Raw genomic sequence first — 144,179 nt, forward strand, 5'->3', positions numbered from 1 at the left:
AGGAGCCAAAACCACATATGTTAACTTTAAGATAGAGAAGCAGCTATAGGCTTAAGTCATCATGATCTCAAAATAGATAATTCTTTTTCTTTTTTTAAACTGGAATATACCATTATTTATAATACATGATTTATCTGAGGATTTCTTCTTTTTTTATTTTTTTTTATGTGTGTGCCCTCATAATCTTTTAATCACACAGGGGATCAGGGACCCTTTCTCCTCTCTTTCAGAGTCAGTGGAAGACATTATCTTTGACACTCTCCCCTGGTTTCACAGATGAGGTTTAAGCCTAGTCCCAGACTAAAATGCATGTTTGAGCTGGTTTTACTGAAAGCAGCTTGTAGCCTTGCACTGACATATTTTAAGATATGTCAGTGCCATTGCTTTGTCTCAGGATGCACACCAGTTATGTTTTTCTATAAGGCATGTTTATAAAAAAAACTACTTAAATGTCCTAATTTAACTAAAGCTCAATCATGGTTTAATCTAAGCCCTGTCTGTGAAACCAGGCGTCAATGTATTACATAAGCAACTTTGGTATGGGTCACTCACAGGTGAGTCATAAATTCTGGAAAGACTCTTTTAATCTGTGCCACTGTTAAACTCTCCTGGAGACTTTTCCTTTGGCATGGTCCTATGCCTCTAAAAAATAATAAACAACCGCTGCAAGCACAATTAGATCAAAGTTTTTGTCAGGACTTCACTAGAACAGAACAGGAAAATATATCCTCATATATCCACAATTGAGTTGAAACTGACAATTCTTTCTACAAAATATAACTCAATTAATTACAATTTATTAAAATGAATTACAAAACAAGTACATATTTATTCTCTGGAAGCCGGGCTAAATGAGTAACCGTGTTGGAAAAGAGTTGGAAAGTAAAAAAAAGAAAAAAAGAAAGTGTTTCAGACTTGCTTTCTAAGTAGTGGGCCTTGAAATGCCGAGAGATGAGGAGAGAAAAAGTGTTCCAAACAAATACATGTGAGACCTGGCAGGAGCATGTATGTCAGGGAAATGTTTGACCAATGGAAGGGAAATCCTCACTTGTGATATTATGCTGCCCTCTTCTGCTAAAACACAGAACAGCATGTTTTGTTCAGTTGCTTCTCTGCAATGTGCGGTTTATAGTAATACTAATGACTTACTGTAAATGTTGATGGTTCTACTGTATCTCACCAAACTTGAGCTATGCACTTACCTTGCTCCTTTACATTCAGACGGCATCTCACAATATATGACAGCATTTCATTATCAAATGTATGGACTACACCAAATTTGCCAGTTCTTGCTGTGTGATCATCCCACTCTTCCACCAAGGCATTTGCAAGTTCTCAAGTCTTGACCACGTCTTAGGGGGACATATGATTTCACTGCAACTAGGCATAGCAAGGACGGTCAGCTGTCCTTCCGGTCTCCCTGTAGCACTGTAGTCTTAGGCGTCTTACATTATGGACATTGCAGTTTATTGCTCTGTCCACATCTGCAGTCCTCTTGCCTCCCTGCAGCACCCTATGGCATGTTCATGTAACGGACGTAGGCTAGTAAGAGCTGTGAATGTAAACCTCACTCCCCTGGCCTCAAGATGCATGCTATAGCGACTGATGAGAAACTGTGGTTTTTAGCTTCCTTGTTAGTGCGCCCACCTCCCATGTCGGAGACTCTGGTTCGAATCCCGCTCGGAGCGGGTTGAGTAGGACCGGTTATTTGGTGCTGTTGACCCTGATGGGAGTGAGGTTTAGGGGGGTGAGTGTAACGGATGTAGGCCAGTAAGAGCTGTGTGTGTATTGTAAACTTCACTCACCTGAGCTCAAGAGGTGCGCCTGACACTAGAGGATACGGCCCTTGTAAGCAGTAGCACTCCCACACCAGAGACCCTGGTTTGAATCCCGCTTGGAGCGTGTCGAGTAGGACCGGTTTCATTCACACAGGTGATCAAGGACCCTTTCTCCTCTCTTTCAGAGTCAGTGGAAAGATCTCTTCAGTGTCCTAAGTTGGAACTGTGACGTTCATTGCACAGGTGCATGAAAAGTATTGTTTAAACCCTTTCCAATAAAGATAAAGCTTATTTGGATTTTACAAAATTATTTATCTCTTACACAGAGAAAGCATTTTACCTTTAAGTTTGTAAAGAAGAGTGCTATAATTATAACATGAAAACATGCATGTACAAGGTTTTTTAGTTTGCTGGACTTTTTTCATATTGAATAGTAAATCCTCCAAATGGCACATGAAAATATGTGTAGATGGTAAATGCTTTAACAGTAAGTGAGGTTTTTGTACAGTGTTGTTGTGTTTTCCTGTCACTGTGGGCTCCAAGGCACAGTAGTACAGCGCAGAGTCTGTCACTTTAGCAGAGGAGATCTCCAGATCCACATGGGTTTTCTCTTCATTCAGTTTTGCAAAGAATCGAGGATCTTGATCCAAAACATTCGATTTTTGTAAAACTGCCCCAGTGGCGTGAAGAATAACAAAAAGAAATTCAGGAGCTGATCCAAGATATTGGCGGTACCAAAACAGACTGTTTGCTGAGGAGTAACTACAGGAGAGACTTATAATCTCCCCTTCTGTCCCAAACATATGAGTTTCAACTGGTGTGATGTCATTCCCAAAACTCACACCTGCAGATGAAATTACCATCATTTTTTAAAATTTCATAAAGGAAAGAAATAACCAAATTAAGACAAATTTTAATGGTTTAGATAAAATACTTACAAGCAAGAGAACAAAGCAAAAGCAAAAAACAAAGCATAATGTTTCAGGATGATATTTTAGTTCATCTGCATGTCAAAGTCTTACTGAAATAAACATTTATTCATCATCTAGAAGAAGGTGTCTCTAGCTAGCACCTCCCCTTAAAGCTACAACCCGGAATTTATGAAGCAGATCATATCTCTCTGATCCTGCAATGAATAATGAAGTATTTTATTTAGTACTTTTAGATACAACTGTACATTCAAAGCACTTTACAATGGAATTGGTTTCTCTCCTCGCCCACCGCCAGTGTGCAGCAGCCTTTATAACCTTCCAAATTCACAGCTGTTACCACATTCCCTGTTTGTGGTTTACAAAAGCATGATATTAATTGATTAAAGACACTTCAAAGCAATACATTTGTATGAGTTTTTGTAAAGCTTCTCTGGCACTTTGTATCACTGGGCTGCTACTTCAAGTGCACAGTAATATAGAGCTGAATCTGACAGAGTTACACTGTTAATAATGAGTTCAGTGGATGTTTGGGATGTAGTCGACTGAAAACCGTCTGGTATATCCTCATCGCTACTCTTTGACCGAGCACCTTTATACAGTACATATTTTGGTTCACTGTTAGGAGACTGTCTGTACCAGTAAAGCCAAATATCATTGCTGTTAGTTTCATATGTGCAGCTCAGTGTCACAGACTCTCCTTCTCTGATGACATTAGTATTTCCTTCACTTGGTTCAATTCTATCAGCAAATCCACCTGAAATACAGTCAATCATATATTGTAATGTATCATGAGCGAATAAGGATTTTCTTATAAAATTTTTTTGCTATATATTTATTTACCTGAAACTGTGATGAGCATTATGAGTAGCATCTGCCTTTCCTCCATCTTAACTGAAGACCTCTTCAAAGATCAGAGCGTTTGTTTACTATTAAATTAAAGTGTTAGATTTCCGTCGTTAATTTATTGCTTGTTGATTTATAAGTTAATAAATATGCTGGACGTGGCTTTATAAAATGAATGAAGTGTTGCTGATGGATGAATGAATGCATTGAGACTGAGTGAGGTTCTGTTGTATTAATAATGTGGGTGTGGTTTAGTGAAACATGGATGCTCTGTGCTTTAAAATGAGTATTTCGACATCAGGTGCTTGTCAAATGTGAAAAAAACATAGCTTGTGAGGTTATGTTGCCCCCTAATGTTGGAACTCAGAACAGCATGTTTTGTCCATTTTCTTTAAAGTGCTTTAAAATGTGCTGTCTGTGTTTGAATTACATTTATTGACATTTGTTTTTATATACAAACACTTTAGTGTTGTGCTCACACTCGTGCACAAACACTTATGTTTTAGGTCCTCATAAAACTGATATGTACCGTTTTTCTTCGTCTTTCAGCCACAATATTTTAACTAAGAACTTCAGAAGAATAGGCTACCTGTAATATCTGTAAGTATCTGTGTGATTTCTTTCACCGTACATAAAACCTCGACCCCACCTCTCACTTTCTTTCTCCCATTTAAGCAGTTTTTGTACAGCATGCACTATATTTCCTTTCACTGTGGGCTCCAGAGCACAGTAGTACACAGCAGAGTGAGTTACAGCCACAGAGGAGATCTTCAGATCCACACTGCTGTTGTCTTTTCTGTGTTGGATTGAGATTCCAGCAACTGGAGGATTAGCTTCAGTAACTGACCCATAATAATCCATTATGAGGAACTGTGGTGGTGAAGCTGCGTATTGTCGATACCACTGAAGACCTCGAACAGAAGCAGTGTAGGTACAAGAGAGTGTTACACTGTCACCCTCAACAGCAAATTCATAAGCATTGTACGGTGTGATGAGTTCTGTGGCTCTGGAACCTGCAGTTAATGCGTAAAAAAAGAATTAAAAAATGTAAGCGAAATTTACATCCTCTTTCAAATGTACATTCTCCATCCAAATGCAATCAAATGTATATACTTAATAATTCAAAGTTGTTTTATAGCTTGTTTATATATATATATAAAAAAAAAAATTTCTCAGATATAGTAATCAGGCTTAAATAAGAGAATCATTATTTATTTGTAAATTACACAAACTAAATTACACAAACATTCTATACGATGTTTTTTAAGAATGCTCCAGCCTTTGCTCCTACCTTGAGCTGATGATATCAATATAATTAAATAGATGAACATGTTGGCTCAATAATCAGGTTTGAACAGGAGACACACAGAAACATCAGATGATCCAAAGAGACTTGTGAAATATTGACAGTCCTTTATTGTCTCTGACAATGACTGTCTAAACTCCTCCTACTCAGATTTACACCATTCATCTTACACAATATATGACAGACAAGACTTTTGTAATGTTATTCACACAGCTACACATTTAAAATAATATAGATAGATAGATAGATAGATAGATAGATAGATAGATAGATAGATAGATAGATAGATGAAAAGCTAACATATTTTAGTAACATTTTGGGGATAATCTTAAACTTAAACATGATATAGATTTGCAGAAAGTGTATTTTTGTTGCTTACAATTAAGTTTAAAATGAAGACTAATTAATTATATAAATTGTAATATATTATAAAATGAAGCAAATAAGTTTTAATTAGTTTTTCTTTTTCTTTTTGGTTTGTGTTCTTTTGTCCTTTTTTGTTGAAAAGTAAAACGTCAGTAGAAATATCCAGTATGCTTTATATGGTAAATGCTTTAACAGTAAGTGAGGTTTTTGTACAGTGTAGTTTGTTTTCCTGTCACTGTGGGCTCCAGAGCACAGTAGTACATCGCAGAGTCTGTCACTTTAGCAGAGGAGATCTCCAGATCCACATGGGTTTTCTTTTCATTCAGTTTTGCAGAGAATCGATTATCTTGATCCACAATCTTAGATTTTTGAAGAACTTCCCCAGTGGAGTGAAAAATAATGAAAAGAAATTCAGGAGCTGATCCAAGATATTGGCGATACCAAAATAAACTTCTTGCTGAGGAGTAACTACAGGAGAGACTTATAATCTCCCCTTCTGTCCCAAACATATGAGTTTCAACTGGTGTGATGTCATTCCCAAAACTCACACCTGCAGATGAAATGATCAACATTTGACAACATTTTGACAACTAAGACATACAAATAAGTAGAAAAAGGAACCTGGGCCTGAGGGTTGAAATACTTACATGCCAGACAACAGAACAAAGCCAAAACAAACATCATCATTTTCAGGAGGTTGTCTTAGTTCATCTGCAGGACAAAGTGTTACTGAAGTAAATTCATCATCTAGCAGAAGGTGTCTCCAGCTTGCTCCTCCCCTTAAGTTATGAAGTTATGAAGCTGATCATCTCTCTCTGATGCTATAGTGTTCATGATGATCATTACCCTCTAATTATTTATTTACATACAATTTTGTATACATTTTAGCAAATATTACACAAATCTTTTTAAGGTTAGTTTAAAAAGACATCTGCGAGTTTGCATGAAGGGCTATAATAATATTACAGTTGTTCTGAGTTTTATACGAGATACATTTCAGTAGTTATGTTTGATGTTACTGACTGAAACCAATTGTTCACTTTATTCTTTACATTGAAAAAAGTGTTTTTCTTACTCCGCATTTTAGTCTTGTTTTCCAGTACAAATATCTTAACATTCTTAAATCAAGAAACATTACTTGAGAAGCAAAATGACTTGTCAACAAAAAGTCTTGTCTTGTCTTCTGAATAATATATCAAAATTCAGTGAATTCAATTCAACTCAGTTTAAGCTTTAAGCTGCCAATAGGGTAAGAAAAAGTCAAGTAAATGTATCTTGGTATAAAAATGTTTCGATATTTGTACTGGAAAACAAGACAAACCACCGGTTTCACTGAAAGCTGCTTGCACTGACATATTTTAAAATATGTCAGTGCCATTGTTTTTTCTCAAGATGCACACCAGTATGTTTTTTTCAAAGGCATGTTTAAAAAAACTATAGCTTGAATGTCCTAATTGAACTAAAGCCTAATCCTGGCTTAATCGAAGCCCTGTCTGTGAAACCTGGACAAAAATACAGAATAGGAAAATAACTTTTGCAGTGTAATAAAGCCAGCTTACATTAACAATGAACTTGACAATTCCATAGTATCAGTTGAAGTTTTATGTCTTTTTTTTTTACATTTGTGTTGTTGAGTCCAACTGTGGTTTGTACAGTTTAAGGCTTGATAAGTAGATGAAAACTGTTTTTTGTACAGTGTTACTGTGTAACTGTGGGCTGCAGAGCACAGTAATACAGAGCAGAGTCTGATACTGTAGCAGAGGAGATCTCCAGATCCACATGCCGTTCTTCTTTTCTGTGATTGATGGTTACTCTTGGAACGGGGGGAATAGCTTCAGTAGTTACCCCTGAATCTTCCAGTATAAGGAACTGTGGTGGTGATCCTGTGTATTGGCGATACCAGTGAACTCCACGAACAGAACCGCTGTAGTTACAAGAGAGTGTCACATTGTCACCCTCAAGTGCAAATACTCTCTCACTTTTTGGAGTGATGACTTCTGTGGCTCTGGAGCCTGCAAATTAAAGTGCCATTAAATGTATTTTTCAAACACTTCCGTTACAATAGAATGCATTTCCACAATATTATACCTTCAGTTGATGACAGCAGTATCATAATGTAGATCAACATGTTCATTCACTAAACTGGCTAGAACAGCAGCTGCTCCACAGTGTTGTACAGCTCATCTTTACACAGCTGTATAGTGTCTGTGCTAAACTCCTCCTCCTGTCATGACACTGAATCTGAATTACAAGACACCTAAGAAAAGATCAAATGAGCATAGCTGTTATAATATGTACAGTTATTTCTTTTAGTTCTTTGCTTTTGTTTTGTTTTTCGTTTTGCAACTCATTGTCAACATTGTATTACCATTTTGCTAATACATGTAAGTTTCACAAAAAAAAAAAAAAGAGAATTCACATTCATCTTTAGGGATTCATACAACATTATATGAGAAAAGAGATAACTTAAACAAGATGTAATGAGAAGCAAAATACATAATAAATGATGTACAAACGCCCTTATGTAACCTTTTTACCTCCCAAATTCACAGCTGTTACCACATTCTCTGTTTGTGGTTTACAAAACCTTGATGTGTTTTGATACTAATTGATTAAAGGCATTTCAAAGTATTCATTTTGTATGAGTTTTTGTAAAGCTTCTCAGGCATTTTGTATCACTGGGCTACTACTTCAAGTGCACAGTAATATAGAGCTGAATCTGACAGAGTTACACTGTTAATAATGAGTTCAGTGGATGATTGTGATGTAGTCGACTGAAATCCATCAGGTATATTTTTTTGGCTACTCCATGATCGAGCACCTTTATACAGTACATATTCTGGTTCTCTGTTTGGATACTGTCTGTACCAGTAAAGCCAAATATCATTGCTGTTAGTTTCATATGAGCAGCTCAGTGTCACAGACTCTCCTTCTTCTCTGATAACATTAGTATTTCCTTCACTTGGCCCAATTCTATCAGCAAATCCACCTGAAATATTTTAATTATATTAATATATAAAAATGTTATATAACATTATCTAATACAGATTCTTTAAGGGGTTAGTTAGTGGTTAAAAGTGTATTTACCTGAAACTGTGATGAGTATCATGAGTAGTATCTGTCTGTCCTCCATATTAACCACCCAAGACCACTTTCAATATTGAAACTGTTAATTTATAATATTATCAAATTGATTTATTTGAAATCTTAAATTAAATTAATTAAAACACTTTAATGAATGAAAGTATGAGTAGCTGATGGATGAATGAAGCACTGAGTGAAGTTCTGCTGTATACTAATAATGTGGGTGGAGTTAGTGAAATATGAAACATGTTCTCTGCTTTAAAATGACATGGTAAGCATTGTTTCTTATAGACATCAATGAGTATATTGACCTATTGGACTTTTTTGCTTACCCTCTAACCATATTTTAAAACAGATTTAATATATCTAATGCAAATAAAGTAAATTTATAGACTTTCACTTGGGGATACTTTAATTATTTTTTGACATTCACCACATTCAGATCACTTCTAGTCATCTTCAGAGAACATCAAGTCAAGTCAAGTCAAGTATATTTGTATAGCGCTTTTCACAATACAGATTGTATCAAAGCAGCCTCACAGTATTAAATTAAAATAATACAACAAGGTTTGTTTCTAGTGGAATTTATTGATTGATAAAATCAAATTAAATATCCCCAAAATATCCCCCAAAATAACATCAGGGAAATGCTTGTAAAATGTGGATTAAGCATAACTTGTGAGATTATGTTGCCCCCTTCTGTTGAAACTCAGAACAGCATATTTTGTCCATTTACTTAAAAATAATGTTATTGATTTTTTTTTTTTTTTTTTTTTTTTTTGTTGTTGTTATAATTTGCCTGTTAAGAATTGTAAACAAAATTTTATCTTTCATCATTCTCAGATATAATTCTACAGTAAGTTTTGTTTGTTTTCCTGTCACTGTGGGCTCCAGGGCACAGTAATGCATCGCAGAGTCTGTTACTTTAGCAGAGGAGATCTCCAGATCCACATGGGTTTCTTTTCATTCACTTTTCCAGAAAATCAGGGATCTAGATCTACAATTTTAGACTTTTGTGAAACTTTTCCTGTCCCTGTATATTATTAAAAGAATAATAATATTCTTTATTATATTATTATATTTGTTGTTCCAACCCCATAAGACCTTCGTTCATCTTCGGAACACAAATTAAGATATTTTTGATTAAATCTGAGAGCTGGATCACTCCTCCATAGGCTTCTAAGGGACTGAAACTTGCTGGCCCAGAAAAGTTATTAAAGAGATCGTTAATATAGTCCAAGTGACTACAGTGGCTCAATCTTAAGTTTATAAAGCGACGAGAATACTTTTTGTGCGCAAAAAACAAACAAAAATAGCGACTTTATTCCACTATTCATTTCCTTCTCTCTGGGCCTCGAGTTAGTTCACGTAGTTTTTAAGCGCAGCGCGTCTGTGTTGCACGTCACCAAGTAGGCTCACTATTGGCCGACGCTGGTCATGTGTGTGATGCGTGTGACGTACAACACAGAAGCGCTGCGCTAAAACACTATGTGAACTCACTCGAGGCCCAGAGAGAAGGAAATGAATAGTGGAATAAAGTCGTTATTTTTGTTGGTTTTTTTGCGCACAAAAAGTATTCTCGTCGCTTGATAAACTTAAGATTGAGCCACTGTAGTCACTTGGACTATATTAACGATGTCTTTAATGCATTTTCTGGGCCAGCAAGTTATAATGTCTTAGAAGCCTGTGGAGGAGTGATCCAGCTCTCAGATTTAATAAAAAATATCTTAATTTGTGTTCCGAAGATGAACGAAGGTCTTACGGGGTTGGAACAACATGAGGGTGAGTAATTACTGACAGAATTTTCATTTTTGGGTGAACTAACCCTTTAAGAACAGCAAAAACCATCAAAAAATACGTGTCTAAGTACAAATTCTGTAATAAATCTGAATAATTAAGACCTGTAGGGTTAGTTTTGGCAGGTCACGTCAGTCAAGCTTGCATCAGCTGACTTCTATAGGAATATTATGCCTATCACAGCATCCATGTATAAGCTCCTTCCGTATTATCAACAGCAATCACGTTTCTCAGGAGCTAATTACCCTCCTCCATCCCCAGCTCCTCCTCTCATCCAGTCAGGATTTGGCCTTCTGATTCCCCTTCGAATCAGACTAAATTCTCTAATTATGTTGTACATTCAAATATTGGATTAATGATATCTGAGTTCTTGGCCAGAACAGAACCATACCGCCAATCCTAACTGTATGCTAAATGTCAGTCATCTTTGTCGATAGTGGTCCTGACTCCTGACAGAACTTTTGGTTTTCCAGAAAAATAATGATCGTGTTAATGTCCATGAAACAAGCTACACAGACCCTGAGCCTATTTGGAAGCAATTGACTATGCACGTGCACGTGCTCACTGATGTTCATATTTAAATTGAATGAAATAAGAATGTAAGTTTGTGTAAAAGAACTATAATCCTGACTGTTTTTGTTAAATATTATTGTTCTAAGGAACAATCATAATGTGATCATGAAGCATGGAGTTCAAATTAGTAAAATCTTCAATAGAAGGAGAGTGAGAAGATCTGTTCTGTATATCTGTCTTTACTATTGAGATCACTCTGGTTTTTGTATGGAGTCAGAGTGTTTCCTTTCACTGTGGGCCGCACAGCACAGTAGTACAGAGCAGAATATGACACTGAAGCAGAGGAGATCTCCAGATCCATGCGTCTGATGTCTTTTTTGTGGGTCATTGTTATCCCAGGAACCTGAGGAGTAGCATGTGTTATGATTCCAGACGATTCCATTATGAGGAACTGAAGTGTTGAACCAGGGAATTGACGGTACCAAAATAAATCGTAAACCGTGCCAGTGTAACTGCAAGATAGGATAACTTTTTCCTCTGCTTTAGCAATTACTGTATCATTGTAGGAGAATATGATGTCTTCAGCAGAAGTAACACCTGAAAACAATTAGGAGAACAATGAGCAGGTTTTAGAAGAAGGATTATGCATTGCATACAGGGAAACCTCTTTAAAGTAACAATTATTCTAAATCTTACCTCTAAAAGTCATTAGGAGATATTCTATTAACAGGACTACAGCAAATGTCAACATGATGCTTTACTAGTCAGGAGAAAAGTGCAGGTTTGCTGAAACAAGCATTTCCTATATGTCATCTTTTTAGAGCTGCTGTTTACTCCTCCTCTAGAGCATTTCAGTCTCATGAGAGGTATTACTCTACGAGGACCATTGGGTTTCACGGTCAAAGGAGGTATCAAGAAATTAAAGTATGAATTTCAAGTATCTCTGTATAGGATTTATTTTGACTGGATTTAAAAGCAGAAAGTTGATTGCAGATCAGATCAGTGAGTTTGTTGTAGTGACAGTCTGTGAATGAATCAAATTTTTACACATAAATCCAGTAGCCTAGTACAGAATGACTAAAAACTGTTTTGTTTAGCAGAGGTTTAATTGACATAAATGCAGTAGTTACGTATCAAGGTTTTGTGTAAAATTTGGAGGTGTTTCAGTCACAGTGGGCTGGAGAGCACAGCACAGCAGAGTCAGACACACCAGCCTGATCTCATGGCAATTCGTACGTATTTTACGAGGTGGCTAATTTGTACCAATTCATATGACCTCACTCGTATGAATTCGTACGATTTTTGCTCAATTTCCCAATTCATATGAATGACCTACTCCTGACCTCGCCCCTAAACCTACCTATCACTGGGGTTTAGACAAATCGTATAAATTCGTACAAATTGGTTGTGAGATAGCGTTGGACACACACACACACACACACACACACACACACACACACACACACACACACACACACACACACACACACACACACACACACACACACACACACACACACACACACACACACACACACACACACACACACACACACATCCTGGATTGTCAGTAGAACTGAATTTGAGTCCAATCTGGCATCAAATCTGTTATCAAATTTAGAGCTGCTGCTTGATCCAAATTTGTATCTTATCAGTATATATTCAGGAAGGCCATTAGAGCGCTGAATGCACCGGTAAAGGTATGGAGTTAGTTGAAGTGGTTTATAGTCACAGTTGAGACTGATTGACTGCCTTTTTTGACTCCTTTAAAAAAGGCAGTTTTTTTCTCATTTGGCTGATTAACAGTGTCCTTGCTAAAGCATCATGTGAAGACATAAGAACATAATGCATTTAAAATAAATATATTATCAGTGCCATTTAAATTGGCAACAAACATTAGAAAAGATCTGCGGTCAAATATTTTAGGTTTATTAACTTATAAGGACAACAATGGATAAAAACATAATATATGCCTGGTGATCTGGTTAATCTTTGCTCAATTGTGACAAAAACAAAAAAGACTGATTAAGGACAATATTAATTATAATATTATAATATTATATTAATTATTACAATATTAATATACAAAAAATCTGTGCTTTTAAACTGCATGAAAGTTTTGTTCTGCACTGTGAGTGGTTCTTTTGAGGTCAGTTGGAGTGTTTAATGTCCAATGTACTATGTAAATTCTATTATGTAGGTTGCAATATCACTTTATTTCTGCACAAAGGATCCTTAATTTAAAAAAAACAAACAAACAAAAAATATAGAATATATATTGTCTTATCTTCTATGCATCTATTTAATATAAATGGCATAAAAGGAGAGAAAACATTCCATTTGACAGCTTTTCTTTATCTGAAAAACTCAATATATTTTATCTAAGTTATTTAATTTAAGCCTAAATAATTATTTGTTTATGAATGTTAAACTAGCCTTTATTGTAATGATCATTTAGATAAATAGACATCTTAATTTTAAAATATGGTTTTATTATGCTATTCAACTATGTTCAGTCTCTATGTAGGCTAGTACTACATTACATATGAGTATAGTGGATGTTTTGAAGCTCAGTTTTTTGTATGAGTGTTGAGTGTGTTTGAGTCACAGTGGGCTTCAGAGCACAGTAATACACAGCAGAGTCAGACACACACACATCCTGGATTGTCAGAGGAACCGATTTTGAAGTTTTGATGTGATTTGCAGTAAATCTCTTCTCAAAGTCTTTGTCATTTTGTACATTTGTAGCATATATCATCATCATGTATTTGGGGATTCCATTCATCTTTTGCTGGTACCAGAAGAGATACGGGGATGGATTACTGGTTTCATACGTACAGTTAATTGTTACTGATCTGCCTACAAAATCAGTTTGAACTGTTGTATTCTGGTCAACACTCTCCAGAGAGTCACATACTGGAAAAGAATAAGCATTATCAATTCAAATTCTGCATGTTTTAATATCTTTATGGCAAATTTAGAGACTCAGAAAGATCCTACTCACCCCAGAAATGCATTATAAAGAAGATAAAATGTCTTTCCCAGTGAGCCATTATAATAACTGTTCTGTGTAAATGACTGAAATATTTCAATCCACTGGAGAGTGTGTAGTTGTTTCAGCTTGTCTTTGATAAACTGTTTTAATACTGTCACACATATATCGTCTGGGAGGAGCTTGATCTGTTGAATCGGCACATGTTTTTCTCTTTCCTTATATATTGTTTTCTTTTTAGTTTCAGTAAGTGTGTTTTTTTTTTATTCATTTAGTTTGTTATTTATAATATATATTTTACACATAACTGTTCATTTATCTATCATTTAATTTTATCTTCTGTTTGAGTTACTGTTTTTGTAAGCATTTCCTCTGAATAACATTTCAGTAGTATGTTCTTATTGCAAGGTAGGGGATAATTTAAATACAAAGTTTATATTGCACTCCCCTGGTTGAGAATGTATACATGAGAGGTCAAGTATTTATGAATGCAACCCTTGTCAACACCTAGATTTGAGAAATCTAGATATAAATGTATTTCATATGTTAAAATATTTGCACTGCATAACATAATAACAGGATAACATTCACTTCAGTCCTGTGTGTTCAGCAGGTGTCTCCAAGTTCTGTTACAGTCTCTGTGGTTTTCCAAAAGTGGTTTGATGCACATTTGATACTGACTTTCAAAGCAATATTTTTGTGTGTGAGTTTTTGTAAAGCCTCTCGGGCACTTGTAACACTGGGCTGTATAGTCGACTCTTCATAGCACAGTAATAAAGAGCTAAATCTGACAAAGCTGCTTCATCAATTGTGAGTGATGTGGATGATTGGGATGTAGTCGTCTGAAACCGATCATTTGATATGTCCTCCTTATAGCTCCATGATTGAGCACCTTTATACAGTAAATATTCGGGTTCTCTGTTAGGATACTGTCTGAACCAGTAAAGCAAAACATAACTGCTGCTTGTATCATATGAGCATCTCAGTGTCACAGACTCTCCTTCTCTTATGATCATATTAGTATCCTTGTCATTCGGTCCAATGCTGTCAGCAAACACACCTGCATTTAAATAATAAAAAAAACACTATAGTACTTGACGTTTTGAACCAAAGCATCTAAAATGTTGAAAGTGTAAGTTACCTGATACTGCAATGAGAGTCAGCAGTAGACATCTCTTCATGTTGATCAGAACGGTTTTAAATAGTTTTATGTTTACAGATTTATGAATCAATGCTCTTTTTGTTTACTTTTCTGAGTTTTTGTGAATATTCACTTACTCTGTTATTTTGAATGTTGACTTGGATAAAGTAATGCACTGGAGAGGTAGTTTGCTGATATTATAATGTGGGTGTGGTTAGTGCCATTATGACTCCTCCTGCTATGTATTCTGTTATATAATTATGTATATATTATAGTTTTTTAAAATAAAAATAAGTTTTTTAAATAAATATTTATAAATATTTTGAATTAGGTTTTATTTTTTTTATTTTAGTTTTATTCAAGTTTAAGGGGTAATACTTAACAATAAGGTTTCATCAGTTAACATTAGTTAACTACATTAGTTAACATGAACTAACAATCAACAATACTCCTACTGAATTTATTAATCTTGGTTAATGTTAATCTCAGCATTTATTAATACATTTTATAGATTAACAGTTGCATCATTAACATTAGTTAATGTACAAACATAAACATGTAACTAACATTAATAAGAATATGTTGCTCATTGTTAGTTCATGTTAATGCATTAACAAATGATACCTTATAAAGTTTTATCGTTTAAGTTTTAGTCATGTTTTATGGTTTGTCTTTTTTTTTTTAAACTTGTTTCAGTTAGTTAAAAAAAAATTTTTTTCCATCAAATATATATACTCAGAATAAATACATACATATATATTTATATATAAAAAAATACTTTTATTTTATTTTATAATATACACATCTTATATTTTAGTGTTTTTCCTCATTATAATACCCCCAAGAACCTTTTCACAAAACCAGGTGTATTGACCTATATAGAAAAATAAGTGAAGGTGTGTGTGAAAATGTAAGTAGTTAGTTAAATAATCTTATTATTATTTACTTTGATCCTCTTTCACACTCATTAAAGCAGCTGTTACCATATTGTGGTGTAGGCTACTGTATGTACTGGGTTATATGAGAGATAAATGTGGCTTTGTGGGAGAATCATTTGATTACTCTTGTTCATTTTTGTGTGTGAGTTTTTGTAAAGCCTCTCAGGCATTTTGTATCACTGGCCTACTACTCTTAGAGCACAGTAATATAGAGCTGAATCTGACAGAGTAACACTGTTAATAATGAGTTCAGTGGATGATTGTGATGTAGTCGACTGAAACCGTTGCCGGTCTGGTATGTTCTCCTCGCGGTTCCATGATCGAGCACCTTTATACAGTAAATACTGCGGTTCTGTGTTTGGATACTGTCTGAACCAGTAAAGCAAGATGTTATTGCTGTTTGTACTGTATGTGCAGCTCAGTGTCACAGACTCTCCTTCTTTACTGATTATTGCTTCCTTGTCTTTTGGTCCAATGCTGTCAGGTAATACACCTGGATATAAATTTAGACAACAAAACAGTCCATTTTAATAAAGCCGAAGCAAAGTGTATATTTGTAATTGTATAGCTTGAAGTAGTGTTTGGCATTGCTTAAAACACTGCTTAAAAATTTGCAATTTTGACTTTGACTTAAAAATTTGAATTTGAACTCACACACACACACACACACACACACACACACACACACACACACACACACACACACACACACACACACACACACACACACACACACACACACACACACACACACACACACACACACACACACACACACACACACACACACACACACACACACACACACACGCAATATACTGTAGCTGATGAAATGTAGGTGAGTTGTAACACTTAGCAAAATATGGATGGTACCTTTTTTTGCATTTATTTATTGTACATTAATCAAATACATTATACAAAGTATATGCTTAAAAAAGGTGAAAAGCTTGTGTATAAGTTGTAAATAATACAAAGATTATTTGAGTATTTTGCAAGAAAATACAATTTCAGTCTATTTACTTCAAAATGTCACATTTAATTAATTTAGAATGTTACTTTTTCTTTGTAATTGTGAAATTTACTTGCAATTCCTGAGTGAAAATGGTTTCAAACCAAACCAGTTTTTTCCCGGTGTATATCACATTAAACTAGAGAATCTGCTGATTTAAAGAGACCAGTTCTGTCATTCATCAACATGGTCCCAACACAACTAAACCAGACATGAAATGTTATTTTCCTACATCTGATTTTTTATTTATTTTTTGGCCTGGAAATAACAGCTAATTAATTAAATTGATACAACACAAACTGTTTCACTCGCCTGTTTCCCCTATACTGTAGGATTCTTTCTTATGATTTTGTGTGAGAGAGAGACATCCTGTTCACACTGTGGGCCTCAAAGCGCAGTAATACACAGCAGAGTCAGACACTCGCAGTCTCTGCATTATCAAGGGGACTGATTTTGATGCTTTCACTTCAGAGGAAAATCTCTCCTGGTACTCTGTTCCATTAACTCCTCCTCCATATGAATTCCTTTGTAACACAAGTTTAGGAGATTCATCTGTTCTCTGTATGTACCAGAAGAGCTCTTGTGATGTTGAGGTTGTAGTATATTTGCAGTCCAGTGTTATCAGTTCTCCCTCAAATCCAGTAACATGTGTAAGTGGCTGATCAACTGTGTCTTCTGATTGACATCCTGGTAACAAACAAGAATAATTCTGTGACAATCAGCGGTATCATGTAGAAATAAAACCAAATAGTCAAAATATTTCGTTCACATACCAAGAATAACTAATCCAAAAATGATTAATGTCTCCTTGAGCCATTGTTTCATTGTTTGTTCTTCAAGATGATAGAGTGATACCCAAAGAACAGATGAATCAATCAGAAAAAACGGAGTAACTGAGAAAAGAGTGATTCAAAGCTATTATTATATAAGGAAGGGAGGAGCTCAAAACACTGTCAGATGCTTAATGTTATCAGTATCAGAAGAGAGTGCATTTCTCCCTCTCCTGGTTTGTTTATGGAATTACAAATAGAAGTTTCATTTATTTTTGTCATGTTTCTTCATATTATCTAACACAGCACTGAGAGCACTTCTTTACAAATGTTGGGAGTTGTTTGGTGGAGGTGCAGTGAGGTCATACATCTTCCTTTAGTTATTTAATCTTTCTGGAAAAGTGTGTACATCACAGATATTGATTAAGATGAAGAATATTTCAAATGTAACAAATTATTATCTATAAAAGTCATTCTCAACAAAGTTCTTGAAGCAAAGATGATTTGCATGCTGTTTTTTTTCTTTCTATTAAGTCAGTCCATCACAAGTGGTCCAATAATATTCTTACTATGGATAGGAAGAGATAATCAACTAAAATAAGGGATATTTTAGAAAAAATTGCACTTTCTGGCCCCCACAACCAAATTAAGAGAAGTATCAAACCAGAAATGTATTGCATGTGCATTTTGCCCTACTTAAAAAAAATAAAAATCTGAACCGAGACTTAATTAAACCCTTCCCATGAATTGACACTATAAGTGGAACTTTAAGCGATATTTATCAATATATAATTATGTTTGGACTAATTCTAAGAAACAAGAATGTGCAATAGATTGAAGTAGATTGGCCCTATTTTCATGTTAACAGTTTGAACATATAATTCAGTTTTGGTCATCTACATCACCGTATTAAGCTACTATGCTCAGGAAAAACTTTAAAACATGATATAAACAAATTGTATCCACCTTATTTTTAATGTAAAAAGTGGGTATGGCCATTTGTAACTTGAATGTGTCTGGCTTCCGGTCTCATCCGCTTTTAGTTATTTTATTGTCACGTTTAGTGTTAAGTTCATGTTTGCCTGTTAATTTGACCTAGTTTTCCCTGTGTTCAGTTCGAGTTTCCCTGTGTTGCAGCGTCTGTATCCCTTTCGTCTTGTCAGCTGTGTCTGGTTTCCCTGATCTGTTCTCTGTGTATTTAAGCCCTGTGTTTCAGTCTGTCGACGTTGCATTTGCGGTTGTTCCGTTCACGTTTCTTTGAGCCTGTTTGTGAGTTTTTGAGTTTGGTTAATAAACACTGCTGCAATTTAGATCATGCATCCTTCCCTGCTTCAACCTGCCCGTGACAGTTATGCTGCTTGATATTGCAAACTGTTATTTGTTATAATATTATTTTAATTTGTTATCATAATCATAAATGCTAGTTTGTAGCGCAAATTATTTGACCATTGAAATCATTTCTGTTTGTTTTCCACTTATTTATCTACAGCGGCTAAAGCGTTGGAAGTTTACACACATTCACAGAAAATAGCTTAATTCCACATTGCAAAAAAAAGGTGGATAGACATCCCATACGGCAAGTTCTTATAGTATATCCTCTCTTCTCAACTCTTATCATGTAGGGGAGAGCGGGGCACAACCTAACGCTTTTTGACTTTCTCAGTTTGTGTAAATCTACTTATGGTTCAGAGTATTTATTTTTTCCCACATTAATTTCCCACATGTCTAGTACAATTATGTGGTTTTGTTTTATTATTACAGTATATACTTTTTTCTTGACATACCCCGAAAGAATGGAAGTGAAATGTGACAACATGCCCCATAGATGGTTACAGTCTCAGTGGTTTACAAAATATACATGTGGTGTGATAAACATTTGATAGCTGGTTTTTAACGTTTTTGTAAAGCCTCTCAGGCATTTTGTATCACTGGGCTGCTACTCTTAGAGCACAGTAATAGAGAGCTGAATCTGACAGAGTTACACCATTAATAGTGAGTTCGGTGGAGGTTTGGGATGTAGTTGGCTGAAATCGATCGTCTGTTTTATCCTCTCCTCCATTTGATCGAGCACCTTTCAACAGTAAATACTGAGGTTCTGTATTAGGATACTGTCTGTACCAGTAAAGATAGACATAACTGCTGCTTGTATCATATGAGCATCTCAGTGTCACAGACTCTCCTTCTCTTCTGATCATATTAGTATCCTTGCCATTTGGTTCAATGCTGTCAGCAAACACACCTGCAATAACATAGAGCAATTGCACACTAAACCATCAGCCCTTTTCCATAAATCAAAAAATCATTCTTGTTAAAAACACCATTTGATCTTTGAAGCATGAAATATATTCACCTGAAATTGTCATGAGAATCACTAGCAGACAGGCCTCCATGCTAAAACTGTACCTTGTCAATGTCTCAAGTGGGTTTTGATAACAGCTTTAGGAGGTTTTGCTATTTATAATTTTTGAGATTCATACATATGCACCCGTATACACTTTTGATAAATGAATTGATGTAGATGGATGCATGGATTTATACTACTGTTTATGAATAGTGTGGGTGTAGTCAGTGACATCAGAGCCAATCATCTATCCCTTTTTCTTTCATAATGTAAATATACAGAGCAACTAATGTGAATTACTGTAAATGTAATCAATACTTATCAATCTTATGATACGGTGACTCTTTAATGCAATATTTTCTTACTGTGGATCTTAGAATAATCTACAAGGCAAATGGCTGTCTTCCAGTTTTTATTAAACAATCATTGTTCTTCCCTGCAGTTCATATTAAATCAATTTGAAACAGCTTCTATAATTCCCCTTTCTTATTTATTATATATTAGTTAAAATATAAGAAGTCAGATAACACAGTGCTAGTTTTGTATAGATATATTTATTGTATGTTTTTAATTTAAACTTAAAAACAAAAGTAAAGGTTGTAAATGTCTAATTTATTTAGCTGTAAAGCACATGTACAGCAACTTGTTCTAGTTCATTATCATGTCACCAATTCTCTCTTCAACACACTCCTAAACTGTTCAGCAGGTGTTACCACATTCTGATATTTACAGTCTCAGTGGTACATGTGGTATAATACACATTTGAAAACTGAGTTTTAAACCAAGAATTGTGTGTGAGTTTTTGTAAAGCCTCTCAGGCATTTTGTATCACTGGGATATCCAATTCTTTGAGCACAGTAATAGAGAGCTGAATCTGACAGAGTTACACTGTCAATAATGAGTTCAGTGGAGGTTTGGGATGTAGTCGACTGAAACCGACGGTCTGGTATATTATCATATACGCTGTATGATCGAGCACCTTTATACAATAAATACTGAGGTTCTCTATTAGGAGACTGTCTGAACCAGTAAAGCCAAACATTATTGCTGTTTGTATCATATGAGCATCTCAGTGTCACAGACTCTCCTTCTCTCTTGGTTATATTCGTATCTTCGTCACTTGGCCCAATGCTGTCAGCAAACACACCTGGAAGTAATATAAGACACTTCACAAATCCAATTATTTCAATGAATAAAGGAGACATACAAACACACATGCATAATTGATGTAAAATTTACTCTGTACTCATTGATATGATGCACTGCTTAACATGTATTTAAGAGTTGTTAAAATTGTGATTTACCTGATATAATTATGAGGATCAATAAATACCTCTCCATGTTGATATTTCAGATCTGAACTGTTTTTGAAAGTGTGGAAAATTGTACTATGTTGTTTTGAATGATAAATTATACCATACTTAATACATAAATTATAGGTATGAATGCCCTAGAGAACTGATATGCTTTATATTAATAATGTGGGTGTGGCTTGTGATAAAAGACCCAGGGCCTCAGAGCACAGTAATACACAGCAGAGTCAGACACACACACATCCTGGATTGTCAGTGGAAATGATTCTGATGACACTTTAGAGAGAAATCTTTCCTGCAACTCAATGTCCTGATCTCCTCCATATTTGTTTTTCCTCATCATGTATTTTGGAATGTCATTTGCTCTCTTGATATACCAGAAAAGGTCTGGTGTTGTTGTAGATGCAGTATATTTGCATTGTAATGTGACTGATTCTCCTTCAGGTTTAGTTACATGTTTATCTGGCTGATCAACAGTATCCTCTGGTCTGCATTCTGAAAATATATGATAATAATGTTACAAAAATGGTATTATTCAATAAAAAATTACGTAAATTTACATGTAGTAAGTTTACATACCAAGAATAAATAATGCAAATATTAACGCTTCTAACAATAGTTGCATTGTTTGATAGAGTGGTATCCAAGCAGTTTGTTCCAGTATAGGTCTAAGAGAGAAGTCTGTTATTCAAAGCATTGGTTTGTTACTGATAGTGAGGAGGATCTCATTGCACTGTCAGATGCACTTGGTTAACAATATAATTATAGAGTGCACCCTCTCCTGGGTTTTTATGGTAAATTGCAAAAGGTTGAAATGTTCTCACTGTAAACATGTCCCTACTGTGACATTACTTATTCATTTATTTATTTTTGGTAACACATCACATATTAATACTGATAGCTGCTTTACCTTTGAAAATGATTGGTTTCCAGGGAGGATTTCCAACACATGGGGCTGAATGTAATACAGTCAGATAATAAAACATATGGACATTACACTTTCCATTGTTTTGTATAAATACACAAATATTTAAATAATAAAATGAAAACTGTTAATGAATTGTAGGTCAATGATAGGCCATACTTAAACCAGAAGTTAATCCAGAATGTTATTTGAAACATAAATAAACATATAATTTGACACCGTTTCATTATTTATTTTTAATGTCTGTTTTCTTAATTTACAATTAAAATGTATTCCCATTAATACAGCATAAAACATAAACAGTGGATATACTATAGGTAAGCATATACTGTACTGTGGGGAACCCCTTTTTGATGTTCAACAGGTGTTTACATATCCTCTCATTTATTATCATCTCTGTGGTTTACAAAAAGATATGTCCATGGTTTGGTACTTGTACTGTCCTCCAATTGGTGTTCTTAACCAAAATTAGACAGCCAGCCAAACTCCAGTCATGAAAAACATGAGAGTCAGAATATAGCTTCTTAGCTCCGTTTAATAAAGACTCTTGTTGAGCATGAAGACATGAACAAAGGAGTGAAACTGAAAACAAGCAGAAAAAATACACTAAGGTGAAATTGTCACTCGTACAGATACTAATAAGGCTTAATTACAATTAAATGTCTCAGTAAACAATCAGTTCACGAAATGAAATCAAAGATTTATACCCATATATGTTTCAAATCAACATGAAATCAGCACAAATCTATTATTAGAAATAATGTTAAACAGAAAATATATAAACAACTTACAGGCAGTTCTTGCTAAGGAGAAATCGAAACGTAACAGGATTATTGCAGCTGGAACAATCTTCACCATGTGCTTTTTGAAACTAAACTTCCTGATTCAGCCTGCAATACCAAACTTGACCGCTAGAGGTCCTAATTGTTCTAGCAAGGACAATACCCAAAGGGCAGAACACTCCCCGCTTGGTGTTTATGACACCACAGTCCATATTGCTACAATTTAGCACAAACTTTCAATCCGTTGACGGTAAGAGTAGGACGACTTCTGTAACAGGCCTTGTGAAGGTCTTTGGAGTACCTTGAGCAGTGGTCCTTAAACTAACTGTTCGTACCTTTCCATCTTGGCTATGAATAGCAGAAGTGACCACTGCCATTGGCCATGTATTGCGAGCAGCTTGGTTATCCTTCAGGAAGACAACATCACCTTCTTGCAAGTTGCGACGATTCTCATTCCATTTCCTGCGACTCTGCAGGGTTGGTAGGTACTCCCTTTTCCATTGGAGCCAGAACTCATTGGCAAGGGCCTGTACTTGTCTCCACTGCTTGAGAAGAAGATCCCTGTCACCAAATACCCCTGGAGGAGGTGAAACTGCTCCCTTTTGAGTAAGCAGCATTGCTGGAGTCAAGATGAATGGAGACTGAGGGTCACTTGATACAGGAATGAGAGGTCTGGCGTTGATGATGGCTGAAACTTCGGCCAGAAATGTGCACAAGACTTCATGGGAGAAAGCAGTATGTTTCCTTAGTAGGATACAATCGAGAATTCTGCGGGCCACCCCAATCATTCGTTCCCAAGAACCTCCTCTGTGTGAAGAATGAGGAGGGTTGAATTCCCAGGAACAGCCCTGCACACTCAAATATCTGAAAACCTTTTCCTCCTGTTGCAACTTGTTCAGTCCAAGCTCTTTACTTGCTCCCACAAAGTTCGTGCCGCAATCAGACCTTAGCTGCTTTGCGGGTCCTCGAATGGCGAAGAATCGCCTCAGAGCATTGATGCAGCTGGAAGCATCCATTGATTCGATTACCTCAATATGCACCGCTCTTATACTCATGCAAGTAAACAATATAGCCCAGCGCTTGCTCTCTGCATGTCCACCTCTGGTGCGTCTCGCTCTGACCATCCAAGGTCCAAAAACATCCAATCCCACATAGGTAAACGGGGGATTTATGTTTAAGCGCTCAGGAGGCAAGTCTGCCATTATTTGTTCCTCCATTTTCCCACGGAGCTTACGGCAAGTAACGCAGTGGTGTAGGACTGAGCTAATCAGCCTTTTCCCTCCAATAATCCAGAAACCAGCCCTTCTCAAGGCTCCCTCTGTAAAATGACGCCCTTGATGTTCTACTTTCTCATGGTAGTGACGCACTAACAGAATGGAGATGTGGTTGTGCTTGGTTAGAACCAAGGGGTTCTTTTCATGGGAGCTTAATGGAGAATTTTTCAACCTCCCTCCAATTCTGATCAACCCTTCGTTGAGAATGGGATCAAGTTTTAAGAGAGGGCTGTTCTTTGGTAGGGCTTTCTTTTCAGAAAGGGCTGCATATTCCATAGGAAAGCTCTCATGTTGAGTTGCTCTCAAAATGGTGTTCCAGGCTAGCGAATACTCTTGTGCGGATCCAAGTTTATTGCACCAATGCCACCCTGCATGTTCTCCACAACCACTCTTGGATTTGATCGTGTGAACGATGTGGATCAAAAGGGTAATAGCTCTTACAAGGGTCATCCAGGTAGAGAATCTCTTGAATCTTTCTGTCCCTAAGCCATTCAGTCTAATTTGTGTGCAATAGCTGAGGACATCATGTCTTATCTCAACATCATGTTCTGGACAGACAAGTTTGTAGGATTCAGGCTCTTCCTGCAAGCATGTATATGGTTTGGAGAGGAATGGTGGTCCCCTGAGCCATGTCGAATTATTGAGTTGAGATGCAGCAACTCCTCTAGAAGCATGGTCAGCTGGGTTGAGCTCAGTCGGTACATAAACCCATTGCTCTGGCCTTGAAGATTGGCGAATTCGTTGAACTCTGTTATGCACATACACATAAAAACGCTTTGTCTCATTGTGTATGTACCCTAAGACTACTTTGCTATCACAGTAGAATCTTACAGCATGCAATCTGAGATCCATCTCATGGCATATCAGGTCGGCAATTTCAACTGCCAATACTGCAGCACAGAGTTCGAGACGTGGAATAGTAGGTTTGTGTTGCGGTGCTAGTTTGGCTTTACCTAAGACAAATCCGACATTACTGCTACCATCATGGTCGATGACCCTGAGGTAAGCCACTGCGCCGATTGCTTTAGTGGAGGCGTCAGAAAAAACGCACAGTTCTACAAGTTTTGCCTCAGAAAGGGAAATTGAGGAATAGGTTCGAGGAATATGCAGTTGCTTTAGGTCCTGGAGGGAGTCTTGCCATGTTCCCCATTCTCCTCTCCTTTCTTCAGGAAGTAAAGCATCCCATTCTGAGGTGTAGTTTGAGAGTTCCCGTAATAGAGCTCTGCCTTGTATGGTGACCGGAGAGACTATGCCGAGTGGATCAAAGATACTGTTCACAGTGGACAGCACACCACGTTTTGTGAATGATTTGCCGACAGATGACACATCATAGGTGAAGGTGTCGCCTGCTATCTCCCAACACAACCCAAGAGTACGCTGTATAGGAGGAACTTCACCACTAAGGTCTAAGTCCTTTATAGTCTTAGCGTGTTCCTCTTGAGGAAAGGCTTGCATAACAACCGGGCTATTTGAAGCAATCTTGTGCAAACGAAGGTTCGATTCGGCTAAAGATGCTCGTGTTCTTCGAAGGAGACTCACTGCCTGATCATCAGTAGGTAGGGACACAAGCCCATCATCCACGTAGAAGTGTCTTTCCACGTACTGTCGAGTATCTGAGCCATGTACATTCTCACCCTCGCTAGCAGCTCGTCTTAGCCCGTAAATGGCAACAGCCGGGGAAGGGCTATTGCCAAAAACATGTACCTTCATGCGGTACTCTATGACATCCTTTGTTGGGTCGCTGTCTCTGAACCAGAGGAACCTAAGAAAGTTACGATGGTCCTCTCTGACCTTGAAACAATGGAACATTTGTTGGATGTCAGCTGTGATGGCTACGGGTTCCTTACGGAATCGAAGAAGGACTCCTAACAAGTTATTGTTCAGATCGGGGCCTGTTAACAAGACGTTGTTGAGGGAGATGCCCTGATGTTGGGCGCTGGAGTCGAAAACCACCCTGATCTGATCTGGCTTTTTTGGGTGGTAAACCGCAAAGATCGGCAGGAACCAACACTCCTCTCCCTCCTTCAGTGGTGGTGCGGGTTCAGCGTGGTCATTCTCCAGGCTTTTCTTCATGAAAGAGACAAATTGTTTTTCCATCTCTGGTTTCTTAGTAAGAGTACGCTGCAGAGAATGAAATCTATTAAGAGCTTGTACACGATTGTTGGGAAGTATTTGTCTTGGCTCTCGGAATGGCAATGGGGCGACCCAACTGAGTAAACCTCTTGACGAGGACAGCGTAGGCCGTATAAGGCCTCGGCCTCGAGTGGTCGCTGCCTGTCGAGCCCGCGCTCTACAGCCCGCGCTCTACATTACCTCCTTGTAAACCTCTGAATTCATGATCTTTAAGAATGCTGTGTCCTCAATGGACGGGGCTAGTTTATTATCGTTCTCGGTTCTTTGGAACACATCACAACCAAGGCTGTTTTCTTTGCGTGCTCCGAGGATAATACCCTTATGGTGCGTTCACACCGGACGCGAATAGCGCGTCAGGCGCGAGTGATTTCAATGTTAAGTCAATGCAAAGACGCGTTACGCGCGTAAAAAATTCCTGCGGCGCGAATGAGGCGTAGAGCACGGCGCGGTAGACGCGAATACGCCTCATTCGCGCGTCAAGTTCGCGCGAATTGAGCGTCTGGCGCGTTAAGCGCGTTACGCGCGAATGATTTTATTAGTGCTATTTGTGCATTCACGGGTTTGATGCGAATTCGCGTCTGCCGCCCGAGTTGAAAAATCTGAACTTCTGCGTGAATTCGCGCCGCGTTAACCAATCAGGAGCCTGCTTGCTGCTGTCACGTGGTGAAGTGACAGTTTATAATGTTATTTTATGTTTGGCCTCAATAAATTATTTTGTAATATGACTAAAATGCACAACAAAGCAAATCTTTCACATAAAAACTCGATTTCAATATATGAGAGATACTCATTTTGTATTGAATGCTATTTATTCCATATCTATTCTAGATTATATGAAACATTATTATTCTAATGTAAAGACAACAAACACAATTTAGTGTATAAAAACAAAAATCACAGGACAGGTTTCACTTTTGGAGGCTGGCTCCATTTATTATCAAAACAAAAATAAATGACAGATTAGGTGGGTGCGGGCGAGGGTGAACCTCGCGCCGGGCTGTAGAGCGCGGGCTCGACAGGCAGCGACCACTCGAGGCCGAGGCCTTATACGGCCTACGCTGTCCTCGTCAGCGTCCTCACCGTTATGTCCACCAAACCTAGCTCCTGGAGCAAATTGTGAAACTCCTGAAACCCTCCGGAGGGTCTGGTGGATCCGAGTACAGCGACGATGTCCCCTACGCAGCTGTTTCTGCTCTCCAGAGCATATACGAGCGGTGACTCTCTCGATTAATGCTAACGCTAATGCTCGATAAACATCTAAAAAAGATGGCCGCCAAAACTTTCACCTCTGACGCGCGTAAATTTCGCTTCAAACTTTTGTTTTTACGCGCGTTAGACATGCGAATTAACACAAAGTGGTCAAGCGTCAAACTAGACGCGGCAGGCGCGAATTTGACGCGCTATTCGCGTCCGGTGTGAACGCAGCATTAGGCTCCCCGCTGTAAGGAGCTTCCTCTTTCAGATTCATGTAACTGGTGCAGGGCGAAAGGTAAGTGGTGCGACCATTCTCTAATATATTGGTCCTGAAGGTGCTCACACTAGGTATATGGGCGTTTCCCAAACATACCTCACCAACTACCACCCAACCCAAGTCTAACCTTTGGGCAAAGGGTGCATCATGTGGGCCATTAATTTGTTGTCTGACCTTGTGCACCCTAATGATGTCTCTTCCCAGTAAGAGAAGGATCTGAGCGTTGGGATCGAGTTTGGGAATTTTGCTTGCAACTGACCTCAAGTGAGAGTGATTCAAGGCTACATTCGGGGTGGGTATCTCACATCTGCTGGCCAATATTTGATTGCACTCTATGAGTGGTGGTAGAGCAAAGGAAGCACCTCCTGCGGCTGGTGAGATCATGAAACCTTCGGCCTTCCTGGCAGACATATTGGTAACTCCAGCACATGTCCGAAGGGAATAAGAGGAAGGTTCGCTATCTATACCGAACAGCTCAAAGAAATCATTTTTTGCCAACGAGCGATTACTCTGATCGTCGAGTACTGCGTACATTTTGACAACCTTCTCTGGCTGATTCTGAGGGAACACATCCACCAAGCAAATCTTAGAGCATGATTTCCCTGGCTGCCCCTTACCACAGATTTCAGTACAGTGTGACGTCACTGTGGATGTTGACAATTCATTGTCATCTCCTTCATCTCCGAAGCTCGATTGCGGGGTAGAATGCTCGGGCCCTTGACAAGGTGGGCCAGGGTGCATGACTGTGACATGACGATTACTCTCGCATTCACTACACTTGACAGTTAACTTGCAGTCTTTGGCTAAATGAGTAGTGGACATGCAACACTTGTAGCATATTCCATTCTCACGGAGGAAGGATTTTCTCTCCTCAATAGGTTTGGCCCTGAAAGTGCGACACTTTTTCAAAGGGTGTGGTCTGTTATGTATTGGGCAGTACTTTCCAGGGTTCTCTACTTTCTTGTCAGTGAGAACATCAGTTTTGTGAGTTGACAATGGAATTCTTGCCGTCCTGAGAATTGGTCTTTCTCTAGAATGAATATCGCTGGAATGAGTAAATGAGAAACTAGGGTCGTTCCTGATGCGTGCCTTATTGCAAACAAACTCAGCAAAGAATGAGAAAGGGGGGAAAAGCCCATTGTGTTCTGCTTTGAACCTGGATCCTTTGGCTACCCATTTTTCTTGAAGAGAGTGTGAGAGCTTTGCTACCATAGGACTGATACCTCGAGCGGTATCCAAAAAGGCCAATCCAGGCAGGTATCCATCTTGCTTCGCTGATAAGATCTCCATGAGGAGATCTCCAAGTTCTCTAAGTCTCACAGAGTCGTTGTTGTAAATTTTAGTAAACATATCCACTTTCTTGAACAGCGCATCTTCAATTATCTCAGGTGAAGCATAACACTCGACCAGTCTATCCCAGGCTTTCCTGAGAGCAACCTGAGGATTGTTAACGTGCATGAGACGTATCCTGTTGACATAATGGCCTGATTCCTTGCCTAGCCACTTAGTTAAAAGGTCCAACTCTTCGCTAGCTGAGATGTCAAGCTCCTTTATGGCATTTAAGAATGAGGACTGCCATGCTCTGAAACTTTCGGGTCTGTCGTCGAAGTGACGGAGCCCTGTAGTCACCAATTCACGACGTGCCAGAAACTTTACGAACTCTGTCATTGGGGGGTCTTTGACCGGTTCAGCCTGGGAAGCATAGTGAAGAGGATTATAAGGTTGAGCTGTGGCATTCAGATTGGTACGAACACCCGACTGAGGATGTGGCCACTGTTCGTTATTAGTCTCTGCTATGTTAGGGCTTATTTTGAGAGGTGAAAAGTAGGAATCAGACATGGTAATGCATCTCTCTGACGATTTAAACTGGTTTTCTGGACGAGGAATAAGTGGCGAGGATTCAAGTGATTTGTCCCAAGTTACTAAGCTTTCCTCATGCTTAACAGGTACAAAGTCATGACAGCGTGAATGTTTTTGTAACTCAGCCTGCTGTGTAACATAATCGTTTGTACGCTGCATACTTTCTTCCTTTAATGATCTTCTAGCACTTTTGTCGTCCGTTACTTTTACCTGTTCCTCAGCTGCCTCTAATATTTCTGCCTGTGCTACAGCCGCTGCTGCCTCCCTCTGTAGTGTTAGAGCATTCAATTCAGCTGTGAGTCTGGCCTTCTCGAGGAGAGCTTTTGCTTCCTTCTCTGCTTGTTCAATTTTTAACTTAGCTTCTTTTTCAGCAAAGGATGCACGGACACGTGCTGCTTCAGCCTTCGCACGGGCCCTTGCTGCTGCGCTTGCTGTTGAAACTGATGTGTGACTGCTGGCCGCGCTCTTCTGAGAAGCTCTGTCGCCATCCTTATATTCGTCCATGGTGCTCGTTCATACTTTGCACACAATCAATGTCGTAATTTCCCCAACCAAAGTTGCCTTTTCACTGTACTGTCCTCCAATTGGTGTTCTTAACCAAAATTAGACAGCCAGCCAAACTCCAGTCATGAAAAACATGAGAGTCAGAATATAGCTTCTTAGCTCCGTTTAATAAAGACTCTTGTTGAGCATGAAGACATGAACAAAGGAGTGAAACTGAAAACAAGCAGAAAAAATACACTAAGGTGAAATTGTCACTCGTACAGATACTAATAAGGCTTAATTACAATTAAATGTCTCAGTAAACAATCAGTTCACGAAATGAAATCAAAGATTTATACCCATATATGTTTCAAATCAACATGAAATCAGCACAAATCTATTATTAGAAATAATGTTAAACAGAAAATATATAAACAACTTACAGGCAGTTCTTGCTAAGGAGAAATCGAAACGTAACAGGATTATTGCAGCTGGAACAATCTTCACCATGTGCTTTTTGAAACTAAACTTCCTGATTCAGCCTGCAATACCAAACTTGACCGCTAGAGGTCCTAATTGTTCTAGCAAGGACAATACCCAAAGGGCAGAACAGTACTCATGTTATTGCTTTTGTTCAAAGCAGTAATAGTGTATGTGAGTTTTTGTAAAGCCTCTCAGGCATTTTGTATCATTGGGCTACAACTCTTAGAGCACAGTAATAGAGAGCTGAATCTGACAGAGCTGCTTTACCAATAATGAGTTCAGTGGATGTTTGGGATGTTGTTGACTGAAACCGATGGTCTGGTATAAGAGACTGTCCGTTGTATGCTCGAGCACCTTTATACAGTAAATATTTTGGTTCTCTGTTTGGATACTGTCTGTACCAGTAAAGATAGACATAATTGCTGCTTGTATCATATGAGCATCTCAGTGTCACAGACTCTCCTTCTCTTCTGATCATATTAGTATCCTTGTTGATTGGACCAATTCTATCAGCAAATGCGCCTGCAATAAAATTTGAAACATCACAATAAAGAACATTAAACCATCAGCTAGTTCCTTCCTATTGCCAAAAACACAATGTAATGTTAAAAGTGCTTATTATATACACCTGAAACTGTTATGGCGATCACTAGTAGACATCTGTTCATGTTGATTCCTCAGTTTAAATGGGTTTTGATAATGGTTTTATGGTTAGCTATGTGTCTTTCTTTGAGGTATATACATGTGCACTAAACTAAATGTGATAAATGATAAAAATGATTGGATAGATAAATGACTGCAGTGGGAGGGGCTCTGCTGTTATGAATAGTGTGTGTGTAGTTAGTGACTTCACAATCAATACATGACCCGATATTGTAAAATATAACCAGGAACAATGTCTGTTTAACTCATATGAATATCTTTATTCCTTTTTAATTCAGAGTTTAATAACTAAATGTAATCAAAACTTCACGCTCAAAACTGAAAATTCTGTTATTGGTGAGCAATTGACAAAGCAGTATAGCTTTTGCTGCAAATAGGCCATGTGTTAAAGCAATAATAACTTCTCGTTCTGTGTACTAAGCATTTAGGTTCATAGAGGCATTATAATCGTGGAAGTAATTAGCAATTAAATACTATTCAGGTGCTTATGCAGGATTTTTTTTTTGTGAGCGTTGAGTGTGTTTGAGTCACAGTGGTTGTCAAAGCACAGTAATACACAGCAAGTCAGACACACACACATCCTGGATTGACAGTCGAAATATGAGTTTGAGTCCAATCTGGCATCAAATCTGTCTTCAAATTCAGAACTGCTACTTGATCCAAATTCGTATTTCATCAGTATATATTCAGGAAGGCCATTAGAGCGCTGAATGTACCAGAAAAGATATGGAGCAGACTGAAGCGTTTCATATTCACAGCTCAGGGCTGATTAACAGTGTCTTTCCCAAAGCTTCCTGTGAATGCATAATAGCACAATTATACAAGCAATGTCATTTTAATAATGCAGTAATTTACAACAACGGTTTGATTACTTACCATAGAAATTAAAGGCAAAAATGAATAAAACGGATTCTGGGAGTCATTTTTGCTAGGAAATTAAAAAAAAATTCATTGAAAGCAGTGTTCCAGCGCTGGAGGAGAAGCTTTGATTCCTGCTTGTCATGTTGATGTAGTGATGATGTTCAACAGCAGATTCTTTTCAATCAAGGTTTACAATTGTAAATATGAGGTATAGTGTCCTGTGTATGTAGATATCGCCATCTTCAGGTTAAAAAATATCTTACCTTCTGTGTCCCAAATTCCAGCAGAATTGTAACATAAAATCCCAAAACATTTTAAAATAAAATAAACAGCAGTTGTTAGTATAGATCCGATTACAGTATCACCTAAAAAGCAACAATGACTTCTCAATTGATTTTTGTTTTGTTTGTCAATGCTGACTTGAAAGTTGTTATGAATTGGAGGACTCAGTAGGATCCATTTGCAGCTTTATTGAAGGAACGTCAAACAGGCAGGGGTCAGGGAACAGCAAAACAGGGAAATCAGAGATCAACACAGAGAGTAGTCAGGTAACAGGCAGAAGATCGGGGCAGGCAGCAAGAAACAATAATCCAAGGGCAATCCAAGTCAAGACAGGCAGCAGGCAGGCAGAAGTGAGATAACAATCCGAGGTCGGCAACTAGATCAGTAGGATAGGGTAAACGCTCAGAAATGACAGGCCGTGGCAATGCAATACTTCGCAGAGAAGTGGAGTGTGGAAGTGGCTTTTATGTGTGTGTGAATGAGGTGCAGGTGTGTGTAATCAGTATAGTGCAGGTGTATGAAGTAATCAGTCCAGGTAGATGCAGGATGGGAATTGTAGTCTGAGTAAATGTGATAGTCCGGTGTGGAGTGCCCTCTGGTGGCTCTCAAGGGCACTCCAGCTGGTGACCGTTACATAGCCCCTCCCCAAAGAGCGGCTTCCAGACGCTCAAAAACTGTCCAGGTGGGAGGTGGCCCGGAGGCGGATCCGGGGGTGGGATGGAGGGCCAGGTCCGTGGAGCGGAAGAGGACCTTGAGACTGCGGTAATACGGAAGGCCAGAGCGGAGCAGGCTGTGCAGGTGACCAGGGCGGAGCAGGCTGTGCAGGCGACCAGGGCAGAGACCCTTCGGGCAGCCACGGCGGTGAAGACCCCTCGGGTGGCCAGGGTGGAGACGACCACTTGGGAGGCGACGACCCTTCAGGAGGCGACGACCCTTCAGGAGGCCAGGGAGGTGACCATGGCACAGGAACAGACATTGGTTCAGGAACAGGAACAGACACCGGCTCAGGGACAGACACCGGCTCAGCGGCGGCCATCTTGTCCTGAGACACTGGCTCGGCGGTGGCCATCTTGTCCTGAGACACTGGCTCGGCGGTGGCCATCTTGTCCTGAGACACTGGCGTGGAGTCGGCCATCTTGTCCGAAGACACAGGCGTGGAAAGAGGAAGAGATTCAGGCTCAGGCTCAGGAACAGATTCAGTCTCGGCGGGACGTGACGTGAAGCTCTGGCTCGGCCGGACTGACGTGAAGCTCTGGCTCTGGATCAGGATCAGTGGGCTCTGTGCTGGGCGGCAGGACCAGCGACGAAGAGGGCTCTGTGCTGGGCGGCAGGACCAGCGACGACGAGGGCTCTGTGCTGGGCGGCAGGACCAGCGACGACGAGGGCTCTGTGCTGGGCGGCAGGACCAGCGACGACGAGGGCTCTGTGCTGGGCGGCAGGACCAGCGGTGAAGGCTCTGTGCTGGGCGGCAGGACCAGCGGTGAAGGCTCTGTGCTGGGCGGCAGGACCAGCGGTGAAGGCTCTGTGCTGGGCGGCAGGACCAGCGGTGAAGGCTCTGTGCTGGGCGGCAGGACCAGCGGTGAAGGCTCTGTGCTGGGCGGCAGGACCAGCGGTGAAGGCTCTGTGCTGGGCGGCAGGACCAGCGGTGGAGGATTTGTGCTGGGCGGCAGGACCAGCGGTGAACACAGCTCTGGACTGGCGTGAAGTGCAGGCTCGACTGGACTGGCGTGAAGTGCAGGCTCGGCAGGAAGATACTCAGGCAGGAAGGTCTCGGTGAAACATGATTCATGCAGGATAGTCTCAGCGGGACGAGACTCCTGCACGATGGCCCTTATGGCAACACGTACTGACCTCAGCGGGGAATCGGCCACACTGGATACCAGTCCTGGACGATAATAGACCGATCCGGTGACTAGCTTGGTGGCTGGCGTGACAGGAACAGTCTCTGGAAACGCCCCCTCAACAGTAGAGGGCTCGGGGAATTCTGCTAAGACGTAACGAGGCTCTGGACGGTCTGTTGAGACGTGACGGGGCTCTGGAAAATCTGCTGAGAAGTGGTGGTGGGGTGGTGGTGGCGCAATGGATAAGACACATGCCTTTGGTGTGAGAGACCCGGGTTCGAATCCACTGTGAGACACCAATGTGTCTCAGGGACACCAATGTGTCCCTGAGCAAGACACCAATGTGTCCCTGAGCAAGACACTTAACCCCTAGTTGCTCCAGAGGCGTGCGACCTCTGACATATATAGCAATTGTAAGTCGCTTTGTATAAAAGCGTCAGCTAAATGAATAAATGTAAATGTAAATGTAAGTGACGGGGCTCTGGAAGATCTGCTGAGAAGTGACGGGGCTCTGGAAGATCTGCTGAGAAGTGACAGGGCTCTGGAAGATCTGCTGAGAAGTGACAGGGCTCTGGAAGATCTGCTAAGACGTAACGAGAGTACGGGGAGGTAAAGCAGAATTCTGGTTCAATGGGTGTGGTAAGTTCATGGGAACCCTCATCCACAGGGCCCACAGAAAAGGATGAGCAGCTTATCCTCAGAGCGAATTCAATATATTGACATAAAGTCCATTTGAGGAGTGTTGTCAGGCATGAGGTATTTTAACATGTCCTCAAGCCCATATCGGAAACCATCCTTTAAGACTGCATTGTCCAAGTCTACCCCATGGCAGAGCTCACAAAATTCTTCAACATATTCCTCTATAGATCGGTTACCTTGGCTGAGTCGGAAGAGACTGATTAGTGGGTCCATGGTGGGTCTCGGTTCTTTCTCGGCTGCTGGATCTGAAGTGGCGAAGAATTCTGTTATGAATTGGAGGACTCAGTAGGATCCATTTGCAGCTTTATTGAAGGAACGTCAAACAGGCAGGGGTCAGGGAACAGCAAAACAGGGAAATCAGAGATCAACACAGAGAGTAGTCAGGTAACAGGCAGAAGATCGGGGCAGGCAGCAAGAAACAATAATCCAAGGGCAATCCAAGTCAAGACAGGCAGCAGGCAGGCAGAAGTGAGATAACAATCCGAGGTCGGCAACTAGATCAGTAGGATAGGGTAAACGCTCAGAAATGACAGGCCGTGGCAATGCAATACTTCGCAGAGAAGTGGAGTGTGGAAGTGGCTTTTATGTGTGTGTGAATGAGGTGCAGGTGTGTGTAATCAGTGCAGTGCAGGTGTATGAAGTAATCAGTCCAGGTAGATGCAGGATGGGAATTGTAGTCTGAGTAAATATGATAGTCCGGTGTGGAGTGCCCTCTGGTGGCTCTCAAGGGCACTCCAGCTGGTGACCGTTACATAGCCCCTCCCCAAAGAGCGGCTTCCAGACGCTCAAAAACTGTCCAGGTGGGAGGTGGCCCGGAGGCGGATCCGGGGGTGGGATGGAGGGCCAGGTCCGTGGAGCGGAAGAGGACCTTGAGACTGCGGTAATACGGAAGGCCAGAGCGGAGCAGGCTGTGCAGGTGACCAGGGCGGAGCAGGCTGTGCAGGCGACCAGGGCAGAGACCCTTCGGGCAGCCACGGCGGTGAAGACCCCTCGGGTGGCCAGGGTGGAGACGACCACTTGGGAGGCGACGACCCTTCAGGAGGCGACGACCCTTCAGGAGGCCAGGGAGGTGACCATGGCACAGGAACAGACATTGGTTCAGGAACAGGAACAGACACCGGCTCAGGGACAGACACCGGCTCAGCGGCGGCCATCTTGTCCTGAGACACTGGCTCGGCGGTGGCCATCTTGTCCTGAGACACTGGCTCGGCGGTGGCCATCTTGTCCTGAGACACTGGCGTGGAGTCGGCCATCTTGTCCGAAGACACAGGCGTGGAAAGAGGAAGAGATTCAGGCTCAGGCTCAGGAACAGATTCAGTCTCGGCGGGACGTGACGTGAAGCTCTGGCTCGGCCGGACTGACGTGAAGCTCTGGCTCTGGATCAGGATCAGTGGGCTCTGTGCTGGGCGGCAGGACCAGCGACGAAGAGGGCTCTGTGCTGGGCGGCAGGACCAGCGACGACGAGGGCTCTGTGCTGGGCGGCAGGACCAGCGACGACGAGGGCTCTGTGCTGGGCGGCAGGACCAGCGACGACGAGGGCTCTGTGCTGGGCGGCAGGACCAGCGACGACGAGGGCTCTGTGCTGGGCGGCAGGACCAGCGGTGAAGGCTCTGTGCTGGGCGGCAGGACCAGCGGTGAAGGCTCTGTGCTGGGCGGCAGGACCAGCGGTGAAGGCTCTGTGCTGGGCGGCAGGACCAGCGGTGAAGGCTCTGTGCTGGGCGGCAGGACCAGCGGTGAAGGCTCTGTGCTGGGCGGCAGGACCAGCGGTGAAGGCTCTGTGCTGGGCGGCAGGACCAGCGGTGAAGGCTCTGTGCTGGGCGGCAGGACCAGCGGTGAAGGCTCTGTGCTGGGCGGCAGGACCAGCGGTGAAGGCTCTGTGCTGGGCGGCAGGACCAGCGGTGAAGGCTCTGTGCTGGGCGGCAGGACCAGCGGTGAAGGCTCTGTGCTGGGCGGCAGGACCAGCGGTGGAGGATTTGTGCTGGGCGGCAGGACCAGCGGTGAACACAGCTCTGGACTGGCGTGAAGTGCAGGCTCGACTGGACTGGCGTGAAGTGCAGGCTCGGCAGGAAGATACTCAGGCAGGAAGGTCTCGGTGAAACATGATTCATGCAGGATAGTCTCAGCGGGACGAGACTCCTGCACGATGGCCCTTATGGCAACACGTACTGACCTCAGCGGGGAATCGGCCACACTGGATACCAGTCCTGGACGATAATAGACCGATCCGGTGACTAGCTTGGTGGCTGGCGTGACAGGAACAGTCTCTGGAAACGCCCCCTCAACAGTAGAGGGCTCGGGGAATTCTGCTAAGACGTAACGAGGCTCTGGACGGTCTGTTGAGACGTGACGGGGCTCTGGAAAATCTGCTGAGAAGTGACGGGGCTCTGGAAGATCTGCTGAGAAGTGACGGGGCTCTGGAAGATCTGCTGAGAAGTGACGGGGCTCTGGAAGATCTGCTGAGAAGTGACGGGGCTCTGGAAGATCTGCTGAGAAGTGACAGGGCTCTGGAAGATCTGCTGAGAAGTGACAGGGCTCTGGAAGATCTGCTAAGACGTAACGAGAGTACGGGGAGGTATAGCAGAATTCTGGTTCAATGGGTGTGGTAAGTTCATGGGAACCCTCATCCACAGGGCCCACAGAAAAGGATGAGCAGCTTATCCTCAGAGCGAATTCAATATATTGACATAAAGTCCATTTGAGGAGTGTTGTCAGGCATGAGGTATTTTAACATGTCCTCAAGCCCATATCGGAAACCATCCTTTAAGACTGCATTGTCCAAGTCTACCCCATGGCAGAGCTCACAAAATTCTTCAACATATTCCTCTATAGATCGGTTACCTTGGCTGAGTCGGAAGAGACTGATTAGTGGGTCCATGGTGGGTCTCGGTTCTTTCTCGGCTGCTGGATCTGAAGTGGCGAAGAATTCTGTTATGAATTGGAGGACTCAGTAGGATCCATTTGCAGCTTTATTGAAGGAACGTCAAACAGGCAGGGGTCAGGGAACAGCAAAACAGGGAAATCAGAGATCAACACAGAGAGTAGTCAGGTAACAGGCAGAAGATCGGGGCAGGCAGCAAGAAACAATAATCCAAGGGCAATCCAAGTCAAGACAGGCAGCAGGCAGGCAGGCAGAAGTGAGATAACAATCCGAGGTCGGCAACTAGATCAGTAGGATAGGGTAAACGCTCAGAAATTACAGGCCATGGCAATGCAATACTTCACAGAGAAGTGGAGTGTGGAAGTGGCTTTTATGTGTGTGTGAATGAGGTGCAGGTGTGTGTAATCAGTGCAGTGCAGGTGTATGAAGTAATCAGTCCAGGTAGATGCAGGATGGGAATTGTAGTCTGTGAGTAAATATGATAGTCCGGTGTGGAGTGCCCTCTGGTGGCTCTCAAGGGCACTCCAGCTGGTGACCGTTACAAAAGTACACCTATTATGAATTAAAGAAAAGTTTTAAATAGTACTGTACGTTTATGTTGTTTTAAGAGGTTTCCATAAAGTAAAGAATATATTACGTAGCAATTGGCAAAGCAGTTGTATAGCATTTGTGGCATCTGTGGTTTTTTAGGGTAATAAGTATTTAGGCTCACATAGGCCTTATAACAGTGGAAGTAGTCACATCTCATAGGAGGTTAAGCAACACTCAGATCCTCACACAGGGTTTTTGTGTTTGTGTTGAGTGTGTTTGAGTCACAGTGGGCTGCAGAGCACAGTAATACACAGCAGAGTCAGACACACACACATCCTGGATTGTCAGAGGAATTGTTCCTAATGTGGAATCCAGTTTTGAATGAAATCTCTCCTTAAATTCAGGCTCTGTCGTTCCTTTCCCAATGGAAAAGTTACTCAGAATTAATGTTGGTGATCTGTTTAGTTGTTGTTTGTACCAGAAGAGATAAGCATTTGCAGCGCTCATGAGTGTATAATTACACTGTAAAGTCACTTGATTTCCCTCAGCTGAAGTCTTTTCTCTCAAAGGCTGATCAACACTGTCCTGTCCCCGGCACACTGGAGGAGATGAAGCATAAATTAATAATCATTTACAGATACTCAAATAAAGTGTAAATGACGAAAGGCTGTTCTTACCTAAATCATGTGCCGTAAAGAAAAGAGTAATTATCACCCATTTTGACATTGTTGCTCTTGAGTTTAAGAGAGTGAAGAGAAAAACAACTGATCCGACATCTGAGTCTCTCCTTATGGCGAATCTCTCTTGATATTTTCAGCAACTGCTCAGTCACACAAGATTGTAAGGGATGGTTCCCCCTGGTGGTGAATTCATTGAATTAAACACCTCGCTTTTGAAGTTAATTTGTAACCTTTGAAATAATTTGTGATTTTTTTTATTTTTATTATTATATAAACCATGGAGTGCAATGTCCAGATATACACATATAATCAATTTCTGTGTATTTGAATCAAGATGAGTAATCAGGTGAGATCATGTGATTTTCAGTCAAACATCTCTGTTTCTCTTAGTAGTTTTAGATTCTTCATAAGGTTCAGCCTTATAAAAGAATTTTAGGAATTATACATTACTCTTAATACATTTATTGGATGAATCATTCTTTTTCAGGCAGACTCAAGCAGATGTAGATATCAAATGATAATGTAATGTTTAGTCACACATTTGTCAAGCAGTGATGTACTAAAGTCATGTGGGATGTTACATTTCTAGAAAAATATGTACAGTATTATTTATGTTATTTTTATCTCTTTCACTTTATTTCATTTAGCTTAAACTTGAATAACATTTCATTTGTAACCACACACTGGTGTTTCCACCAGTGTAATTATATTATGTGAATTATAGATTGTGGATTTGATGTGAGATCAAAGTGAAGTTCAATTTTTCTAGAGCTTCACATAGACTGTATCACTGGGCTCCAGAGCACAATAATAGAGAGCTGAATCTGACGTTTACCATTAATCATGAGTTCAGTGGATGTACAATTTATTTATTGTCAAATAGAAAGGAAAAATAGATAAATTAAAGAGAGATGAATCAAATAATAAATAGAATTAAACACCAATTAAAGCAAATGTATCAATAGTAGACAAAATTCAAATCTAAATTTATAAAATACTTTGAGGTGTGTGAATGCGCACACAAGGTTTTTGTATAGTGTTGAGTGTGTTTGAGTCACAGTGGGCCTCAGAGCACAGTAATACACAGCAGAGTCAGACACACTCACATCCTGGATTGTCAGAGGAACTGATCTTGATGTGGAGTCCAATGTTGCAGAAAATCTCTCCTTAAATTCATCTTCAGTAGTTCCTTTACTAACTGTAGATTCACTCAGAATGAGTGTTGGTGATCTGTTTGATAGCTGTTTGTACCAGTAAAGATATGCATTTGTATATATGGTAGAGTAATTGCACAGTAGAGTGACTTGATCTTGTTCATTTGCAGTCATTTCTCCTGAAGGCTGTTCAACATTGTCTTGTGCCCGGCACACTGGAAAATAGGTTTACATTATTCATATATTGAGTATCTCACGCAGATAGTACAGTGTGAATTATGAAATAATGTTCTTACCAAAAATGAAAAGAGAAATAATCACCCATTTTGCCATTGTCGATTCAAGTTAAAACTATTTTAAGACTATTTTAACAGAAATTCCCAGAAGTATTTTCTGTCTCTGTTTCTCTTTATAGTTTCAGATTCTTCATAAGGTTCAGCCTTATATAAGAATTTGAGGAATGATGCCTCCTTGTGGTGATGGTGTATAGAGTTTGCTGAGCTGAACCATTTAAATTCAATTCATATTCTGACATAAGTCACAGTGTGACTAATGTCAGAACTAATCAATCAGAATAAATAAGAAAAAAAAAAAAGCTATTATTTGACATGTTAGTTTGCACTATATGAAGATACTTTAGGCAGACTTCACACAAGAGACTTTGCAGAGGAGATATCAGATGATAATATAATATTTAGTCAGATTTATCAAAATGGTTGCGATGAACAACTGTAATTCAGTAAGTATTCTACTATATTCAGTTTTTACTTTTCAATTCCCTTACAGTAACCACACACAGGTGTTTCAACAAGTGTAATTATATTATGTGAATCATAGATTGTGGGTTTGATGTGGCTTGACATCAAAGGGGGAAAATTAATATGAGTTTTTGTACAGCTTCACATAGACTTTGTATCACTGGGCTCCAACTCTTAGAGCACAGTAATAGAGAGCTGAATCTGACAGAGTTACTCCGTTAATCTTGAGTTCAGTGGATGTTTGTGATGTAGTCGACTGAAAGCGAGGATCAGAGGGGCTCCCAGTATCGCTCCATGAACGAGCCTCTTTCCACATTAAATACTGAGGTTCTTCATTAAGATACTGTCTGTACCAGTAAAGTCTAACATAATTGCTGCTAGTATCATATGAGCAGCTGATAGTCACAGTCTCGTCTTCCTTCTTTATGAGGCTATTTTCTTTATTTGGCCCAATCTGATCTGCGGTCATCACACCTAAAACAAAGAAAAAATTTAATTAATGAGTCAATTTGCACAAAATTATTTGTTCTTCTACATCACTACAATGGAATAAAGTGAGTCATTTTGTACCTGAAGTCAGAATTAAAATTAGAAACAGTTGTTTTTCCATGTTTACTATGTCATATCAGAGTATTAATGTTCTCTGTGCTCAGATGCTTTAGTTCAGTGCTCACAGAAGAGGTGTGTTTCAGACCTTTTTTGGTTTCAGACGCAGGTGATTGGTTGGAGGTGACAGTTTTGAACACAAGCACAAGCCTTAAAAGACAGCATTCAGAACGTGTGTGATAGAGATATATGTGTGCTGAATGCTGATTAAAAACCAGACGCACCAACACATCCATGGATAATAGAACTGCACTCTGTTAAAAAAAACTAAAACTGAAGAGATAAAAATGAAAATAATTGAAACACTGATCTGCTGCTTTAGTAGAACGTCACATTATTACACTATACAGAGCACATTATTTATTTATTTATTACTGATAGGATTCTTACTTTCTGAAATATATATTTTTAATGGATTAGTTACTTTGGAAAAGTTGGGGAGGTTTTTTTTTTTTTTTTTTGCATGTTTTTGTATGAGTGTTGAGTGTGTTTGAGTCACAGTGGGCCTCAGAGCACAGTAATACACAGCAGAGTCAGACACACACACATCCTGGATTGTCAGAGGAACTGATCTTGATGTGGAGTCCAATGTTGCAGAAAATCTCTCCTTAAATTCATTCTCAGTAGTTCCTTCACCAAATATATATTTATTCAGAATGAACGTTGGTGATCTGTTTGGGAGCTGTTTGTACCAGAAGAGATACACATCTGCATTTGTAGCTCTGGTAGTGTAATTACACATTAAAGTTATTTGATCCTCTTCATTTGCAGTCAGTTTTCGTGAAGGTTGTTCAACTCTGTCTTGCCCCCAGCACTCTGGAAAACACATTTAACTATTACTCGTTTACAAATATTAATTAACTCACATATAAACTTAAATATTAAAGTGTAAATTATGATCTTTCTTACCAAAAATCTGTGCAGTGAGGAAAAGAGTACTAATCACCCATTTTTCCATTGTTGAGATAAAGATATTAATATTTTAACGTGTTGTAATGAACGTGTCTCTGACTGTAGATCTCTGTTTCCTCTGTACTGCTTTTCTGTTGATATTTCAGGTCTTCAAGTCATGTCTCTGAAGACACTTTGAGGAATACTGCCTCCCTGTGGTGAATTTATATATTTCTAACATTTTTATCCAAAGTGACAATGTAAAATAAAATCAAAGCAATAAACCAAAGCATTAACACAATACTCCAGAATACCCTGTAGCATGCTCCCGGAGGAGGTGTGGAGGCTGTTTTTGGATATTGCAGTGTTTTAAAGATTGTGACATACAAACAAGATTTGGGACTGTATTCAAAGGGGTCCTATTGTGCTTTTTTACTTTTTCAACCTTAGTTAGTGTGTAATGTTGCTGTTTGAGCATAAAAAAGATCTGCAAGGTTACAAAGCTCAAAGTCCACTCCAAAGGGAGAAACTTTATTTTACAGAATTCACTTTCCAAGAAATGAAAGCTTTAGCGCAAGTTCTGCCAGGAAAACTCAATTGTTATGTCACTTATTACCTTTTCATCTAACCAATCGTGTTCTAATACTCGTAGTAATTACTCTAGTCAAATTTATCAAAATGGTTGTGATGAACAACAGTAATTCAGTAAGTATTCTACTATATTAAGTTTTTCATTTCCCTTACAGTAACCACACACAGGTGTTTCAACAAGTGTAATTATATTATGTGAATTATAGATTGTGGGTTTGATGTGGCTTGACATCAAAGGGGGAAAATTAATATGAGTTTTTGTACAGCTTCACATAGACTTTGCATCACTGGGCTCCAACTCTTAGAGCACAGTAATAGAGAGCTGAATCTGACAGAGTTACTCCGGTAATCTTGAGTTCAGTGGATGTTCGTGATGTAGTCGACTGAAAGCGAGGATCAGAGGGGCTCCCAGTTACAGTAGCTGATCGGGCAGGTTTAAATATTAAATACTGAGGTTCACTATTAGCATACTGTCTGTACCAGTAAAGTCTAACATAACTGTCGCTAGTATCATATGAGCAGCTGAGAGTCACAGTCTCGTCTTCCTTCTTCATTATGAGAGTTTCTTTATTTGGCCCAATCTGGTCTGCAGTCATTACACCTAAAACAATAAAAAGCAAAATCATTACACCTAAAACAATAAAAAGCAAAATCATTTGTACAGTAAGTCAATAATTTGGATAATTCTGAATAACACTGTAAGTAATTAAGAGTGATATTGTACCAGAAATTAGAATTAAAATCAGAAAAAGGTGTTTTTCCATGTTTATAGGTCAGATCAGTTGTGTGTTCATTTTCTCTGTGCTTTGAGCTGTAGCTTTGTGTTACTGAGCTTCTGCAGTTTCACTCATAAACACACCGGAACTGCTTTCAGTGTGACGCTCCGCCTCTCATGTTTTTGCTCTGCCATTGCCTAGAGGAAAACGTTTGCAACTGCGATAAATTATATATTTATTTATTTATTTATTTATTTATCAGATGATTTTTCATAAGAAAAATACAAATATGAATGATTAATGAGCCAATAATAATATTAGTGCTATGATACAAGATCTTAACATGTCTAGTACTGATCTAGAGTAGAGGTGTATTAAAAAGTATAATTATAATAGTTAGCAAGGTCAATGTCACAAATTTGATAATAGTGACCTAAAAATAGTTATATGAATCTTAAATAATTCTGTCACCCACAGTGGGCTGCAGAACACAGTACGATTGTCAGAGGAACTGATCTTGATGTGGAGTCCAATGTCCAAAGGAGGAGCTAATGATCCTGTAATGAAGTTTGATAATGAATATGTGGTGCATATGGTTACCCAAAAGCATTACAAAATGAGAATCAAGTTTAATTTTTCCTCCTAAGAAAATAAAGTCTGCATACTGTTTCTTCTCTCCCTGCATATTTTATTTTGTGTTGTTTTATTTTTTATAAATGCTGGTAGAAGTTACATTGTGAAATGTACCTTTCACTTACAGCACATAATAATGACTTTACAGTAATGTTAGGTTTGTACAAAGTTATTATATCTAATTTTAAACATGGGCCTTTGAATGTGTTCTATCACTCTTGTTGTAAGTGTCTGAATTGGCAGGGAATGTTATTATTTTAATTGTTATGTGCTTCAGTCTGTTAAGTAGAAGGCATCAATGCCTTTTCAGTTGTGTCAGGTTTTTGTACAGTGTTCTAGTGTTTCCTGTGACTGTGGGCCTCAGAGCACAGTAATACACAGCAGAGTCTTTCAGAGCAGCAGAGGAGATCTCCAGATCCACATAGTTTTGTTTTTGTTTTCTGATCTCAGTGGTGAATCTGGAAGACTTCTGAGCTTCTTTTACACCTTCTGAGATGAGCTCAAGGAATTCAGGAGCTGTCCCGGGATACTGACGGTACCAATGAAGTGTACGAGCAGATGAATAACTGCAGGATAATTTAACACTTGAACCCTCGACAGCAAACTCCTCTGTTTCGGTTGGTTTAATTTCATTTCCATACGTTGCATCTGCAAAAGTAGATCAAATCTTTAAAGAACTGGTGTTTCAATTGAATCTATTGGAGATGTATCAGCATACAATGCAATATACAACATAAAGGAATATACTTTATACTTGACAAGTATTCTGGCTGCTCAGAATAATTGATGTAGATGCAAAACACAAAACACTTTATTACTTACATGAAAAGGCAGAAAGCAGAATGATAGAATGGAGTATCATTGTGTGTGTTTATTATGGTCTGTCTTAAGTTTAACAATATCTCACCAAATATCAATGCTTTAAACCCTTCCTCTTTCAGAGAGCTCTATATGAGAGAGCAAATCAGTTTCATGTTCATAGTCCACAGTGTCATCACTACTGCAATAGTGAATAGCACCCTCTTGTGGTTACTTACAATATCTGTCGTATAATATAAATCCACAGATCTCAACCTACAGAATATGATCTGCCTTATTTTGCTCATACTTTGGCTGTTCTCAGTTTAGATGTGTATTTGTACAGCAGAAATTTAAGGATTTATTTTTAGAGGTGCTAAAACAGGTATTCATCTGGTTCTGCATAGTTGGCACAGCATAGACAAAAAAGCAAGTTGAACTGTTTAGTCAGTGATTTACATCCTAGAGTATAGTGTCAGTGTGAATAAATATAATTTATAGTATTAAGAAAAATAAGCATGCTTTATCATATCACTGCTTCAATAGTTTTCACCTTCACATGTGACCCTGAACCACAAAACCAGTCACATGGGTCAATTGTTTTAAAATTGAGATCTATACATCATCTGAAAGCTGAATAAATACGCGTTTTATTGGTTTGTTAGGAGGATAGGATAATATTTGGCAGAGATACAACTATTTGAAAATCTGTAATCTGAGGGTGCAAGCAAAATTGAAACATTGAGAAAATCGCCTTTAAAGTTGTCCATTTATGTTCACGATTGTGCTGCATTCACTCACAAAAATAAATGTTTTATATATTTACGGTAGGGAATTTACAAATTATCTTCATGGAACATGATCTTTACTTAATATCCTAATGATTTTTGGCATAAAAGAAAAATCGATAATTTTGACCCATACAACGTTGGCTATTAATATTTAATATACCCATGCAACTTGTGACTGGTTTTGTGATCCAGGGTCACATATTTATTTATATATTATAAATTCATAATCTACCTTTAATTCAGATAGATTTTATGGTAGGAAATTAGTTGTGCACGTTCAGCTGTCAGGTTTTTGTACAGTGTTCTTGTGTTTCCTGTGACTGTGGGCCTCAGAGCACAGTAATACACAGCAGAGTCTGACACACGCACATCTTGGATTGTCAATGGAAATGATTTTGAAGTTGTGTCGAGATCGCTGTTAAATCTATCCTTGAACTGGTTGTCATCAGTACTGAATCTGCTCAGCATGTATTCTGGAAATCCATTCACTTTTTGCTGATACCAGAAGAGATATGGTGAAACATCAGTGGTTTCATATCGACAGTTGATTGTTACAGTTGCTCCTTCAACAGCAGTTTGAAATGTACTTTGTTCAACACTGTCCTGAGAATCACATCCTGTAATGTATAACATCACTGATGAGGATCTCATATTCATATTAGAGGAATATTACAGCATGTATATACTTACAGAATTTGACTTACCCCAGAAATATGTGAGAAAGAAGACTACAATTTTGTGCCAGTTTGCCATCACAGTAATTGTTAAATAATACTTGTTCGAAACAAAAACTTGTCAACAAAAACTTGTTGAAATCTATAGTAGACTCTTGTTTCAGCCTCTCTTTGATAAGGTTGTACTAACACTGTCATATGCAGAGAACTGCATGAGTCTGACTGCACCACAGTTCCTGAATATTGAATGTCTCCTCCTCCTTAAGAATTCTTGGTCTATTTTTGAGACTTTTGTTTTCTCAGTCTCTTCACAGTTTTTGGTTCAAACACAGATCCACTATTTTTCTAGAAGATAGAAGATGGAGCACTTACTGTAACATTATTGTACTTAGGTAGGCTATATGTGAAAAATAAGAGACTTGTACATTAAAAGATTGTATTTAATGTTGCTCAACTACTATTGTTTTTACTATAATTGAATTACTATTGAGTATTGATTCATTATGGTTTGTCACCAATATATGTGTTTTTGTATGAGTGTTGAGTAGACATGTGCCGGTATTCGGTAATGCGATAAATCGCGGTAATGAATATGCACGATATTGTTATCGCGGGCACTTCAGAATACCGTGAAAAATAATAGATCAGAATTTATATTTATAGAACGCGCATTAGCTTATTTTCCATCAACCGCTTAAACACTGCGTATATTCTGCGCGAAACACGTGCGCACTCTGATGTAAACAATCCCCACATGAAGAAGCACTGTGTGCATGCGGCGCAGGGCGCACTCTAGTCTAATGTAATGAATCCTCACATGGAGAAGAAGTATGGCGGAAGGAGGAACGCTGCCGACGATTTATCCATAGACAGTAAAATAAAGGATTTATCCCTCTTCTAAAAGCAGGGCTGCCATCTCTACGCATTCAGCGTGAGACTCTTTTCACACGCTCTCGAGCCACACATCCATTTTCTCACGCAGAGAAAAATCACGGAGCAAAGAGGACACTGACACCGACAGACTAGACAGAGCAGGTTACTTTTGATATGAAAAAAAATCTCATCTATCAGATTCTGTCCATTTTATTACGAAATTCAGACAATAAATACCGTTTTGGTGCTTGTAAATGTGACGTGACGATCGCTGTAACGCCTCAGTTCAAGTTAACTTTTTTATTTAAAGATACAGTACAACTTACCTAAAGGTATTTATGTCTCATACATAATATCGATCAATCAGTGTTTTTCAACCACGAAAAGATCAATAAAACTGCAGGTGAACAATTATGTCACAGAACGTTACATTTACCTCAGGAAAGCCATTTAATGACCAACACGTTAGTTGACTAGAAAAAATAGCTATAGAGAGGAGTATTTTGCTAAATATGTGCACTATATCACATTTGTATTATATTTTTACTTGTGTCATAATTGTTATTATAATGAAATCCAAATTATATTTAATTTAATTTGTTAATTTTTAACCTTTAATAATACCAGCTGACAGGGCTCTCTGTATGTTTACAGCATTATGAGAGATATATTTTTTCTTGAGAAAAATTACCATGTAGCCTACCTAATATTTATCCAAAGAGTCAATATTGAATCAAGATTGAAATCAAATCCCAAGAATTGAATTGAAATCGTGAAAATTGTGTAAAATTCTGTTTAGTTACCAAATGTTTTGACAATTACAATTACACCTATTGTGATGCAAGTTGTTTTTTTTCTACATCCCCCCCCAATCCATCCGTTTCTCTTGGGCAATTAAAATATCGTGATAATACCGTATACCGTGATAAAAGCTCAATCAATTAATCGCAGCATGAAAATTTGATACCGGCACATGCCTAGTGTTGAGTGTGTTTGAGTCACAGTGGGCCTCAGAGCACAGTAATACACAGCAGAGTCAGACACACACACATCCTGGATTGACAGATGAACTGATCTTGATTTGGAGTCCAATGTTACAGAAAATCTCTCCTTAAATTCATCCTCAATAGTTCCTTTACTAACTGTAGATTCACTCAGAATGAGTGTTGGTGATCTGTTTAGTAGTTGTTTGTACCAGAAGAGATAAGCATTTGCAGAACTCATGAGTGTATAATTACACTGTAAAGTCACTTGATTTCCCTCATCTGAAGTCTTTTCTCTTAAAGGCTGATCAACACGGTCCTGTCCCCGGCACACTGGAGGAGATGAAGCATAAATTAACAATAATTTACAGATACTCAAATAAAGTGTAAATGATGAAAGACTGTTCTTCTTACCTAAATCATGTGCTGTAAGGAAAAGAGTAATAATTGTCCATTTTGACATTGTTGCTCTGAGTTGAAGAGAGTGCTCTGAGTCTGAGTGAGAGAAAAACAACTAATGCGACTCCTTATGGAGAATCTCTCTATCCTAGTAGCTTCTCTTGATTATTTTCAGCAACTGCTGAAACCAGAATTTAAGAGAGAGTTCCCCCTGGTGGTGAATTCATTGAATTAACCACCTCAGTTTTTTGTAACCTTTGGAATAATTTGTGATTATTTATTTATACAGTATAAACCAGAGTGCAATGTCCCTTTTTTGTACAAATTGTGCATGACATTACTGTAAAAAGATTGCAAAATGTTGCATAGAATACCTACCGCGATAGCGTTTCAAAAGCATACTGTACAGAGTCGTCTGCTCTTTTATTGCTCTCGCGGTACTTTGATGTCTTACACCGATCAGTCTTTCCAGCGCCGCTTCATCTCGAACACACCTAGAACATGACTGTGAAATTATGCTGTTTGCAGTCAGTTGAGGAAATACAGTGAAATGAAATAAATCAAGGAGGTGTCACTGCAGTTAAAAAACAGAACAGAAGCCACGGGTCTTCATCAACACTGATGATTAATTTTACACTGAATTTGCACTTTTATATGATGCTTTGTAGTCAGTAATAATCTCTTACATATACCATATGCTGGTGTTGCATGAAATATTATGGGTAGCAGTTATGTTCAAAGTGAAAAATGAATTTGAGATTTTGTACAGCTTCACGTAGACTTTGTATCACTGGGCTTCTACTCTTAGAGCACAATAATATAGAGCTGCATCTGACAGAGCAACCCGGACAAAAGAGAAACATGATGGTTTCTGATGAAGAGTGATTGTAAAGATAACAAAGCAGGAATACTTCAACTGAATCAGCCTTTCACACATTCAAGTCTTTGTGAATTTGCTCCACCCTCTTGCTGAGACTTGATTTTCTCTGATGGGCTGTTTTTTCTCAAAATGAAAAGACCCGACAGCGTTTTATTCATCAATAATTTATTGTAGGTGATTGGATGCTGGCGTGTCACAATTTTTGTATAATACAAGATGTGTTAATGTTTTATGTTTTTGTACAGTGCAGGTGTGTTTCCTGTCACTGTGGGCACCAGGGCGCAGTAATATACAGCAGAGTCTTTCACTTCAGCAGAAGAGATCTCCAGATACACTTCTGTCATTTCTTTTTTGGGTATCGCTGTGAGACGTAAAGTGGGATCGGATGAAACACCAGTCTCTGTATGAAAAATAAGGAACTCTGGTCTGGATCTTGGATATTGGCGATACCACTGGAAGTTGGGCCCAAGTCCACTGTATTTGCAAGAGATAATAGCACTTTCTCCAACTGAAACATGCTTTTCTGGTGAGAGAGATTCTATTGTATATGCATCAGCACTCTCTGTAAAAGAAGAAGAGAGAAAATCTATTAAAGTAATTACTGTTCAACAGAACTGTTAAATACTTGATACAGATTGTGTAACAAACTAAGTTACTGTTACATGTTTGGTCAGCTGCTGTTGACACTAATACAACAATCAGAATTAAAGTATTTCTTACCCTTAAGCAGTGAAAATACAAACACGACTACAGTAAACCTGGCCATTGTTCAGTAGAATTCACTCAACCTCGAGACTCGAGTCACTAATGCTTTAAGTGTTACACTCAACCTTGAGTCAATCACATTTAACTTGAGCTGATTTCTAACAACAGGCTTCAGAGCTCCACCGTGTGGCAAGGAAGTGAGCAACAGCAGACTTATATTCTGTTGAGACTATTCATAATGAAATTGTTTTCTATGGTGAAAGATTTACTGTACAATAATGAATACAGTTATTTTCAGTGACTAATGTAAGATGAACTTCAAAGATTGAGTAGCAGGTGGAATAGTTTAGTCATAAATGACTACAGTGAAGCAGCTTCTGCTTCTGAATGACTGCTTCAAACGTTTCAGCTTCATTATACAATAGGCTCCAAGAATCTGAAAAATAAATACATTTCTGGGTCACTAATAAAATAAACAAATTTATGACACTGACCATGCAAAGATCAGATTTTCCTGTTTCCACTGAAGTACAAGGTGCTTTTTGGAATATTCTCAAATAAAGCTGGACATCACCGAAAAAAGTATTATAACTGTATTAAATTAAACAAAAATGTAAAAGAGCCATTTTCACTAGCATCTCAGACTTTTTGACACCACTGTGTAATATGATACATTATGTTTTTTTGTTCACTTGTATTTATTTGGTCATTTTTAGTTGGTGTTTCTGCTGTTTGATTGAAAGACACTGGACAAATGTTCACAACTGAATTTTTTTTATTTAGTATTTAACATCAGTTTTTAATGCTAAGGCTTTCAAATGCATGTTAAATGTGATTGAATATATCACAGGTTTTTGTACAGTGTTCTAGTGTTTCCTGGGACTGTGGGCTGCAGGGCACAGTAATACACAGCAGAGTCTGACACTTCAGCAGAGGAGATCATAAGATCCACACGTTTGATTTCTTTTGTAGCTTTTGCTGACAGACGGAGTGAAGGATCAGGTGGAGAATACTCTGTGATGAGAATGAGGCGCTCAGGTCGAGATCCAGGATACTGACGATACCATTGCAGATTATTTACATCAACGCTGTAGTTACAGGAAAGAATCACATTTTGGCCTCTGAAAACATGCTTTTCAGAGGATAATGGTTGTATTGTCTTTGCAGAGGAATTTCCTGTAAAAAAAAAAGGGACATGCATCTTTATTCATTAAACAGAAAACTTATTTTGGCATTAATACATGTATTAATTGCTACACTTAATGCTGCTACATATACTACATTTTCATTTTATAAATCTTTATCAAGCTTTTAAAAATGAAAACTCCTACCTAGAAATAAAAATGATATCCAACAAAGGAGAAGCATGATGGATGGTCTACAATGAGGGAGTGATGGCAAATTGGAGTGACTCTGAGACAGCCTCATGCACATTAAACACTTTGTGAGAGAGCTCCACCCTCTGTCCCATGTGTCTTTCCTCTACCTGAAAAAAAACAAAAAAACACACACACATTTTGATTGCTAATTTATTAGATATAACGTTTATTAGAATACATGTATTAATGGGTTGGTTATTGTGTTCAATTTATTAAAAAGGACATCTTGCACACTATGCTATGGTAATAAAAGGCATAAGCTTGTTCATTTGTAAAGTTTAAAAGACACATTGTGTAGTTTGTCAAAATGGAAAAGAAAACAGGTAATAAAATATTAATTATGTGGAAGAAAACAAATCCTGCAAGTTTAAGAACACTGAAGGGTCAGTTTAAAGCTTGTTGATCACTACAGATTGAGACAGTTTTGTGATATGAACTTGCAGTATCATATTTGAATATTTTGCATGGTTGCGGGAGAGGTGTTGTTGTTCAGATATTTTCTGAAATGAGGATCGTACTCAGGTTTCTGTACAGTGTAGAAGGGTTTCCTGTTACTGTGGGCACCAGGGCACAGTAGTATATTGCAGAGTCTGCTATCTCAGTTTTGGAGATCTCCAGATTTAGTTGTTTTTTGTCCTTCAGCGCTTCAGCGGCATAGCGGTCCTTCTCCACGGGACCCAGATTTTCAAAAGCTTGCAAGAGATATTCAGGGGCAGTGTTGGAAGACTGTCTGTACCACTGCAAACTCCTTATATTACTTCCATCGTAGTTGCAGGAAAGAGTCGTCTTTCCTCCTTCTAAAGCAAGCTTTTCAGTAGATATGGGTGTAATTGCATTTGCAAAAACACTATCTGGGAAATTATAAACAACAGAGGAATAGTATTATTGGGGCACTTTCAGTATTTTAATTCTTCATACTTTTATAGAGGTATATAGATATATTAACAAATGCAAATATCAAATGTAAATACCTGTAAGAAGTGCCAAAATGGTGAAGCAAAACAAAAACATTACGACTGGTGGAGATGACATACAAAATGAGATCTGGGGAAACACAGGACTGCCCTCTGCTGTACCCCTTCTCACCAAGCTCCACCCAATGGATTGTGGGACCCTCTAGTCTGTTGATTCTTAGAAATTACCAAAATTACCTCTCACTTCTTTATTGCAATTGCAATTGCAAAAAAAAAAAAAGATTTGGTTTGAAAATGTTCTCATATTTATTGGTAATTGAAAACAACTCATTCCAACAAACAAGTAAAGACATCCACATAATATCCATCTTAAATGTGTCGTAAGGGCATCTGTGAATTAAGGAAAAGTGTGTTGTTACATAGTTTGTGAAGAAATGTTGTTTTTCATTTATCAACCATTTGAATTGTTATGGTATTTGGATTGACTCCAAATCATGCCATGTATGAATTTGAAATCCCCCCCCATGTAATGCCTTAAATCTAAAGTATATGATCTTGTTGTATGGTAAGCTCGTAGTGTTCTGTGACTGTGGGCTGCAGTGCGCAGTAGTACACAGCTGAATCTGCCCAAGCAACATTTGAGATCTTTAGATCCACTTGTTGAAGGTCTTGATCAAATTTGGCAGAAGATCGTGCTATGGTTATGGGTAAGGCTGGACCTCCCTGTGGATAGCTGTAGACAATGAACTTTAGTTTTGATTTTGATCTTCCATATTGTTTGTACCACTGTACATTTAGCACACTTCCAGTGAATTCTTTGTAACTACAGGATATAGTTACATTTCCACCTACAACAGTGCTCTTTATAGGTGAAAGTGGGGAGAGTGCATTTGCCTCTGTCTCACCTAACAAAATAAAATAGTTTGGTTATAGAAGCAGCTCGACTGGAGTCATTAAATAAAATTACATAAGATTCAAATTTAATTCAACATTAATTATATTAATTTAGAGGAAGGACAAATGTGTGTGCATGAGTTTATCTCACCCAGATGGATCCATAAAGTCATAAGTGTGTAAATAAACATAATGGTTGATGTATTGGATGCCAAAGTCATGATGTCTGTTTCATCACATAATATGGGCACCTGCACTTTTGTGAGATCCATTCAAAGACACAAAACTCCACCCTCTGAGTGAGATGAATGTTTCTACATAATTTCTTGTCCTACTCCAGGTCTATATTTTAGATCGGGGTGTTTTACTTCATTACAGGAGCTCTAAATCAAAAAAAAATTTGTTTTCTTTTGTAGCTTTTACTAATAACTTTTCACAGAAGAAGAAGAATATAGGGCACCTTCAGTAATTGTATCTGTTCATTAATATGCATCTTTTATAGGATTATAGCTATGCAAAAGAGATCATATACAACATAAGATTTAATTGGGGGAACATCTTTTAGAACAGGGTCTGTCACTTCAGTAATAGATGAGAAAAAGCATCTGCATTGCCACTTGATTGACAAGTAACAGTTTAATCACTAGAAATGCATGATAGTGGAATGTACTGTATATGATTGCCACATCAACTTTCAGGGCATTTAGATATGATATATTTTAGATATATTTGTTTTCACCTGAAACGGTTTAAACACAGTTTAAAACCGCTCGACCTTTTGCTTAGCTTTCCAGTTATGTACATGTTGTCGTTGAAGTTTTACGCAAATATTTATTTTTAGAGCATTATACAATAAAGACACAGATGTTCATCAGTTAGTTTAGTTGTTTTCCCCTTAATTTTGTACAGGGGTTTTGAGTTTCCTGTCACTGTGGGCTGCAGGGCACAGTAATACGTTGCAGAGTCCGTAACTGAAGCAGAGGAGATCTTCAGATCCACACGATTTTTCTCCTCATTTAATTTAGCAGACACTCCAGGTATTGGAGGGTCAGCTGGCTGCTCAAGATTGGCTTCACTAACCAGAAACAAAAACTCTGGTTTAAAGCTGCTGTATTGACGATACCACAGGAGAGAATCACTGCTGTAAGACCCATTGTATTTGCAGGCCAAAGTGATAGAGTCAGCAGTGCTAACAAGTTCAGATGAGGAGAGAGGCGCTATTCCTTCTCCACTTATATCACCTGAAACAGGCAGAACATCGCAGTTATGTTACAAATTATTAATGTCTAATGATGACTTATTTTTGGAAGGTTTACTTAAAAATGTCACATAGCTTACCTGAAAAGAGAAGAATGAACCAGACATTGCATAGAAACATCACGGATCCTCGCAAGCAGCCCAAACTTTATAACTAAGAGATTCTGGGCACTGTTCCACCAATTGAAGGTTCAAATCTTCTGTAATCTGAGTGAACGCTGCCATCTGCTGTACATTTTATACTATTACTTTACTGATTACTGATTAGTTTGTATTACTAATTACAGTAGCTATTTAAGGACAAGTTTGCCTGATGTAAAAGGTATATTTTATATGAGATACTGTTGATTTTATACCAGTTTATATCAGTGCTATAGATGAAACATAAGCACCACTAATGGCAAGGCTAGTGTGTTATGAGACTTCTGTATGGACATAATGCCACCTTGTGGCTGCAGTAATGAATTTAAATCAATCAGCTGTGAGAGAACAATGTAATCATTCAAGGTACAGCATATTTTGTTGGTCATCTTAAATGTTTTGCTTTCCCAAAGAAACTTTGCATTCTTACGCAAAATGTTCGCGTTCCCCCGAGAAATTTAACGTGCTCTCTCAAAACATTTTAGTTCTTTGTGACCCCACGCAAAGTGTCTTGGGTGAATGCAAAAGCCTTGAAATATATTCCCATCCCATATTTTTTCAACCACCATCCCTTTTGGGGCTCTGTAATTTTTTTAGACTTTATTTATTTTTTATTTTTTTGAAAAACTGTTCACTGAAAGGTTCTTTGGGGAATCCAAAAATGGTTGTTCTATATATGGCATTGCTGCAAAAATCCCTTTTGGGACCTTTATTTTTAAGAGTGTAAGGGTGTTGTATGAGGGTTTTGAATATAGGCAACCAGTTTATATAAAATAAAGTTGTTGGGCACAAAGAACTTTACTGTTACTTTACTGGACCACCAAATCCACAATTTTGTCCAGAAAGTTTAGCTATCTTTCTTTTTATAGTGAAAGAGATTTGAAATGATGTGAAAGAGATTAAAAATGAAGAAAGACAAAATAAAAGGGTGACCAGGTACAGGACAAAATACATTCAAATTCCCTTTATTCATTCATGTAAATGTAAACCTAAAATCTTGCCCACAAAGTATTATCTATTCGTTTTACCATGCACAGCATTAATGTGATGTTTATGTTAAAATGTCCATTATTTTATTATTTTATTTTATTATTATTTTAACAAACATGAGTCTATGATAAAAGACAGATATTATATTCTCTCTTTCTTTAGGTTTTTGTACAGTGATGATGTGTTTCCTGTCACTGTGGGCTCCAGGGCGCAGTAATACAGAGCAGCGTCTGATACTGTAGCAGAGGAGATCTCCAGATCCACACGTTTTTCACTCATACTCATTTGTCCATCCATTCCAGGGATTCGGGGAACTGCATATGTTACATGTTTTGAGGATGACTCCAGGACGAGGAGCACAAATTCAGGCTTGGAACCAGGATACTGTCGATACCAATGCAGACTGTTTGCACTGCCATTATATTTACATGAGAGAGTGACCGGCTTCCCCTCAGTTACATGCACATTGTTCTGCAATGGTCTTATTGACTGCGCAAATGTATCTGCATATAGAAAACATTCAAGTTAGGAAGAATAACAAGATGAAGGCGTTCAGAAAATGTAAATCAAATAGCAAATAAATACTATGAACTTGCATAAAATACAATTAATTACTATTCCAGTTTTAAACAAAGCCACTTACATTGCATTACTGAAAACACAAGCAGAGAGCACAGGAGCATCATCTTGAACCACGAATGAAAACTGCAGACAGAATTGTGAGATTTTTGTGAGATCCTTCAAAGCTCCACCCAAAACAATCAGTGAAAGCATTCAGAGACATAGCGCTATCTTTATCAGATTTAGTTTGGTCTTGAAATAAGATTGACACAAATACTATTTCATTAACTGAAGAATGATTTTTAAAAAATGAGGCTAGAATTCTATAATTAAATCAAACTTTTCTGAAAATGCCAAGCTTTGCAAGTGTAAAATCTTCCTCTTTTTTTTGTTTGAAAGCAAAAAATATATATATTTATTATTATTATTATTTGTACCTTTCTTTCAAACTTTCAAAAAAAGAGAAAGTAATAAAGTATTATATGTTTAAGTCAAAGATCCAAAATCTTTAGTTAAGTGTATGATCACAACAGTGACGTTAAACCAATACTATTAGATTATATGGAAGGCTAAGAACACATGATAATGTCTTTCATTTTAATTATATTATAGTCTTACAAGACATTTAAAGTCTCCATAAAATCAAAATGGACAATTCTGTTTTTTATTTAATTTAATTTTTTTAATGAATATTGCAATATTTATTATATATGATTCAACTGTGCACATATTTTTTTATTTATTTATGTGTCCTCATAATCTTTAATCAAAATAACTTCGCCTTCTTGGCAAGACATCTCTTGCCATCTCTGATGAGGTGTTTTCTGACGTGAGGGCGGGACAACCTGTCACTCACATGAGATCACAGCAACAGCAAACCACAAAGATCCATCCAGTCAATTTCCAATGGATTAAATCAAATCTCGCCCTACATTTTTTAAGTTGCTACATCACTCAGAGATGCATCACAATACTGAAGAAAAGTTGTATGCTGACTTTAACATTAGTTTAACATTGCTCCTCATAGAGGTTTTTGTACAGTGTGGCTGTTCTTCCTGTCACTGTGGGCGCCAGGGCGCAGTAGTACAGCGCTGAATCTGTGACTGCAGCGGAAGAGATCTGCAGATCTACCTGTTTCTCCACCTTATTCACACTGGCATTCAGTCTTGGGAAACGGGGTTCTGCATGTGTTACACTGCCTGATTCATAAACAAGAAGCAGAAACTGAGGTCTGGATCCAGGATATTGTCGATACCACTGTAAAGTACGTACTTGGCTATCATATTTGCATGAGAGAAGGACTTGCTCTCTCTCAGTGGCTTGTTTTGTGGTCTGCAATGGTATTATTGACTGGCCAAAGGATTCTGCAAATAGAGCATGAAAAATAGTCATAAAAAAAAAAGTGTCATTATCTATAATCTGAACAGTTATGAATTTTTTTTTTTTTTTTACTATGTATTTACATAAATAAATAGTCATGTTTTTGTAAATATACAAGAATTCAAATAGTATTAAATAATGAAGAAGTTACTTAATTCTACTCACCCTGAATGGCTAATAGTACAAGTAGGTAAAAAAGCGATCTCATTTTTGCACTGCTGAAGAACTGAAATCATAAGAGATGAATGCCAACTCAATCTCTTGAAGCTCCACCCACATATCTCAGTGTGATTATGATTACACAAAACATGTCATACATGGAAGAATGTGAAATACATTTTGGCTATATATATGAATATATAGATAGATAGTTCATAGTCTCAGAAATATTGATAAAGGTCAGCAGCTGTTAAGGAGACAATAATAAGACTTGGTTTTAAAGCAGTCGATTTGGTCAGTCACACTTTTAAATATATTTCAGCTTTTCTATAGTTGTGATGCTGTGGCGGAGACAAGGAGAAAGCGGGATCCAAATGCAGTGTAATTTATTAAATAGACTCTAGACTTTACAAACATAGATTCCATGAACATGACTCAGGACAGGATCACCAGGAACAGCACTCAACAATGAAACAAGAACTCACAAAGACTGAACTCAAACACAAGGCTTAAATACAAGGACAAACAAGCTAAACAAGATAACAAGGGGGCGTGGTCAATCTGAAACACCTGGGGAGACTAATCAACATAATGGGGAACAGATGAACACGGGACATGACAGAGGAACACAGACCTGAATCATTACATAGTAAACTTACAAATTCGCACTCCTTGTATCATTTAAGTAGTTTTGTGGGGTGCGGACTGGATTGATTCCATTAGCTTCCGAACAAATGGGTTTTTGGGGTGCGGACTGATGGGGCAGTGAACCCGAGGTTACCCCGTGAGTCAGTCCTAGAGCTCCTCCTGTCTGATTTTAGGGGAAAATCGGGTCCATCGGAGACGTCCAATAGATTTATTAGGCGTGCCAAAAGAAAAAACACCACAGACACAGTGTAATCACCATGGGAAAATCTCAGAGTAAAACTGGGAGTTGTGAAAAATATGATACACCGGTGAAGTTTATCTACTTTTTACTCTTTTAATTCATTTTATAACTGTATTATATATCTCTTTTAATTTCTTTTATAACTGTTTTAATTTTCCTTACTTTTATTTTGTGATTATTTTAATTCCTTTCTGTAAAGCACTTTGAATTGCCATAGTGTATTAAATGTGCTACAGTATATAGGCCTAAATAAACTTGCCTTGCATATAAGCAATGAATTACCATATTTAAAGCAGGGCCATGGAGTTTAAAGGGTTAGTTCACCCAAAAATGAAAATTCTGTCAGTAATTACTCACCCTCATGTTGTTCCAACCCCATAAGACCTTCGTTCATCTTCGGAACACAAATTAAGATATTTTTGGTTAAATCTGAGAGCTATCTCACTCCTCCATAGGCTTCTAAGTGACTGAAACTTGCTGGCCCAGAAAAGTTATTAAAGTGAGATCGTTAATATAGTTCAAGTGACTACAGTGGCTCAATCTTAAGTTTATAAAGCGACGAGAATACTTTTTGTGCGCAAAAACCCCCAAAAATAACGACTTTATTCCACTATTCATTTCCTTCTCTCTGGGCCTCGTAGTGTTTTAACGCAGCGCGTCTGTGTTGCACGTCACCAAGTAGGCTCACTATTGGCCGACGCTGGTCATGTGTGAGATGCGTGTGGCGTATAACACAGACGCGCTGCGTTAAAACACTACGTGAAATAACTCGAGGCCCAGAGAGAAGGAAATGAATAGTGGAATAAAGTCGTTATTTTTGTTTGTTTTTTTACACAAATACACTGCAATACACAAAAAGTATTCTCGTCGCTTTATAAACTTAAGATTGAGCCACTGTAGTCACTTGGACTATATTAATGATCTCTTTAATAACTTTTCTGGGCCAGCAAGTTTCAGTCCCTTAGAAGCCTATGGAGGGGTGATCCAGCTCTCAGATTTAATCAAAAATATCTTAATTTGTGTTCCGAAGATGAACAAAGGTCTTATGGGGTTGGAACAACATGAGGGTGAGTAATTACTGACAGAATTTTCATTTTTGGGTGAACTAACCCTTTCAGAAGATAGAAATTGTTTGAAAGTGATTTAATTTCAACACCATTCATTTATTGCATATGGAGTGTGGTTGGAGGTTTTTGTACAGTGTTGATGTGTTTTCTGTCACTGTGGGCTGCAGAGCGCAGTAATACAGAGCAGAGTCTGATACTGTAGCAGAGGAGATCTCCAGATCCACTTTCTTATCTCCCATGTTCATGTTGCCATCCAGTCTAGGAATTGGGGGATCTGCATATATTACAGTCTTCTTGGATGACTCAACGACAAGGAGAAGAAATTCCAGTCCTGATCCAGGATATTGTCGATACCAAAGTATATTCTGTACACTGACATCATATTTGCATGAGAGAATGACTATTTCCCCCTCAGTAACTTGTGTTCTGCCCTGCAGTGGTGTTATTGTCTGTGCAAAACATTCATCTGCAAAATGTGTAGAACGTATTCATCAAAAATAATGATAATTGTCAAAAGTCATGGAAAATTGGTGAATCACAAAATCAGATATTTGACATTAACAGGTGCATTATAGTTATATAGTTCTAAATATATTTATATTTAAATCAGTCTCTTACATACCCTGTATTACTGTCAGCAGAAGCAGAGAGCACAGGAACATCATGACTGCACTGTAAAACCTGAATGAATATTGAGAAATGACAATTTCTCTTGAATGTCTCTGAAAGCTCCACCCACACATCTCATCATCTGAGGGTTCAATATTTAAATGAAACTGGCCAGGAGAAATGAATGGGAAAGAAACTATGAGAAAAGAATGCATGCTTTTATTTGGGTGTGATCACTTTGTGAAACCAATGCTGAAAATTTTTAAGTATACAGGTTTTTTATTTTTTTATTTTTTTATCACATTCAGTTAGACTTTCTTCTTAAAAATGTTCTGTAGAGAGTTGAACAATGTAAATTTAGCACTTTTGCAAAAAAAATAAAATAAAAAATAAATAGACAAACATAAAACTGATATAAAATGTCAAACCACAAACATTGTGATTTACATAGTGCTTGTTTTGGGTTTTCATTTATTTTGTTCTGAGATCACAGTAAAACTACAGAGGACATTTAAATAGAGCTTTTTTTTTTCAGTGAAATTAGACACCATCACTGTTTTTTAACCAACATTTATAAATAAATTCCTTATTGTAGTAATAACTATATGCTTTAGATAATGCTATATATCCGATTATTAGCTAATTCCTTTCTTAATTCCTTTTAAACAGGTTAATGAAGCATTGTTAATCAACCAAAATTTGACAAAAAAAGTTTGCTATTATATAGATTCAATATTTTTAGATTTTTTACAGTAGTGAATGTTTTTCTTAAAAACAATGTAAGTACATTTCTAATCACGTTATCTCAAATTATCTCTTTTTGAAATATAGCGGATGTATAGCGTTAACGTACATGTCTATTTTAGTTTCAGACACCTGCAGGTGTTACCCAAAACTCATCATGTCCTAATTTATCTGTAACCCAAATCAGGTTTGGTGACTTCTCTGCTCTTCAAAGACAGCACTAGTATAGACAGAGATGGATATCAGTTCTAACTAGAACTGTGCTAAAAATAAGTTATTCTTGAACAAGAAGCAGCAGAGTGACAACCTAAACTTATATGATTAGGAAATGCAGCTTTACAACATTTTACTTTGTACAATAAAATCAATAAAAAAATTAAAAAATTAAAGCACAGCAATGCACAAATTCACCTGAATTGATTTAACAGTGGTTAGTATATGCAAAACACGAAATTGTGTTATATAAAATAATGAGAGTTTTTTTCAGAGAAACATATGTTTATCTATTTTGTTTAAAATATGGAGTACAGTGCTCCACTTGTTAAATACATTTCTCTCTGTTTTAAGTTTTTGTACAGCGTAGTTGTGTTTCCTGTCACTGTGGGCTTCAGAGCGCAGTAATACAGAGCAGAGTCTGATACTGTAGCAGAGGAGATCTCCAGATCCACACGTTTTGTATTTTTATAAATTTTTGGCGTTAAACGCTCTGGTATGGTTTCACTTATCAAGCCACTTTCATAGATGTAGAGGAGGAACTTTGGTGTAGATCCGGGATATTCAATGTACCACTGGAGAATATCAGGTACTCCACTGTAGTTACATGTGAATTTTACGCTTTCACCTTCTAAAACTTGTTTTTGTGAGTCATGAGACGTTATCATGTTTGTCAGGACGTTCCCTGTGAGAAACAATGAAATAAAATGAAACAAACAAGATGTAAAATTGCACAGTAAAATAAGAAGCATATTTATTCATTTAAATATCTGTTAAAAGCAATTCTGATCAATACAATTATTATATAATTGAAGTAATTAATTCAGAGAAATTAATCAATACTCACCTATATGAAGAACCAAAATTACAAAGACAGAGAGGCACATGTTGGTTGTTGCTCTTACAAAGAGTGACAATGATGTGATTCCATTCAGAAAACAAGCCATGCAAAGTCAAGTCAAACTAATCAGAGAGCTCCACCTCTTGACACAATGATGTACTGTACCTACTGGGAGGGAAAAAAGCATTGATACTGAAATGATCCTAATGTTGAGTTCTCATTCATCTGTGACAGGAGCTGATGCACAGGCTCTTTGATCATGACAACCAGATTCACCATTGTTAAAACAGAATATAAAGATCAATAGGGAGATTTTCAGACTAAGCACTAAAAATAAACCACACTGTATATACAGTAACTACAAAAACTTGCAACATATTGGATATATTCAGTGTAAACAAACAAGAATTGGGGCAAGGAATGTTAAAAAAAAGTAGAAAGGGGAAAAAGGCAGCGACAATGCACATGCATATTTTTTTTTACTCATTTGTAAATATAAATCCTGCATTGAGGGCATAGAAAATATTTTTATTCATCAGATATTTTAAAATGTGTGCTGGGCTGTGTGAAATTAAAATCTCTGCTTATGTATCTGAATATCATTGTCAGATTTATTACTTAGCTGTGCACAAAGAGAGAAATGAACAGCGAAACAATTCGTTTTAAGTTCAATTGTAACAATAAATCGTGTCACAAAATATCACAATAAAAAAATGCAACAATATGTATCATGGATAGCGCTAATATGTATTGTGGATAGTTCACCCAAAATAAAAATTACTGTGTGAGAAGAAAATCTAAATCTAGTGTCAGTACTTTATACTGCTACATATAATGTTGAATACAATATATAATAATGCAATGGGGGAATATTTGTGGGTCTTGAAAATACAAAATGTCTATGTTACCAGTAAAAAGTGGCCTACATTATTTTAAAATTGTCAGAAAGTCCGTCCCGGAACGGAAAATATGCAGTGGTTCATGACGGACTGATTTAAGAGTTGTTACTTCCTTCCAGCAGACTGATGCAATAGCCAGGTCCAGCCGTGCTTCCTGATATTGTTCAATGTTGTGCGTTCATGCAACAAATGTGAGTAGTTATTTGAACATTGTTTAGTCAACGCTTTGTATTTGTTATATTTGTCAGATGTTTAGCAAATGGCGATTGAGATATGCAAACGACGATCGCGGCGCGATCGCGGATAGCCGCTAATCATATGATCAGACACCTGCTGTTGTCATTATATGCTGCTTTATGCTGTATATTGGAGTTTATCGGATAATTTAATGTTTATTGTTATCTGACAGTTGAGTATTCAATTATGATGACTGTTTAGTCGTTTGTAGATACTTGGTGAGGTAATTTGTGTACAGTTACATTGTATTCATATTATATTCCTGTATTTATATATTTACAGACCACAACACAACGTGATAGTCACTTACTGCCTGACAAGTTATTAAAGAGAAGTTTATGAAGATACTTCCCCTGTCCTTGATTCTCTTACCGGAATCACTGTCCATAATTGTCCGCCTACCGAACTGTAAATTACAAAGGTTGCCAGAGGTGCGACTCTGCAACAAATTGGTCCTTCGAGCCGGATGTGGCAACAGTAAACAGTATGGACACAGCAGCTAGCGATGCATCAGAGACAGTGGATAGACCTAAGAGACAGAGTAAACTGCCTTCTCATCTGGGTGACTATGAGGTTGGCTATATACCTCCTGTGGACCCTCCTCCAACCGCTTCTTCTCGCTGTCACAGCCAACATAAGAGCCAATCGAGGAAGACGTCCCATAGTAAAGCCAGTTCTCGTTCCGGATCCAGTTGTCATTCTATTGTCTCTGGTGTGAAAGCTACATCTGCACTCACAAGCAGCCAGGCAGCCATAGTGGAGGAGAAAATAAAACAGCGGCAGTACAACGACCTACTTCAACAGATGGAGGAGGACACACTGGCAGAAATAGAGTACCAGAGACTACAAACCCAAGCTAAAGAGGCTCAACGTGCTCAGGAAGAGGCTCTCATGGCGAAGGAGGCCTTATCTAACCAGTTAGAACGACGACGCAAGCTGAAAAAGGCAGAAGCAGATCTGGAAGTGGCCAAGCTGGTGAGTTCCCTGCTCAGCCAAGACAAAAGTTTGACGGATTCAGAGCCTCAAGTATCACCAGACACAACTGGGCCACCATCACAGTTCCATCCTGCCAGCTCAGCCCACTCACCTGTATTGCAACAGTCTTCCTGCTCCCCATCTTCCATGCAGATCACACAGCCAGTTCCAGAGGCACAGAGCACATTAAGGGACATACGCACAGTTCAGTCTACACCCAAGCTACCTCATTTGGCACTACAAGCGACTATGCCTGCACAAGTTCCAGCTCTCACAGCACAGTTGTCTTCATGTGTAGTCACTCAATTCCAAGGGAGACCACCCATCGCATATTCTGGGGAAAACATGTCACCTGTCCCACAACAGCTCAGCCCAGTCTCAATGCCACTACCTCAATGCAACCACATGCAAGCAGCAGCCACCCGATTTGTGACACCACACACAGATAGTGTTCTGATATCGCAGCCTGTACTTCCTGTTGCAACCATTGTATCAACCTCAAATGTGAATACTCCGTTGGTAAGCCAGGTAGCCCCACCTATTAATCAGAATCGGATTTTTCCTGCCTCTCAGCAGCGAGTGACAGTCTCATCTAACACACCCATCGGCCCTCAGCCTCATCCACATCCTACTGTTCCCCAAACTGGTTACTTACCTCAACCCGGAACAGAGCTTCTCATGGCAGCAGCCTATGGTATCCCTCGGCCCACACTACCAGTGTTTGAGAGTGGCACAGAAAGTGATTTTGCTTTGTTGAAATTGGCCTTAGACAATTTATTAAGTCACCATACTCACATCAGCGAGCAGTACAAATACCAAGTGTTACTGAGCCACCTTAAGTTTGCTAGTGCTCAGCAGTTGGCTAAGGCATATATGCACCACCCACAACCATACACAGCAGCCTTGCAAGCTTTGCAAGAGAAGTATGGTCAGCCCAGACAGCTTGTGCAATCAGAATTAGGTGCTATTATGAGTATTCCACCGCTCAGAATGGGTGATACCAATGCCTTTGATTCATTTGCCTTATCTGTGCAATCCCTAGTGGGCATGCTGAGAACGCTGGAGGGACAGTACGGATATGAGCTGATGTGTGGTTCTCATGTGGACCGACTTTTGGGAAAGATGCCACCCGCTTACCGAGACAGCTTTGTAGAATACTGTTTGAGCCGTGGTATCCTTCAAACTGGTACAGATCGAACCTACACTCTTCCTGACTTAGCGACTTGGTTACAAACGAAGTCACAAGCGAAGCGCATCTCAAGCCGAGCTGCTGCCATGTTTCAGTTTGACACAACAAAGTCATCTGTGAGGAGTAAAGGAACTCCATATCATCGAGAGCGCTCAACACCTGTACTTCTGACATCCGAGAAAGTTGCCAAGCCCTCTGAACTGGCCCAGACTAAAGCCATTTCCAAGCCAAAGCCTTACTGTCCTCATTGCGACAACCAAGATCACTTTCTTAACTCCTGTGATAAATTCAAGAGGTTGACCACCACCCAGATTGTCACCTGGATCACAGAGGGTAAACGTTGTTGGAAATGTGGTCGAAATCATCCAGTGGACTCCTGCAATCTCAAGCGGCCCTGTAAAGTCTGCAAAGAACTGCACCTCACTGTCCTACATGATTCTGTCAAAGATACTTCCAGAGCAGTGCTTATGGTGAGTTTGCCATCCACACAAATCTATCTTGACAGACCCAACCGCTCACAGAAAGTTATGCTTAAGGTTGTCAAAGTCCTCTTGCACAGTGGTGGCCAAACAATAGAAGCCCATGCTGTTCTAGATGACGGCTCAGAAAGAACAATAATTCTTCCTCCAGTAATTCAGCAGCTTAGGCTGAATGGAACCCCAGAGGTTCTTTCTCTTCAGACAATCCAACAAGGCCATACCAAACTTGAAGGGGCCACAGTAACCTTGGAGGTTTCCCCCATCACAAAACCCACAGAAAGGTATGTCATTCGTGATGCCTTTACTGCCTCTGCCTTGAGTCTTGCTGAACATAATTACCCAGTGGCAGCACTCCAGAAAGCATATCGCCACCTGAAAGGTCTACCCTTACAGTCTGTAGACCAGGTGAAACCCTTACTCCTCATAGGGTCTGATATGCCACACCTCCTGACTCCTATTCAGCCAGTACGTAGAGGAGCTGAAGGTGGCCCCGTTGCCATATGTACCAAGCTTGGTTGGGTATTGCAAGGCCCAATGTGTCCGATTCAGCCCCCTAGAGGCCAGCAACAATGCCTGCATCTAATGACAGCCCCAGCACGTGATGAGCTGTATCAACATGTGGAGCGCTTGTGGCAAATTGACACCTTGCCATACAATGAAAAGCTGATCACAAGATCAAAGCAAGATCAACACTCCTACAACCTCCTGCAATCTTCTACGGTCAGAGTAGAAGTAAATGGTGTCCGGCGGTATGCTACTCCGCTACTAAGGCGTACTCCTATCACCTTGCTCTGTGCAGGCAAGGAGGCTGGGCTCCCCAGTCTCAGAAACACTGAGAGAAAACTGGCCAAGAATCCTGAGCAAGCTCAAACATACTGCTCTGAAATTCGGAAGCTTGAATCTGAAGGCTACATTTCCAAGATAACACCAGAGGAGGCAGAACAGTCCACAGAGTCGTGGTTCATTCCGCACCACATGGTGCATCATAATGGGAAGGACCGAATAGTCTTCAACTGTTCCTTCCAGTACAATGGGCAAAGCTTGAATGAACAACTCCTTCCGGGACCAACACTGGGACCGTCTTTGTTAGGTGTCATACTGCGGTTCAGACAGCATGCAGTTGCAGTGAGTGGGGACATAAAAGGCATGTTCCACCAAGTACGTTTGTTACCTGGTGACAAGTCGTTGCTGCGATTCATCTGGAGGAACATGGATAGGGAGGCTGACCCAGACATCTACGAGTGGCAGGTGCTGCCCTTTGGTACGACCTGCAGTCCGTGTTGCGCCATTTATGCCCTTCAGTTTCATGCCCAGGAACACCAAGACACCATGGCTGGTTTAGCTGACATTGTGGAGAACTCATTCTACGTCGACAACTGTCTTCACAGTACTCCCCACCAAGGTGAGGCCAGGGCCATCATAGATGGGTTGCGTCAGTCCTTGTTAAAGGGAGGCTTTGAGATCAGACAATGGGCGTGCAATATACCATCAGTTCTCAAACACCTCCCATCGGAAGCCAGATCAGCTAGTAGCGAGTGCTGGTTGTCTCAGAGTAGCACTGACATGCAAAAACCTACTCTCGGCCTACAATGGAATTGCCTTGATGACACCCTCGGGTATAAGAATCGAATAGCAGAGCCTGTCCAGCCCACCATGAGGAATCTATACAAGACGTTGGCAAGCCAATTCGACCCCCTGGGTTTTATAGTCCCATTCACCGCAAGGGCTAAGACTCTTATCCAGGATCTCTGGAAACACAACCTTAGCTGGGATGACCCTATCGAACCCCTACACCTGCGTGAGATATGGTCCAAGTGGGTTGCAGAGCTTTCCAGTATCACCAAAATACACTTCCCTCAAACTTATGCGTCTGGCGGTGCTGACACTCCTTCCACGGTTCGGGAACTCCATGTCTTTTGTGATGCCTCAGAGAGGATATATGGTTCCGTGGCCTACCTTCGGATTACAGACGACTGTGAGAAAGTCCATGTCACCTTTGTACTAGCTCGATCTAGAGTGGCTCCTCGTAAATCTCTATCTATGCCCCGCTTAGAGTTGTGTGCTGCACTTTCTGGAGCTCAGATGGCCAAAGTGATACAGACTGAACTGACTATTCCCATACACCACGTCACATATTGGGCTGATTCAACTACGGTGCTGCATTGGTTAAAATCAGAATCCTGCCGATACAAGGTCTTTGTGGGGTCTAGAGTAGCAGAGATTCAGACTTTGACAGATGTTTCCAGATGGAGGTATGTTGACTCTGCTCGAAACCCAGCTGACCATATTACTAGAGGTCTTACCTTGGCCGAAATAGCAGGTCCTCACCAATGGAGATCTGGGCCATCCTTCCTGACCGAACCACAGGATATGTGGCCGTTGACACCCAGTACGGAGTCAGCACCTGACCTGAGCGAGATGAGAAAAGCATCCTTTGTTGGAGCAGTCACTGTCACTCCCAGTCCAGTGCCTTCAGACCTCAGTCAATTCAAAACCTGGAACGAGCTAGTTCAAGCTACTGTTGAGTCCTGTAATGGGGCGGCCAACATCACCGCCTTTGAAGCCTCAATGTATATACAGGCTGAAAAGCTCCTCCTAGCACAGTCACAGTTTGATTCATTCCCGGAGGAATTCAGAGCTTTGAAAGCTGGAAAGCCTATCCCGACAGACAGCCGATTGGGTTCTCTCGCCCCAGAGTACGACGAAAATACTGGTCTAATCAGAGTGGGTGGACGACTTCGTCGTGTTGAAACCCTGCCTTCTGATATCATTCACCCGATCGTCCTAGATCCTCAACATCAGGTCACAAAGCTACTCATCCAAGACATAGATCAGCAACTCCATCATCCAGGTGCAGAGCGAGTGCTAGCAGAGCTACGTCGTAGATACTGGGTGCTTAGAGGCCGTGAAGCTGTGCGCAAACACCAGCATTCCTGTCAAAATTGCCAGTTTTGGCGCGCCAAGCCACAGAATCCACAGATGGCCGACCTTCCACCATGTAGGCTACGTCTGTTCAAGCCACCATTTTACTCCACTGGCGTAGACTGCTTTGGGCCTTTTCGGGTGAAAATAGGCCGGCGCCAGGAAAAGAGATGGGGAATCTTATATAAGTGCTTGACAACCAGATGTTTACATCTCGACCTCCTTGAACACCTGGACACAGACGCCTTCCTCCTTTCTTTACGACGATTTATAGCCCGTAGAGGAAAGCCTTTCGAGATTCTATGTGACAATGGCACTAACTTTACTGGAGGCGATCATGAGTTAAAGGACTCCTTTCGTCGAATGGCTCCTGAGCTGCAGGAACAACTGGCTAAACAGCAGATGCAGTTTCGCTATAACCCACCAAGTGCCCCCCACTTTGGCGGAACATGGGAGCGGGAGGTGAAATCAATTAAGACTGCCTTGCGAGTCATTCTACGGGAACAATCCGTGCCCGAATCTGTACTACAAACATTGCTAGTGGAAGTTGAGGGCATACTCAATTCCAAGCCCCTTGGCTATGTCTCATCGGACATTGCAGACCTGGATCCTGTTACTCCGAACCTGTTACTCATGGGACGTCATGATGCTTCATTGCCACAAGTCCTTTATGACTCAGACGAACTCTTGGGTAAACGCAGGTGGAGACACAGTCAAGTATTGGCCGATCAGTTCTGGACTGCTTTCATTCGTTGTTACTTACCAGAACTACAGGGTAGACAGAAATGGAGATCAGATGGTAAAGAAATTGCAGTGGGACAAGTGGTACTCCTAATCGACCATCAACTCCCACGAGCACTCTGGCCTGTGGGTACCGTGACAGAAACCTATGCCGGGGCTGACGGGAGGATTCGGACAGCCAAAGTTCAAGTCAAAGGCAAGATGTACACACGCCCTGTCGTGAAGCTGATTCCACTCCCTCCAATGAGGGATAATGATACAGACCCTTCTGACGGCCTTTCTTAAGGAATACAATTATCCTGACTGATAATTGGGGGCGGCTATGTCAGAAAGTCCGTCCCGGAACGGAAAATATGCAGTGGTTCATGACGGACTGATTTAAGAGTTGTTACTTCCTTCCAGCAGACTGATGCAATAGCCAGGTCCAGCCGTGCTTCCTGATATTGTTCAATGTTGTGCGTTCATGCAACAAATGTGAGTAGTTATTTGAACATTGTTTAGTCAACGCTTTGTATTTGTTATATTTGTCAGATGTTTAGCAAATGGCGATTGAGATATGCAAACGACGATCGCGGCGCGATCGCGGATAGCCGCTAATCATATGATCAGACACCTGCTGTTGTCATTATATGCTGCTTTATGCTGTATATTGGAGTTTATCGGATAATTTAATGTTTATTGTTATCTGACAGTTGAGTATTCAATTATGATGACTGTTTAGTCGTTTGTAGATACTTGGTGAGGTAATTTGTGTACAGTTACATTGTATTCATATTATATTCCTGTATTTATATATTTACAGACCACAACACAACGTGATAGTCACTTACTGCCTGACAAGTTATTAAAGAGAAGTTTATGAAGATACTTCCCCTGTCCTTGATTCTCTTACCGGAATCACTGTCCATAATTGTCCGCCTACCGAACTGTAAATTACAAAGGTTGCCAGAGGTGCGACTCTGCAACAAAAATATCTAATCAGTGACAGAATGCAAGCATATTTGTCTAAAATAATTCTGTATTTTCAGCTTCAGAATCATGAATATTTTTATTTTGGTGTCACTATTATCCGTTATGGCACTGGGAGCTGCACCAAGTCAAAGCCTATTCATTTACACCCACAATGTAATATAAAATTTAGCATTTTAATCAACAGTAATTATTTTGTTTACCTTTTATCAAATGTCTTGGAGTATCGTAATAATGTCGTATAGTGAGTTCAGTATCGTGATATGTATTGAATCGTGACATAAGGGTATCGTTGCACCCCTAGTTTAAAGTCAATACATTTGGACCTCTCTTAAAAAAATACACAAACAAATGGTCTTCGGTAATGATTCTCTTTACATCATTTTAATCAAATACAATACTGGCAATTAATTCACTTCGGTCTACCCAATTTCACCACTAAATATTGAATAGATTAAAAACAATGGTAACACTTTACAATAAGCTCTCATTATAGTTAACATGCAGTTAATGTTAGTTAGTTAGTTTAGCAGTAACTAAAAAAAGAAAAGAAAAAGAAAAAACATTTGCAATACATTTGTTAATTTATTAATCTTTTTTAACGTTAATTAAATACAACTGTTCATTGTTAGTTCATGTTAGCTCAGGTCCATTAAATAATATTAACAGATTCAACTTTTGATTTTAATAATGTATTGGTAAATGCTGAAACATTAACTAAGATTAATAAATGCTTTAGAAGTTTGTTAAAAAATGTGATTAACTAAAGTTAACAAATGGAACCTTATTGTAAAATGTTCCCCACATACTAGTGTGATTCAGAACAGATGTGGTAAAAATTTTAAATCAAGAGGATTCAGTGTTTGTATAGTATTAGTATATTTTTCAGTTCTTAAAAACACTTTGTCAAGCCAGATTCAGGTTTTTGTACGGCGCTGACGGGTTTCCTCTCACTGTGGGCTTCAACGCACAGAAGTACACTGCAGAGTCGGATACTTTCACAGAGGAGATCTCCAGATCCATAGAGGTTTTCTTTTCATTTAATTTCACTGACATGCCAGACTGCATGATTTCAGACTCCCCGCTGTTTTGCAGGATCAGAAGAAGGAAATGTGGACTTGACCTTGGATATTGACGATACCAGTACAAAGAAAGGGCTGAAGATTAGTTGCAAGACAACGTGACTTTATCCCCACTCTCCCTATAAACCTCAGTTTGGACAGGAGTGATGACATCTTCACAACTGCCAGCTGAAAAAGAGAAATTAGTATTTGTAAGGTTCATTATGGTCTTGTATTTTGGCTGATCTTTGTGAACCTGACCTCTGGAGGATTTATTGTACATGCAGGGATTATAAAGATCTCATAATGAAAAATCTGAAAAGTTTGTGGTTGCAAAATGGAAGTTATTAAATATAATCAAATATTGAGCTACTCACCTCTGAATGTAGATAGCAAGCTAAGTAAACAGAGTAACATTGTTCAGGCCGATGCTCTGACTGACAGCTCAGTTTGTAGCTAATCTATTTCAAAACCACATCCTCAGGATGGCCTAGATGGTGTCAGAACACTAAAGCCCCTCCTTCTGACCCCAAACACACATGTTTTAGGAGTTGGGGGTCCAGCTTTTGAAGACAGCCCCTAAATTATTAACAGAACAAACTTTAGAAATTTAAGGTGAACATTTTTATTTTATTTTATTTTATTATTGACATTTTATTGTATTGACATTTTTAATAATAACAGCTTCATCTGGTCCAATGTGATCACCAAGAGCAACTGGAAAGGAATTAAAAATTGTTATGTGAAAGCTTTGTGATAAATTCTGATTTATTAAGCTTTGAAATGATACATTAATGTTAAAAATTCATATACATTTTACAGGCTTTCAAATACCTGATGTAGCAATGAGAATTAGAACTAGCGATCTCCTCATCCTGAATGTACTGATCAGTTGTGTGCTTCTCTTCACAATCTCTTGAGGTGTTGATTTGTTTCTGTGTAGTCTCAAGTGGTTGATAGTACAACTTTCAGCTTTATGCAAATGCTTATGTTGCTGAGAATCATGAAAAGTGCTGCCCTCTTGTGGTGTGTGTGCAGACTCTCTGGTCTCATGGTTTCTAACATCTAAACCTTTGAGCTTTGAGCAGGTTTTTGTATGGAGTTCATGGTGTTTCCTGCCACTGTGGGCTGCAGTGCACAGTAATACATTGCAGAATCCGCCACATCTGCAGGGAAGATTTCCAGATTCACTATCTTGTTTGCTTTATCAACTGAGGCTGTCAGCCGAGGATGAGGAGGTGTAGCGTTCTGCATTTGTCCCGACTCCATGATTAGAATCAGGAATTCCGGTGGGGTGTTGTGGAGGTGTTGTCGATACCACTGTAGATTATTCATTGACACGGTGTAATGGTATTCACAAGAAATAGTCACTTTTTCTTTGACCTTTGTATGGACAGCCGGAGATGTTGGATTAATTGTGTCTTGTATACTGTCACCTGCATGGGAAGCATGTTGAATTAGCATTTGAAAGAAAATAAAGTCACATTTATTTGTAAAACTCTTTAGATAGTTTCAAAGCAGCTTTACAGAAATAAACAGGAAAATAACAGCATTGCAAAATTTGTATTACTTCAATTCAGATAAAGCAGCTCTACAGAAGGCAATAGTATCATTATTCAGCTCAATTTAAATCACTATTGATTTAATTCAGTTCATTCATGTCAATGTTGCAAAGCCACTAAAGTTAGCATCAAATATGCACTGCTAATGTGTAAAGAAAGTAAATGCATGTAGATATAGAACAGAAATCTTACCAATAAATGCCATTAAAACTATTAACAAACAGAAAGACATTGTTTTAAACGATGGTTTCCTCACTGAGCTTTGCAGAACTGCCATAACAGAATCCTTCAGACAACTGAAGCTCCCAGTCAGTGCTGTCAACAACCAATCACAGTGCAGTGATGTCACTGGCAGGTGTCACCAGATGCTAGACTCTAGATAGGGCTGTTACAAACTCTTAAATTGATGTTCTTGTCATCTCCAGTGGTAAATGTTAAATTCAATTCATATTAATTTTGTATAGCGCTTTTCACAATACATATAGTTTCAAAGCAGCTTTACAGAAAATGCATGTGTCTAGAGTGATCTGTTATCAGAGGTTATTGTGTCAAAGTACATACAAATCACGCAGTTAGCTAACAATGTATTAATTTATGGCAGAAACAATGAGCTCATTTAATTCATTATTACAAGTTGGGAAAATAATGATTATACAGAAATGTAGCACTGGTGATTCAGAGTTTGCATCATATAGTCCTCACAGGAGTTAAAGTCATCTCTTCACAGGTGTTAGGGCAATTCATTTAAAATAGGGCATTATGTAAATTAATGCTGATGTATGTTTACCAGCTCAATAACTTTTAATAAGTGCTGTCCATATAGCAAAACAAAACATCACAATCAGACGATGAAAGATTTCAAATTGGTGTTGCGTTATTGGCCTCTGTCTGACATTTTAGGTTATATCACATTGGTAGGACAGAAGACAGAAGTTTTAATCTGTGGAAAAGTCTATTTTATGTTCATCATTTTCCCCCAGGGAACATTTGTGTAATTATGCTGATTCAGAACATTTTAAGATTTATTATACATATTATCTTAAGATATTCTGTTGATTTAATAATAAAAAAATAAAAATTTATATAAAATTATATATTGTATGTACTATTTGTTATTGTATGATCCATTGTTTTAAGTATAAAAAGTGTATATATCATTTTATAAATAGGCTACTGTTATATATGTTACTGTATATATATATATATATATATATATATATATATATATATATATATATATATATATCAGCAGTGTTTTATCATACACTCTTGAAAATGAAGGTTCTTTTTTGGCATTGATGGTCTCATTAAAGGGGTGGTTCGGGATTTTTGACATCGGACCTCATTTTTAAGTCAGCCTGGTTGTTATTCATCAGTTGAGACATTTTTTTTTTTAAATGATCCAGTCCTTATATTTGGATAGTTAGCCGATGCTAGGCTAGCGCGAGTCAATGGTATATGTTAGCCAGCCATTAAAAAACGTTTTACCCACTCCACAGTGCACCAAACGCAAATCAATTATAACACTAGACTATCGATGTATATGTCCGTTGAGAGAATAATGTTAGAAATCAAACTTACCTTTCATCACATTGCATTAGTTATAATTTGTTCCCTGTAATCATAAGCCTTGTCTACAGCAGCAGCGGAGTGATTTTGATTACCTAGGCAACCGAGTGAGCCGGTACACACATGACGCAAGTGTATTTACCTGCCGCTGGTACACTGATTACAGTGCGCTTCTGTTCTGTGTTTACTTTTTGCCGCATTACTAACCGGAGCAAAGTAAAATTCCGCAGCTGCTGAGAAACTAGTTCCTTTGGGATCATTGAGATGAAAGGTAAGTTTGATTTCTAACATTATTCTCTCAACGGACATATACATCGATAGTCTAGTGTTATAATTGATTTGCGTTTGGTGCACTGTGGAGTGGGTAAAACGGTTTTTAATGGCTGGCTAATATACCATTGACTCGCGCTAGCCTAGCATCGGCTAACTATCCAAATATAAGGACTGGATAATTTTTACAAAAAAATGTCTCCACTGATGAATAACAACCAGGCTGACTTAAAAATGAGGTCCGATGTCAAAAATCCCGAACCAACCCTTTAAGAACCTTAAACATTCATGTAAACTTTCCATTGCACAAAAGGTACTTTACAGTAAAAAAAAAAAAAGGTTCATCAGATTATTAAAAATGTCTTCGCTCAAAGGAAAACATGCTTCTTTTAAGAACTGTTCAGTGAAAGGTTCTTTGGGAAACCAAAAATGGTTCTTCAATGGCATCACTGCGAAGAAAAGAAAACCTTTTGGAACCTTTATTTTTTAGTGTATACAGACAATGAGAGTGGCAACAAACTGTAATATGTGGGCTGTGAAGTTCAGGTTTATGTTAGAAAACTCAATATCCTGCTTTCACAGTGGGCCTCAAAGCACATAAGTACACAGAAGAGTCAGACAGATGAAGGTTCTGGACAGTCAGTGTAGTTCTTCTTGCTGCAGAATCCAGCAGGGACTGAAATCGCTTGTAGGGGAAGTCTTTGGAATTACTTCCATTTCCAAGATTGTGTCTTACTAATATATATTCTGGAGGTAAATGCTTAGTTTGCCTGTACCACAGCAAAGCAGGCATTGTGTCTGTTGTATTATATTCACACTTCAGGGTTACAGTCTCTCCAATGCAAGCTGAAGTTGTTGTTGTTGGTTGACGTACAGTATGTTGTCCTCTGCATTCTGTGGAGAGCACATACTGTAACATTATTTAACTCATACTGCCTGTCACAACACATTCTCAAACAGCATTTTCCTAAAAGAATGAAATTAATAAAAACGTGCTACATCACCTAGACAGAATATAACAATAAGGATATCCCTCAGCCAAGTTCTCATGATTGACCAAAAACAATCTGCTAAATAACTAAAACAATAGCTAAACGTAGACCTGACACCCGCTCTCACAGTCTGTTCAGCCTCTGAACTATCAGGGTTGAGTATCCTTTCACACAACATAACCGAGTTTCATTGTAGATCAAAACTCTGGGTGCTCCCTGCTGGTAAAATATAAAAATGCAGAATCATTCTCATGATCATTTCATTAACTTTTCTCTAAATCAGACTCAGGACCAAAGAGAAAGCTTAGAAAGACAAAAAAAAGTTTAAACATATTTAAACATAAGTTAAAACATATTCATTTCAGAAACCAAGAAATTATGTTCACAGTGACAATCACAGTTACATTGAAGTGCTGAAATGTGCTGAAATATGTTTTTATGCATATTGAACTGGTTCTTGCTTTTGATTTCTTTCATTCAATGTTCAGTGTTGTCATTTAAAACATGTTTGTGTAGTCTTTAAAAGAATAAATATCATCACAAATAATATTTGGTGGCCTTCCACCAAAACGGAGAACATACAGTAAATGAATACATGCAATATCTAAAATCTTATTTTTTTTTAGAAATAAACAAATTTTGTGCCACTTTGATGACAGTGATATTTTACATTTTCACTGTTTGATATGATATCATAAAGCCTCAAAAACATATTTCACAAGTTTTTCCGCCCAGTGTCGTGAGCCTAAAGGCCAATTTATACTTCTGCGTCGAGTGTACGCCGTAGTGTACGTCGTAGGCTACGCACGTAGGCGACGCCGTCGTGAGCATTTATACTTCTGCGAATGTCTGTGTTGATGTGCAGTTACACCGCCGAAACGCTAGTTGGCGCGGGTGGGTTTTAATGTTCCAGTTCCACTGTGTTTACATTCCTCGCGGCTATTTTGAGTTTAGGTTTCTACGAGCAATGGCGACTGAAGGAGTCATACAGATGGCTGTATTTCCGCACTTCTTCAAGCAATCTCTCAGTCACTTGGTCTTTTTCCATGGCTCTTCACTGATCTTCGGAATTTAAAAATGGCGGGCGGGCGGTGCAGAGTGTAGGAGGAAACGCGATGCTATCCAGCTGACCAATCACAGATCTTGCGGTCCGCGTCGCCGCGACGCGTAGTTACATTTTTGAGGAGGTGCGCGTCGGGGTACGGCGAAGGGTACGACGTATGGTACACGTCAATGCGTATGCTACGCCGTACCCTCTACGCGCACCCGACGCAGAAGTATAAATTGGCCTTAATGGACCACTAGATGGCAGATTAATCTTAAAATGTATGAACTTTATGATATTGTCTCTTTTTCATAATGACAGTCTTTATATTTTCTACTGTACATATTGTTAGGGCGATTACACTGTTACATTGTTTGAGTGATATGATATCTTAAGTGGTTGATGAAGGATTACATGATAGGAATTGAACATGTTTGTTTTTCAGAGCATTGAAAGCATTTGTTTTCATGAAATAAATGAGACGATGAACATTATTAGCAATTGTTTGGCTTGGAGAAACTGAAATCAGAATATTATCTACAGTTGAGCATAAAATCTTTGCCTTTTTGCAATGTCCTCAAATTAGAATGAAAGGAACTGTTTGTTATGGGTCTATATATTTTCTACTATGCTTAGGCAGGTTTTTGTGGCGTGTTCTAGTGTTTCCTGTCACTGTGGGCTCCAGGGCACAGTAATACAGTGCAGAGTCTGATACTTTAGCAGAGGAGATCTCCAGATCCACACGGTTTTTCTTTTCATTTAGTCTCACCGAAAACCGAGAATCCAGATTCTCTGCACTCTGGACCCGTCCAGAGGTTTGCAGAATTACTAAAATATATTCAGGAGCTGATTTGGGATACTGGCGGTACCAATGCAAACTTATTGCTGTTGAGTAGCTACAGGACAAAACGATAATGTCACCCTCCTCATGAAAGACCTCAGTTTGGTCTGATGTAATGAGACTCTCAAACCTTCCACCTGAAAATGATGATAAAAAGAATTAGAAAAATATTGCACTCTGAACTATAAAACACATTTTGGTTTTATTCGGCAAAAGTCTGACATCATTTACATTGTAATTATATTCAAATATGGTATATTATTAAGACAAACAAATAAAGTTGACTAAGCAATACTGAGTTATACTCACTCCCAACAGCACAGAGCAGGATAATTGTGATGAGCAGCATTATGCTGAAATGGCACGTCTGTGATGGCACTTGAGATCTTAAAGCAGCTTGAAGCTCCTCCCCCTAACTAAGAGTGAATAATGAGCATGATAAACTCTCATGCTGTTAGGTTTTTGTACAGTAATGTTTGATTTCCTGTCACTGTGGTCTGCAGAGCACAGAAATACAGTGCTGAGTCTTGTACTGTGGAAGAGGCGATTTCCAAATCTACACGATTTTTCTCCACATTCAGTTTTCCCGACAGGCGCTCGTCTGAACTCTCTATTACTTTTCCAGAGCTTTGAAGGATGAGCATGAGGAAATGAGGAGCTGAACTGTGATGCTGTCGATACCAAAGGAGACTGTATGCTGAGGAATACCTACAGGATAGTGTTATGTTCTCGTTCTCATTTGCATGCACTTCTGTGTGTTCTGAGGTAATGGTATCTGCAAGAGTGACATCTTAAAGATAAAAAAAAAAAAAAATAGGAGAAATATGTTGATTTCCACAGCTCAGTTGGCATTTAAAGAAGCATATTTTCAGTAATACAGTTACACAAACTGGGTAAAGAAAAAATATATTTACCTGCTACGGTTAAGATCCAAATGACTATGTACAGCAACATTGTGAGCCTAAGCAGAGCAAAATAAAGTAACAAGACAAGTGACAAATCTGAAGTCTCCTCTGGAAGCTCCGCCTCCTTCCTTAGTATGACATTTGTACAATCTTATGTTGTTTGAAGTATTTCTCTACTTTTTATATTTATAAGCAAGCCATAGACCTATAGCGATTATTGATTAATTGTCTAATGGCAGTTATTCAATCTAACAGCAATTATTTGAGATAAATTCAATAATTGTGCAGTTAAAATTTCAATGACCTTTTGCCAAAGAATATAAAACACTGTTGTAAAGTACAGTAAGTTAGTCAAAGGTATTCATTTCCAACAAAATACATTTTTGTGGGTTTAATCATCTGCATTATTATATTATATTATATTATATTATATTATATTATATTATATTATATTATATTATACATTTTCACAGCATTAAAGTAAATCATATAGGCCTGTTTTATTAGAATTTTTGTATTATATACGATTCCAAGTCATAAAATGACTTATTTTACACTGTAAGTGACATTATTATTATTTTATAAATTTGTATGACAATTAATAATCAACTCGGTAAAGATAATGATCATCAGGCCTAAAGGTTTATACAGTAAATTTGTAATCTTACATTTTCCAGGTGTGACCACATCTCTTGCTGCTCAGACTATTTACTGTAGGGAAGAAAACTATTTTGTGGTTTGAAAGACCACAGGTTTGTACATGATTTTTTGTACAGCCTGATAAATACATTTCACCACAGTGTTCTTCTAGCACACAGTAGTAGGAAGCAGTGTCCTCCAGCTTTAGATTGTTAATGATGAGAAAAGTGGATGTCTTTGAAGTTGCAGAATCATAGTGAGGATCTATGCTTTGAAAGTCTGTCTCTGATCGTGCACCCTTCTGCAGTAAAACTCAGGCGCCTGTCTTGGGATCAGCCTACCCTAAAAGAGCAAAACATGAGAGCTGCTTGATACATAAAAGCATGTGAGAGTCGCAGATTCCCCCTCTCTGCCAGTGACAGTTTTGGTCTTTGGTGCAATATGAGCACATGAAAGTGATTTCTGCAAAAAACACCAATGGACATTTAACTAAGAAAATGCTAAACTGTTTGTTAGATGTTGAAGTAATAGCGTTTTTGTACCTGCCAGCAATGTGATACAGAAGAGAAGTGATGTACATCTCCAAATTGTACAGTAATTATACCCTTGACCAGCGAATCCTTTGATTATTCTGTCAGCTTCTTATAAATGCAAGGGCATTATTGTTAGTGTTTGATTGGCTCATCCCATCATGAAGTATGTTACCACATCACAATGCAGAATTGATGCAGCCCCATTATCCAAACACAAAAACAGTAGGTGGCGACAAGTGACTGGAATGTTCTTTGATAGAGTCAAGTCACCTTTATTTATAGCGTTTTTTTACAAAGCAGATTGTTTCAAAGCAGCTTTACGGAGATAACAGGAAAATAATGCAGCAAAGTTTGTTTCCAGAAGAAAATAGCATCACAGTCCAGCTTAATTAAGTTAAGTGCATGATGTTTCATTTTTGTTGTAAAAACGTTATTTAGTTCATTTATATATACACTCACCTAAAGGATTATTAGGAACACCTGTTCAATTTCTCATTAATGCAATTATCTAATCAACCAATCACATGGCAGTTGCTTCAATGCATTTAGGGGTGTGGTCCTGGTCAAGACAATCTCCTGAACTCCAAACTGAATGTCAGAATGGGAAAGAAAGGTGATTTAAGCAATTTTGAGCGTGGCATGGTTGTTGGTGCCAGACGGGCCGGTCTGAGTATTTCACAATCTGCTCAGTTACTGGGATTTTCACGCACAACCATTTCTAGGGTTTACAAAGAATGGTGTGAAAAGGGAAAAACATCCAGTATGCGGCAGTCCTGTGGGCGAAAATGCCTTGTTGATGCTAGAGGTCAGAGGAGAATGGGCCGACTGATTCAAGCTGATAGAAGAGCAACTTTGACTGAAATAACCACTCGTTACAACTGAGGTATGCAGCAAAGCATTTGTGAAGCCACAAGACGCAAAACCTTGAGGCGGATGGGCTACAACAGCAGAAGACCCCACCGGGTACCACTCATCTCCACTACAAATAGGAAAAAGAGGCTACAATTTGCACGAGCTCACCAAAATTGGACAGTTGAAGACTGGAAAAATGTTGCCTGGTCTGATGAGTCTCGATTTCTGTTGAGACATTCAGATGGTAGAGTCAGAATTTGGCGTAAACAGAATGAGAACATGGATCCATCATGCCTTGTTACCACTGTGCAGGCTGGTGGTGGTGGTGTAATGGTGTGGGGGATGTTTTCTTGGCACACTTTAGGCCCCTTAGTGCCAATTGGGAATCGTTTAAATGCCACGGCCTACCTGAGCATTGTTTCTGACCACTTCCAGCAGGATAATGCACCATGTCACAAAGCTCGAATCATTTCAAATTGGTTTCTTGAACATGACAATGAGTTCACTGTACTAAAATGGCCCCCACAGTCACCAGATCTCAACCCAATAGAGCATCTTTGGGATATGGTGGAACGGGAGCTTCGTGCCCTGGATGTGCATCCCACAAATCTCCATCAACTGCAAGATGCTATCCTATGAATATGGGCCAACATTTCTAAAGAATGCTTTCAGCACCTTGTTGAATCAATGCCACGTAGAATTAAGGCAGTTCTGAAGGCGAAAGGGGGTCAAACACAGTATTAGTATGGTGTTCCTAATAATCCTTTAGGTGAGTGTATAGCCGCTCTGGAGAAAACTGTGATGCCATCGTCCAGCTCAGTTCAGTTCTCATCAATGGTGTCAATGCAGCCAGATCAATAATATTGTTGAATATTAAATTCAATGTCCCCAACTAAGCAAGCCAAAAGCCAATGGCGACAAAGGTGAAAAAGGCGACAGTAGCTGAGGAACCATAACTCCATCAGGTGACAAATGGAGAAACCTTGGGAGAAACCAAGCTCAGTCGAGGGCTCAGCAACGAACAAACAGTGTATGATTATGATTCAGGCAGCATTATAGGTCAGAAGTCAGATTGGATGGAACATTCAGAAAATTATCCAGTTCCAGTGAGTCATTCATTGATTGATTCATTCAACTGATTCGTCCAGAACTCTGATTCATTCAAGAACAAATGAGTGATCGACTGAATCATTCACTCAATTGATTCGTTCAAACATAGTTTGTTTGCATGGAGATGCCGCGTTTCTTCTGCGGCTTCGTTCGGAAATTTGCGTTGACGGAGCAAAAACAAAGTTCTGGCAATGTTTCTAAAATGTAAGTTACTCAGTATTTACATGTTGTTAATAATATTCAGAACCATGCTGACAATATAAAGCTCACTAAGTAATCACTAATATTACCTGATGTAAACATTTCACCCTACTGTAGGTTACATGCAACTCTTTGTTTATTTCCAGCAGGTGTTACCATATCCTGCAATTTGGCTCTGTGGTTTATAAAGAAAAAAATGTGGTTTTATATTCATTTGATAACTTATTGTTCAAAGCAAGTTTTCTGAGTGAGTTTTTGTAAAGCCTCCCAGGCATTTTGTAACACTGGGCTGATACTCTTAGAGCACAGTAATACAGAGCTGAATCTGACAATGTTACAGTTGTAATGGTCAGTGAGGTGGATGTCTGGGATGTAGTTGATCCAAATCGACGGTCTGGTATATTCTCATATGTCTGTGATCGTCCGCCTTTCAGCAGTATATATTGTGGCTGTGTGTTAGAAAACTGTCTGTACCAATAAAGGAAAACATTGTTGCTGCTTGAATCGTATGAACACTCCAGTGTCACTGAATCTCCTTCTGTACTGATAACACTGGTCTTCTGGCCACTGGGTCCAATCCGATCCTGACAGATAACACCTGGAAGGAAGTTGTTTTAATAAGATACATTTGTTTAAATTAAGATGTGTATAAATATTTAAAGATCTGAATAAGCGTGCAAATTATGTATTGGAACTGTGGATTGTACCTGATACTATAAGGAGAATCACCAGATATTTTTCTATTTGTTGACTGGCCATTTGGACTCTTTCCATGATCACATCAGATGAGTCTTAATGTTTCTTGAGATGTTGATCTTTAAATGTCTTGGGGTGAATGCAAAAGCAGGAAGTACAAATGATGTCAACTGTTTGTCATACATGATTCATCTGACTTGTAGGTTCCACAAAGAAAAAAAAAAAAAAGAAAAAAAAGTTATTTTTTTGTTAACTGTTCCTACGATTTCCAGCAGGTGGCGAGCTAATATCATACAAGTACTAGGCTATATATACTTCTGAGCAACTCCTCTTGTACATAAAAGCCTATTACAACATTTTTTAGTAGTTGTTGTGTTATGTATTTGAGTAGTGTTCTTGTGATTCAGTTTTTTTTTTTGCATGAAAACTATTTTATTGATTTATTGATTGCTTCTAAAAACATGTATTTAATATATGGACATGGTTTTATTTTATTTATTTATTTATTTGCAGATATTTTATGAAGACATGCAATGCATTGTACATTCACCTACACAGTGTTGCTGTTGAGAGGGTTTTTGTACAGTGTTCTTGTGTTTCCTGTCACTGTGGGCTCCATGGCACAGTAATACATTGCAGAGTCTGTCACTTTAGCAGTGGAGATCTCCAGATGCACATGGGTTTTCTTTTCATTCACTTTTCCAGAGAACCGAGGATCTCGATCCACAATTTCTGACTTTTGTGAAACTTTTCCTGTGGACTGTATAATGAGCATAAGAAATTCTGGAGCTGATCCGGGATATTGTCGATACCACTGTAGTGTTGATGCTGAGGAGTAGTTACAGGACAGAGTAACATTTTCTCCCTCTTTCTCATAAACTTCAGTCTGGACTGGTGTGATATTTGCAAAACTGCCACCTTCAAAATTTAATCAAAATGCATGGCAATTTAATGTACATAAAAACAAAAACAATAACTAACACAAACAACACACGCATTAATAACAAGACATAGAAGAATAGAAGAGACAAACAAATATTCTGCCTGCAATGGAATACTTACATATAAGAGAACAAATCAGACCAGTTAAGAAGAGCAACATGTTGATAAGCATGATGAAGTTGTAGTTCTGTTGTTCAGCTAAACTTTGCATTCTTTCATTGTCAAACAGAAGATGTCTCAAGCAAGCTCCTCCCCTTAAAGCTGCAATTGAAAAACAGACTGAGCAACAGTATTATGAAGGTAAAAGAGTAGCAAAACTCAAGAGCAAGAAGATGTGAATTTGAGAACTTGTACAATAAATATTCTTACTTGTACCCTAAAATTTACACTCACAGCTCCAATGTGAAAACCTGTAATATAAAAATCTGAAGTTGAAGTTGAGATTTTGCACTCACAGACATTAGTCACAAACCTGTATTCTGAATTTGCAGTTGCAGACAAGTAGTCACAAATGTGTAAAATGCCATTCACAAAAATACAATGACAGACACAAACTTGTAGTACATAGTTGCACTTATTCTTTCATTCACTTGCAACTTCTCAAATCTGTCACTGCAATTTCAAATGTCGCGCCTTGACTTTTGCAACTACTTTCGCAATATATTACTCTGAACAAAATTATAAATGCAACACTTTTGTTTTTGCCCCCATTTTTCATGAGCTAAACTCGAAGATCTTAGACTTTAACTCTTTAGAACCTGAAGCTAAAAAAGGTGTTTTTCACATATTTAGATTTGTTTACTGTAAAATTCTAAAACAATGTGCTATCTTCATGTGCAAGGTGTCATCTTTTTCAGAAAATAAATAGCTTTCAACAAATTACAGTTATTGACCATTACTGTGTGTGGTGAGTTTGTAAACAGAATTTAAATAGACAAAAAACAAAAACAAAAAAAAATAGAATAAATGTACTGATTTTTCTTTGAAAAAACAAACAGAAAAATCACGAATGAAAGTAACTAACATTTAAAAAGTTGAAAAGTGAACTATAATATATATATACATTATACAAGTCTTTTTTGTGACATTGGGTTGCACAGTTTTCATTTAGGACACTTTTTCACTTATAAATGCATGCATACAGTACATAGGCACGCACACATACACATGCACAGACCACATGCTAAGATACGTGAAAGAGGTTCTTTCACCTCCATCCGCCTCCCAAGTTTAATTAAAAACTGCTTCTGCAGTTAAAAATAACTTCTGCTGTCTACCACTTCTTTCGCCATGTATTTGTTCATTTCTTTTATTATTTTATGCAATCCAAAACACTCTAACCTGCCGCGCTTCGTATCTCTGTTCAAATCCTTCCTTCCCTCTCTGCCAGAAAGCTGCTGTCATTTCAGAAAATCAGTCAGTATCTGGTGTGACCACCATTTGCCTCACGCAGTGCAACACATCTCCTTTGCATAGAGTTGATCAGGTTGTTGATTGTGGCCTGTGGAATGTTGGTCCACTCCTCTTCAATGGCTGTGCGAAGTTGCTGGATATGGGCAGGACCTGGAACACGCTGTCGTATACGCCGATCCAGAGCATCCCAAACATGCTCAATGGGTGACTTTCACGGTGAGTATGCTGGCCATGGAAGAACTGGGATGTTTTCAGCTTCCAGGAATTGTGTACAGATCCTTGCAACATGGAGGTGTGCATTATCATGCTGCAACGTTAGGTTGATGGTCACGGACACCAACGGACTCCAGCACGGCATGGACACCAACGTCTCCGGCACGGAGACCACCCACTGTCTCCGGCACGGACACCAACGTCTCCGGAACAGACACCACCGTCTCCGGCACGGACACCAACGTCTCTGGCACGTCTCCGCCACGGACAAGTGCATGGACACCACCGTCTCCGGAACGGACACCAAAGTCTCCGACACCAAAGTCTCCGACACAGACACCAACTTCTCTGGAATGGACTCCACCGTCTCCGGCACGGACACCACCGTCTCCGACATGGACACAAACATCTCCGGAATGGAAACCACCGTCTCCGGTACGGACATCGCCGTCTCTGGCATGGGCACCACCGTCTCCAGAAAGTCTCCACCATCTCTGGCTTGGACAAGTGCACAGACACAAACGTCTCTGGCACGGACCCAACCGTCTCTGGAACGGACACCAAAGTCTCCGACACAGACACCAATGTCTCCGGCACGGACACCAACGTCTCCGGAATGGACACCACCGTCTCCGGCATGTCTCTGCCATCTCTGGCTTGGACAAGTGCATGGACACCAACGTCTCCGGCACAGACACCACCGTCTCTGGAATGGACACCACCGTCTCTGGAATGGACACCACCGTCTCCGGCACGGACACCAATGTCTCTGGCACGTCTCCGCCGTCTCCGGCACGGACAAGTGCACGGACACCACCGTCTCTGGAACGGACACCAAAGTCTCCAACACAGACACCAAAGTCTCCAACACAGACACCAAAGTCTCCAACACAGACACCAAAGTCTCCAACACAGACACCAAAGTCTCCGACACAGACACCAACGTCTCCGGCACGGATGTCTCCGGCACAGACACCAACGTCTCCGGAATGGACACCACCGTCTCAGGCACGGACACCAACGTCTCTGGCACGTCTCCGGCACAGACACCACCGTCTCAGGCACGGACACCAACGTCTCTGGCACGTCTCCGGCACAGACACCACCGTCTCCGGCACGGACACCACCATCTCTGGCACGTCTCCAGCACGGACACCAACGACTCCGGCACAAACACCACCATCTCCGGCACAGACACCAACGACTCCAGAATGGACACCAACTTATGATGATCGAATTGTGAAAATCTTGAAAAAATAGGAAAAATTTACATTGTTACTAGTAGCAATTCAATTGTTGATATCAAGAATAGACATTTGAACTAGTGAATTCTTGAATATTGAAAATAAAGGATTTACTAGAAAGAATTGTATTTCTGATATGTGAAATTGGAATTTCAACTAGTAAGAAATCAATTGTTGATAATCAACAATTGAATTTGAATGGCAGCCTATGGTGACATTTCACTAGTGAACAGGGGTTAAAGTGGGCCGGAACGGTCCGGAACTGATAAATTAAAAAAATAGATAAATTAATATCAATGATAGCGCGATGGTAGGCTATTGTTAAAAAAAAGTAAAAAGTAAGGAAGCGTCGTGACGTAGAACTCAAAAACTTCCAAAAACTCAATATCCTCTTCTCTAATATCAAAATCCCCCGACATTTTCTTTTAAATACACGTTTTTTAAATCGCGGAAATCCTGAGTGGAGTTTTGTTTTGCTCTGCTCTCTGGCTGCGCTGTCGCGTTCGTTCTACGTCACGACGCTTCCTATGCTACTACGTCATACGCCAGCATCCATCTCCCGTGAACGCGCGTCGACCGTTGCCAGAAGCCAGTTATTTTCATTTATAAAGTTTTAAATAGCCTATGTATATTTTTACGACAAAACCGCACGGATTACCCTCAGAAGGCCTTCGTTTATCCCCCTGGAGCCGGATGGATTACTTTTGTGAAGGATGCATGCACATTTTTGGGACTTGAAGGAGGTGGACCCCATACCTTGACATTATAACCACTGAAAGATCTAAGACATTTTCTAAAATAACTGAAAATGTGTTCGTCTGAAAAATTATTGACATATGCATCTCGAACGGCTTGAGGGTGAGTAAATCATGGGTTTAATATAATTTTTGTCCGAACTATCCCTTTAAGCCATGTTCCGTGACATCAGGGCTGCGTTCAGCCCCGGCAAAACGTTGCACAACGTTTTTTAAACAGAAACGGTGATGCGTTGAACACACTGTTCTGATGACGCAAGAGTTGCAACTATGGCAGCTGAGAAGGCTCATTCTTTGTGTTCTTTGTGAAGAATTTTCTGAGCCTGATGAAGTCGGTATAAATATGTGTTTAATACTACAAAATATGCTCGATGTTACAGTTACTGCACTTGCCGCCCAGAACAAAAGAGAACATCCCAATCGAGTGAAGGGATTGCTGAAACTGAAATGGAAGCACACATCTTACCTAATTCAGACTAAAATACATCTATTTAGCCTCACATACTGACTTTATTTGTAGGTCATACTGTTTTAATACCCTGTATTTTCTTTCTCATTTTTAGGAAAAGCACTTAATTACCATTGTTTATTTCTATACCAAATGTCATACACTTGCAATGAAGCTAAAAATATAAACAACTACATCATTATGTTGATATCCTATATTTTTACAATAAAACTTACGACAAACATGTCTTCTAATATCCTCAGTTGTTGCGTATACCGAGCTGCATCGAACACATTTGTAAATTACTTTCCTTGAACCCATTGTGCAAGTTCACTTTAATACCCCGTGTTTTATATACATGTTGCTGCTGATTGGACTGCAGTTCTGACACACCCACCAAACAAGAGAAAACGTATCTCAAACCCCGTTGCACACCGGTGCACGCCGTTTCCAGGAAACATGACGTTCAACCCGGAAACCGTAGCAAAACGTTGCGCACCGTTTTGAACTTGAACATGCCCCAGGTTTCGTGACATCATTGCATACAAAATAAGTCCCATTTAATTGACTAGGCACCAACCAATAAAATTACTCATTTGCGCCCTGCCCCGCCTTTCTCTCTCGCCACCACTGAGTTTGCAAGTGCACAAGTTAGTTTTATATGGGCCATCATCGCGAAAATGGTTGTAAAAGTCAAGGTGTGAAATTTGAAATTGCAGTGACAGATTTGAGAAGTTGCAAGTGCCTAACTGTGATTGTACTGCGAACGTGAATGAAAGAATAAGTGCAACTATGTACTTTGTGTCTGTCATTGTATTTTTGTGAATGGCATTACGCTATTTCAATGTCTTTGCACATGCGCAGTCCTTTCAGTTTCGGTTTTCAATCCGATCAAGTGTTTTCATGTTCTCTTGATCGGATTAGAAAACCACCCCTTTCAATCCGATCGAAATTTCACTCGGATCGAGCTCAATCTAATCGATTTAGGTGTTTACATGAAGGCTTTTCAGTCCAATTGAGCCGTCAGTGCGATTACTAATGGATTATTTGGTTGCATGTAAATGTAGTGGGCTTAATGGCACAGTAGTGCATCGTTGAATCCATCAATTTAGTTGAGGAGATCTTCACATTTTCAAACATTTTCATGCAGATTTCCAAGAAATTGAGGATCAACACTAACCAAATTCTGATGTTTGTGTAACTTTTCCATAAGCATGTAGAATGACAAAAAAATATTTTGGAGCTTGTCCGGGATATTGGCAATACCACTATGGAGTAAAGCGTGGTTACAAGACCTTTGGATTCACTAAATCATTCACTCAATCGATTCGTTCAAACATAGTTTGTTTGCTGGGAGATTCCGCGTTTCTTCTGTTGCTTTGTATTGAATTATTTGCGTTGACGGAGCAAAAACAACGGCAATATTGTTTCTAAAATGTAAGTTACTCAGTATTTACATGCTGTTAATATTCAGAACAATGCCTGGATTATATAAAGCATACAAATTAATCACAAAAATTACCTGATTTAAACATTTCAGCTCGTGTTTACTGTAGGTCACATGCAACTCTTTGTTTATTTCCAGCAGGTGTTACCAAATCATGCAGTTTGGCTCTGTGGTTTATACAGAAACAAATGAGGTTTGATATTCATTTGATAACTTACTGTTCAAAGCAAGTTTTCTGAGTGAGTTTTTGTAAAGCCTCCCAGGCATTTTGTAACACTGGGCTGATACTCTTAGAGCACAGTAATACAGAGCTGAATCTGACAATGTTACAGTTGTAATGGTCAGTGAGGCGGATGTCTGGGATGTAGTTGATCCAAATCGACGGTCTGGTATATTCTCATATGTCTCTGATCATCCGCCTTTCACCAGCACAAATTGTGGCTGTGTGTTAGAAAACTGTCTGTACCAATAAAGGAGAACATAGCTGCTGCTTGAATCGTATGTACACTCCAGTGTCACTGAATCTCCTTCTGTACTGATAACACTGGTCCTCTGGCCACTGGGTCCAATCCGATCCTGACAGATAACACCTGAAAGGAGGTTGTTTTAATAAGATACATTTGTTTAAATTAAGATATTTATAAATATATAGATATTTAAAGATCTGAATAAGCATGCAAATTATGTATTGGAATTGTGGATTGTACCTGATACTATAAGGAGAATCACCAGATATTTTTCTATTTGTTGACTGGCCATTTGGACTCTTTCCATGATCACATCAGATGAGTCTTAATGTTTCTTGAGATGTTGATCTTTAAATGTCTTGGGGTGAATGCAAAAGCAGGAAGTACAAATGATGTCAACAGTTTGACATACATGATTCATCTGCATTTCTCTAAGAAAAAGAAAAAAGAAATATTTAAATGTGTTAACTGTTCCTACGATTTCCAGCAGGTGGCGAGCTAATATCATACAAGTACTAGGCTATATATACTTCTGAGCAACTCCTCTTGTACATAAAAGCCTATTACTAAAAATATTAGTAGTCGTTGTGTTATGTATTTGAGTAATGTTCTTGTGATTCAGTTTTTTTGCATTAAAACTATTTTATTATGACACAACTATTTTATTGATGTATTGATTGCTTCTAAAAACATGTAGGCCTAAGCCCATTTAATATGGACATGGTTTTATTTTATTTATTTATTTATTTGCAGATATTTTATGAAGACATGCAATGCATTGTACATTCACCTACACAGTGTTGCTGTTGAGAGGGTTTTTGTACAGTGTTCTTGTGTTTCCTGTCACTGTGGGCTGCAGGGCACAGTAATACACAGCAGAGTCTGTCACTTTAGCAGTGGAGATCTCCAGATGCACATGGGTTTTCTTTTCATTCACTTTTCCAGAGAACCGAGGATCTCGATCCACAATGTCTGACTTTTGTGAAACTTTTCCTGTGGACTGTATAATGAGCATAAGAAATTCTGGAGCTGATCCGGGATATTGTCGATACCACTGTAGTGTTAATGCTGAGGAGTAGTTACAGGACAGAGTAACATTTTCTCCCTCTTTCTCATAAACTTCAGTCTGGACTGGCGTGATATTTGCAAAACTGCCATCTTCAAAATCAAGAATCAAAATTCATGGAAATATAATGTACATAAAAACAAACAACATACTCATTAATAACAAGAAAAGTAATAGAAGAGACAAACAAATATTATGTCTGCAATGGAATACTTACATATAAGAGAACAAATCAGACCAGTTAAGAAGAGTAACATGTTGATGATAAGAAGGATGAAGTTCTAGTTTAGCACAAACTGTTGTTCAGCTAAACTTTACATTCTGTCCTTGTCAAACAGAAGATGTCTCAAGCAAGCTCCTCCCCTTAAAGCTGCAATTGAAACAGCATTGAAAAACAGACTGGGCGGAAGTATAGAGTGGAGTCAACATGAACACACAGGTCAGAAGTTTTGTTGTGGTGCTGATCAGAATGGCTGTCTGAAGTAAAACACAAGTTAAAGCTTATGACACTCACTCCTTAAGAGACTCTTTCATGTCTGATAGTGTTAGATGCAGTTGTCTGATATTGTCTTGATAGTGATGTGGTGTGTGACCTTGTTGGAGGTTTTGTACTGTGTAGTTTGTTTTCCTGTCACTGTGGACTTCATGGCACAGTAGTGCAATGCTGAGAATCCGTCACTAGTTGAGGAGATCTTCAGATCCACTTTTTTTTTTTATTATTAATTTTTCCAGGAAATTGAGGATCTACACTAACAAATTCTGATGTTTATGTAACTTTCCCAGTAGCATGTAGAATGACAAAAACTTTGGAGCTTGTCCAGGATAATGGCAAAACCACTAAAGAGTGATTACAAGACCAGACCTCTAGACGGAACATCTCATTTTGAATTGGAGTGATGATGACATTCCCAAAAGAGTCAAAATTCATACAACATCATGCAATCATGTATTGAAACATCATAACACTTATGATGTTAGTTTAAAGTTGTAATGACAATAATTCAGTATATATTTAATCCATAAAATGAAAAAATAAAAATAAAATGCTTGGGCAAATAAGGTTTATTGGGATTTTAGCAAGGAAAATGTATTCTCAGAGTCTCTTTTGTGGAAAGGATTACTATGGAATGGCAAAAACAATGAATTAAAATCTCCCTTTATAGTTTCCTCCTAGCACAAGTTTTTCTTCCAACAGGTGTCACAGTATTGTGTTGTGGTTTACACAAGATAAAGTTGTGGTTTAATTCTTATTTGAATCAAGGCAAAAACTGCATGTGAGTTTTTGTAAAGCCTCTCAGGCATTTTGTATCACTGGGCTGCTACTCTTAGAGCACAGTAATAGAGAGCTGAATCTGACAGAGTTACACTGTTAATAATGAGTTCAGTGGATGATTGTGATGTAGTCGACTGAAACCGTTGACGGTCTGGTATATTCTCAGAACCGCTCCGTGACTGGGCACCTTTATACAGTAAAAATTCAGGTTTTCCATTAGGATACTGTCTATACCAGTAGAGATAGATGTAAGTGCTGCTTGCATCATACGAGCAGCTCAGTGTCACAGACTCTCCTTCATTTCTGTTTATATTAGTTTCCTTGTCTTTTGGTTCAATGCTGTCAGACAGAAACCCTGCAAGAGAATTAGACAGATTTCATGACAGGTCAGAAGGCTTGTCTACTTATCCAAACATTAACATTTATAAATGAAAATTACAATACCAAAAATGGTTTCTTCAACAAAATATATAGAATTATTTATTTATTTTTAAATGTACATTATATTTGAGTCTGTTTAGATTAAAAGTTTTATACCTGGCACAGATATAAGAATCATCAAAAAACATCTCTCCATGTTGAGATTTAGCAACTAGCTTTATAAACTAAAGCTAAACAGTAAATGTATGATTGTAGTAGTGTATTGTGAAGCTGTCATGTGGGTGTGGTTTAGTTAGACCTCCTTCTCTGTCTTTCCTTATGTCTTTCCCTCAGTGTATGAATAGCTCAAAAACTAACTATGCTTTTTGTTGAATAAGTATTTTTCTCCAATAATTCAATTTAATCAGCAAGTGTGTGACTTGATTATGTTCATTATCTTACTATAAGGATCATTCAAAGCTAAACAGAATAGAGGCTATTTAGTGGAGTTAGAATATTTAATATTTGAAAGTGGGGTTTGTGCTTGTAGCATTATTGCAGTCTAGAGTCACATTTTGTTAGGATGTGTTGATTAATATCTATATAATGATTGATCAAGTGCAATGAGGGAGGAAAAACTAAATCTTTAGGCCTAGGCCTATACCCATACCTTTAAATCGGTCACACAATGATTCAGTTAAGTAAATTTCACAATCCTATGTGAAGCATGTTTATATTTTACCCAGGTAATTATATTATGCACTGAGGACTAGAGGTCTTCACGGGTCCAAAAATTCGTGCCCGAACCCGAAAGAGACCCGTAATGTGCTAAACCGAACCGACCCGGACCCGTCTATTATTTCAAAAGCTGGACCCGGACCCGTGCAGATCCGAGAAATGCCTAACCGGACCCGACCTGGACCCGTCTATTATTTTAAAGCTGGACCCGAAACCGCCGGGAAGACACAGACCCGACTGGACCCGATTGTCATATATTCCACCTTAAACTGCTATTACAAGTCAATAAACCTGTTGCGAAAAATACAACTTTTTGTCTTACCTAATTTAAGGAGCCATGGAAGCGTAGTAGTCTCCTCTCCCTTCCTTGTAACGTTAACGTTACCTGACTGGCTGTGATCATGCATTACAATCCTCCGACAAGAAAGTTATTCATGTTATTCCTCTAGTTATTCCAAGTCCAAGCTTAATCCACTCATTATTTCAGCTTCAAAAGTCCACTTGATGTCACGGTGACGGATGACAAATGCAACTTTGCACATGTAACATACATTCTGACTCGAGTTAACTCCAAGGGGCAACATTCTGATCTGAAAAATGAAGCCTACCCGGAAGTGCGAAAAACTGCAATACATCGAAAATCCGCTAGGGGAAGGTCCCAAAAGGGAGCAAATGTCCATAGCCCCCATGTTAAAATGTCCGTTTTCACAGCATAAAATCATGTTTTTACAGGTTGGTCCCATGGACTTTTATTGGATTTTTCGATAGGTTCCGAGTGCCTGACAACGGCGAGGGTAGTGAATTTTTTTCTAACTCGTTAGTTTAGATAGTATTTAGATATAAAATGTATGACAATAAGGGCGTGGTTAACTTTGATTGACAGCTTGATTGACAGCTGAAAGGCAGAATGACAACATAAGAAGCGCCATTTTTTAATACAGTTGACATATAATACTACTGTTTCTGTATCATGAAATGTAGTTTTAAGAGTTTTTCAGGTGAGAATGTAGTTGTTTAAAGCTCAAATCTGTGGTTTATTTATAAAGATTTATGAAAATTGTATCCAGTTGTGAGATCCAGCGATGACCGGGCGCTCGGCGCGATGTACCCCGCCTGGAGCAGCCTTTCATCGGCTAGACGTTTTGAGGTTTGCCGCTGACTCTGGCGTCTCTGTAGTGGTTAAACATGAGATATAATTCGTCTTGTCTATATCTAACGGGCGATTTTTGGTCTCGTGGGCAATCGTTTTGGCTGAGGGGAAGTTTCATAACTTTATAAGCTATATTTAACTTGTACCGTTGTATGGTTAGACTAGATCGAGCGCATGACTTTTTATGTTTGACTGAATTGTTTGCTTTATTTGTATAGCTTCTTGTAACTTTACCTTTTACTTATACTTTTATAATAGCTAATATTGATAAAACTGAAATTTAACAAAAAGAGACTGGGTTGAGTTTTGTCATTTTAAATTTTAATACAACGAAGATGATCTGTAATGTTGTTTACTGCAACATCTGTTGTTTAGTACAAATGCACATATTGCCTGGACCATATTAAAATGTTTAATATTTTTATATTATATTTAAAACGAAAAGAGGCAGGTTTGTGTTTTATATTTCGTTTTGTTATAAATAGGCAAACGTTATGTGCAGTGAATATAATCAATACGCGTCGCCTGAACCACATTTGTGTGGCTATAATGTTTAAGATTTCTTTAAATGAAAACGAAAAGAGTTAGTATGGTGTTTTATAACATATTTCGTTGCCTAAAATATACACAGAGATAACCGGAGTAGCAGAGCGAGCTGAGTGACGCGCGCTGCGTCAGAAGGTGGGCGGGGTTAGGGTTTCCCAAGATTTTCCAAGATGGCGCCGCCCATACCCCCCATAAACGGCTTCAAACCCGTTCTTCAGAAAGTCTATGGGTGACGTCACAGACGCTTTGTCCATATTTTTTACAGTCTATGGTTAACTCGCATAATAACTTTGACTGTTTGCCCTTTTGAACTAACGTTATAATAACGATTGCTCGTTCAGTGCCATGGCCGCTGACGTTATTTATTTGCTATCATCTCCGTGCTCTCTGCTCTGCATCGAGTCTGAATCTGACCACTAAAACTTTAAGATTAAACAAGACTGTTAATTTATATTGTAAAATCTAAAGCGCGGTTTGGCGGTCCCTCACTGAAACTCTGCTGGTTGCCATAGAAACATGACACGCGCTTGAGACTGCACATGCACGCTAGCTGGATCAACCTAAAATATGCTTTTTAACGCAATTTATTTTGAGTGTCCTAATTTTACAAGTTGCAAGTTACAAAAAAACACAAGCAGTGTCTAATCACGGCCGGGTTTTCTCCGAGTCTGATCTAATGACTCCGATCGCACGGGTATTACACACAATGTTAAACAGACCCGGGACCCGAAGTAATAAATTCGGACCCGACCCGGACCCGGCTGATAATTTAAAATATAGACCCGAACCCGTACGGGTCCCGGGTCGGGTCCCGGGTCGACGGGTCTCGGGTTCACTGTGAAGACCTCTACTGAGGACATGAAGCTTGTTTAGACAATTAGGATTTTTATCATGGCATTTTGTATCATTGTACATGTGTATTTATTTTCATGACAGTTAAGCACAGTTTCACCAAATTCAAGATGTATTCAGAGGGCAAAGCGACCGTCTTCTGTTGTTCCTTGCACATGTGAATTCATTACAGATACAGTTGGGTATCCTCTCTGAAATGTTTTAATGTACACAGCACCCCCCAGTGGTGATGTAACAAATATGTATTCACTCACTGGCAATGTCCCCAAGTCTAACAAGGATGAAACATTTGTGAATCTGGAAAAGATAACGGATGATAAATGTGATGGATGATTATTTTATATATATTTTTTAATCATGATGACACATCTGAGAATATAGTTTATTCCATCAATGTTCATTGAAATGCTATAATACAATCATTTGAATCTATTAGTGCATGTACATAAAGTTACAGAAATACTAACCAGCCAGAAAAATGCAATATTTATATGAATTTGAATGTAACATCAGAATTAAACTGTCACTTTCATCTGTATGAAATTTGTTGTTTTTGATATCTTACTGTAAGACTAACATCATCAGGTTTTTGTATGGTGTGTCGAGTGTTTCCTGTCACTGTGGGCTGCAGAGCACAGTAATACACAGCAGAGTCTGTCACTTTAGCAGAGGAGATCTCCAGATCCACACTGCTGGCTTCTTTTCTGTGATTAATGGATATTCCAGAAACTGGAGGCACAGCTTCAGTCTTTGTTCCATAGTAGTCCAGTATGAGGAATTGTGGTGGTGAACCTGCGTATTGTCGATACCAGTGAAGACTATCAACAGAACCGCTGTAGTTACAAGAGAGTTTCACACTCTCAGTCTCAGTGGCAAATGTTGCATCACTGTATGGAGTGATGGCATCTTTAGCTCTGTTACCTGCAACAAAAACCTATTTCAGCATGTTTAAAATGAGATATTGTGATATGATACATGTGAGATTTTACCTTGAGTTAAAGTCAGCAATATAAGTATACAAGTGAACATGATGAACAGGTTTCTGCCTCGCTCAGTGATCTGTGATGATCACTGAACTAGTCTGTGTTTTACAGGCCTGTGTTAAGCTCCGCCTCTTGGCATATAGGCTAATTACATTTTTTAAACCCCAAAACACTTGAGGAATGGAGAAATTAACCAAAATCTCCATGCAAGTGTTGCAGATTTTGTGTTTAATATGTTCTTTCTAATTTAGTTTTTCTCTTGCTGTTGCACCAGAACAACTCTTCGACATAAATTGGCATATTTGGTTTAATTAGATGGCCAAAAGTTATTGATGAATCAATATTCTATACCTCCATAACTAAAACAATAAAATATACACCTTTTAGCTTATAGTTATAATAACATTTGATTTCTTGAAAAAGCTAAATTCACCTGCTGGGAATCAATCTGACTAATTATGAAATTAGAACTTGAAATGAGTGAATCGCTAATGGCTTTTATTTTACTAGCCCACTAGATGACAATCTAATCTCACTGAGGGAGGACCACTGCTACTGTAACCATTCTCACTTATTTTTTTCTTAATTGGGTTAAATTAGGATTTTGTATTAGGTAGCCCATATGTGACTTAATACATTTAAAAATTTGTATTTGGAAACATCACCTAACCCCAGTATGTGTTGATTTAGTAGTCTTGTGGTGCAGATTCTTTTAGACACAAGCAGCCTCAGTTTTGAAACCCATCCGCAAATACAGCATGTGATTAACCAAGTAAAATTGATGTATATCAGAAACATTTGATTGAATTTATTTTTATTTTTCACTGGAAGCGGAAAGCAGTGGAGAAAGTGTCTGAACCCCAGCGGAAAGCATAATAAATACACTGTTAGACTTTTCAAGGGTTTTTTACAGTAACTTACTGGCAACACTGTTGCCAGTAAGTTACTGTAATTAAGAGTTACAGTACCAAACCGTATTTCAGTTTTGTGTAATACAGTGCATTACTGTAAAAACGAAGCTAATCAGTACAGTGCATTACTGTAAAAACTAAGCTAATCAGTACACTACTGTAATTATTTTTATTTGTACTAAATATAAATTAGATTTGATAATTTTGATATATGATTAATTTTATTTTTATCCTACATAAGTACTACTTTCATACAAACCAATTAGACAAAGTTATCACAAAATACCATTTTTTTATTTAAAACATTTCATATATATCACAAAATAAACATGCCAATGCTGGAAATGATGTGTGAAATTTTTACACATTAATGGGTAAGTTTAGAGACAACATTTTTTGTGTTAATTTTAACTCATTCATTGTGTTAATGATTTTAACAAAGTAAATATGTCAGAGAGGTTAGCACAAAGATGTGTAAACGTGTTAAATTAACACATTATGTGCTGTCCTTCACTGCAAACATTTTTGAAAACATACATAAAATCATAAACAAAACATTAGCATTTGACTAAATGAATGTAGAGTCATTGGTTGTTTAGCTTATACAAGTATTATAATGAAATATCAACCATTACATTCATAAAACTGCAGAATATAAATACATTAAGCATTCAAAAAGGAAATGTCCAAAACAGGACAAAACACAGTTCTTTTCACAATACAAGACACATAACCCCACCTTAAAAATAATTTCACTTATTTCCAAAAATTTGTTGGATTCATGTACACTGGTGGCCAAAAGAAGTATTTAAGTGGCGTAATGTTTTTGAAAGAAGTCTCTTTGATGCTCAAGAAACATTTATTATTATTATCAATGTCTGACTGTCTACTCCATCTTTTCTACAGCATAGGAGTAAAAGTCATCATCAAAATAATCTTTAAAAAGCCAACACAATGTTTTTGTCCACCTTTGTGAATAAATGAACTTCTCCAAAGATTGGTTCCTGTTCAGAACTTGATTGACAACATCAGAGTGTTCCCTGGTCTGCATGCGTGCCCACAAACACAAATGTACTCAGTCCTTCAGAGGAGATCCCGGTTCCAAAACTATATGAGAGAGAGAGAGAGAGAGAGAGAGAGAGAATATTAGTGTCACATTATTTTTAACCTCCTTTTTTGTTAATTTTTATTATTATTTTCACAAAAACTTAAGAATATATATTTGTAAACAGCTTTTGTCAATAAATAGCATACAAAAGAACTAAATTAAATTATGCCAGATTAAATTTTAATACTTACAAATCCTAAATTCTGTCCAAAAATGCTGAGATGCATAGAAAGAAGTTGAACGACTGAAATCGATGATTTTAGCCCATTTCAGCTTGTCTGCAGTGAAGGGGTCCCTGTTTGAGACAAATACACAGTAAGATACATGCAAGAAATCACTGTGTGATGATCGTTCTCCTTCCTACAGTAGTTAACCCACCTGTGCACTGATATTAGGACCTTCCTAGTCAGGTGGAACTGCAATGGTAGAGTCGCTGGCTAATAAAATATAAAAATAATGCAAAAATATAAACTTAAGTTGTTTAGAATGCTAGATTTGGTCTGAATGAATTAGTGAGAGTTTTACTGCAGTGCTTACCTGGATACATTTAATCTGGTGAGACTGAACAAAGACAATGGTCCATCTTCTGATTGGTTCATTTGCTGTGTAATAAAGTTAGACATAATGCAAAGGTCACTTATTTGATATAAAGTTAGCCAATTTTAAAGAGATTTTATAAGATATTGTTAGCTACCAAGTCTGCACCAGTGGCTCAAAAGCAATTTTCACATAGTGTATGCTAATAATTTCAGCAAACTTATCTCAAAATATATCACAAATGGGCTGGCCTACCTCTGGAATCTTGCTAAGTCACTGGCGCGAATTGGCGCTTTGTTGCAGTTGCCTTTAAACACAAAAATGGAAGTAAATATTAAATTCCATTAAAAAAAACCAACTATAATATGGTATAGTTTGCAAACTAATGCTAAAACTATAAAGGTTCTCATCAGTAGGCCAACATTAGGATATAAACAGAATTTCACATTAGTTTATTCACATTTATTGTTAATGTAAACGCGTTGCTCGTTGGCATATTTTAACTCGACAATTCAATAATCTAACAAAGTGTGTAAAATGAAACGTTAGCTCAGTTTACCATGGTAAAGTTCGTTACCGCCATGTTGACGACGAGTAACGTTAGGCTAACGTTAACGTTATAACATACGTTAAACTGGGCACAATCCTGTCAACATACACAGAATGTTTTTTTTTACCTTGCTTGCTGATCTCTCTCTCGGTGAAGTGAATTCCGTCTCTTCCCCGGGCCAGACACGAACGTCGCGATCCAACAAAAGACAGACCCCATTACCTACACTGGATGTCTGTCTGACGCGACACGACAAATCCCAGACAGTATAGTGATGCGCCGCGGCCGTTATATTTCAGACGTAGTCCGATACGAGTCCAAGCGCTCGCACTAGTTCTTACAAGGGATAAACAGGTTTGCATTTAAAGGTCCGGTCGCTTCAATGTGTCCAATATAGACAGCCTCTGGCTATTATAGCGTTGTAGACACGTGGTGTAAGGCAAAAATTAGGAAATAAAAAGCACGGTGGAATGGTGCCAGCCAGAGAGGCAGTTACGTCAAATACAGTAGTATACAGCAAATTTAAAAAATACAGTAAGTCTCTGTATGTGGTGTTAGACGTCACAGAAAATTCCCATGATGCAATTGGAATCACAGTTATTTACTGTAAAGAGAAATAGCAGTATAATACTGGGGGATTTAAAGTAAATAACTGTAGAAATTACAGAAAAGTCTAACAGTGTAGGTGTTTTGAGCTACATTCACAAGAGACTGAAAATGTGTATTGGATCAAACCAAACTGGACTGCACATGGATTAATTGGATTGACAAATAAACTACCTATATTTTGTCAGTTGAAGATGAAATGCTGTTTCTCTCTAGTTTAATGGTTGCTCTATAAGCTACAGTATAATTATGTTCCTGTGGTTAACATTTTTTCCCAATATTTCTGCCGGTTGACTGTGATGCGTTGGCAGTGGTTTACCCCTCTATAGGGAGAGTTTTTGTTCAGTGTAGTTTGTTTTCCTGTCACTGTGGGCTCCATGGCACAGTAGTACATCGCAGAGTCTGTTACTTTGGCAGAAGAGATTTCGAGATACGTATGGGGTTTCTCCTTATTTAGTTTTGCTGAGAATCGAGATCAAAAACTTTAGACTTATGTAAAACTTTCCCAGTAGCATGCAGAATGACGAAAAGAAATTCAGGAGCTGATCTGGGATATTGGCGATACCAATGTCACAGGTCGGGATGGGCCGAACCAGACTGCACCCACCCCTAGACCAAGAACACTTTGAGGAGCGTGCCAGAGACGAGACCAGAGACAGAGAATAAAAGTAACAATTTTATTGAGAATAAAATAATTGATAATCCTAATCTAAAAGTCTTCTCCTCTCCCTCGTCCAGGGAGGATCCAAAGCGGGGCAAACAGACACACCCTTCCCCACAGGCGGCGGTTCCCAGTAAGGAGTGCTGGACAGGTAAGTATTGGACAGGTGAGTTCCTCACAGGTGGGTAGATGAATCCAAGTTTCCTTTCCTCTTGCACATGAGGGGAACAGTTCCCAGCAGTCAATAATAGGCAGGTAAGTATCTTACGGTAGGTTGTCAACGTTCCTTCTCCCAGGCTGGTATCAGGTGCACGGTGAGAGGTAATGGACGGGTGAGTTCTCCGATGAGCGGATGGTCAAAGCTTCCTCTCCTCTTTCGCGTAGGGGACAGTTCACGGCAGTCGATAATGGGCAGGTAAGTATCTTACGGTAAATAGGTTGACCGAGCTCCTTCTTCCACGCTGGTATCCGATTCACAATGGGAGGAGGTGAAAACAGGTGAGTTCTCCGATGAGCGGATGGTCAAAGCTTCCTCTCCTCTTTCACGTGGGGAACAGTTCACAACAGTCGATAATGTGCAGGTAGGTATCTTACGGTAAATAGGTTGACCGAGCTCCTTCTTCCAAGCTGGTATCAGGTTCACAATAGGAGGAGGTGAAACAGGTGAGTTCTCCGATGAGCGGATGGTCAAGGCTTCCTCTCCTCTTTCACGTGGGGAACAGTTCACAGCAGTCAATAATGTGCAGGTAGGTATCTTACGGTAAGTAGGTTGACCGAGCTCCTTCTTCCAAGCTGGTATCAGGTTCCCAATGGGAGGTGGTGAACGGTGAGTTCTCCGATGAGCGGATGGTCAAAGCCTCCTCTCCTCTTTCACGTGGGGGACAGCTCACAGCAGTCGATAATGTGCAGGTAGGTATCTTACGGTAAGTAGGTTGACCGAACTCCTTCTTCTACACCAAGGACAATTACAACGGTAAGAAGTGGACAGGTAGGACTGCAGCAGGTCCTCCGTAAACACCGTACGAGACTTCCCGTATGTCGTAGGAAAGACGGGGACTTCACACCGTACCGGTGACTTCAGGGCTGTAGCGAACTCACGGTCACAGACTAAGCTGGGCTTTATGCGTCGTGGGGAAGACAGGAACTTCACACCATACAGGTGGGCTTCAAGGCTGTAGCGAACTCACAGTCACAGACTGAGCTGGGCTTTCTCTAGAACAGACAGAATCATAACTTCACACAGCAATAGAATGTTCTCACAGGTGTCGTGGAGAAGACAGGAACTTCACACCATCCAGGTGGGCTTCAAGGCTGTAGCGAACTCAGTCACAGACTGGGCTGGGCTTTCTCTAGGACAGACAAAATCATAACTTCACACAACGAGATCGTGTTTCTCACATGTGTCGTGGGGAAGACAGGAACTTCACACCATACAGGTGGGCTTCGAGGCTGTAGCGAACTCACAGTCACCGACTGAGCTGGGCTTTCTCTAGGGCAGACAGAATCATAACTTCATACAGCAACATAATGTTCTCACATGTGTCGTGGGGAAAACAGAGACTTCACACCAACTGTCTTTTCAAACCCTTTCCCCAGTTGGGCATACTCGATCTCTCCAGGCTCTGATGATGTACAATATACCAGCCTGACTCTTGGGCGAGTGCACGGCAGTTAAAAGCAATCTTCCACACACCCACAGCAATTTCACTCCAATAGGAACGTCAATTCGAACACCACAAGTCCACTCGTTAAAGGGTAATTAAGACCAGCACTCACCCTGGGTCTCGATCTAAAGAGCGAAGGATCGGCGGTGTGAGAAAGGAAGTTCTAAACACTTCTTCATAGGCATGAACTGGATTCGCTTCACCATCCGAACGGAAGAGGAGATAAGAACGGCAGAGAATCAGTTTACTTCACTCAGTGTTATTCATACAGCGCACTCCAAGCACTTCAACCCACATCTATCTCAGTATCAAGCGTGCAATAGGAGATTCAATAATCAATTACTTATCTTCACTCTCCCATCCAGACGACGTGCTTTCCTCTTTCCCTCTCTCTTTCCGCCTTCAATTCCTCATACACACGATATTCCTTTTTCCTCGCAACAAGCCCTCAACGACACGCTTCAGAGAACACTTCCCAACAGGAACAAGTCACATCCAAGCAGGGGAAGAACAACGCTCACTTCTTCTTCTTCTTCTTCTTCTTCTGATTCTTGGCAGATGACTATTTTATAGTATACCGCCACCAACTGTACAGGAGTGTGTAATACCATGAACGTCATAGAATCTAGGTTTCTATTAATTAAAAAAAAAAAAAAAAAATTATATAGGCCAATTATACCCTTTTCATTAAACCAGTATTATTAAGATAAATAAATAAAGCTTTAAGTCTCTCCCTTGTCATGCCATTTTCTTCCAGAATTTCATGAATAGAGTTCTCCCCTTCCATTTGCTGCCAGATTATTCTATTATCATTATTCTTCTCACAAGTAAAAAGTACATGATTAACATCTTCTCTGTCTTGGCACACTATGCATAAACCATTACCCTTTCCTACTATATGTAAAGTGGAGTTTAATCCTGTATGTCCTAGTCTAAGTCTGGTATAGACCACTTCTTCCCTTCTGTTTAGATTCAGTAAAGTAACCCTTTTCCCTGTCACATTCTTCTGAGATTTATGGTAGTGTCTTGCATTAAATTCTGCCTCCCATTCCCTTTGCCATTTTTGTACAATTACTGATTTAATTATAGATTTGGCTTCACCCTTACCCATTGGCACATTAATTCCTATATATTTGTTTTCCAACATCTTTTTTGCAATATTATCCGCCTCCGCATTACCTTTAATACCTATATGAGCTGGAACCCAACAAAATCCCAAGATTCTTGAGTTGTAGTAACAAATATTTAATTTCAATGATCAAATCTTCTCTTGAAGAGTGACCTGTATCTAGACTAAGTAAAGCTGCCATGGAATCTGTACATATAATATTTCTCAATGTCTTAACCTCTTCAATCCACCTAAGGGCTGTTATTAACCCAGTCATTTCAATAGAATATACAGATAAAAAATTATTTAGTCTATATCCCTCTCTTTTGTTAAATTCTGGGATATATATCCCAATACCACAGTGCCCATTTTTTGGATCTTTTGATCCATCAGTATATATTTGAACATATCCATTGAATGATGTTTTTAAATATCCCTGGCAATATGCTGCAAAACTTTTTTCATTTGTATATTCATTCTTTTCTTTCAGTAATTCACTGTTAACCTCAGGTGATGGAAGAAACCATGGGGGAACCGCACTTAAAACCAGTGAAGGACTAAATTTAAATTCTTTAACTCTATATTGTTCTGCTATACTGTTAATGTTCCAGCCAAACCCTTTTGATTCTGTGTGATACTCCCAGCAATCATTAAGAACAGAAATTGCTGGATTATTGATACTTCCCATCAGCCTAACCCAATATGTTAGAGACAACTTAATATATCTTAGACTAAGTGGATATTCTTCAGATTCTACTAATAACGCACTTGTGGGGGTTGTTTTAATAGCTCCTAGAGCAATTCTTATAGCTTTGAATTGAATCCTCTCAAGTTTCCTTAAAGCATTTTTACATGCTGAGCTATAAACTACACATCCATAGTCTATGGAAGATCTTATTAAGGCTGTATAAATGTACATCAAAGACTTTTTATCTGCTCCCCAATACTGTCCAGTGATCATCCTCATTAGATTTAGAACTTTCTTACATTTTGTTTCAACATGCTCTATATGATGCCTCCATGTAAGCCTTTCATCCAACCACATACCCAAATATTTAAATTTCTTCTCTCTTTCAATTGATTGATTATATAACTGAACTTTATCATTTTCTGGGATCTTCTTTCTGGTAAAAAACATAACCTTTGTTTTAGAAATGGAGAATTTAAATCCCCAATCAATACCCCATTGTTCTAACACTTTTATGTCCTTTTGAATAGCTGTGGTTATGTATTCAATGTTGCGTCCCCTTTTCCATATGACAGCATCATCTGCATACAACAATCCTTCACTTCTTTCCCCAACTTTTTCAAATATATCATTTACCATAACATTAAATAATATGGGACTAATAACACTCCCTTGGGGAATACCACTTTCAACCATAAACTCTTCACTTATTCCATTACCAACTCTGACTCTTATTGTACGTTGTGATAGAAAATCTAGTATATAATTATACATTCTCCCACTGATTCCCATTTTTTCTAATTTAATTAATAGACCCTCTCTCCACATAGTGTCATAAGCTTTTTCAATATCTAAAAACACTGCCACCATGACCTCTTTCATAACTAATGTCTTCTCGATCTCATTGCTGAGCTTTACTAAGGCATCAGTAGTTGATTTATTTTTCCTAAACCCTGTTTGATATGGTTTAAATGGACTTTTATATTCTAGAAAATAATTTAACCGTGCCACTACTATCTTTTCCATTAATTTACCTAAATGTGATGATAAAGCAATGGGTCTATAATTCTCTGGATTGCTAGAATCCTTTCCTGGTTTGGGAAATGGAAGGATGATTGCACTTTTCCAAACTTTTGGTAATTTCCCCTCTTGCCATATCTTATTGAATAATTCAAGAATTTTTTCTAAGAATTTATCAGGTAGATTTCTTATCATTACATAACATATATTATCACATCCTGGCGACGAGTATCCTGTATTGCCTAAAGCCATTTTAAGTTCTGATAAACTAAATTCAGCATCTAATATAGACATATTTTCCTCTCTAGGATTAAGAATGTTTTTATTAGCATTTAGAATCTCTTCCTTTCTTTTCTTAAAACATTCATCCATATGATTACCTTTATGAATCTCTGCAAATTTGTATCCAAGTAAATTGGCTTTCTCCATATCTGAAATTGCTTCATTTTGTCCTTCCTTTAGTACAGGAACATGTGGGGGTTTATATTTACCTATCATCTTTTTAACCATCATCCACATTTTATTTAGTGTAGTTTCTTTTCCAATTGTTGAACAAAATTGTCTCCAAGATTCTTTTTTTGCTTCCTTAATAACTTTTCTTGCCAAAGCCTTTTTTCTTTGATATTCCATAAGATTGTTCATTGTAAGTGTTGTACGCAACCTTTTAAAAGCTTTATTTCTGTCCTTAACAGCTCCTGAACATTTCTCATTCCACCATGGGACATTAATTTTTCCTTTTTGACTCATATTGTTAGGAATACTCTGACCTGCTGCCGCAATGATACACATACTTAACTTATGATTCATTTCATCAATATTCTGATCTGTTTCCTCATGTATTTCATTTAATTCATCTCTACACCATTTATAAAATTTCTCCCAGTTTGCTTTCTTAAAACACCATCTATGATGGACATACATTTCATCAATTTTAAAGTCAATATCTACTTTACATAATATTGGAAAGTGATCACTTCCAATACTTGTGCCATGATCAACTTCCCATTCACACTTGCTGGCTATTTTCCTATCAATTAAAGTGAGGTCAATACATGATGTCTCATTTTTGTAAATATTTATCCTTGTACCATTACCATTATTCAAACATACTAGCATCCTATCATTTATCATTTCTTCTAATATTTCACCATTTAAATCTGTGTATTTACTTCCCCATAAACTATTATGAGCATTAAAATCCCCACACCATATTTCTCTATGGCTTCTTTTATTAATGCTTCTCATTAAATCATTTGTTAATGCTTTACATGGGTTATAATAATTTATGACAGTTAGTTTTCCTTTGTCTCCATTAAAGATTTCAGTAACTATATTTTCATGTTCAGTAGTTGTGTTAATGTGTCTAAATGAGATCCCTTCTTTGATAAATGTGATGCAACCTCCTCCTCTGTCTTTTTCTCTGTCAACTCTTATACTATGATATCCTTTTAATATAAATTCTAAATTAGGTTTTAACCATGTTTCTTGGATACATATAATATCTGGTTTGTTTGTCAATTCTTGAACATATCTTTTAAATTCCTGTCCGTTCGCTATCAAACTCCGTGCATTCCACTGGAGAATGAAAAACATCATTAATACTTTAACCATTTTGAGACCCTCCATACTTCTGGTTTAGTATTTTATGAATATCATCTGCCTTTGTTACTAACCCCAAAAAATCATTAGCAGCTTCCACAACTGATTTGATTTTATCACTTTTCTTAACATGTAGCATAGTGACATTAACCACTGAACACATAAAAGCAATAAACTCATTTTTCTTTATCAGCAGTGTCTCATCTGAAATTCTTGTCTTACATACACAGTTTTTTGGACTATTTGTCCTGTCAGTCTTGTTCTGTTGGTTTATTTCCCCTATAGGATTTCTATTACTCTCTGTGCTTGTGCATGGTCTGTTGTTATCTGCACTCCTTACTTCTGGTGGATATCTAGGATCTGATTCCTCTTCATTATTATTTTTCACAATGCTTTTGATTGCCTCCGCATATGATACATTATGTGCTATCTTATATTTCTGAACTTCCTTAGCTTCCTTTTGTTTCACACATCCACCATATGCTGCACTGTGTTGGCCTCCACAATTGCAGCATTTTAGCTCTATATTATCACCACATTGTCCATACTCATGCTCATTTCCACATTTAGCACACCTAAGTTTGCCTCGGCACTGTGCAGCTACATGTCCAAATCTCTGACATTTAAAGCACCTTATTGGATGTGGAACATATTCTCTTACTGGATAGCACATGTAGCCCATTTGAACTTTAGAAGGTATTTCATTCTTAAACCATATTAATATAGACATACTTTCTAAATTCTCCTTTCCTTTGGTCAATCGCTTTGCATCCACAATATCTCCCCCTTTCAGACTATTTTTAATTTCTTCAATAGAAACTGACATTGGAATTCCAGTTATAACTCCTCTCTTTCTTGACATTACTCCCGGAATGTGTGATGTTATTTTGGCCTTATTCAATGTGTCTTTCTTTAAGATTATCTCCCTTTGCTCCTCAGATGCTGCAAAAATCAGTAGCCTCCCATTTCCCATGAAACGTGCATGCTTAATTTTCCCTATTTCTTTTTCAATTGCTTTAGTGATATGTATTGGATGTAAGTGTGGCCCTCCCTTTTGTTCAAATACAACAATCACTTTCCATGTTTCTTTAATTAGCAGCTGCTCCTTAATCTTACTTCCATCCCTTTCAGGTCTACTTTTCTTTTTAATCGTGTCAGTAGATTCAGGTTCAGATCCACTATCTGATCTTGGTCTACACTTTTTTTTCCTGACTTCTTCCCATAACATTTCATCCAAACATTCGCTATCCGACACTTGGCCATCTGATTCATCCGACATAGTTCAGCTTACATTCACTGTACAGTTGTTATTAGTTATTTCTGTCAGCGGTAACAAACAATTCAAATTCAGACCTTCCGCGTTCCTCGGTCCTCTCTCCGACCGTCACGCCTTTCCTCCAACGCTCACTTTCTCTTCCTCTGACTTTTTATACTCTCATAAGCTAGTGTGGCCCCATTCAAACGCTCAGCGCAAATTACCCACACCTGCTGTCAATCCGCCACTAGGTTACCATAGCGACAGGCACTCACCCAGGCTTCAGGACGGTGTTTCGCTTCCCAAATCTCAGCGGGGACATTTCTCTAGCAGGGATAGTCCCGGGCTTATTTGTCACCCCGTGACACCAATATAGACTCACTGCAGAGGAGTAGTTGCACGACAGGGATATCATTTCATTTTCTGTTCTATATACTTCAGTTTGAACCGGCATGATGACATTCCCAAAAATATCACCTGTAGAAAGAAAAAAACAAATTAGCTTGTTTAAAAATTTACATATTAATCTTAAAAGTGAAAAAAGGACAAACAAGCAATAAAGAAAAATCCTGACAGACTAGAACAGAATACATACTTGCAAGGGAAAAGAGCACAATAAAAACAAAGAGTATCATTTTTCAGGACGAAATACGAGTTAATCTGAAACACCTGTTACTGAAGAAAGCATTAACATCTCTAGTTAGTCCCTCCCCTTAAAGCTGTAGCTCACAAACTGCAAAATATGGAAACCCATTTTTAAATAAAAACAGTTTATTTTCTTATTTTAAACTCCCTGTGAAATGCACTTCCATAGTTGTACAGTAGATGCCACTAAATAAATACTTTTATTGCCACCATACAGTTTTGTTATTAATTGCTTTAAGTTCACAACAGCTAAGTTGAGGAAGCCTGAAGAGGTGGACCTAACCAATAAAAGTTGTAAAAGTTTCCTTCTTCTTCTTCTTCAGCAGGTGTGACCACATCCTGTTGTGTTGTGGTTTAAGACACAGAGATGTAGTGGATAACTGAGACACGAATTGTGTGTGTTTTTGTAAAGCGTCTGTGGACTTTGTATCACTGGGCTCCTACTCTTAAGAGCACAGTAATAGAGAGCTGAATCTGACAGATTCACATTGTTAATAGTGAGTGAAGTGGATGTAGGAGATATAGTTAACTTATAACGACTGTCCGATACATCCCCTTCATCGGACGAGCGAGCACCTTTAAACAGCAAATACTGAGGTTCTCCATTAGGATTCTGTCTGTACCAGTACAGGTAAACATTATTTCTGCTATATGTGCAGCTCAGTGTCACAGACTCTCCTTCTCTCCTGGTTTTATTTGTACCTTCTTCTTTTGGCACAATGCTGTCAGCAAATACACCTACAAGAAAATGTGTGCTTTAGAACGATAATAAATATACTCTGAAAAATACTTAAATACTAAAAAAAAATTAAATAATTTATATTCACTATCATACAAAAGTCTGGGGTCAGCATTATTATTTTATGTTTTTGAAAGAAGTGTCTTATGCTCACCAAGGGTTCATTTATTTAATCAATAATACAGTAAAACGATAATATTGTGAAATATAATAATAGTTTAAAATAGATTAAAATTACTATTTATTTTTGCAGCCATTATTCCAGTCTTCAGTGATCCTTCAGAAATCATTGTAATATGCTGATGTTTGTGCTCAAGAAAAGCTTGTATTTGAAATAGAAATATTTTGTAACATCAGAAATGTCTTTAATATCACATATGATCAATTTCATGTATCTTTCCTGAATAAAAGTATTATTTTCTTTGAAAAAAAAAAAAAAAACTTACTGATAACTTTTGAGCAATTACACTTTAAAAAAAAGTACCTGTCATGAGAATCAGCAATTTGCATCTGTCCATGTTAACATCTGTCCAAATTATGTTCACAGGGATAAGAGACACTGTGAAAAATCACAATGAAGGACTTCAGGGAATCCTTGTATTTCATGTGAATGAAGAAGAAGATACTTTTCACTGACACTGCAGTTTGAATGAATGTAGAAGTTCTAATGTGTATTTGTAAAGTGGGTGTGGTTAGTGACATCACTCACCAGACACATTATACAGGTTTGTTTTTCTATCTTGCTACTTTGATGATACATGGAATTTAATTAATCCAATTTAGGGAAAAGCAGACATTCAGCTGGTCATCGAACAGTACTCCTACTTTCCTGGATGGTGTTATCATTGGCAGGCTAGCTAAACAGTGATGCTGTGATGAAGGCTTTTTTGTACAGTGTTACTGTGTTTCCTGTCACTGTGGGCACCAGAGCACAGTAATACAGAGCAGAGTCTGATACTGTAGCAGAGGAGATCTCCAGATCCACATGACTTTGCTCTTTTCTGTGATTGATGGTTACTCTTGGAACGGGGGGAATAGCTGCAGTAGTTACCCCTGAATATTCCAGTATAAGGAACTGTGGTGGTGAGCCTGCGTATTGGCGATACCAGTGAACTCCACGAACAGAACCGCTGTAGTTACAAGAGAGTGTCACATTGTCACCCTCAAGTGCAAATACTCTCTCACTTTTTGGAGTGATGACTTCTGTGGCTCTGGAGCCTGCAAATTAAAGTGCCTTTAAGTTTAGCACAAACACACATCTTGTAAAAACACAACATTAATATATGAATCTTTTATATAGTGTATTTAAATGTGGAACAAAAATCATTAAAAAGAGCACAATTAAATTAAATTATGCATTTCATTGGATTTCCTTATTGTGACATATTTCTTAAATATTGCAATATAATACCTTCAGTTGTTGACATCAGTATCATAATATAGATGAACATGTTCACTCAACAAAGTGGCAGGAAGCTAAACAAAGACCAGCTGCTTGATTGTTATGTATCTGTGCACTAATGTCTGTGCTAAACTCCTCCTCTTCCCATTATACATGATGACTATGCAGATCCGATTAATCTATAGAAGATAATGGACAGAGAACTATACTTCAGAATAATTTTTGTGTGTATATTTTTGTACAATTTTTAGTTTAACAAATTTTAAACTTTTGTTTACTTAATGAATTTTGAATTTAGAGTTGTTTTTAAATAACATACTTAGAAAAACCAATGGTAAATGATAGTTTCACATGCCCCCTATATGTAACCTTTCATTATTTCTCATATTCACAGGTGTTGCCACACTGTTATATCCAGAGCTGTGGTTTACAAAAAATTATAAATTGTGGTTTGATGCTAATAGATTAAAGACTGTTTAAAGCACATTGCGTATTTGAGTTTTTGTAAAGCGTCTCAAGCATTTTGTATCACTGGGCTACATTTCTGAGAGCACAGTAATAGAGAGCTGAATATGACATATCTGCTTTATTAATAATGAGTTCAGTGGATGATTGGGATGTTGTTGACTGAAACCGACGGTCTGGTTGATGCCCAGCAACACTCTGTAATCGAGCACCTTTCCACAGTAAAAACTGAGGTTCTCCGTTTGGATACTGTCTGAACCAGTAAAGCCAAACATAATTGCTCTCAGTTTCATATGAGCATCTCAGTGTCACAGACTCTCCTTCTTCCTTGATTATATTAGTATTTTCTTCTCTTGGTCCAATGCTGTCAGAAAACACACCTGGAATTAAATTAAAATAATTGCTCTGTAATCTCTGATCAAGGGGATTATTTAAATAAAACTTGTTACAAATGCATCTTTTCAGTTATAAAATAGATAAATATTAAACAAAAAACAGCACGTGATAATTGCTTTCATGTAAAAATGGGATATTGTTTGTCCATCTTATTTAGTACTTAGTTTACCTGTAACTACAATGACAATCATGAGTAGACCCTCCATGTTGGCAGTCCAGAGGTAGTTTGTATTTCTATTACTGTTGGATTTTTTTTTTTTTTTTTTTACCTGAATCATTTGCTTTATATTGTGAATGAAACTGGTGTGTCCATTATATTGAGCAGTAAATGAATGCACCGACTGAAGTTCCATTGTACACTAATATTGTGGGTGTGGTTAGTGATGTCACAGGTTCACCAGGCTCTCTCACCACCACCCCTCAACGATCACAATAACCAGATTTCTGATCACCGGCACCTGTCACTCATCAACGTACCTCATCAACCATAAAAACACACACCTCAGTTCAGTCACTTGTCTAGCATTGGACTAGGAAACAGACCTATTACTGTGATCTTCTGCCTGTGAATTATTTTCACCATACTTAGGCTGCTATTCTCCCTCATGTTTCTCCAAGTGTGTTGTCTTTTCCTGCGATACTCACCAGCATCCCATACTCCACCACAATACTGAGGTGTGTGTAGTGATGGCCAAATGAAGCGTTTCGAAGCATTATTGCTTTCTGATACAATTGTGTCGAAAATGGTTCATTACTCGAAGCTTCATTCATATAGAAATTGCAGCACCATCTCCTGGTGAAGTAAATGTAATGCAACAAAGCTGACAACCATAAAATGCAAGTAGGCTTATATGTTAACGCCCCGTTTATTACGTGTTTACCGTGGCGATCAAAGCTGAAACAGTGTTAGTGCTGTGAAACTCATTTATGTAGGTGAATTTTACAAATACTGATGAATTTCATGTGTTCACCTTGATAATAAAACATTAAGCATGATGTGTGTGTGTAATTATTTCTTTAGACAAGGACAGAAGATCAGACCAGCTTAAAAAAAGTTGGAAACCATCACAGAAATACTAATGGTTTCTATTAAAATACCAATAGGAACCATTGGCTTTTACCATTTAAACCACTACAGAATTCTTTTTTGTAGTGTGTTTGGGACATATTCCATTAGGATTTAATGCCCCCACCAATAGAACCCAACACATATCAGTAGAGACCCACAGAGACCACTATAATTCCCATTACAACCAATAAAATTCTCATGAAAACCATTAAATCCAATAGAATTTCGGTAATGGTTTCTATATTTTTTTTTTTTTTTTTTTAGCAGGGCAGTATCATGTGTGAAAGCTTTATCTTGTTTAGCTGTGGGAAGCAGAACTCTTAACTTGTTAACTGGTGGGACTGATATTTTTGTATGTTGAAAAGGATGTGCTTGTGTAACTGGTTGTACTTGTATAATGTAGCAGAGGGTTTTTGAAGTTTCGGTCTTTGATGCATATTTTTATGCAACAATGTTCATATGTTCTCTAATTAATAATAAAAAAATGTGGCAGAGGGTGTGCTTTGGGTACATGCAGAAGGCTTAGACAAAGTGTTCATTAAATGGTATGGTTTTTATTCAGAAATATTATTTTCTTTGTCTTTGGTGAAAGGTGATATATATATTTTTTTTTTACAATTTCACCAGCTTTAGAGACACCGACTACTGCAACCCACAGTGTTGCCATGGTTTGGCTTCACTTTTATAAGAAATACAGCCGCCAGGTTTCAAACCTGTCAACACTGGATTGGGCTGTCAAAGCAGTCAGGTGGTTCACTACAGGAGTGAACCAGTGTGTTTGCTTCAGAAGTCATTTTCACGTGACTAGTGACATAATGATACAAGCTCCGAAGCAGTGGTTCATTGCAAGGACCGTTCGAGTTTGAAGCAAGCTTCGGAGCGTCGGTGTCAGACGTAACATCACTAGGTGTGTGTGCTCCAACAGTTTATTCTCCAGCCAGTATCTGTAAGAGAAAGATTTTCCTTAATATCATTCCATCATCCATCAACTGCAATGACCAGTATTTACTCAACTGTTTGTTTCTGCTTCTGCTGTGTGACCAATAAAGTGTTTTTGGATTAACTTACCCTCTCGCTCAGTGTGTATATCCTGACCGTGGAATGTGTAGCATACAATTTAAAAGCTGCACAGTTTCTGTAATTCAAGAGAGCATAATGTGATAGTGTTACTGGCCACTCAGAAGGATCTCATACAGGGAGAGGTATTAAAATACATTGAGGTGTGCTGGAGCCTGTTGTAGAGTAGAATACAGCATGTGTGCTGAAGGTCTGAATATCAGAAGTCTTCAAAACTGAAAACTATTTTGGACAAGGCTTGAGGAGCCAAAACCACAGATGTTAACTTTAAGATAGAGAAGCAGCTATAGGCTTAAGTCACCATGATCTCAAAATGGATAATTCTTTTTCTTTTTTTAAGCTGGAATATACCATTATTTATAATGCATGATTTATCTGAGGATTTCTTCTTTTTTATTTATTTTTTATTTGTGTGCCCTCGTAATCTTTTAATCGCACAGGAGATCAGGGACCCTTTCTCCTCTCTTTCAGAGTCTGTGGAAGACATTATCTTTGACACTCTCCCCTGGTTTCACAGATGAGGTTTAAGCCTAGTCCCAGACTAAAATGCATGTTTGAGCTGGTTTTACTGAAAGCAGCTTGTAGCCTTGCACTGACATATTTTAAGATATGTCAGCGCCATTGCTTTGTCTCAGGATGCACACCAGTTATGTTTTTCTATAAGGCATGTTTATAAAAAAAAAATACTTAAATGTCCTAATTTAACTAAAGCTCAATCATGGTTTAATCTAAGCCCTGTCTGTGAAACCAGGCGTCAATGTATTACATAAGCAACTTTGGTATGGGTCACTCACAGGTGAGTCATAAATTCTGGAAAGACTATTTTAATCTGTGCCACTGTTAAACTCTCCTGGAGACTTTTCCTTTGGCATGGTCCTATGCCTCTAAAAAATAATAAACAACCGCTGCAAGCACAATTAGATAAACGTTTTTGTCAGGACTTCACTAGAACAGAACAGGAAAATATATCCTCATATATCCACAATTGAGTTCAAACTGACAATTCTTTCTACAACATATAACTCAATTAATTACAATTTATTAAAATTAATTACAAAACAAGTACATATTTATTCTCTGGAAGCCGGCCTAAATGAATAACCGTGTTGGAAAAGAGTTAAAAAAAAAAATAAAAAAAAAAACGCGTTTCAGACTTGCCTTCTAAGTAGTGAGCCTTGAAATGCCGAGAGATGAGGAGAGAAAAAGTGTTCCAAACAAATACATGTAAGACCTGGCAGGAGCATGTATGTCAGGGAAATGTTTGACCAATGGAAGGGAAATCCTCACTTGTGATATTATGCTGCCCCCTTCTGCTAAAACACAGAACAGCATGTTTTGTTCAGTTGCTTCTCTGCAATGTGCGGTTTATAGTAATACTAATGACTTACTGTAAATGTTGATGGTTCTACTGTATCTCACAAAACTTGAGCTATGCACTTACCTGGCTCCTTTACATTCAGACGGCATCTCACAATATATGACAGCATTTCATTATCAAATGTATGGACTACACCAAATTTGCCAGTTCTTGCTGTGTGATCATCCCACTCTTCCACCAAGGCATTTGCAAGTTCTCAAGTCTTGACCACGTCTTAGGGGGACATATGGTTTCACTGCAACTAGGCATAGCAAGGACGGTCAGCTGTCCTTCCGGTCTCCCTGTAGCACTGTAGTCTTAGGCGTCTTACATTATGGACATTGCAGTTTATTGTTCTGTCCACATCTGCAGTCCTCATGCCTCCCTGCTGCACCCTATGGCATGTTCATGTAACGGACGTAGGCTAGTAAGATCTGTGAATGTAAACCTCACTCCCCTGGCCTCAAGATGCATTCTAGCGACTGATGAGAAACTGTGGTTTTTAGCTTCCTTGTTAGTGCGCCCACCTCCCATGTCGGAGACTCTCGAATCCCGCTCGGAGCGGGTTAGGTAGGACCGGTTATTTGGTGCTGTTGACCCTGATGGGAGTGAGGTTTAGGGGGGTAAGTGTGACGGATGTAGGCCAGTAAGAGCTGCGTGTGTACTGTAAACTTCACTCCCCTGAGCTCAAGAGGTGCGCTAGCAACTGACACTAGAGGATACGGCCCTTGTAAGCAGTAGCACTCCCATGCCAGAGCCCCTGGTTTGAATCCCGCTTGGAGCGTGTCGAGTAGGACCAGTTACATTCACAGTTTGCTGGACTTTTTTCATATTGAATAGTAAATCCTCCAAATGGCACATGAAAATATGTGTATATGGTAAATGCTTTAACAGTAAGTGAGGTTTTTGTACAGTGTTGTTGTGTTTTCCTGTCACTGTGGGCTCCAGGGCACATTAGTACATCGCAGAGTCTGTCACTTTAGCAGAGGAGATCTCCAGATCCACATGGGTTTTCTCTTCATTCAGTTTTGCAAAGAATCGAGGATCTTGATCCAAAACATTCGATTTTTGTAAAACTGCCCCAGTGGCGTGAAGAATAACAAAAAGAAATTCAGGAGCTGATCCAAGATATTGGCGGTACCAAAACAGACTGTTTGCTGAGGAGTAACTACAGGAGAGACTTATAATCTCCCCTTCTGTCCCAAACATATGAGTTTCAACTGGTGTGATGTCATTCCCAAAACTCACACCTGCAGATGAGATTACCATCATTTTTTTAAATTTCATAAAGGAAAGAAATAACCAAATTAAGACAAATTTTAATGGTTTAGATAAAATACTTACAAGCAAGAGAACAAAGCAAAAGCAAAAAACAAAGCATAATGTTTCAGGATGATATTTTAGTTCATCTGCATGTCAAAGTCTTACTGAAATAAACATTTATTCATCATCTAGAAGAAGGTGTCTCTTGCTAGCACCTCCCCTTAAAGCTACAACCCGGAATTTATGAAGCAGATCATATTTATCTGATCCTGCAATGAATAATGAAGCATGTTATATAGTACTTTTAGATACAACTGTACATTCAAAGCACTTTACAATGGAATTGGTTTCTCTCCTCACCCACCGCCAGTGTGCAGCAGCCTTTATAACCTTCCAAATTCACAGCTGTTACCACATTCCCTGTTTGTGGTTTACAAAAGCATGATATTAATTGATTAAAGACACTTCAAAGCAATACATTTGTATGATTTTTGTAAAGCTTCTCTGGCACTTTGTATCACTGGGGTGCTACTTCAAGTGCACAGTAATATAGAGCTGAATCTGACAGAGTTACACTGTTAATAATGAGTTCAGTGGATGTTTGGGATGTAGTCGACTGAAAACCGTCTGGTATATCCTCATCGCTCTTTGACCGAGCACCTTTATACAGTAAATATTTTGGTTCACTGTTAGGATACTGTCTGTACCAGTAAAGCCAAATATCATTGCTGTTAGTTTCATTTGTGCAGCTCAGTGTCACAGACTCTCCTTCTTCTCTGATGACATTAGCATTTCCTTCACTTGGTTCAATTCTATCAGCAAATCCACCTGAAATACAGTCAATCATATATTGTAATATATCATGAGCGAATAAGGATTTTTATTATTATTATTTTTATTTTTTTTGCTATATATTTATTTACCTGAAACTGTGATGAGCATTATGAGTAGCATCTGCCTTTCCTCCATCTTAACTGAAGTCCTCTTCAAAGATCAGAGTGTTTGTTTACTATTAAATTAAAGTGTTAGATTTCCGTTGTTAATTTATTGCTTGTTGATTTATAAGTTAAGAAATATGCTGGACGTGGCTTTATAAAATGAATGAAGTGTTGCTGATGGATGAATGAATGCATTGAGACTGAGTGAGGTTCTGTTGTACTAATAATGTGGGTGTGGTTTAGTGAAACATGGATGCTCTGTGCTTTAAAGGTGAACTAAGTAACTTTTTTTACCTGAAAGGGATACTTCAGGATTTAGCATTAAGCTTTGTATTAGTAGAAAACCTGTAGTATTTTCGAATTACCATGCTTTCCACCTTCATATCCCCCTGAGACAAGAGATTTATGTATTTTTTGTCTGGAAAAAATCCTCCGATGACGCAAAAATCGTCATTTTGCGTCATCGGAGGATTTTCTGGCCAGAGGCTAAAGACTACAGCCAGTAGAAGTGCGTTTTACCATTGCTAAGAAAATTCCCGCTCCTCCGTGAGAGATGCAAGACCCGGCGCGTCTCAGTAATGACGCCACCGGCCTCGCGCCGTTCTCCCGCGACCGTCAGCCTCGTCCTGCTCGCCACAGTAAACATAATGAATGGCGACTGTAGAACGCAAAAGCCGAATCCCAGACATTTTGGGCGATCTCTAAATCCCTGGCAAACTCATCACGTAGGCTAGCCTAATAGCCTTGCTGTTCAACTGCGCTCTCTTACCGGTAGGCGTGGCCTCCTAGGGCAGCGAAGCAAGTGCATACTGGGAGTTGTTGTCTTTCATCCACATAAGCCAAAAATACATTTTCTGGCTTTTCTCAGTCTAGAAAGCTCCAAATAAAAAAAAAATTCTTCACATTTCTTCTACTTAAATGACCTATTTTAAATACACATTCATCTTCCCAGAGCTGAAGTATCCCTTTAACTGAACAGCTTCGGAGTCATTGGAATGGTTATATTACTTATTTCGGGTTGAATGGTGGTCGTTTCGCACCCCCCTGGTGCCCGTGAGCGGAAAATACGCACTTGCAACTTTAAGCCGGCGGGCCGCCGGCCGCTGCGTCAGGAAGTCTCGCGTGATATCAGGTCTCGCGATGTAAACAATTGCTTTACGGCCAAAAGAAATCTGCTAAAATGCTGTCATTATTGCGCTCCCTCACGCTGTCCGAACCCGAATGAAGAAGACGTTTTAAAGAACGTCCCATCTGCTTTGATGTCGTTGATCTATACTATAGCCTCTGGTGTCTGAGAATCAACAACGAGTTTTTACAACAGTGTTGTCAAATATCTATTCCGAAGCTGTGGGGGGAGCTCTAGAGAGAAACCTGCGAGCAAAAAGCGAGAATACAGCGAAGAAGTTCCGAAGCTACTGAGTGCTGCTGCTTTAAAATGAGTTTCGACATCAGGTTCTTGTCCAATGTGAATAAAACATAGCTTGTGAGGTTATGTTGCCCCCTAATGTTGGAACTCAGAACAGCATGTTTTGTCCATTTTCTTTAAAGTGCTTTAAAATGTGCTGTCTGTGTTTGAGTTACATTTATTGACATTTGTTTTTATATACAAACAGTTTAGTGTTGTGCTCACTCTCATGCACAAACACTTATGTTTTATGTCCTCATACAGTTTTTCTTCGTCTTTCAGCCACAATATTTGAACTATATTATAAGAACTTCAGAAGAATAGGCTACCTGTAATATCTGTCAGTATCTGTGTGATTTCTTTCACCGTACATAAAACCTCGACCCCACCTCTCACTTTCTTTCTCCCATTTAAGCAGTTTTTGTACAGCATGCACTATATTTCCTTTCACTGTGGGCTCCAGAGCACAGTAGTACACAGCAGAGTGAGTTACAGCCACAGAGGAGATCTTCAGATCCACACTGCTGTTGTCTTTTCTGTGATGGATTGAGATTCCAGCAACTGGAGGATTAGCTTTAGTAACTGACCCATAATAATCCATTATGAGGAACTGTGGTGGTGAACCTGCGTATTGTCGATACCACTGAAGACTTCGAACAGAAGCAGTGTAGCTACAAGAGAGTGTTACACTGTCACCCTCAACAGCAAATTCATAAGCATTGTACGGTGTGATGAGTTCTGTGGCTCTGGAACCTGCAGTTAATGCATAAAAAAAAGAATAGAAAAATGTAAGTGAAATTTACATCCTCTTTCAAATGTACATTCTCCATCCAAATGCAATCAAATACTTAATAATGCAATGTTGTTTTTTAGCTTGTTTATATATATATATATATAAAAAAGCATTTCTCAGATAGTAATCAGGCTTAAATAAGAGAATCATTATTTATTTGTAAATTACACAAACTAAATTTGTTCTATACTTATAAGATGTTTTTTTTAAGAATGCTCCAGCCTTTGCTCCTACCTTGAGCTGATGATATCAATATAATTAAATAGATGAACATGTTGGCTCAATAATCAGGTTTGAACAGGAGACACACAGAAACATCAGATGATCCAAAGAGACTTGTGAAATATTGACAGTCCTTTATTGTCTCTGACAATGACTGTCTAAACTCCTCCTACTCAGATTTACACCATTCATCTTACACAATATATGATAGACAAGACTTTTGTAATGTTATTCACTCTACACATTTAAAATAATATAGATAGATAGATAGATAGACAAATGAAAAGCTAACATATTTCAGTAACATTAGGGATAATCTTCAACTTAAACATGATATAGATTTGCAGAAAGTGTATTTTTGTTGCTTAAAATTAAGTTTGAAATGAAGACTAATTAATTATATAAATTGTAATGTATTATAAAATTAAGCAAATACATTTTAATTATATACATTTTTTTCTATCTTTTTGGTTCTCTGGATTTCTTTTTATATATTGAAAAGTAAAATGTCAGTAGAAATATCCTGCATGCTTTATATGGTAAATGCTTTAACAGTAAGTGAGGTTTTTGTACAGTGTAGTTTGTTTTCCTGTCACTGTGGGCTCCATGGCACAGTAGTACATCGCAGAGTCTGTTACTTTAGCAGGAGAGATCTCCAGATCCACATGGGTTTTCTCTTTATTCAGGTTTGCAGAGAATCGATGATCTTGATCCAAAATCTTAGATTTTTGTAAAACTTCCCCAGTGCCGTGAAGAATGATGAAAAGAAATTCAGGAGCTGATCCAAGATATTGGCGATACCAAAATAAACTTCTTGCTGAGGAGTAACTACAGGAGAGACTTATAATCTCCCCTTCTGTCCTAAACATATGAGTTTCAACTGGTGTGATGTCATTCCCAAAACTCACACCTGCAGATGAAATGATCAACATTTGACAACATTTTGACAACTAAGACATACAAATAAGTAGAAAAAGGAACCTGGGCCTGAGGGTTGAAATACTTACATGCCAGACAACAGAACAAAGCCAAAACAAACATCATCATTTTCAGGAGGTTGTCTTAGTTCATCTGCAGGACAAAGTGTTACTGAAGTAAATTCATCATCTAGCAGAAGGTGTCTCCAGCTTGCTCCTCCCCTTAAGTTCTGAAGTTATGAAGCTGATCATATCTCTCTGATGCTATATAGTGTTCATGATGATCATTTACCCTCTAATTATTTATTTACATAATATTTTGTAGCAAAGATTACACACATCTTTTAAAGGTTAGTTTAAAAAGACATCTGCGAGTTTGCATCAAGGGCTATAATAATATTACAGTTGTTCTGAGTTTTATATGAGATACATTTCATGTTTGATTATGTTTGATGTTACTGACTGAAACCAATTGTTCACTTTATTCTTTACATTGAAAAAAGTGGTTTTCTTACTCTGCATTTTAGTCTTGTTTTCCAGTACAAATATCTTAACATTCTTAAATCAAGAAACATTACTTGAGAAGCAAAATGACTTGTCAACAAAAAGTCTTGTCTTCTGAATAATATATCAAAATTCAGTGAATTAAATTCAACTCAGTTTAAGCTTAAAACAAGAAAAAATACCTGCCAATAGGGTAAGAAAAAGTCAAGTAAATGTATCTTGGTATACATTTTTTTTCGATATTTGTACTGGAAAACAAGACAAACCACTGTTTTCACTGAAAGCTGCTTGCACTGACATATCTTAAAATATGTCAGTGCCATTGTTTTGTCTCAAGATGCACGCCAGTATGTTTTTTTCAAAGGCATGTTTAAAAAAACTATAGCTTGAATGTCCTAATTGAACTAAAGCCTAATCCTGGCTTAATCGAAGCCCTGTCTGTGAAACCAGGACAAAAATACAGAATAGGAAAATAACTTTTGCAGTGTAATAAAGCCAGCTTACATTAACAATGCACTTAACAATTCCATAGTATCAGTTGAAGTTTTATGTCTTTTTTTGACATTTGTGTTGTTGAGTCCAACTGTGGTTTGTACAGTTTAAGGCTTGTTAAGTAGATGAAAACAGTAAATGTTTTTTGTACAGTGTTACTGTGTTTCCTGTAACTGTGGGCTGCAGAGCACAGTAATACACAGCAGAGTCTGATACTTTAGCAGAGGAGATCTCCAGATCCACATGCCGTTCTTCTTTTCTGTGATTGATGGTTACTCTTGGAACGGGGGGAATAGCTTGAATAGTTAGCCCTGAATCTTCCAGTATAAGGAACTGTGGTGGTGATCCTGTGTATTGGCGATACCAGTGAACTCCACGAACAGAACCGCTGTAGTTACAAGAGAGTGTCACATTGTCACCCTCAAGTGCAAATACTCTCTCACTTTTTGGAGTGATGACTTCTGTGGCTCTGGAGCCTGCAAATTAAAGTGCCATTAAATTTAGTTTTCAAACACTTCCGTTACAATAAAACCTTTTTCCACAATATTATACCTTCAGTTGATGACAGCAGTATCATAATGTAGATCAACATGTTCATTCACTAAACTGGCAAGAACAGCAGCTTCTCCACAGTGTTGTACAGCTCATCTTTACACAGCTGTATAGTGTCTGTGCTAAACTCCTCCTCCTGTCATGACACTGAATCTGAATTACAAGACACCTAAGAAAAGATCAAATGAGCAAATTCACAGCTGTTACCACATTCTCTGTTTGTGGTTTTCAAAACCTTGATGTGTTTTGATACAAATTGATTAAAGGCATTTCAAAGAATTAATTTTATATGAGTTTTTGTAAAGCTTCTCAGGCATTTTGTATCACTGGGCTGCTACTCTTAGAGCACAGTAATATAGAGCTGAATCTGACAGAGTTACACTGTTAATAATGAGTTCGGTGGATGATTGTGATGTCGTCGACTGAAATCCATCTGGTATATCCTCATCACTACTCTGTGATCGAGCACCTTTATACAGTAAATATTCTGGTTCTCTGTTTGGATACTGTCTGTACCAGTAAAGCCAAATATTATTGCTGTTAGTTTCATATGTGCAGCTCAGTGTCACAGACTCTCCTTCTTCTCTGATAACATTAGTATGTCCTTCACTTGGCCCAATTCTATCAGCAAATCCACCTGAAATATTTTAAATATATTAATATATTACATTTTTATATAACATTATCTAATACAGATTCTTTAAGGGGTTAGTTAGTGATTAAAAGTGTATTTACCTGAAACTGTGATGAGTATCATGAGTAGTATCTGTCTGTCCTCCATATTAACCACCCAAGTCCACTTTAAATATTGAAACTGTTAATTTATAATATTATCAAATTGATTTATTTGAAATCTTAAATTAAATTAAATTAAATTAATTAAAACACTTTAATGAATGAAAGTATGAGTAGCTGATGGATGAATGATGCACTGAGTGAAGTTCTGCTGTATACTAATAATGTGGGTGGAGTTAGTGAAATATGAAACATGGTCTTTGCTTTAAAAGTAAATGGTAAGCATTGTTTCTTATCAGCCTGGTCTCATTGTTAATACGTAGGTATTAATACGTAATTTTCAAAGATAGAAAACGTACTTTTTGTACGTTTGGATATATGCTGAAACGTATAATATGGACGTATCTGCAACGTTTAAACGTAACATTATTACGTTTTTACAGATAAAAAAACGTAAACTATTTACGAATATTTCATATAATAAAGATAATATATAATTTCCTTTTTACCATTTTATAGATAACAAATGTAAGATCCCTTAACCCTACTCCCACACCTAAACATACCCATTTTATAGACAATATTAAAAGGATAAAAAGTAATGGACAGATATGTGTAGGGAAATGGTAGTTTTATTAACAAAATAACATTAAAACATAGTTTGAGCCACTAATCCTACCCCTACCCCAAAACCTAACCATTTCTTAAAACTACGTAGGCTACAATTATAAAGAAAAACAACAGACAGACACGTATTAATCACAATAATTTATTTATTGAGAAAATGTCAAAACCGGTACCAAAAGTCGTTCACATGACGATGTGTCGCAGTCCTCTATAGCAGTATATCATAGTTGTGTATGAGGTAACGTTACAGAGCAGAATTTAAGTTAATCCATGAAAATGTTAATCCGGTTTCGGTTCGCTGTTCGCTCTGTGAAGGCGCGCGCGCTTCTCCATTTCAAATGTAGCACAGACGGCATGTCGCAATCTGTGACGAAGCATGCGAGAGCTAATGAGCGTTTGATATCACTGCCGTAAAACATGTCGTAACGCTTCGGGCGCAATTTTTGAATTTGAATTCACCACGAGCGCGGGATTTGACGTTTACGGTCTCTGCTGAGAATGGAGATGAAGATCACTGGATAAAGGGCTGAATTTGGATCTGTTTCTTGCAAACAACGTATGGATTCTAAAGATTTGGATTACATCAAGCTAATACAAAATGTCTTTTGTGAATTTATGTTGTGTTGTAGTGTATTATGGGTCTATAGGAGAAAACGCCTTTTGTGTCTCACGGTAAATAAACCAAATATTACAAAATGGTTAAACGATTATCAAAAAGGTAACGTTATTTTTAAGGTTTTAAAGTGTATTCTTGTTTAACGCCATGTAGGCTAATCCCCCGAAACAAGTTTGCAGCAGAAGGCACGAACAGAGCGAACTATTAATAAATGCGACTGAAAATTTAATTGATAAGACAATTGAATGCAATAGAGTCAAAACATTAATGCGACGATTTTAATATGCATACGTTAAATAGGAATACGTACAAATTTGTACGTAGGTAAAGTTGTTTATACGTAAATAAATTACGTTTTTGTGTTGTCAATACGTAAATGTTATACGTTTTAATGCTGTAAATACGTCAGTATTATACGTTTCTGTGTGTATAAAACGTAAATAAATGTACGTATGGTAGAACTACACTTTACGTAAAAATACACACGTATTCTCATGAGATCACGTTGCAGCTATAGACATCAATGAGTATATTGACCTATTGGACTTTTTTGCTTACCCTCTAACCATATTTTAAAACAGATTTAATATATCTAATGCAAATAAAGTAAATTTATAGACTTTCACTTGGGGATACTTTATTAATTATTATTTGACATTCACCACATTCAGATCACTTCTAGTCATCTTCAGAGAACATCAGTTCTACCAGAAAGACTCGGGAGAATAATTCTGTGACAATTATCCATTTATTAGCAACCCAGCAAGCAATAAAGTTCTTTGGCGTAGGCCCCGTCCGTAGCTCGCAATCTGAGGGTCCGGACTCTGCATATCCTGCATGAAGATCAAGGCAGGGGCACAGCCGACCCCCGTGAGGTATGGAAGGGACCATCCTGGTGGTGATGGTGAGGAGAATGGAGGGAAGGATTCAATTTGGAGGAGGTGCGGAGGATGGTGGTGAATTGAAGCGTCAGCATCTGCGAACTCAAACATGAGTAAGTACCGATCTTTTATACCACAAGTGTTGGAATGTGATTGGATATATGAAAAGGTAGAGTGACGTAACAATTAAGTCTTCCTGGCAGAACTTAATGCTAAAGCTTTCATGGAAATGCTTGTAAAATGTGGATTAAGCATAACTTGTGAGATTATGTTGCCCCCTTCTGTTGAAACTCAGAACAGCAAATTTTGTCCATTTACTTAAAAATAATGTTATAAACAAAATGTAATCTTTCATCTTTCTCAGATATAATTCTACAGTAAGTTTTGTTTGTTTTCCTGTCACTGTGGGCTCCAGGGCACAGTAATGCATCGCAGAGTCTGTTACTTTAGCAGAGGAGATCTCCAGATCCACATGGGTTTCTTTTCATTCACTTTTCCAGAAAATCAAGGATCTAGATCTACAATTTTAGACTTTTGTGAAACTTTTCCTGTCCCTGTATATTGTTAAAAGAATAATATAATAAAATAATATTGGCGATACCACTGTAGACTAACCGCTGAGGAGTAGCTACAGGACAGAGTTATACTGTCCCCCTCTGTCCCGAACATCTCAGTTTGGACTGGTGTGATGACATTGCCAAAACTCCTGCCGATAGGATTTAACCATATTACACTCCATTGTCATGAAGAAAAAACAGCACAATACAAGAAGAAAAAATTAAATTAAACATAATGGAAAACATGTAATATATGAATGAAAATATTGAATACTTACTTGAAAAAATACAGAGCAAAACAAAAAAACAGAGCACCATTTTGCAGAATGATGGATTAGTTCCTCTGCTGAACAAACTGTTACTCAGAAAGCAAATACCCACTGTAGCAGAGGAGGACTCCCATTAAAACAATGATCCTTTTGAATCCTTTACAACAAACTTTTCAAACTCTTTCTCAAACTGTAACAATTTCTGAACTGGAATTTACTAAAATAGTCTCACTGATAACCTTTGTTCCATCCATCTCAGAGGACTGGTTAATATTTGACTTAAAATTTTTGTAAATTAAATGTGAAATAAAATCTTTAATCTTTCAGAATTATGCAATAAAAAAACCTCTTATAAAATGAACAACCATCATTTCAGAACAGCAAAAACTATTAAAAAAGAAGTGTCTAAGTACAAATTCTGTAATAAATCTGAATAATTAAGTGTAGGGTTAGTTCTGGCAGGTCACGTCAGTCAAGCTTGCATCAGCTGACTTCTACAGTATCTGTAGGAATACGATGCCTATCACAGCATCCATGTATAAGCTCCTTCCGTATCAACAGCAATCATGTTTCTCAGGAGCTAATTACCCTCCTCCATCCCCAGCTCCTCCTCTCGTCCAGTCAGGATTTGGCCTTCTGATTCCCCTTCGAATCAGACTAAATTCTCTAATTATGTTGTACATTCAAATATTGGATTAATGATATCTGAGTTCTTGCCCAGAACAGAACCATACCGCCAATCCTAACTGTATGCTAAATGTCAATCATCTTTGTCGATAGTGGTCCTGACTCCTGACAGAACTTTTTCCAGAAAAATAATGATCGTGTTAATGTCCATGAAACAAGCTACACAGTACCCTGAGCCCATTTGAAAGCAATTGACTATGCACGTGCACGTGCTCACTGATGTTCATATTTAAATTGAATGAAATAAGAATGTAAGTATGTGTAAAAAGTAGAACTATAATCCTGACTGTTTTTGTTAAATAATATTGTTCTAAGGAACAGTCATAATGTGATCACGAAGATGGAGTTCAAATTAGTAAAATCTTCAATAGAAGGAGAGTGAGAAGATCTGTTCTGTTCTCTGTCTTTACTATTGAGATCACTCTGGTTTTTGTATGGAGTCAGAGTGTTTCCTTTCACTGTGGGCCGCACAGCACAGTAGTACAGAGCAGAATATGACACTGAAGCAGAGGAGATTTCCAGCTCCATGCGTCTGATGTCTTTGTTGTGGGTCATTGATATCCCAGGAACCTGAGGAGTAGCGTGTGTTATGAATCCAGACGATTCCATTATGAGGAACTGAAGTGTTGAACCAGGGAATTGACGGTACCAAAATAAATCGTAAACCGTGCCAGTGTAACTGCAAGATAGGATAACTTTTTCATCTGCTTTAGCAATTACTGTATCATTGTAGGAGAATATGATGTCTTCAGCAGAAGTAACACCTGAAAACAATTAGGAGAACAATGAGCAGGTTTTACAAGAAGAATTCTGCATTGCATACAGGGAAACCTCTTTAAAGTAACAATTATTCTAAATCTTACCTCTAAATGTTATTAGGAGAGATTCTATTAACAGGACTACAGCAAATGTCAACATGATGCTTTACTAGTCAGGAGAAAAGTGCAGGTTTGCTGAAACAAGCATTTCCTTTATGTCATCTTTTTAGAGCTGTTGTTTACTCCTCCTCCTCTAGAGCATTTCAGTCTCATGAGAGGTATTACTCTACGAGGACCATTGGGTTTCACGGTCAAAGGAGGTATCAAGAAATTAAAGTATGAATTTCAAGTATCTCTGTATAGGATTTATTTTGACTGGCTTTAAAATCAGAAAGTTGATTGCAGATCAGTGAGTTTGTTGTAGTGACAGTCTGTGAATGAATCAAATTTTTACACGTTGTGTCATAAAATCCAGTAGTACAGAATGACTGGCCTGATTTGTAAAAACTGTTTTGTTTAGCAGAGGTTTAATTGACATAAATACAGTAGTTACGTATCAAGTTGTAAAGGTTTTGTGTAATATTTGGAGGTGTTTCAGTCACAGTGGGCTGGAGAGCACAGCACAGCAGAGTCAGACACACCAGCCTGATCTCACGGCAATTCGTACGTATTTTACGAGGTGGCAAATTTGTACCAATTCATATGACCTCACTCGTATGAATTTCTTAAGATTTTTGCTAAATCGTACATATTTCACGAGTTTCCCAATTCGTATGAATGACCTACCCCTGACCTCGCCCCTAAACCTACCCATCACTGGGGTTTAGACCATAGACTGTAAAAAAAATATGGACGTAGTGACCGTGACGTCACCCGTAGGTTTCTGAAGAGCATTTTTGAAACCTAAAGTGGGCGGAGCCGGCCGTCGCCATCTTGGCCTTGGGTCACTCCCGAAAAGGGGCGTGAGTGGAGCTGAGGAGCCTGGCTATCTGAAATCACGCCCACCTAGCTCGACGTGATCGAGTTAGCTCAGGCTGGAGAGGTAATGCTATAACGTTATGCTACTGACAGTACCAAGTCTGCGACTGCACAGGGCCTCGCGCTAAAGTGATAGCTGATGATGTAAAGCCAATTAAAAGTTCATATTTTTGCCCTTCGAAATATTATAATAGTTAAAAGACATGGCTACAAGTGAGACTGTGTATCGTGATTCTGTACTATTCTGCTAGTTGAAAATGTATTATGCAGTAACTTAACATTACTCTGAGTGTGTGTGACAGTGATTTATGTGCATAACGTTACATGTCAGTCTATGGTCCGTCAGCGCGGCATCGCTCGTCAAGTTCGTAGAGAGCTTATTCAGTCCATTTTGAATTCTGATTTTGGCCGCCTCTCAAATGGGTTAAACCATAGATATATTGCCTATGAAGTTCAAGTAAATGCGCTAGAAAAATCCACGCTCATTCAAGGGTGTGCATTTATTGCATGGACGGAGAAAGCGCCGACACCTGCAGGATTTCATCTGACGGTAACTTACATAAGCATATTATAATCTATCTGTTCCGTGAGAGCAGAACGAACGAGCCTTTATTGACGTTTTTAAATCTGAAAACTCCAAAAAGCAACGAAATTGTCAAACATCCATTAGTGCATGTTCACAGAGGAAAACAACTGAAATACAGTGCTGGTTGTTCTCTGGAACGATACTCGACGACAACGACGGAATCCTAAGCCGTGGGCGAAGTAATGGGTGTGTTAAATTGTATGAAATAATCCCGAAAAAAAGCACAAAACACTGCAGAGATGGCAAGTTCAACAGCTAACATATATGCTGAGGTGAAGTGACGGCTAGTAACAGCAGACAAACGGCTAGCATTGACATCAGCTGCAATCCAACTGTCACTCAAGTGGCCACACCCTTAATTATGCAGAACTTTAAATATTAATCAACTAAACGGATGAGTTATAAAAAAATTCACCCCCCTCACAGTTGTTATGAAGGGCAAAATTAGCTGTATAGACCAAAGCAACATAGGGAACCAGGCTGTAAACATGTTTTTTTCTGCTGTAAAGTTGGCAATTTTAACATGGGGGAGATACAGATTTGACTCACTTGTGCAGCCAGCCTCAAGCGGCCAGTCAACGAATTGCAGTTTAACTCACTTCCGTGTTGGTTTCAAGAGAGAGACGGGGAGGTTGCCGCTTGGTTTAGACAAATCGTATAAATTCGTACGAATTGGTTGTGAGATAGCGTTGGACACACACACACACACACACACACACACACACACACACACACACACACACACACTGAATTTGAGTCCAATCTGGCATCAAATCTGTTTTCAAATTTAGAGCTGCTGCTTGATCCAAATTTGTATCTCATCAGTATATATTCAGGAAGGCCATTAGAGCGCTGAATGGTAACGGTATGGAGTTAGTTGAAGTGTTTTTTATTCACAGTTGAGATTGACCTGCTCTCCTTCAAAAAAGGCAGTTTTTTTCTCCTTTGGCTGATTAACAGTGTCCTTGCTAAAGCATCATGTGAAGACATAAGAACATAATGCATTTAAAATAAATATATTATCAGTGTCATTTAAATTGGTAACAAACATTAGAAAAGATCTGCAGTCAAATATTTTAGGTTTATTAACTTACTTAAGGACAACAATGAATAAAATCATAATATATGCCTGGTGATCGGGTTAAGCTTTGCTCATTTGTGACAAAGACAAAAAAAATGATTAAGGACAAAAAAAATTATAATAATATATCTGTGCTCTTCAACTGCATGGAAGTTTTGTTTCTTCTAACTCTGCACTGCGTGGTTCTTTTGAGGTCAGCTGGAGTGTTTAATGTCCAATGTGTTCTAAATTCTATTATGTAGGTTGCAATATCACTTTATTTCTGCACAAAGGATCCTTAATTTAAAAAACAAACAAACAAAAAAACAGACATGGGCCAGAATATATATTGTCTTATCTTCTATTGATGCATCTATTTAATTTAAATGACATAAAAGGAGAGAAACCACACTCCATTTGACAGCTTTTCTTTATCTGAAAAACTCAATATATTTTATTTGAGTTATTTCATTTTAACCTAAATAATTATTCGTTTATGAATGTTAAACTAGCCTATTTATTATAATGATCATTTAGATAAATAGACATCTTAATTTTAAAATATGGTTTAATTATGCTATTCAATATATGTTCAATCTGTAGTACTACATTACATATGAGTATAGTGGATGTTTTGAAGCTCAGTTTTTTGTATGAGTGTTGAGTGTGTATGAGTCACAGTGGGCTTCAGAGCACAGTAATACACAGCAGAGTCAGACACACTCATCCTGGATTGTCAGAGGAACTGATGTTAAAGAGGTGTTGAGATTTGCATGAAATCTCTCCTTAAAATCTTCATCCTCATCGCTCGATCCAGCATATCTCTTCAGCATATATTTTGGAAAATGATTTGCTTTATATTGGTACCAGAAAAGTGTTGGGAATGCACTGGTTTTGTATGTGCAGTCCATAGTCACTGTTTGACCTGCAGTAGCAGTTTGAACTTCTGCTGGCTGAGTAACACTATCCTCTGCTCGGCAATCTAAAATCAATAACGAAATATTTGTAAATTATTAAGTAGCCTAAAACTAAGTCATGAAATAGAGATGATGGAATATAGATTACATACCTAAAGAAAATGAATAAAGAATGAGTGAAAATCTGATCCAAGTAGACATTCTGTAATGGCAAGCTATAATTTTAATATCAAAAAAGCAAAGAAAAGTCTCATGTACTGTAAAAGGTGACTTTGGTTGCTTTGAACAAAGTTGAGCTCCACCCACCGGGAAGGAGTATCTTTCCATGTTGTTAAATCAAGTATTACATGTCAAATGAGGATGAGATGTGTATCACTACTGTTTATGCACATCTTCTGGAACATCGCAATGGTTTCACTTAAAGTTATACGTGTTTTGTAAATCTGACTCAAAGGTCTTTTTCTGGCAGATTAATTTTGGTACACAACAGATCTGTTGAGATTTTAATGTTTAAAATTAGAAAATCAGCCAATGCAAAAGTATTTGGTGTATATGGTGTTATAGTAATGAGTAGTCAAATGACCCTCAGTGAATGAAGCATCATCACTAGAAAGAGCATTGTTTATGAATATAGAGAGGGAGTTTTTGTCAAAGTTGAGCTCAAGACTACTTCAAAATAATTTGTAGAGTAACTGTTTGTCGCCCTCTTCTGCATTGCAAGAGTTATTACAAGGTTGCAAATATCATCAACCATCAGGAAGTGTAACTCAAGACCATGAGAGTTTTTGTATGAGTGTTGAGTGTGTTTGAGTCACAGTGGGCCTCAGAGCACAGTAATACACAGCAGAGTCAGACACACACACATCCTGGATTGTCAGAGGAACCGATTTTGAAGTTTTGGTGTGATTTGCAGTAAATCTCTTCTCAAAGTCTTTGTCATTTTGTACATTTGTAGCATATATCATCATCATGTATTTGGGGATTCCATTAATCTTTTGCTGGTACCAGAAGAGATTTGGGGATGGATCACTGGTTTCATACGTACAGTTAATCGTTACTGATCTGCCTACAAAAGCAGTTTGAACTGTTGTATTCTGGTCAACACTCTCCAGAGAGTCACATACTGGAAAAGAATAAGCATTATCAATTCATATTCTGCATGTTTTAATATCTTTATGGCAAATTTAGAGACTCAGAAAGATCCTACTCACCCCAGAAATGCATTATAAAGAAGATAAAATATCTTTCCCAGTGAGCCATTATAACTGTTCTGTGTAAATGACTGAAATATTTAAATCCACTGGAGAGTGTGTAGTTGTTTCAGCTTGTCTTTGATAAACTGTTTTAATACTGTCACACATATATCGTCTGGGAGGAGCTTGATCTGTTGAATCGACACATGTTTTTCTCTTTCCATATTGTTTTCTTTTTAGTTTCAGTAAGTGTGATTTTTTTTATTTTTTTATTATTCATTTAGTTTGTTATTTATAGTATGTATTTTACACAGAACTGTTAATTTATCTATCATTTCACTTTATCTTCTGTTTGAGTTACTGTTTTTGTCAGTATTTCCTCTGAATAACATTTTAGTAGTATGTAAACTTATAGCAAGGTAGGGGATAATTTAAATACAAAGATTATATTGCACTCCCCTGATTAAGAATGTATATATGAGAGGTCAAGTATTTATGAATGCAACCCTTGTCAACACCTAGATTTGAGAAATCTAGATATAAATGTATTTCATATGTTTCAAATGTAAAATATTTGCACTGCATAACATAACAACAGGATAACATTCACTTCAGTCCTGTGTGTGTTCAGCAGGTGTCTCCAAATTCTGTTACAGTCTCTGTGGTTTTCCAAAAGTGGTTTGATGCACATTTGATTACTGACTTTCAAAGCTATATTTTTATGTGTGAGTTTTTGTAAAGCCTATCAGGCACTTGTAACACTGGGCTGTATAGTCGACTCTTCATAGCACAGTAATAAAGAGCTAAATCTGACAGAGCTGCTTCATCAATTGTGAGTGATGTGGATGACTGGGATGTAGTCGTCTGAAACCGATCATTTGATATGTCCTCCTTATAGCTCCATGATTGAGCACCTTTATACAGTAAATATTCGGGTTCTCTGTTAGGATACTGTCTGAACCAGTAAAGCAAAACATAACTGCTGCTTGTATCATATGAGCATCTCAGTGTCACAGACTCTCCTTCTCTTATGATCATATTAGTATCCTTGTCATTCGGTCCAATGCTGTCAGCAAACACACCTGCATTTAAATAATAAAAAATCTTATCGTTTTGAACCAAAGCATCTAAAATGTTGAAAGTGTAAGTTACCTGATACTGCAATAAGAGTCAGCAGTAGACATCTCTTCATGTTGATCAGAACGGTTTTAAATAGTTTTATGTTTACAGATTTATGAATCAATGCTCTGTTTGCTTTTAGGAGTTTTTGTGAATATTCACTTACTCTGTTATTTTGAATGTTGACTTGGATGAAGTAATGCACTGTAGAGGTAGTTTGCTGATATTATAATGTGGGTGTGGTTAGTGCCACTAAGACTCCTCCTATGTATTATGTTATTTAATTATTTATATATTATGTTTTTTTTTTGTTTTGTTTTATAAAAATACGTTTTTTTAAATAAATATTTATAAATATTTTGAATTAGGTTTTTATTTAAATGTTATTTTAATTCAAGTTTAAGGGGTAATATAACAACACTACAATAAGCTTTCATCAGTTAACATTAGTACTAGTTAACATGAACTAACAATGAACAATACTTCTACTGAATTTATTCATCTTAGTTAATGTTAATCTCCATCCATCTTCTTCCGCTTCTCCGGGGTCGGGTCGCGGGGGCAGCAGTCTAAGCAGGGATGCCCAGACCTCCCTCTCCCTGGACACATCCTCCAGCACTTCCGGGGGGACACCGAGAAGTTCCCAGGCCAGCCGGGAGACATAGTCCCTCCAGCGTGTCCTAGGTTTTGCCCGGGGGCCTCCACCCGGTGGGACATTTCCGGGAAGGCGACCAGGAGGCATCCGGAAAAGATGCCCGAGCCACCTCAGCTGGCCCCTCTCGATGTGGAGGAGCAGCGGCTCTACTCTGAGCTCCTCCCGAGTGACCGAGCTTCTCACCCTATCAATGTTAATCTCAGCATTTATTATTACCTTTTATAGACATTAGTTAATGAACGAACATAAATATGTAACTAACATTAATAAGAATATGTTGCTCATTGTTAGTTAATGTTAATGCATTAACAAATTAGACCTTATACAATTTTATCGTTTAAGTTTTAGTCATGTTTTATGGTTTTATGGACTTTTGTATAAAAAAAAAAAAACTTGTTTCAGTTAAATAAAATGCATTTTTTTCCATCTAATATATATATATATATATCTATATACTGTATATATGTATATATAAATATATATATATATATATATATATATATATATGTATATATTTCGCTCTCATTAAAGCAGCTGTTACCATATTGTGGTGTACTGTATATGTACTGGGTTATATGAGAGATAAATGTGGCTTTGTGGGAGATTCATTTGATTACTCTTGTTAATTTTTGTGTGTGAGTTTTTGTAAAGCCTCTCAGGCATTTAGTATCACTGGGCTGCTACTCTTAGAGCACAGTAATATAGAGCTGAATCTGACAGAGTTACACTGTTAATAATGAGTTCAGTGGATGATTGGGATGTAGTCGACTGAAACCGTTGACGGTCTGGTATATTCTCCTCACGGTTCCGTGATCGAGCACCTTTATACAGTAAATACTGCGGTTCTGTGTTTGGATACTGTCTGAACCAGTAAAGCAAGATGTCATTGCTGGTTGTACTGTATGTGCAGCTCAGTGTCACAGACTCTCCTTCTTTACTGATTATCGCTTCCTTGTCTTTTGGTCCAATGCTGTCAGGTAATACACCTGGATATACATTTAGACAACAAAACAGTCCATTTAATAAAACCAAAGCAAAGTGTATATTGTAATTGTATAGTTTGAAGTAGTGCTTGAAGTCATTGCTTAAAACACTGCTTAAAAATGTGAAATTTTGACTTTGACTTAAAAATTTGAATTTGACTTGTTAAAATAATCAAAAGAGTACTTTACCTGATACTGTTATGACAATCAGTAGTAGATGTCTCTCCATGTTCATGCTTTTGATCTGTTCAGATTTATGTTTAGAGTTTTACTTGCTGAATTACTATACTTGGAGAGGTGGTGTGTTGTTTATTAATAATATGGGTGTGGCTAGTGACATCAGGTCCCCCTCTCCCAAACCCCACCCACCACACACACACACACACACACACACACACACACACACAATATACTGTAGCTGATGAAATGTAGGTGAGTTGTAACACTTAGCAAAATATGGATGGAACATTTTTTGCATTCATTTATTGTACATTAATCAAATACATTATACAAAGTATGCTTAAAAAAAACAAAAAAAACAACAACAACAACAATAGCAACTGTGTTCAAGTAGGTGAAAAGCTTTGTGTATAAGTTGTAAATAATACAAAGATTATTCGAGTATTTTGCAAGAAAATACTATTTCAGTCTATTTACTTCAAAATGTCACATTTAATTAATTCAGTGTGTTACTTACTTTTTCTTTGTAATTGTGAAATTTACTAGCAATCCCTGAGTGAAAATGAAACCAAACCAGTTTTTTTCCCGGTGTATATCACATTGAACTAGAGAATCTGTTGATTTAAAGAGACCAGTTCTGTCATTCATCAACATGGTCCCAACACAACTAAACCAGACATGAAATGTTATTTTCCTACATCTGATTTGTTTATTTATTTTTGGCCTGGAAATCACAGTGGTTTCACACCTGTTTAGCTCATTTGTAATTAATTAAATTGATACAACACAGCCTGTTTCACACGCCTGTTTCCCCTATATACTGTAGGAATCTTTCTTATGATTTTGTGTGAGAGAGAGACATCCTGTTCACACTGTGGGCCTCAAAGCGCAGTAATACACAGCAGAGTCAGACACTCGCAGTCTCTGCATTATCAAGGGGACTGATTTTGATGCTTTCACTTCAGAGGAAAATCTCTCCTGGTACTCTGTTCCATTAACTCCTCCTCCATATGAATTCCTTTGTAACACAAGTTTAGGAGATTCATCTGTTCTCTGTATGTACCAGAAGAGCTCTTGTGATGTTGAGGTTGTAGTATATTTGCAGTCCAGTGTTATCAATTCTCCCTCAAATCCAGTAACATGTGTAAGTGGCTGATCAACTGTGTCTTCTGATTGACATCCTGGTAACAAACAAGAATAATTCTGTGACAATCAGCGGTATCATGTAGAAATAAAACCAAATAGTCAAAGAGTAACATATTTCGTTCACATACCAAGAATAACTAATCCAAAAATGACGAATGTCTCCTTGAGCCATTGTTTCATTGTTTGTTCTTCAAGATGATAGAGTGATACCCAAAGAACAGATGAATCAATCAGCAAAAACGGAGTAACTGAGAAAAGAGTGATTCAAAGCTATTATTATATAAGGAAGGGAGGAGCTCAAAACACTGTCAGATGCTCAATGTTATCAGTATCAGAAGAGAGTGCATTTCTCCCTCTCCTGGTTTCTTTAAGGAATTACAAATAGAAGTTTCATTTATTTTTGTCATGTTTCTTCATATTACCTAACACAGCACTGAGAGCACTTCTTTACAAATGTTGGGAGGTCATACATCATGCTTTAGTTATTTAATCTTTCTGGAAAAGTGTGTACATCACAGATATTGATTAAGATTAAGAATGTTTCAAACTAATTATTCTTTAAAGTCATTCTCAACAAAGTTCTTAAAGCAAAGATGATTTGCTTGCTGTTTTTTTTCTTTTTTTTTTCTAATAAGTCATTCCATCACAAGTTGTTCAATAATAATCTTACTATGGATAAGAAGAGATAATCAACTCTAAAAAAGTTTGTAATACACTTTATAAAAATTCTCATTAGTATTGTAAGAAAACACTCATTTAGGTCAAAAACAGCTGTTTTCAGCACGCCATTTAAGTGCATGTGTCTTTAAATGATAATGAGCTTTGCTCACCCCGCCCATCTGTTCTGTGCGTACACAGTTTGTAATAACACAATAACCATAACGCGTTGTTCATTATAAACTTGGGATTATGAATTATATTGAGAACGTTGTACATAGAAAACATGCCGTAATGTACCCTGAGTGTAAACCTTAGCCGCATTCATCGTGAAGCGTGCAATCGATTTGCAAAGATTAATATAAAGGTTACTAAAACGTTACACTCACTTCAGTTCTTCTGGAGGTGCAGTACACTGTTAGACTTTTCAAGGGTTTTTTACAGTAACTTACTGGCAACACTGTTGCCAGTAAGTTACTGTAATTAAGAGTTACAGTACCAAACCGTATTTCAGTTTTGTGTAATACAGTGCATTACTGTAAAAACGAAGCTAATCAGTACAGTGCATTACTGTAAAAACTAAGCTAATCAGTACACTACTGTAATTATTTTTATTTGTACTAAATATAAATTAGATTTGATAATTTTGATATATGATTAATTTTATTTTTATCCTACATAAGTACTACTTTCATACAAACCAATTAGACAAAGTTATCACAAAATACCATTTTTTTATTTAAAACATTTCATATATATCACAAAATAAACATGCCAATGCTGGAAATGATGTGTGAAATTTTTACACATTAATGGGTAAGTTTAGAGACAACATTTTTTGTGTTAATTTTAACTCATTCATTGTGTTAATGATTTTAACAAAGTAAATATGTCAGAGAGGTTAGCACAAAGATGTGTAAACGTGTTAAATTAACACATTATGTGCTGTCCTTCACTGCAAACATTTTTGAAAACATACATAAAATCATAAACAAAACATTAGCATTTGACTAAATGAATGTAGAGTCATTGGTTGTTTAGCTTATACAAGTATTATAATGAAATATCAACCATTACATTCATAAAACTGCAGAATATAAATACATTAAGCATTCAAAAAGGAAATGTCCAAAACAGGACAAAACACAGTTCTTTTCACAATACAAGACACATAACCCCACCTTAAAAATAATTTCACTTATTTCCAAAAATGTGTTGGATTCATGTACACTGGTGGCCAAAAGAAGTATTTAAGTGGCGTAATGTTTTTGAAAGAAGTCTCTTTGATGCTCAAGAAACATTTATTATTATTATCAATGTCTGACTGTCTACTCCATCTTTTCTACAGCATAGGAGTAAAAGTCATCATCAAAATAATCTTTAAAAAGCCAACACAATGTTTTTGTCCACCTTTGAGAATAAATGAACTTCTCCAAAGATTGGTTCCTGTTCAGAACTTGATTGACAACATCAGAGTGTTCCCTGGTCTGCATGCGTGCCCACAAACACAAATGTACTCAGTCCTTCAGAGGAGATCCCGGTTCCAAAACTATATGAGAGAGAGAGAGAGAGAGAGAGAGAGAGAGAGAGAGAGAGAGAGAGAGAGAGAGAGAGAGAATATTAGTGTCACATTATTTTTAACCTCCTTTTTTGTTAATTTTTATTATTATTTTCACAAAAACTTAAGAATATATATTTGTAAACAGCTTTTGTCAATAAATAGCATACAAAAGAACTAAATTAAATTATGCCAGATTAAATTTTAATACTTACAAATCCTAAATTCTGTCCAAAAATGCTGAGATGCATAGAAAGAAGTTGAACGACTGAAATCGATGATTTTAGCCCATTTCAGCTTGTCTGCAGTGAAGGAGTTCCTGTTTGAGACAAATACACAGTAAGATACATGCAAGAAATCACTGTGTGATGATCGTTCTCCTTCCTACAGTAGTTAACCCACCTGTGCGCTGATATTAGGACCTTCCTAGTCAGGTGGAACTGCAATGGTAGAGTCGCTGGCTAATAAAATATAAAAATAATGCAAAAATATAAACTTAAGTTGTTTAGAATGCTAGATTTGGTCTGAATGAATTAGTGAGTTTTACTGCAGTGCTTACCTGGATACATTTAATCTGGTGAGACTGAACAAAGACAATGGTCCATCTTCTGATTGGTTCATTTGCTGTGTAATAAAGTTAGACATAATGCAAAGGTCACTTATTTGATATAAAGTTAGCCAATTTTATAGAGATTTTATAAGATATTGTTAGCTACCTAGTCTGCACCAGTGGCTCAAAAGCAATTTTCACATAGTGTATGCTAATCATTTCAGCAAACTTATCTCAAAATATATCACAAATGGGCTGGCCTACCTCTGGAATCTTGCTAAGTCACTGGCGCGAATTGGCGCTTTGTTGCAGTTGCCTTTAAACACAAAAATGGAAGTAAATATTAAATTCCATTAAAAAACAACAACTATAATATGGTATAGTTTGCAAACTAATGCTAAAACTATAAAGGTTCTCATCAGTAGGCCAACATTAGGATATAAACAGAATTTCACATTAGTTTATTCACATTTATTGTTAATGTAAACGCGCGTTGCTCGTTGGCATATTTTAACTCGACAATTCAATAATCTAACAAAGTGTGTAAAATGAAACGTTAGCTCAGTTTACCATGGTAAAGTTCGTTACCGCCATGTTGACGACGAGTGACGTTAGGCTAACGTTAACGTTATAACATACGTTAAACTGGGCACAATCCTGTCAACATACACAGAATGTTTTTGTTTTGTTTTGTTTTTTTTACCTTGCTTGCTGATCTCTCTCTCGGTGAAGTGAATTCCGTCTCTTCCCCGGGCCAGACACGAACGTCGCGATCCAACAAAAGACAGACCCCATTACCTACACTGGATGTCTGTCTGACGCGACACGACAAATCCCAGACAGTGCAGTGATGCGCCGCGGCCGTTATATTTCAGACGTAGTCCGATACGAGTCCAAGCGCTCGCACTAGTTCTTACAAGGGATAAACAGGTTTGCATTTAAAGGTCCGGTCGCTTCAATGTGTCCAATATAGACAGCCTCTGGCTATTATAGCGTTGTAGACACGTGGTGTAAGGCAACAATTAGGAAATAAAAAGCACGGTGGAATGGTGCCAGCCAGAGAGGCAGTTACGTCAAATACAGTAGTATACAGCAAATTTAAAAAATACAGTAAGTCTCTGTATGTGGTGTTAGACGTCACAGAAAATTCCCATGATGCAATTGGAATCACAGTTATTTACTGTAAAGAGAAATAGCAGTATAATACTGGGGGATTTAAAGTAAATAACTGTAGAAATTACAGAAAAGTCTAACAGTGTAGGAACACGAATAGTTGGTACCGATCCTTTTTTCAGGAGCAGCTTCTTAGCAAAACCAGCTTTATTCTGACCCTCGTTTGTAAAGCAGTCTGGTGAGAAATGATTTGCGCAAACATGAAAGGATTGACGTTGATCGTGGGGAATATTCCCTTCGAAAACAAAACTCAGCCACTGCGTCTTCAGCGGTTCGGATTTAGGAACATCAAAATGATGCTGTGTTTGTTACACCCAAGAACAGAACACCTCAATCGCTTAGACGCCATTCAGTGTATCAACAATGCCCGCGCGGACTATGATGACAGCTCGCTCAGGGCGGGTCTGTGTTGAAACGCTGCTGTCAATTAACAATCGTGGGAGCGATTGACGATGACGATAACGATGACGATAACGAAATGATTCCGTTGACGCACCTTTTTTTTCATCAATGCGTTAAATCTGTCTGTTTTGAGCAAAAAAAAAAAAAGTATCAGCAATGCTGCCGCTTCCTATCCTTGTTTTGGGTACGTCCACCACCCGGCTGCCGCCATGCCGCGCATCAGATTCCACACAACAACAACACACCTGCGGCTGCGGCTAGTCACTCGCCACACATCTTCGATGAGGCGCCGGACTGGACAAAAGCGAAACAAACTGCGCGAGCGAGCGACAGTGCGCGAGAGAGACCGAGTGTGTCTGCGCGCGAGAGAGACCGAGCGTAGGCGAGAGAGACCGAGTGTGTCTGCGCGCGAGAGAGACCGAGCGTACGCGAGAGAGACCGAGTGTGTCTGCGCGCGAGAGAGACCGAGTGTGTCCGAGCATTAGTTTAGTGGGCTAATTGGTACAAAGTAATATATAATTATTATATAACTTAGATTATAACATAAATTATTATTTAACTAATTATATAATAAAGCCACCATTGCCAAAGTAAGAATGTTTTTATTCCTGGCTTTTTTTTAGTAAAACTGTGATTCCACTGTTACCACTTTATCTGTGTGTAATGCTGTAGTAGCTCAAAGTTTTTTGCTGTTTAAACTGTAAACCATTCCTTTATTACTGTGATTACTGGTGAAAATAGCCAATGTGCTGAAATTTTAGAAGAGCATCAATTCATGAATCATGGAAAAAATATAACTTGAAATATGGGGATAAAAGGTTTCTGCCCAATGCGACAATGAAGTAGCCTACAGCTTGGCAGCACTGCATCTCCATCAATGAGAAAGTCTAGTTTATTATGCAAAGGTTTTAAGGTTAACTGTTGTTTTATGAATTGCAACACTTGCTACAACCTGTCAAACCTAAGCCCATTTACAATACTTTTTAACCTAAATTAATTTGTTAAAGACTACTTTTTTTTCTTTTTTTTTTACAAAAATTGACTAAAACTTGACTAAAACCTTTTTGCGTTTTCGTCGACTAAAACTTGACTAAAACCTTTTTGTGTTTTCGTCGACTAAAACTTGACTAAAACTATCAAGTTTATAAGTGACTAAAATGTGACTAAAACTAAAAAAGCATTTTCGTCCAAAAGACTAAGACTAAAACTAAAAGGGCTGCCAAAAACAACACTGCGTGGGAGGGGCGTCCGACCGTGTGACGTCACACGGTCAGACGGCTCGATTTGAGACGGGGGAAAACATATAAGGAGATTAAAAAAAAAACACTGGATGGATTTTTATCATTATATGATGGTTGTGTACAGGCACTGCCAACACACATTTCAGTACAATCAACTTGTAAAAGTGAATGTACCATTATATGACCCCTTTAAGCGATATTTATCAATATATCATTATGTTTGGACTAATTCTAAGAAACAAGAACGTGCAATAGATTGAAGTAGATTGGCCCCATTTTGATGTTAACACAGTTGAGATTGAGAATATAATTCAGTTTTGGTCATCTATATCACCGTATCAAGCTACTATGCTCAGGAATAACTTTAAAACATGATATAAACAAATTGTATCCACCTTATTTTTAATGTAAAAAGTGGGTACGACCATTTGTAACTATGTGTCTGGCTTCCGGTCTCATCCGCTTTCAGTTATTTTAGCTGTAAAAACTGTCTGTTATACAGCTGGTAAGTCCCTCCCATCCGTAAAACCCCAAGTGGACCTCTAGGTTGAAAAATCGTCAATGCAAGTGAATGTGAGAAAATAAATATTTTCTGGTCCCGTTTGAATTGTGCCATGAATGTGAACATATGTTGTCTGTGAATTTTTTATATAATTTTTCATGTTACGAGTTTGACAGTATATTGTATACTTTGGCTAGCAGTTGTGGAAAAGACGTAACGCAAAAGACTACATGTTGCCTATGTGACGTCACGTCACCCCATAACACATTTTCCCTCCACTTGTCAAATCACGGTGCTAATGCTGCGATAATCTATGGAGACAGATCGAGATGCCTGTGTGTTTTGTACCCAAATGTCACCATTCAAACAAAATGGGCTGTTCTTTCTTCAGATTCCCGTCTGATGTAAAAACTAGTTGTAGTCCACAAAGTGCTCTCACACAAAGTCTAACCGTATCAAACTTCTACCCGCTAAATTGTAGCATTCTTCACACGAAAAATTAAATAAAAAATTCACAGACAACATATATGTTCACATTCATGGCACAATTCAAACGGGACCAGAAAATATTTATTTTCTCACATTCACTTGCATTGACGATTTTTCAACCTAGAGGTCCAGTGGGGTTAGCGGAAGGGGCGGGACTTACCAGCTCTATAGTCACGTTTAGTGTTTGTTAGTTCATGTTTGCCTGTTAATTTGAGTTTTCCCTGTGTTCAGTTCGAGTTTCCGTGTGTCTGTATCCCTTTCGTCTTGTCAGCTGTGTCTCGTTTCCCTGATCTGTTCTCTGTGTATTTAAGCCCTGTGTTTCAGTCTGTCGACGCTGCATTTGATGTTGTTCTGTTCACGTTTCTTTGAGCCTGTTTGTGAGTTTTTGAGTTTGGTTAAAGCTGCAGTCGGCAAGTCTGGCAGATTGGGTCGATTAGCCAAAATTTTGAGATGGTGCTCGATGCAGAGCCAAATGGGAGGAGTTAGAGCTCGAGCTCCCCCTTTTCTGGAGCTCCAGCTCCACCTCGCTATATTTAGTGGGCGGGGCTTCACTGCAGCGTCAAATGGGAGGAGCTATAGCTCTAGCTCACCCTCGCTGGATCTAGTGGACAGAACATGACGCGCTATCAAGCCTGTTAATGTTAGTGCGAGTTCAACCGTGATACAAAGACAAG

At 38.3% G+C, this 144,179-nt stretch overlaps 1 protein-coding gene and 17 long non-coding RNA genes across 24 annotated transcripts; 2 read left to right on the plus strand and 16 right to left on the minus strand.

The window, feature by feature from the left end:
- Positions 1-2,993: 2,993 nt before the first annotated feature.
- Positions 2,994-11,417, minus strand: LOC309500440. The gene is made up of 7 exons (XR_014206594.1): positions 11,316-11,417; positions 8,313-11,216; positions 7,314-8,214; positions 5,873-7,237; positions 4,845-5,775; positions 3,551-4,566; positions 2,994-3,464 (listed from the first exon to the last, which is right to left on the minus strand). It is a non-coding gene; the product is annotated as an uncharacterized lncRNA (long non-coding RNA).
- A 1,821-nt stretch (positions 11,418-13,238) lies between these two features.
- LOC309502161 lies at positions 13,239-14,981 on the minus strand. Its single transcript, XR_014207174.1, has 3 exons — positions 14,753-14,981; positions 13,624-14,671; positions 13,239-13,535 (listed from the first exon to the last, which is right to left on the minus strand). It is a non-coding gene; the product is annotated as an uncharacterized lncRNA (long non-coding RNA).
- Positions 14,982-38,503: 23,522 nt separating this feature from the next.
- On the minus strand, positions 38,504-51,157 carry LOC309500446. Of its 2 annotated transcripts, none has more exons than XR_014206600.1 (3): positions 50,437-51,157; positions 48,852-50,278; positions 38,504-38,888 (listed from the first exon to the last, which is right to left on the minus strand). It is a non-coding gene; the product is annotated as an uncharacterized lncRNA (long non-coding RNA). The 2 variants fall into 2 exon arrangements; XR_014206601.1 differs by lacking the exon at positions 38,504-38,888 and adding an exon at positions 48,460-48,770.
- On the minus strand, positions 44,616-47,121 carry LOC309500431. The gene is made up of 3 exons (XR_014206581.1): positions 46,612-47,121; positions 45,141-46,524; positions 44,616-44,966 (listed from the first exon to the last, which is right to left on the minus strand). It is a non-coding gene; the product is annotated as an uncharacterized lncRNA (long non-coding RNA).
- Positions 51,158-51,232: 75 nt separating the features above from the next.
- On the minus strand, positions 51,233-53,233 carry LOC309500445. Its single transcript, XR_014206599.1, has 4 exons — positions 52,772-53,233; positions 52,319-52,651; positions 51,753-51,907; positions 51,233-51,597 (listed from the first exon to the last, which is right to left on the minus strand). It is a non-coding gene; the product is annotated as an uncharacterized lncRNA (long non-coding RNA).
- A 2,742-nt stretch (positions 53,234-55,975) lies between these two features.
- LOC309500447 lies at positions 55,976-58,275 on the minus strand. Its single transcript, XR_014206602.1, has 3 exons — positions 58,103-58,275; positions 56,640-57,921; positions 55,976-56,499 (listed from the first exon to the last, which is right to left on the minus strand). It is a non-coding gene; the product is annotated as an uncharacterized lncRNA (long non-coding RNA).
- Positions 58,276-59,841: 1,566 nt separating this feature from the next.
- Positions 59,842-63,392, minus strand: LOC309500435. Its single transcript, XR_014206586.1, has 3 exons — positions 62,466-63,392; positions 60,675-62,303; positions 59,842-60,518 (listed from the first exon to the last, which is right to left on the minus strand). It is a non-coding gene; the product is annotated as an uncharacterized lncRNA (long non-coding RNA).
- LOC309500409 (uncharacterized protein) lies at positions 63,392-71,095 on the plus strand. Of its 3 annotated transcripts, none has more exons than XR_014206568.1 (2): positions 63,392-70,375; positions 70,704-71,095. XR_014206568.1 is itself a non-coding variant. In XM_082172041.1 (2 exons), the coding sequence occupies exon 2, from the start codon at positions 64,082-64,084 to the stop codon at positions 70,184-70,186; it is 6,105 nt and encodes a 2,034-aa protein (XP_082028167.1). In that variant the 5' UTR covers positions 63,392-63,549; positions 63,878-64,081; the 3' UTR covers positions 70,187-71,095. The 3 variants fall into 3 exon arrangements, 2 of the variants coding, with proteins under 2 accessions (XP_082028167.1, XP_082028168.1); XM_082172041.1 differs by having other exon boundaries at positions 63,392-63,549; positions 63,878-71,095; XM_082172042.1 differs by having other exon boundaries at positions 63,392-63,549; positions 64,745-71,095.
- Positions 71,096-71,227: 132 nt separating this feature from the next.
- On the minus strand, positions 71,228-72,559 carry LOC309500434. Its single transcript, XR_014206585.1, has 2 exons — positions 72,309-72,559; positions 71,228-72,120 (listed from the first exon to the last, which is right to left on the minus strand). It is a non-coding gene; the product is annotated as an uncharacterized lncRNA (long non-coding RNA).
- A 41-nt stretch (positions 72,560-72,600) lies between these two features.
- On the minus strand, positions 72,601-74,007 carry LOC309500450. The gene is made up of 3 exons (XR_014206606.1): positions 73,686-74,007; positions 72,766-73,367; positions 72,601-72,648 (listed from the first exon to the last, which is right to left on the minus strand). It is a non-coding gene; the product is annotated as an uncharacterized lncRNA (long non-coding RNA).
- A 3,717-nt stretch (positions 74,008-77,724) lies between these two features.
- On the minus strand, positions 77,725-79,451 carry LOC309500457. The gene is made up of 3 exons (XR_014206614.1): positions 79,125-79,451; positions 78,520-79,000; positions 77,725-78,347 (listed from the first exon to the last, which is right to left on the minus strand). It is a non-coding gene; the product is annotated as an uncharacterized lncRNA (long non-coding RNA).
- LOC309500459 lies at positions 78,858-91,577 on the plus strand. The gene is made up of 3 exons (XR_014206616.1): positions 78,858-78,975; positions 84,318-84,388; positions 91,480-91,577. It is a non-coding gene; the product is annotated as an uncharacterized lncRNA (long non-coding RNA).
- Positions 81,568-84,400, minus strand: LOC309500439. Of its 2 annotated transcripts, none has more exons than XR_014206592.1 (4): positions 84,209-84,400; positions 83,701-84,064; positions 83,158-83,275; positions 81,568-83,048 (listed from the first exon to the last, which is right to left on the minus strand). It is a non-coding gene; the product is annotated as an uncharacterized lncRNA (long non-coding RNA). The 2 variants fall into 2 exon arrangements; XR_014206593.1 differs by having other exon boundaries at positions 83,697-84,064.
- LOC309500438 lies at positions 89,027-91,485 on the minus strand. Its single transcript, XR_014206591.1, has 4 exons — positions 91,359-91,485; positions 90,866-91,233; positions 90,316-90,433; positions 89,027-90,198 (listed from the first exon to the last, which is right to left on the minus strand). It is a non-coding gene; the product is annotated as an uncharacterized lncRNA (long non-coding RNA).
- A 6,702-nt stretch (positions 91,578-98,279) lies between the features above and the next one.
- On the minus strand, positions 98,280-99,345 carry LOC309501900. Its single transcript, XR_014207048.1, has 3 exons — positions 99,254-99,345; positions 98,908-99,061; positions 98,280-98,836 (listed from the first exon to the last, which is right to left on the minus strand). It is a non-coding gene; the product is annotated as an uncharacterized lncRNA (long non-coding RNA).
- A 93-nt stretch (positions 99,346-99,438) lies between these two features.
- Positions 99,439-100,698, minus strand: LOC309501899. 2 transcript variants are annotated; one of them, XR_014207046.1, is made up of 4 exons: positions 100,277-100,698; positions 99,855-99,906; positions 99,600-99,664; positions 99,439-99,499 (listed from the first exon to the last, which is right to left on the minus strand). It is a non-coding gene; the product is annotated as an uncharacterized lncRNA (long non-coding RNA). The 2 variants fall into 2 exon arrangements; XR_014207047.1 differs by lacking the exon at positions 100,277-100,698 and having other exon boundaries at positions 99,855-100,267.
- Positions 100,699-131,421: 30,723 nt separating this feature from the next.
- LOC309500461 lies at positions 131,422-133,046 on the minus strand. The gene is made up of 3 exons (XR_014206618.1): positions 132,869-133,046; positions 131,810-132,780; positions 131,422-131,722 (listed from the first exon to the last, which is right to left on the minus strand). It is a non-coding gene; the product is annotated as an uncharacterized lncRNA (long non-coding RNA).
- A 5,287-nt stretch (positions 133,047-138,333) lies between these two features.
- On the minus strand, positions 138,334-140,850 carry LOC309501294. 2 transcript variants are annotated; one of them, XR_014206856.1, is made up of 6 exons: positions 140,402-140,850; positions 139,963-140,014; positions 139,708-139,772; positions 139,551-139,609; positions 139,364-139,467; positions 138,334-139,139 (listed from the first exon to the last, which is right to left on the minus strand). It is a non-coding gene; the product is annotated as an uncharacterized lncRNA (long non-coding RNA). The 2 variants fall into 2 exon arrangements; XR_014206857.1 differs by lacking the exon at positions 140,402-140,850 and having other exon boundaries at positions 139,963-140,044.
- Positions 140,851-144,179: the final 3,329 nt, after the last annotated feature.

Source organism: Leuciscus leuciscus (genome assembly GCF_965113295.1).
Source record: "Leuciscus leuciscus genome assembly, chromosome: 6".
NCBI classification, from domain to species: Eukaryota; Metazoa; Chordata; class Actinopteri; order Cypriniformes; family Leuciscidae; genus Leuciscus; species Leuciscus leuciscus.

Bases quoted from the DNA above. Each gene is read 5' to 3' on its own strand.
- LOC309500409 (XM_082172041.1), top strand. From the start codon at position 64,082: ATGGACACAGCAGCTAGCGATGCATCAGAGACAGTGGATAGACCTAAG.